At 43.8% G+C, this 113,277-nt stretch overlaps 8 protein-coding genes and 1 long non-coding RNA gene across 27 annotated transcripts; 6 read left to right on the top strand and 3 right to left on the bottom strand.

The window, feature by feature from the left end:
• The first annotated feature begins 6,711 nt into the window (after positions 1-6,711).
• LOC143491144 (uncharacterized) lies at positions 6,712-18,418 on the top strand. 10 transcript variants are annotated; one of them, XM_076989915.1, is made up of 13 exons: positions 6,712-6,745; positions 8,810-8,954; positions 9,497-9,554; positions 9,881-9,990; positions 10,549-10,601; positions 11,046-11,168; positions 11,253-11,422; positions 11,729-11,837; positions 12,277-12,399; positions 13,003-13,048; positions 15,455-16,509; positions 17,201-17,433; positions 18,195-18,418. In XM_076989915.1, exons 4-11 carry the CDS (start codon positions 9,968-9,970, stop codon positions 16,500-16,502), a joined length of 1,695 nt encoding a protein of 564 aa, XP_076846030.1. In that variant the 5' UTR covers positions 6,712-6,745; positions 8,810-8,954; positions 9,497-9,554; positions 9,881-9,967; the 3' UTR covers positions 16,503-16,509; positions 17,201-17,433; positions 18,195-18,418. The 10 variants fall into 10 exon arrangements, with proteins under 10 accessions (XP_076846030.1, XP_076846029.1, XP_076846027.1 ...); XM_076989914.1 differs by lacking the exon at positions 6,712-6,745 and adding an exon at positions 7,114-7,480; XM_076989912.1 differs by lacking the exon at positions 6,712-6,745 and adding an exon at positions 7,487-7,593.
• A 13,234-nt stretch (positions 18,419-31,652) lies between these two features.
• Positions 31,653-55,001, top strand: LOC143491147 (uncharacterized). 8 transcript variants are annotated; one of them, XM_076989925.1, is made up of 29 exons: positions 31,653-31,978; positions 32,061-32,205; positions 32,760-32,817; positions 33,144-33,253; positions 33,812-33,872; positions 34,324-34,446; positions 34,531-34,700; positions 35,095-35,215; positions 35,655-35,777; positions 36,389-36,434; positions 39,176-39,554; positions 39,660-39,704; positions 40,216-40,328; positions 41,117-41,309; positions 41,744-41,869; positions 42,142-42,267; positions 42,498-42,668; positions 42,796-42,858; positions 42,951-43,046; positions 47,758-47,859; positions 48,028-48,210; positions 48,541-48,582; positions 50,082-50,314; positions 50,830-50,956; positions 51,170-51,253; positions 51,375-51,586; positions 53,185-53,254; positions 53,676-53,894; positions 54,141-55,001. In XM_076989925.1, the coding sequence occupies exons 2-29, from the start codon at positions 32,146-32,148 to the stop codon at positions 54,204-54,206; spliced, it is 3,522 nt and encodes a 1,173-aa protein (XP_076846040.1). In that variant the 5' UTR covers positions 31,653-31,978; positions 32,061-32,145; the 3' UTR covers positions 54,207-55,001. The 8 variants fall into 8 exon arrangements, with proteins under 8 accessions (XP_076846040.1, XP_076846041.1, XP_076846042.1 ...); XM_076989926.1 differs by having other exon boundaries at positions 31,653-32,205; positions 54,141-54,185; positions 54,624-55,001; XM_076989927.1 differs by having other exon boundaries at positions 31,653-32,205; positions 35,655-35,735.
• ccdc117 (coiled-coil domain containing 117) lies at positions 54,855-59,529 on the bottom strand. The gene is made up of 6 exons (XM_076989936.1): positions 59,371-59,529; positions 58,671-58,854; positions 57,360-57,407; positions 56,918-57,184; positions 56,164-56,307; positions 54,855-56,048 (listed from the first exon to the last, which is right to left on the bottom strand). Exons 2-6 carry the CDS (start codon positions 58,814-58,816, stop codon positions 55,808-55,810), a joined length of 846 nt encoding a protein of 281 aa, XP_076846051.1. The 5' UTR covers positions 58,817-58,854; positions 59,371-59,529; the 3' UTR covers positions 54,855-55,807.
• An 83-nt stretch (positions 59,530-59,612) lies between these two features.
• Positions 59,613-70,169, top strand: tcn2 (transcobalamin II). 2 transcript variants are annotated; one of them, XM_076989935.1, is made up of 9 exons: positions 59,613-59,998; positions 61,767-61,947; positions 62,185-62,354; positions 63,488-63,640; positions 63,898-64,070; positions 66,561-66,735; positions 67,563-67,737; positions 68,288-68,406; positions 68,567-70,169. In XM_076989935.1, the coding sequence occupies exons 1-9, from the start codon at positions 59,935-59,937 to the stop codon at positions 68,626-68,628; spliced, it is 1,272 nt and encodes a 423-aa protein (XP_076846050.1). In that variant the 5' UTR covers positions 59,613-59,934; the 3' UTR covers positions 68,629-70,169. The 2 variants fall into 2 exon arrangements, with proteins under 2 accessions (XP_076846050.1, XP_076846049.1); XM_076989934.1 differs by lacking the exons at positions 59,613-59,998; positions 61,767-61,947; positions 62,185-62,354; positions 63,488-63,640; positions 63,898-64,070 and adding an exon at positions 64,086-66,497 and having other exon boundaries at positions 66,542-66,735.
• Positions 70,170-71,802: 1,633 nt separating this feature from the next.
• Positions 71,803-82,837, top strand: rabl6b (RAB, member RAS oncogene family-like 6b). The gene is given in 19 exon segments (XM_076989861.1): positions 71,803-72,388; positions 72,936-73,005; positions 73,215-73,367; positions 74,358-74,492; positions 75,338-75,385; positions 75,820-75,849; positions 76,383-76,435; positions 76,541-76,632; positions 76,720-76,860; positions 76,969-77,074; positions 77,545-77,648; positions 78,138-78,333; positions 78,335-78,551; positions 79,985-80,135; positions 80,315-80,524; positions 80,811-81,105; positions 81,217-81,400; positions 81,620-81,678; positions 82,069-82,837. Coding segments are annotated over 17 exon segments (2,361 nt in total). The 5' UTR covers positions 71,803-72,388; positions 72,936-73,005; positions 73,215-73,234; the 3' UTR covers positions 82,276-82,837.
• On the bottom strand, positions 82,479-86,183 carry LOC143491127 (uncharacterized). 2 transcript variants are annotated; one of them, XM_076989864.1, is made up of 5 exons: positions 86,039-86,183; positions 84,803-85,093; positions 84,533-84,622; positions 84,381-84,427; positions 82,479-84,269 (listed from the first exon to the last, which is right to left on the bottom strand). In XM_076989864.1, exons 1-4 carry the CDS (start codon positions 86,088-86,090, stop codon positions 84,396-84,398), a joined length of 465 nt encoding a protein of 154 aa, XP_076845979.1. In that variant the 5' UTR covers positions 86,091-86,183; the 3' UTR covers positions 82,479-84,269; positions 84,381-84,395. The 2 variants fall into 2 exon arrangements, with proteins under 2 accessions (XP_076845979.1, XP_076845980.1); XM_076989865.1 differs by having other exon boundaries at positions 84,391-84,427.
• Positions 86,184-86,532: 349 nt separating this feature from the next.
• Positions 86,533-96,142, top strand: imp4 (IMP U3 small nucleolar ribonucleoprotein 4). The gene is made up of 9 exons (XM_076989862.1): positions 86,533-86,634; positions 92,208-92,316; positions 92,447-92,530; positions 93,124-93,233; positions 93,492-93,624; positions 93,730-93,884; positions 95,008-95,102; positions 95,346-95,419; positions 95,589-96,142. The coding sequence occupies exons 1-9, from the start codon at positions 86,632-86,634 to the stop codon at positions 95,699-95,701; spliced, it is 876 nt and encodes a 291-aa protein (XP_076845977.1). The 5' UTR covers positions 86,533-86,631; the 3' UTR covers positions 95,702-96,142.
• LOC143491128 (uncharacterized) lies at positions 86,705-96,864 on the bottom strand. The gene is made up of 3 exons (XR_013125093.1): positions 96,386-96,864; positions 91,903-93,899; positions 86,705-91,574 (listed from the first exon to the last, which is right to left on the bottom strand). It is a non-coding gene; the product is annotated as an uncharacterized LOC143491128 (long non-coding RNA).
• Positions 96,865-97,023: 159 nt separating this feature from the next.
• Positions 97,024-101,802, top strand: hscb (HscB mitochondrial iron-sulfur cluster cochaperone). Its single transcript, XM_076989863.1, has 6 exons — positions 97,024-97,289; positions 98,642-98,738; positions 99,924-100,013; positions 100,306-100,450; positions 100,757-100,804; positions 101,017-101,802. The coding sequence occupies exons 1-6, from the start codon at positions 97,024-97,026 to the stop codon at positions 101,109-101,111; spliced, it is 741 nt and encodes a 246-aa protein (XP_076845978.1). The 3' UTR covers positions 101,112-101,802.
• The last annotated feature ends 11,475 nt before the right edge of the window (positions 101,803-113,277 follow it).

Genomic DNA, 113,277 nt, shown 5'->3' with positions numbered 1-113,277 from the left:
TCTATTCTTAAAGTTGGGTTGGGAACTGGGTCAAAATGGGTAAGCAAACTACGATGACTTTCAACTTGATAGTTGAGCTCGGCTGTATTCCTAACCAAATTGCACAGTAGGGGCGAGAACGAGTTTTCAAACCTGTGAATTACAAATCGTACGTGTGTTTACATGGATGCGGCCACAAAGTCGCCAGGTTTGCTTCATGGAAAATTTATTTTTAGGAACGTAAAGTGTTACCGGAGCGGAGCTCGGAGCGGTCGTTTTCTGCATGGTCCTAGCGCTAGATTCGTCGCTAATTAAATATTTATTTTTAACCGTTTAAAACTGCAGAGGACCAAAACCGGCTTTTGAAAAAAATTACGTAATTACAAATTACGTCCGTGAGGTTAAATGTACTAAATATTGGCTTACATTTCAAATATCATGTTTAGCTGAATAAACATGTTATCAACCCCTTTTAATGTACAGTATGTACAGTATGTAGGCTTACAAATTCATGTTTAACTGAATAAACCGTTGAACACGAGTAGCCTACATTTTATTGAGCATGTTTTTTTTCTTCAAGTATCAAAGTAGAACAGCTTCCTCAAGCAGTCATTGATGCATTTTGGAAACAGGAGATGAGCCCCTGGTCTAACGCACCCCCTGTATTAAGAAACCCTATCTCAAAAACTGACTTTTAGTCATTACTTGGGTAGCACGCATATGAACCATTTTAATATAGATTAATCTAGATTAATTTCAAGAATTAAGTGAGATTAATCTAGATTAAAAAAATTAATCTATGCCCACCCCTAATAAAACCATTAGAAGAGCCATAACTTTAGACATTTTTAAATCAAAGTTTAAAATACTTCTCACTTGTTATTCTGGAACGGCACTTTAATGTTTTTTTTTTTCCTTTATTGCAAGTATTGCATCATTTGTACATCATTTGACAATAAATGACAAAATTAAACAACATTAAACAACAAACAGTATTAATACATATTTGAGTTATTTTGACAACAGAAGTTGACTTAACTTTGAAGTTCAAATGAAAAAATGTAACTCTTTGTACTTGTGCTTCAATACTTTGTGAAGCATCCTTTAGCTTTTATAACTTCCAACAAACGTTTTTGGTAAGTACTAACAAGCTTCTTACACCTCTCAATTGGAATCTTGGCCCATTCTTCATGTGCAAAAGCCTCTAGTTCAGTGATGTTTGATGGCTTCCGTGCTGCAACTGCCTCTTTAAATCCCACCAAAGATTTTCAATCGGGTTTAGATCTGGGGACTGAGAAGGCCACTCCAGGACATTCCATGATCTTTTTCTCAACCAAGCTTTGGTTGACTTGGAGGTGTGCTTGGGATCATTGTCTTGCTGGAAGGTCCAATGATTGCCAAGGTTTAATTTGTCAACAGATGCCATCACGTTCCTCTTTAAAATGGCCTGGTATTTCTGAGAATCCATGATGCCAGTTACACAATCAAGATTACCAGTTCCTGCTGCAGAAAAACAGCTCCACATCATCAATGACCCACCTCCATGCTTGACTGTGGGGATGGTATTCTTCTGGTCGTAAGCCTGGCCTTTCGCACGCCAGACATACCGTTGGTCCATATGTCCATACAGTTCCAGTTTGGTTTCATCAGTCCATAGAACTGTCTCCAAAAACTCTGTAGCCTTATCCAAATTCCTCCTGGCAAATTCTAGTCGACTTTTGATGTTCCTTGTGGTTAAGAGTGGAGTGCGTCTTGGAGTCCGGCCATGAAGTCCTCTTTTATTCAGTGCACGTCTTATATTTTACATTTCTACGCCCTTATCCAGAGCGACTTACATTTTTTTATCTCATTTTTATACAAGTGAGCAATTGAGGGTTAAGGGCCTTGCTCAGGGGCACCTCAGTCATGGCCTCAGGTCTGGGAATCGAACCCACGACCCTCCGATCACAAGCCCAGTTCCCTAACCACCAGGCCATGACTTATAGTTGCTACTGAAGCACTTGTTCCAGCCTTCATCAGGTCATTCTGTAGGTGTCTTGCACTCACACGGGGGTTTTTCTTAGTTGTCCTGACTAAGTTGCTAAGGGCTCTTGATGAAATTTTGGGCTTTCTTCCACTTCCTTTTTCTTTGCCACTCTGCCCTGAAGGCCAGCATCCCGGAGTCGCCTCTTCACTGTAGATGTTGACACTGGCATTTTGCGGGTACTATTTAATGAAGCTGCCAGATGAGGACCTGTGAGGCGTTGATTTCTCAAACCTGAGACTCTAATGTTGTCTTCTTGCTCAGTTGTGCAGCGGGGCCTTCCACTTCTCCTTCTACTCTGGTTAGAGCCTGTCTGTGCTCTCCTCTGAAGGGAGTAGTACACACCATTGTAGGAAATCTTCAGTTTCTTGGCAATGTCTCGCATGGAATAGCCTTCATTTCTCAGAACAAGAATAGACTGTCGAGTTTCAATTGAAAGTTGTCTTTTTCTGGCCATTTTGTGAGTTTAATCGAACCAACAATTGTAATGCTCCAGATTCTCAACTAGCTTAGGGCGTACTCACACTAGGCACGGTTTGCTGGTTCCGTGCTGGGGCCCGGTTATCCCCCCTCCCCACTCCCCCTCTGGCCTGCACTCACACTGGCTTCAGCAACCCGGCCCGAGCACGCTTACGTCATCACAACGCCGCTTTATTTGGAAAAAAAGCGCGCTCGCACAACACTATGGAGTTCACGATTCTCTTTTTATTGTATTTTTGGAGTCGTTTTGGGAGTGCAGAAACACGGTGCAAGCACAGATTTATCGATAATTTAACACAACGATTGTCTGCTAATCGCTTTGCCGCTATGACTGTTTAACGTGAGCATCGCATCACTGACGTCATGTTTGAGTTCCAGCGAAATGAACCAATCAGACGAGGCACCAAGCGGGCCCGGGCACGGATAGCGCTCACACTAGAAGCGAACCGTGCCCGAGTCCACATGAATCGTGCCCTGGCCCACCTCTTCAAGCGGGCCCGAGCACGGTTAACTGATCCGTGCCCGGGCCCGGATCACAGAGCCTAGTGTGAGTACGCCCTTAAAGGAAGGTCAGTTTTATAGCTTCTCTAATCAGCAAAACTGTTTTCAGCTGTGCTAACCTACTTGCACAAGGGTTTTCAAGGGTTTTCTAAATATCCAATAGCCTCCTTACAGAGTTAGCAAACACAATGTACCATTAGAACACTGGAGTGATGGTTATTGGAAATGGGTCTCCATACATCTATGTAGATATTGCATTAACAACCAGGGCCCGTATTTATCAAACTTCTTAGAGTGGAATTTTGGACTAAAGTGCTGAAAAATTCTTAGATTTGCTCCTACTCACAGAGTTAAGTGTAAGTGCCAGTTATCAAAACTCTCAAGTATAAGAATCACTCTTACTCTCCCGAAAAGTTAAGACTGCTCCAGAGGACTCATAAGTTGTTAAGAGTTGCCACTAGGGGGCTGAGATGACACTGAGAAGACAGAGACGCGTGCGAACCTTCACACATTTCAATTTTATAGATATATAAATATGCACATAAATATGCACAATGCACAAATATGCACAATAATTAGGCATTAGGATAAGCATGGGATTAAATTTTTTTGTTCTTCCTTTCATTTTTTTTCGTGCAAGATTGTAATATTCATGCTGCGATTTTAATACTTTAATTTTAAGCTTTGACGTCTGCCTTGTCAGTTCTTGTATGTCATTTGGGAGTGAGTCCTCTGCCTTCAGACGCCCACTCTTCCTCCGGCCATGGAGGTGTTTGGAAGCGCTGTCAGAGAGGGAGAATCTGCGCTCAAGCCAGCAGGGTCGGGAGCACCAGCAGCTTCTTTATTACTGACGGATGCAATAATTTTGAAGTGATTTTACACTTAACTCTGTGAGTAGGAGCAAATCTAAGAATTTTTCAGCACTTAAGTCCAAAATTCCACTCTAAGAAGTTTGAAAAATACAGGCCCAGCTTTGCGGCACAGCCAGGTGTCGTAAATCAGCTCTTAGACTGACACTTAAGAATTGCTCCTACACTTTGCTTAAAGTGAGACTGAGAGGCTTGATAACTAACCTTTAGTCTCAGCTTTTAACTAAGAATTATTTTAGACATAAGTCAATTCTTAGCAGCATTCTTAGGAGTAATTCTAAGAAGTTTGATAAATACGGGCCCAGACGTTTACAGCTAGAATAGTCATTTACCACATTAATAATGTATAGAGTGTATTTTTGATGCATTTAATGTTAGCAAAATAAAAAAAACTGCTTTTCTTTCAAAAATAACATTTCTAAGTGACCCCAAACTTTTGAACAGTAGTGTGTATATATATATATATAAAATATCATAATGATTGTAACATGGTCAAGTCAAATTTATTTATATAGTGCTTTTTACAACACATCACAAAGCAGCTTTACAATTGTATGGGTCCAGATCCCTAATGAGCGACAGAGGCAACAGTGGTGAGGAAAAACTCCCTATGATGGTGGGGATTAGGAAGAAATCTCGGGAGGACCAAGACTCAAAAGGGAACCCATCCTCCATTGGGCGGCCCACTAGCATAAGTCTGTATTTATAATCCAAATATAGTTCTATAGTTGCAGATGGTGAACCTCAGAGAGGAGTTGGCATCAGCGTGCCCTCTGTGGCAATGGTACATCCAAACAAAATGAAGTTCATAGAATGCGTTTATCATTATTATTATGAAATGCCATATTATTTATAATCTCTCTAGGGCACAGGTTCGTTTACTACACTTTCTGTAATGTACTAATCAGGCAGACAAGGATCCAAGTGCGGATAATAGCTGTCTTTATTGAAACAATGATCACAGAGCTATCAAACAGGTGAGAGTGCCATCTAGTTGCAGCTCCATTGAATCCCCTGTGGTTCTTTGGCCTAAAGAGAGAGAGGAGAAAAAGACAGGAGAAAATGATTATTATGAGTATTGATGTGATATAAATTTGAATTTGTTGCACATCCTTGGTTGTTTTTTTTATACGTGTAATGAGTGTATACGTATCCAGTAAGTGTTCTCTTATACTGTGTATTCACCCACTATGGGATATGTATATGGGTAGACAAAACTGAGTTGTCATGTGTGAGGAGTAAACTCACATCACTCTGCAGGCACATTTTGAGGCAGACCAGTTCATCAGAACCAAACAGGGCAAGACTAGGCTGAGAGCAGATGCTGTTTGCACCATTTTTGTGCATCGCCCCGCACTCAGAAAGAGGAAGCCCCCTGCACAATACGAAATGACAGAAAGAAGAAATGGTTAAAAGATGGTCAGCTTGGAAGCAAGAGCCAATCCACAAAGGTGAAATACAACTCCAGTAGCCGAGCTTCAAAATCCAACAACCCCCAAACAGCTCAAAATGTGCCATCAAGCCCATTAGACAGAAACATTTGGACTAATCATTACTCCTACAAGTAAATCTGCTTATTAAGAGGTGGATAATTCACTAAAATGCTTTAATTCACATTTTAACGCACATGTTAATTTGATTCTGATGTCCTTATAATACACAATCAGATTTTTTAAGCGTACTAACCTGTAAAAGTGCATCACAGATGGTCCACTGGTCCAGCTTGACTGCGCTGCTCGTATTTGCTGTAATCAAACGGGTTCGTTGGAGTGAACGGAGATGGCGCGACTCTCTCGCTATATGGTTCTGGTTCAGAGGGACTAGGCAAGGGACGATGTCTAGGAGGAGATCAGAGGTCGGTACACGGGGAAAGCAGTAAGACGGAGAGACCGCTCGATACGTGGCATGGCACCAATACTTCACAAGAAGAGTGAGGGGGAAGATTAAATAGTTGCGATGGGGAGGCGCGATGAGCGGCAGGTGAACCGCATCTACACGGAGATCATGTGCGGTTCCTCACACTTTCACTTCAGTGCTTGAACCATTTTCGCCATATGCTCCTCCACCATCGTCCCAGAGTTCTCTTCTCAGAGCCCTCAGGTTTTCCGTCTTTCTTCACAAACGCTCTAGCCACCATTTGCTTCAGGCGGCATGAAGCCTTATTCCTTCTCAACTCTTCTTCTAGCTCCCCCTTTATCTTTTCATTCTCCTTCATCTTTTGTCTAAGTTCTTCTACTTCACTCAGTCGTGCCTTTTCGTTTTCCTGGTAGAAGAAGATCTCGTGCCTAAGCTTGATCTTCTCCAGCTCCTCCCTCGCTGTGTACTCGGCCAACCTTCTCGTCTCCTTTATACACTCCTCCTCCATTAGCTTCCTCTCCTCTTCAACCACCCTCTTTTCATCCTCCAGTTCCTTAAGTCTGTTCTTCATTTCTTCTCTCTCTCTTGCCCACTCCTTTTCCATCTTCTTGTACTCACTGACCATCTCTCTGTTTTTTATCATCTCTGTTTCTACTTGATCTGTGGCTTTATTAATCCTGGATATCATATTTTCAATTGTCATCTTGAACATCTCCTCCTGTTCACTCAGCGTCTGTGTGTAATCCTTTGTTTGTTCCTCACTTCTTTTCAGAATTTCACTTTCCATCTCAGTCTGTATACTGCAGTCCATCTTCTTTCTTATAACTCTCCACTGTCCACTACTGTATTAATTAGTTGTATGTTCAGCTGTGATGCTGTACAGTCTTTCCTTTTTCTCAACAAATATCACACTATTGTCGACTGCCTTGACGTGCGGCCTTATATACGTTCGGTTATGTTGTGTTATGTCGTTACTATAGAAACGGAATTCTACTACTTACCAACGTCATGCTAAATTTCCTTCGGGATCAATAAAGTATGTATCTATCTATCTATCTATCTATCTATCTATCTATCTATCTATCTATCTATCTATCTATCTATCTATCTATCGATGTATTGTGACGTCATTTCGATTAATCAATTCATAACATCTAAGTAAACAAAAAACATACTGTGGTTATACTAAATATATATATATATATTACTTTATTCAGTAATAGTTATTCCTTTTTAATAATAAGTTCATTATTATACATTTATTTTTTTTAAGAAAAAAAATTATGCAGAAGTACCACAATAAACCGCAGCATGAATGAATTTACATTTGAGACTGTTCGTATCTACTGCCATTTTAATTTGGGCAAATTAATTCTACTTTAAATAATACATTTAAATAAAGGAGTAATGAGATGGAATTGAATGAATTACATTAGAAAAGGAGCACCCTGGCAGCAAAGTAGATACCTGTCACGTTTTTTATTTAAAAATAAGGAAAATTTTCCGCTGGTCGCTGCGATCATTCCCTCCAGCCCAATCAAGGTCCGGGACCCCTTATATTTTACACGACGTCTTCACTTTTTTGATAGAAACACCTTCTCTCTCGTTACATTCATCCATCTCTGATTAGTTTTTCGGGTTTGTTGTTCCTGCTGTCAGCGCTAATCTCGCGAGAACTGACACTCGGGCTACTGCAGGTTGCCATTCTCGCGAGACTAGCGACATAGTTCAGTTTGGAGAGGCGCTTGAATGCTTTTAAGATTTATACTAGGTATGCTGACGAACCAACGTTCGATGCGAAAAATTCTGGCTCAGTAATGTGTTCCAAACTACGTTGTACTTTTGTAAAGGTGTCATATAACATCACTCCTCACCGCCTAGCAGGTGTATGTTTTTTCCTGAATACTACAGTGACTTCGTCAAGCACAACCCAGCCAATCATCAGGCACTATTTATAGTCAACTCTGAGGCGATTTCAGGTCGGGAGACCAGCGAGAAGATACTTTGTTGTTTTCAAGCGGTCTGTTTTCTTCATCAACGCTCCGGACACCATCGAAATATATGTGGACCTAAAAATACAGCTTTTATCTCAATACTGACCAAATTTAATCGAAATCCGTGCAGGCGAAAGTATTTTACTAGACCGCGGAAAATAAGTAGTCATGATTGACATTGGCGTATCGAACGTCACGGTAGCTAGCAACTTTAGGCTAAAAGCGGCGTCTCGGTTTAACTCGTTCCCACAGTGTTTTCTTGAAATCGGTACTGATACCAGTGTTGTGTAGTTTAATCTCATTGTTTTCTGATATAACTTGTTGTTAAATGGTAATATAGTTAACATCACTTCGAATTAGATTATGATTATGATTAATTATTAATTATGATTAATTAGAATTAGATTATGTGAATTTCAGTCACACGACTTCTATTGTAATTAATGTATTATATTTTAATGTGATACATGATATTATAAATATCATAACTTTATCAATTCTCAACCAATTTTCAAAATCCAGGTATCATTTTAAAGGTATATTTCACCTCTGTCTAGATATGTGATTCTTTTAAAGCTTGAGGCTGTTTGAAAATTTTGTCATTATACCTATATATACTATATTACAATACGGGAATTTACGGGAAAATATTAATACGGGAGGACATCGGGAAAGAGGGGTAAAATATGGTAGTAGTTTCCCAGCCAAAACGGGAGAGTTGACGGGTATGCTCTATGCCAGGGGTGGGCAACCTTTGAGACATGGAGTGTAATGAGTGTGTGGCACTATCAGCAAATAAAATTGGAGCGGGGGGGGGGGGGGGGGGGGGGGGTAGCGAGTGTAAATTGTTAGGGGAGTGGAGGTGTAAATGGACACAAATTAAGTATTATATCACGATCGATCGCCAAGTATATGCACACAAAGACAGGACTGAAACGAGTCTTGATCACATGGGTGGACAAGTCAAGCCTCATCTGACAATGTGAAATATGGGAAATATGATCTATAATGTGTGTTGACAAATGTGAGAAATGTTTGATTATGCACCAGTGAACTGAAGCCATTTGAATGTCTAGCATTACCTGAACCACTCCATGTGTCTTCAGTTCAACTTCTTTTCAGGGTGTGTTGGGTCTGCAGGACTGACGGTTGCTAAGATCCTGCGGCGCGTGCGTCTGTGAATGTCAAGCGATGTGTGCAGCTCAGTCCATCAGTCCCGCAGCAGGGTTGAGATCCAGACCCAAACCAACTGTGAGTATACGTGCGTCTTGATTCGTTAGGTCAAACAAAACGAAAGATGATTTGATCATTGGTGTGTTTACACGATGCTCTAATGTGATAAAGGACGTTATAAACGACGCGCAAGCAGCTCTTAAACATGCACGTTCGCCTTTATTATATCCACTTTCATTTAGTTGGTAAACGTTTAGCTTCAAGAAGCAGCATAGTACTAACACGATACAGTGCGTAACTCTTAAGACATTTTGGTGGATACACATGTGGGACTGGAATGTGTGAGCCTTTATTTCCCACCAGACCGGACCGCGTTTACTGGCGGGTCCCAGTTTGTTCCCCGGGCAACAGGCCACCAACAGTCGCTCCAGCTCTCCAAACGTGTGTTTCAGCATAACAAACGAGCTAAAACCGAATAAAACATGAATGAACGACCCTTTAATTAGTTTGAAAATGATACATTCACTACCCTACAGTTCGTTGGGTAAAAGTTATATTACAGAGGCTGTAATGTTGGGAAGTGCAGTTTCATGTTGTGTTTTTTGACTTGCGTGTTGTAGGTGATGGACGTTGGAAGCCACGGAGAAGCTGATGACACAGATGATCGCCTCTGTGCTGGTCTGAATGCTTGTCTTAGACTTTTACTCTGATTCTGGATCAGTCTTGTCGGTGTGGGTGGAGGTGCATGCACTTTAACTGAGCTTTAACTGAGCTTTAAAGGAGCCTGTCTATATACAAAGAACTGACGCTGTTGTTTAAGGTGCAGCGACTTCTAAATATATTCACACATTATTTTGATCCCAGATACCTCTGTGTTAACGTTCCATATTAACACTGTGTACTGCAGTAGTTCATGGGTTATAATCTGACCAATCACAACAGCAATGGAGTGTCTTTTCAGTCTTTCATTTTGATGTTAGTTTCTGCCTGTTCTCTGTTCTCAGATGGTGTTGAAGAGGTGACCAGTGGTTTCTGTCTGGACCCAGCTGCTCTCTGCAGAGACCACTGCGATCTCCTGCTTGACGCCATCGATGATCAGCTCAGTAGGCTGCAGGTCAGATGGGAGGCCACTCACAATATTTCTTCCTTTCTGTTTCTTCATTGAAAAACTGCATTTCCAGCAATTAAATGAGTAAATGTTGATGTTGTGTAACACGTCACAAAGTCACTGGCTCAACACTACAGTGATAACGCAGCTGAAGTGTTGGGAACCAGCGTGCAGACATATTCACGTGTGTCTGGCTCACGCACACCTGGCACACCTGGTGAAGGCCTTGCTTGTCCAGTAAGGAAATAACACAATGTCTCTGGTTCCTAAAACTGGGACTAACCCCGTGACCTCCATAACAAAATGATAAAAGACATTTCTTTCAGGCAAAAGATCATTTGTTTGATCAGTTATATTAATACAAGGATGCTTTTGTGGGGTCTTATATCCCTGATTTGTGCCATATAGATACAAGCAGAGAATATGATCATTTAACCAGCAAATGTGTTAAAATTACCTTGTACACTTGCAAAAAAAGCATGAATGTGAAGTGGGTGAGAATGAGGATATTTACTGCAAAAGTTAAATTTCTAAATTTACGCTAAATTTCTGTTGTGTCCCTAGACTCCCCCGACCAAATGGAGGGAACGGCAAGACGGAGAACTTTCTCCACTCAGGTAGACTCAAGGCCTCTCAGGATCACGTTAGAAGATGGCGGTGGGCGTGGCCTGTGATCTGTGGGCGTGATCTGTGGGCGTGTCATTGGGACCAGTACCACGCTCATCACGTTTTCTCATGCTCTCACCTGTCTCACACCTGATTCAGCTCATTGAGCAGGTGTAGAACTCATCAACCTTTATGAGATGAGTGAGAATACAAAAATACACTGAGCTTGAGATCCAAGGACTCGGACTGGGAACCAGTGCCTTTCACTGGGTGTCAATTCTGCAGACTGTCCAGAATCTGGATACTTGAAAATTTTTTATTTTAATTGGATTTTTTTTCCTCTGATTTTTGAAAATAAATATAATCTAAATCATTTTAGGATTATGCCCAAATTCAATATTTGTTTTAGGATATAGCACATGTGGTCTTTTTTATATCTTTAAAATTATTTTCAGTGCACCTCAGAAGCAGTAAGTCTATGATTAAAGACTCTGTCCTGAGCACCACGCCCCCTCCCACTGGCAACACTACCTCCACGCCCAACGAGTCAAACTCTGACCTCCCGGACACTTCCACAGGTAAAACAGGCCGATAATGGTCCCGTCCCAGGGTGCAATGCCTCCTGTAACGCCGAACCGTTGCCTGTTTCCCTGCCGTTACAGAGGTCACTATAAACATAGTGGAGCGAGGTGGCCAGCAAGAACGGGGCAGTGATCGTGTTCGCCTCTTTACTGCCCCCTCCTGGCAGACACTGGGAGCTGCAGGACCCGGCGGCTCGAAGACTGAGCAGTGTCTTTGGAGACTGGAACGACTGCTGGGAACTACCATTGGGGTGTGTGTGTGTGTGTGTGTGTGTGTGTGTGTGTGTGTGTGTGTGTGTGTGTGTGTGTGTGTGTGTGTGATTTCATCATTACATTAAGACATTACAATATTTGTTATATTATTTATGTATGACACATTTCATAATTTTTTTTTTCATTTTATATTATTATGTATTTTTAAAGTGAAAGGTGAGGCAGATTATATGCCCCGCCCCCCTGAGGGACGAACACAACACAACAACAGGACAACTGCCACTGTGGACAAACAGTACAAACAGTACAACAGTATAACAAAGCTAAAATAGCATCTTTAATAGGTAACAGGGGAAGAGGAGGAAGAGGAGGAGAGCGTGTGCACTGAAGACTTCAGCTCAAGATTCAGAGATGTGATGCTGGACGTTCCAGTGCCACGTTCAACTGGAACAGGTATGCTGACCTCAGATCAGTTTCCAGTGACCATATAGATTAGGTCGATGGGGATGGGGGTGGGGTGGGAACTGGTCTCAGTTCAGCATAAGGAAACGAGCTTCTGCCCAGGATTCAAATGACCTACAGGCCTGTTGTGGGATGATACTCATTTGAGTGTCCACAGATGTAATGGAGAAGTCTTAAAAGACTGGAGAGATTTTAATTATAATGAGTTGAACTGACAGGAATCAACCAGTAGGAGGCAGCATAGCTTTATGTACGTACCTTCTGAACTGGACCTTTATGAAATCATGATTTTCATTTAAAAGGGTGCAACAATCTCTTTAAAAATGTTGGGTTTTTTGTCAGTGGGGGACCGTAGGGGCACAGTTAATGTATTTGAGTTAACTCAAAGTCAAGTTAATGTAGCTGTTATTCTTGATGGTTCTGTCCTAAGCCACAGACAGTCTGAGCAGTGATACTGTACGCGTTACTGAAGCCCAGATGGCAGGATATCTGAGCACAACACACAACCCCAGTAGGCATTCTTCACAAACGCCCAAACCCAGACCCCTAGCAGGTAGCTCCTGGCTTCATCTGTGAGCCAGACCTTCTCTGAGCTGTTTCTGTCGTTAAAATGAAGTAGATTTACTCATACTCACAGTGTCAGACAACAATAATATAGAGTAAAAATATACAGTGCATCAGAATAAACCATTTTCAGTGCTGTAGACGTAGGTACTGTGTTCATATAGATCTCTGAGCTTCTGTAGTTCCTCTGAGGAGGACAGACTTGTTCACCACAGACAGCGATCTGGACTCGCTGCACACAGAACCGGTACTATGGCATATTCAGCATACGCTGAACAGATGCTGTGTATAGTCTTGTGTTTGCTTCGGCATTAAAAGGCAGTGAACTTGTGAATTGCTTCAGAAAATGCAAAATGCATGAATATAATCACAATGCAACTGAAACTGTAGACAAGCAGCGTGTGTCTGGGTTTGAGGGACCAGTTGTGTGGTTCTGACTCACTGTAACGACCTCCATGGTAGGCAGTGTGACCTCTGACCTGAGTGAGTGCTACATTCTTGTGGAAGTTATATATGACATGTTTTATGAATCTGGATATGAGTTTACGAGCGTGAATGGCAGTGAAACCTCTCTGCTTGTGTGACGTTACAGCGTGGGAAGGTCAGAACGGATCCTGTGATGAAGGACAAACACTCAGGTAATAATAATAAATAATAATAATCTTTATTTGTATAGCACCTTTCATACATACATGCAACTCAATGTGCTTTACAGTATAAATAAAAGAAACATAAAAAGGAGAAGACAAAAAGGAAATGTTAGAAGAAATTAAAGTAAAATAACATAAAATGTAAAAAAGTAAAGTAAACAATATAATAAAAAAGTAAAGTAAATAAAACTAAAGTAAATATAAGAAGATAACAAAATATTAAAATTAAAGATAAAAAGAAATAATTAAATAAAGTGACAAATTATAAAATAATAGACTAGAGTTTCTTAACTAAAAGCAGATCTAAACAGAAATGTTTTGAGACTGTTCTTGAAACTATTCAGGGATTAAATGCCTCTGAGCTCTTCAGGAAGAGAATTCCAGAGCTTTGGGCCATAGTGTCTAAAAGCACCCTCGCCAATCTTTAATCGGCATCTAGGAATCACCAGTAGATTACTGTTTGAAGACCTCAGAGACCTGACTGGAACATATCTAACCATCATTTCACTGAGGTAAAGAGGGGCAAGACCATGAAGACATTTAAAAACCATGACTAGAACCTTAAAATCTATCCTAAAGCTGACAGGTAACCAGTGCAGTGAGTGGAGTGCAGGTGTAATATGATCTCTCTTTCACCTGTGGGTCAGAACCCTTGCAGCCGCATTCTGAACTCTCTGTAGGTGCGAAATAGAGCTCTTTGGAAGAGCAGACAGAACAGCGTTACAATAATCTAGCCTTGATGTGATAAATGCATGGACAAGTTTTTCACTGTCAGCAGGAGTGAGCATATCTCGGACCTTAGCAATGTTTCGAAGGTGAAAATAAGCTGTCTTGTATGTAGTCATGATGTGTGATTTGAAGCTGAGCTCATTATCAAAGGTGACGCCCAGGTTCTTAACACATTGTCTGGCATTCAGATTCATTTGATTTAAATATTTAAACATCATTTCTTTGTGAATCACTGCCAAGAACAAGAACTTCTGTCTTCTGTTTATTTAATTGCAGAAAATTGTCAGACATCCATGTCTGTATATCATCTATGCAGTCAAACAGTGAGCAAATTGATTTTAGGGCCTTAGGTTCTAGAGAAATGTAAAGTTGAGTGTCATCTGCATATTGATGATAACTAATACCATGTTTATTAATGATATGTGGTAACGGAAGCATATATAGGTTGAATAGTAACGGCCCAAGAATTGATCCTTGGGGGACGCCACAAGTTATTTTTTGACGTGTGGAGGAAGAGGTACCTAATGCTACGTAGTAATCAAGCCCAGTTAGGTACGATCTAAACCAGTCTAAGACTAAGCCACTAAGGCCTACCCAGCTCTGTAGTCGATCAAGAAGAATTTCATGATCAACCGTGTCAAAAGCAGTGCTTAAATCCAGCAGAAAAAGGACTGAGAGTTTGCCTGCATCCGTATTCAATCTCAAGTCATTTACTACCTTAACTAGGGCTGTTTCAGTGCTGTGGAGAGCTCTGAAACCAGATTGAAAAGTGTCATTTATTTGATTTACTTTTACATAATCATTCAACTGGATTGACACAACTTTTTCAATGATTTTGCTAAGAAAGGAAAGGTTAGATATAGGTCGATAATTATTGAGAATTGTGGGATCAAGATTTCTGTTCTTTAATAGTGGTTTAACCGTTGCTGTTTTTAAAAAGTTAGGGAATTCACCCAATTGCAGAGACTGATTAACAATCGTTAGAACTTCATTTGCTAATGAGCTCAGAACCTGCTTGAAAAAGCATGTAGGTAAAGGGTCCAGTTCACAAGTAGAGGATTTTAGTGATGAGATCACATCAAGTAGTGTTGTCAACTTCTTGGAAATAAGACATTAAAGTTAGGCTGAGTAACTGATATAAGGGTTGATAGTCTATTAGTGCTTGTTGCTATGTTCTGCCTTATACTAGTAATCTTGTCCCTAAAAAATATTGCAAACTCATCACATTTTTCAACTGAAACAGTCTCAGGGAAGAAACAGGAGGTGGGGTTTACTAGCTGATCTATACTTCTGAACAAGACAGCCGAGTTATTATTTGATGAATTGATTAAGGTAGAGAAATAGTTTTTCCTTGCTGATTTCACTTCACTGTTGTAATTGTGCAATGTTGTTTTATAAATATCAAAATGTACTTGCAATTCTGACCTTCGCCAACGTCTCTCAGCCTGCCTACAATCTTGCCTAAATTTTACAATAGAAGGAGTGTAGATTAAACAGCGTGAATCTAATGTTATCAGACAAACTTGGGATACAAACTAAATCAATGAAAGTAAATCCAAAATATTGATTCTCCCTGTTTCTCTCTTTCTTTGCTCTTTCGTTCTGTGTGTGTGTGTGTGTGTGTGTGTGTGTGTGTGTGTGTGTGTGTGTGTGTGTGTGTGTTAGCTCTGATGAAGGGCAGGTTATAAGACTCGGTAGAAAGCTGAAAACTCCAACCAGAATTCAGCGAAAGAAGAAAAGGATCCAAAGCGAGAGGAACAACTACAGCCCAACTCCACCCTCTACACCCACTCCACCCTCTACATCCCCTCCACCCTCTACATCCCCTCCACCATCTACATCCCCTCCACCATCTACATCCCCTCCACCCTCTACATCCCCTCCACCATCTACATCCCCTCCACCCTCTACACCCACTCCACCCTCTACACCCACTCCACCCTCTACACCCTCTACACCCCCTCCACCCTCTACACCCTCTCCACCCTCTCCACCCTCTACACCCCCTCCACCCTCTACACCCACTCCACCCTCTACATCCCCTCCACCCTCTACTTCCCCTCCACCCTCTACTTCCCCTCCACCCTCTACATCCCCTCCACCCTCTACACCCACTCCACCCTCTACATCCCCTCCACCCTCTACACCCACTCCACCCTCTACATCCCCTCCACCCTCTACATCCCCATCCACCCTCTACACCCACTCCACCCTCTACATCCCCTCCACCCTCTACACCCCCTCCACCCTCTACACCCCCTCCACCCTCTACACCCCCTCCACCCTCTACATCCCCTCCACCCTCTACACCCACTCCACCCTCTACACCCCCTCCACCATCTACACCCCCTCCACCCTCTACACCCACTCCACCCTCTACATCCCCTCCACCCTCTACATCCCCTCCACCCTCTACACCCTCTCCACCCTCTACACCCTCTCCACCCTCTACATCCCCTCCACCCTCTACATCCCCTCCACCCTCTACATCCCCTCCACCCTCTACACCCACTCCACCCTCTACACCCACTCCACCCTCTACACCTTCTCCACCCTCTACATCCCCTCCACCCTCTACATCCCCTCCACCCTCTACACCTTCTCCACCCTCTACACCCACTCCACCCTCTACACCTTCTCCACCCTCTACACCCTCTCCACCCCCGTCACCCTCTGCAGCTGTGAGACATCGCCCGTCTTACACAGGCACTAGAGAACAGGTATCTAGTGACGTCTTTACTTTGGTCTCATTTTCCTGTTCATATTTAATAAATTTTAGTAATGTTGTGTGTGTGTGTGTGGTGGTTAGCCCGCACCCGCCTACAGCACGTAGTGTTAGGTAGACCCGCACCCGCCTTCAGCAGGTAGTGTTAGGTAGACCCGCACCCGCCTTCAGCAGGTAGTGTTAGATAGACCCGCACCTGCCTACAGCAGGTAGTGTTAGGTAGACCCGCACCCGCCTACAGCAGGTAGTGTTGGGTAGACCCGCACCCGCCTACAGCAGGTAGTGTTAGGTAGACACGCCTACAGCAGGTGGAGTTAGGGAGACCCACCTACAGTAGGAGGAGTTAGGGATCAGGTCACTCCCCCCAGCACACTGGCTTTCCTTTCTACGTGCCTTCTGAATAGCATGTGACGTGAATACAGAGCCCTGTTCCCTAATGTGGGACGGGTCAGGACTTAAACTGGTGCTACACCATTCAAACACTTCAATCAGCACCTGTGTGTCATAACCTGTGTATCATAAACAAGACATTACTCCCATATTCCTTGATAAACACAAGCTGAAACACTGAACCGTTTGCACTAAAACAATCTGCCACCAATTTAGCACCAGTATCTTCCCCAGCCACATCAACCCACCTGTCCTGACTCTGGTGTCTCCTGTGCTGGTGTGTATGACGTGAACAGAAGGCGGAGAGCACGACCATGCTCCTAAATCAGAGCTTGAAACAGTCAGAGTGGGAGATCCGAGACCTGAGAGCAGTGCTTGCAGAGTCTGAGCGGGTCCACAAGGGGGCAGCAGGGAGGCAGGAGCAACAGAGCAGGAGCTGGGCTCAGGATATTCTCATGGAATGTGTGTGGCTACAGGAGCTGCTGACAGCCAATGGCATGCCTGCACACACCAAGCCCCTCCCACCCAGGTAAATATATACCTGTGTATGTGTGTTAATGACCATCCTTGTCTTTAACGTTGTAGTGAGAGTGTGCTAACCCTAACCTTGGCACTACATTAGGTACACAAGCCATTATACCTACACTGAACACATTAGGCACGGCTCTTTTCTAAATGCCTTTCGTAAGTGTGTAAATACACAGTGCAGCTCATCATTTGGTTTGCACTATATCACTTCTACCCTGTTCAAATGCTAAATGTAAATGTGCCATATTTTGTCAATTTTGATTTTTTTCACCGCAATCGAAATTTGTCCTCCTCTTTTAACCCATTTGTGCAGTTAGAACACACACACACACACACACTAGTGATTACTAGGGGGCTGTGGATCACACGTGCCCAGAGCGGTGGGCAGCCCTAGCCCAGCGCCCGGGGAGCAGTTGGGGTTAGGTGCCTTGCTCAAGGGTACCTCAGTCATGGCCTCAGGTCTGGGAATCGAACCCATGACCCTCCTGTCACAAGACCAGTTCCCTATCACAGGACCATGACTGCCCCTTAACCGTACAAGTCTTGTTTCTCTGCTCTTGCCGTCACTTGCCGCCCTAGTAATCACTAGTGTGTGTGTGTGTTCTAACTGCACAGGTGGGTTAAAAGCGGAGGACAAATTTCGATTGCGGTGTAAAAAATCACAATTGACAAAATATGGCACATTTACATTTTATTTACAAATGTTTGCCAACTGTGATGAGCTAAAATTACTAGCACATCCTTCTGACTTTTGTTTTACAGGAAGCGTGCGGCTACAGGAGTCGATTTTGATGATGGAGATGATGCGTAATCTCTTCATGCTGATGAAATAACATGAAATGTTCCAGTTTTAATCCACCAACACTATCACTGTTACTAATCGGTATTTTTAAGTAGATAATATTAACAATACAAATGTTTTTTAAATCTCTATGGAACTATTGTAATGAATTATGAAGGTCGTATGATTTTAAGAATGGCATTTTTGAAATAAATATTCTATTTTAATTTCCTAAAAGAGTGATTTGTTTTGTTATGTATAAAATTTAAAACGAGTGCCTACATCAGTTCATCTCAAGAGTATGGAATAAACCATTAAAAGTGAAGTTTGGTACTGCATAAAGTTGAAACGGATAAAACAATTCCAAAGATAAATAACCATATGCACATTTATATCTTAGAAAATATGAAATTCTATCAAGGTACTAAAGGATACTGTACAAGAAAATATAATACACAAGTTTTTAGAAAGGTCATTTTCATGGTTTGTTTGAATGGGGAGTACAGAAACCAGCTTTTCTTTGCAAGCACATTCTTTAATCTGCTTTAATCTTAATCTGTTTTAACATAACTCCCTGACCTTATGTGTACCACTGCATACTACCTGCACGTGGCCAGGTCTACTAATGTAGACCTACCAATGTAGACCTACACAAAGCAACAAGAAAGTGCAAGAAAGTATTTACGTGTTGCTCGGTAACATAAGTTTGTGAAACTTTTTGTAATGACAAAGTTTAATAAACATATCACAGTCTTCTGGCATTTATTATGCTCCTGTTAACTAAGAAATGGCGCTTGTAGAACTGTTGAAATGAAGCGTGATTTCAACTGAAATTGCAGCCGTGCTGACAGGGGCGGACTGGGGAGAAAAAGTGGCCCGGGAGTTCCTGACAGACTGGCCCACTAAAATATATATATATATGTGTGTGTATATATACTGTATATGAATCTATACATGGTACGTAGTGTATATGTGTAACGCTGGGACAGAAGCAGCAGGAGACAGAGGCTGAGGGTGACCGGGTGTGCTCTGTGTGGTTGTGGGCGTGCGTGTGACCGAGGGAGTGTGTGTAGGCGCCCTCTGGCGGCCTCCAGGCCGACCTACCGTGACAATATGTCAGCTTTTATTGTCATAGGGACAATATTACTTCCAGCAATAATATGATTACAAAGCCACATATTGGTATATCAAAATAACTAACAAACTTAACAACTTGACCCTGACAAAATACAGGGGAAAACAACTGGAAAGCTACTGAAACCTACATTGTTCACTCAGTGAGTAACCTCTGTAGCTTGTCTTTTCTCTCTCAGCTTTTCAGTGCCACCTTTACGTTTGGTAGTTTGTTTAGACCAGGGGTGCCCACACCTTTTCAGCTTGTGAGCTACTTATAAGATGACCTAGTCAAAATGATCTACCTACAATAAAAATGCAAAACAAATGTATTTCTTCTATATTATAATTATTATATTATTTCAGTTATTATTGTTACTATTTAATAGTATTACTATTAATAATAGTATTGCTATTTAATAGTGTATTAAACCAAGGACCCAATCAAGGTCCAGGACCCCTTATATTTTACACGACGTCTTCCTTTTTTGATAGAAACACCTTCTCTCTCGTTACATTCATCCATCTCTGATTAGTTTAGTCTGATCAGGTTTGTTGTTCCCGCTGTCAGCGCTAATCTCGCGAGAACTGACACTCAGGCTACTGCAGGTTGACTTTCTCGCGAGGCTAGCGACATAATTCAGTTTGGAGAGACACTTGAATGCTTAAAAACACATCACAAAACAGCTTTACAATTGTATGGGTCCAGATCCCTAATGAGCGACAGAGATGACAGTGGTGAGGAAAAACTCCCTATGATGGTGGGGATTAGGAAGAAACCTCAGGAGGACCAAGACTCAAAAGCGAACCCATCCTCCATTGGGCGACCCGTTAGCATAAGTCTGTATTTATAATCCAAATATAGTTCTATAGTTATAGTTCTAATTCCAGGCCAAGCAGTCACAGTCCCATCAGTGCAGGTGGTGAACCTCAGATAGGAGTTGGCATCAGTGCGTCCTCTGTGGCAATGGCACATCCAACCAAAATGAATAAGTTCATAAAATGTGTTTAGAAATAATATTATGGCATTTCATAATAATAATATTAATCTCTCTAGGGCACAGGTTCGTTTACTACCCTTTCTGTAACGTACTAATCAGGCAGACAAGGATCCAAGTGCGGATAATAGCCGTCTTTATTGAAACAATGATCACAGAGCTATCAAACAGGTGAGGGTGCCATCTAGTTGCAGCTCCATTGAATCCCCTGTGGTTCTTTGGCCTAAAGAGAGAGAGGAGAAAAAGACAGGAGAAAATGATTATTATGAGTATTGATGTGATATGAATTTGAATTTGTTGCACATCCTTGGTTGTTTTTTTATACGTGTAATGAGTGTATACGTATCCAGTAAGTGTTCTCTAATACTGTGTATTCACCCACTATGGGATATGTATATGGGTAGACAAAACTGAGTTGTCATGTGTGAGGAGTAAACTCACATCACTCTGCAGGCACATTTTGAGGCAGACCAGTTCATCAGAACCAAACAGGGCAAGACCAGGCTGAGAGCAGATGCTGTTTGCACCATTTTTGTGCATCGCCCCGTACTCAGAAAGAGGAAGCCCCCTGCACAATACGAAATGACAGAAAGAAGAAACGGTTAAAAGATGGTCAGCTTGGAAACAAGAGCCAATCCACAAAGGTGAAAAACAGCAGGCAACTAATATACACTAACAAGATAAATTAAATACAACATAAATAATACAATAATAGAATACAAGTCTAGTATGGTTACATATGATTACATATATCATACTGTACTAGATTTTAGTATGTTGTATTCCTCTTTAGTCTTGTAAGATTCATTGATCAAAACTGCCACCCTAGTTTCAACTTGCCTTGTGTTTTCAATCTCTTGATGATCTCTCTCCCTTTGCCATCAATCCAAAGTCTGCTGAGCATAATACAGATAATAGTCAACAGATTAACAAAACCTACAAACACTTGATCTATAAATTACACTGTTGTGTACTAGTTAGAAGTCTAAAATATGCATTCTAGTCAATATCAGCAGTGATGTATCACAAGAATGGCTCTCCTCCTTATTGTGCGTTATCTTAACGTTAATGGATATCCTCATTTCACCTCCTCCACCCAACACACTCTACAATCACACTCAAATGTTTAACATCGCGTTTAGGTAAAATGGCATTAAGAGAGGAATTTACTATTAATAGGCTGTCAGTCGTTAATGTGAAAGCTCGCTAACCGTATTCGCGTTGTCTTAGCATAGAATTAGTTCCCTAAATCTGCTTATTAAGAGGTGGATAATTCACTAAAATGCTTTAATTCACATTTTAACGCACATGTTAATTTGATTCTGATGTCCTTATAATACACAATCAGATTTTTTAAGCGTACTAACCTGTAAAAGTGTATCACAGATGGTCCACTGGTCCAGCTTGACTGCGCTGCTCGTATTTGCTGTAATCAAACGTGTCCGTTGGAGTGAACGGAGATGGCGCGACTCTCTCGCTATATGGTTCTGGTTCAGAGGGACTAGGCAGGGGACGAGGTCTAGGAGGAGAGCCGAGGTCGGTACACGGGGAAGGCAGTAACACGGGGAGACCGCTCGGTACGTGGCATGGCACCAATACTTCACAAGAAGAGTGAGGGGGAAGATTAAATAGTTGCGATGGGGAGGCGCGATGAGCGGCAGGTGAACCGCATCTACACGGAGATCAAGTGCGGTTCCTCACACTTTCACTTCAGTGCTTGAACCATTTTCGCCATATGCTCCTCCACCATCGTCCCAGAGTTCTCTTCTCAGAGCCCTCAGCTCTCTTTATCTTTTCATTCTCCTTCATCTTTTGTCTAAGTTCTTCTACTTCACTCAGTCGTGCCTTTTCATTTTCCTGGTAGAAGAAGATCTCGTGCCTAAGCTTGATCTTCTCCAGCTCCTCCCTCGCTGTGTACTCGGCCAACCTTCTCATCTCCTTTATACACGCCTCCTCCATTAGCTTCCTCTCCTCTTCGATGACCCTCTTTTCATCCTCCAGTTCCTTAAGTCTGTTCTTCATTTGTTCTCTCTCTCTTGCCCACTCCTTTTCCATCTTCTTGTACTCACTGACCATCTCTTTGTTTTGTATTTTCTCTGTGTCTACTCGATCTGTGGCTTTCTTAATCTTGGATATCATATTATCAATTCTCCTGTTGAACATCTCCTCCTGTTCACTCAGCGTCTGTGTGTAATCCTTTGTTTGTTCCTCACTTCTTTTCAGAATTTCACTTTCCATCTCAGTCTGTATACTGCAGTCCATCTTCTTTCTTATAACTCTCCACTGTCCACTACTGTGTTAATTAGTTGTATGTTCAGCTGTGATGCTGTACAGTCTTTCCTTTTTCTCTACAAATATCACACTGGTGTCGACTGCCTTGACGTGCGGCCTTATATACGTTCGGTTATGTTGTGTTATGTCGTTACTATAGAAACGAGAAGGGTAACGCTGCAGGCCGGAGCCCCGGTGGGCGTGGGTAAAGGGCGGAGCATGTGTCAATCATTTTCGACTGCAGCCAATCAGATACTAGACTTTTGTTGTCAATCAATTTTCATTAAGCCAATTATCAGCCAGAGTTAGCTGTCAATCATTTTTTACTGCAGCCAATCATCTTAACAGATCTGCCAAAAGAAGGCGGATACTGCACGGAGAATCTCTTTAAACAGAAGTATATGCCGCTGTTACACAAAAGTAGCTGAATAAAAACTAGTGGTGGGCCGTTAACGGCATTAACGGCGGTCGTTAATTTGATACTCTTATCGGGCGATATAAAAATTATCGCCGTTAATCTATTCTTAAAGTTGGGTTGGGAACTGGGTCAAAATGGGTAAGCAAACTACGATGACTTTCAACTTGATAGTTGAGCTCGGCTGTATTCCTAACCAAATTGCACAGTAGGGGCGAGAACGAGTTTTCAAACCTGTGAATTACAAATCGTACGTGTGTTTACATGGATGCGGCCACAAAGTCGCCAGGTTTGCTTCATGGAAAATTCATTTTTAGGAACGTAAAGTGTTACCGGAGCGGAGCTCGGAGCGGTCGTTTTCTGCATGGTCCTAGCGCTAGATTCGTCGCTATTTAAATATTTATTTTTAACCGTTTAAAACTGCAGAGGACCAAAACCGGCTTTTGAAAAAAATTACGTAATTACAAATTACGTCCGTGAGGTTAAATGTACTAAATGTTGGCTTACATTTCAAATATCATGTTTAGCTGAATAAACATGTTATCAACCCCTTTTAATGTACAGTATGTAGGCTTACAAATTCATGTTTAACTGAATAAACCGTTGAACACGAGTAGCCTACATTTTATTGAGCATGTTTTTTTTCTTCAAGTATCAAAGTAGAACAGCTTCCTCAAGCAGTCATTGATGCATTTTGGAAACAGGAGATGAGCCCCTGGTCTAACGCACCCCCTGTATTAAGAAATCCTATCTCAAAAACTGACTTTTAGTCATTACTTGGGTAGCACGCATATGAACCATTTTAATATAGATTAATTTCAAGAATTAAGTGAGATTAATCTAGATTTAAAAAAATTAATCTATGCCCACCCCTAATAAAACCATTAGAAGAGCCATAACTTTAGACATTTTTAAATCAAAGTTTAAAATACTTCACTTGTTATTCTGGAACGGCACTTTAATGTTTTTTTTTTCTTTTATTGCAAGTATTGCATCATTTGACAATAAATGACAAAATTAAACAACAAACAGTATTAATACATATTTGAGTTATTTTGACAACAGAAGTTGACTTAACTTTGAAGTTCAAATGAAAAAATGTAACTCTTTGTACTTGTGCTTCAATACTTTGTGAAGCATCCTTTAGCTTTTATAACTTCCAACAAACGTTTTTGGTAAGTACTACCAAGCTTCTTACACCTCTCAATTGGAATCTTGGCCCATTCTTCATGTGCAAAAGCCTCTAGTTCAGTGATGTTTGATGGCTTCCGTGCTGCAACTGCCTCTTTAAATCCCACCAAAGATTTTCAATCGGGTTTAGATCTGGGGACTGAGAAGGCCACTCCAGGACATTCCATGATCTTTTTCTCAACCAAGCTTTGGTTGACTTGGAGGTGTGCTTGGGATCATTGTCTTGCTGGAAGGTCCAATGATTGCCAAGGTTTAATTTGTCAACAGATGCCATCACGTTCCTCTTTAAAATGGCCTGGTATTTCTGAGAATCCATGATGCCAGTTACACAATCAAGATTACCAGTTCCTGCTGCAGAAAAACAGCCCCACATCATCAATGACCCACCTCCATGCTTGACTGTGGGGATGGTATTCTTCTGGTCGTAAGCCTGGCCTTTCGCACGCCAGACATACCGTTGGTCCATATGTCCATACAGTTCCAGTTTGGTTTCATCAGTCCATAGAACTGTCTCCCAAAATTCTGTAGCCTTATCCAAATTCCTCCTGGCAAATTCTAGTCGACTTTTGATGTTCCTTGTGGTTAAGAGTGGAGTGCGTCTTGGAGTCCGGCCATGAAGTCCTCTTTTATTCAGTGCACGTCTTATATTTTACATTTTTACATTTTACATTTTTACGCCCTTATCCAGAGCGACTTACATTTTTTAATCTCGTTTTTATACAAGTGAGCAATTGAGGGTTAAGGGCCTTGCTCAGGGGCACCTCAGTCATGGCCTCAGGTCTGGGAATCGAACCCACGACCCTCCGATCACAAGACCAGTTCCCTACCACCAGGCCATGACTTATAGTTGCTACTGAAGCACTTGTTCCAGCCTTCATCAGGTCATTCTGTAGGTGTCTTGCACTCACACGGGGGTTTTTCTTAGTTGTCCTGACTAAGTTGCTAAGGGCTCTTGATGAAATTTTGGGCTTTCTTCCACGGCCAGGCAGGTTTGCAGCTGTTCCATAAGTTTTAAACTTCCTTATAATGCTCCCAATGGTGTCTCTTGGGATGTTATATTTTTTGGAAATCTTCTTATACCCAAGGCCCTTTAGGTGCGATGAAATAATCTCCTCTCTCAGCTTTTGTGGAAGCTCCTTTGTCTTTCCCATGATTGCAACTCACCTTGAATTCCTTCATGGGTGGGGTTTATATATGCATCACAGCTGAAGCAAATGAAGGATCATTATAGAGTTCTCAAAGGCTTAGTTATGTTTCAACTCCACTTTAGTCCATAAAAACTGTCAGAAAGCTTTAAAAACAACAATATTATATAGGGGTTGAATAATTGTGACATGGCTATCTTAACAAAATATACTGTTACACACAAATACTATATCATGCATTTTCTGTTCTGATTATATGTATCACTCAACTCATGAAGTCATCCAAAGAAGAATCTTGCTATTTGAAAAAACATATATTGATAAATCTTTAAAATCTTTGGGGGGTTGAATATTTATATATATATATATATATATATATATTTATATATATATATATATATATATATATATATATGTGGCGAGTGTAAATTGTCAGCGGGGGTGGGGGGGGTGTAAATGGACACAAATTAAGTATTATATCGCGATCGATCGCCAAGTATAAACGCCTCCGCCAAGCAGAGCGTTGAGGAGCGATTTCGATTGGAGGATCGTGCTCTCTGTCTGAGATATTTTATTATTAATTTTTTGCTGATGCTGGTCCAGCGTGGCGCGTGCCAGTGATTATGCCTCGGCATGCCCACGTGCCATATGTTACCGAGCCCTGATGATGGAGATGATGCGTAATCTCTTCATGCTGATGAAATAACATGAAATGTTCCAGTTTTAATCCACCAACACTATCACTGTTACTAATAGGTATTTTTAAATGCATAATATTAACAATACAAATGGTTTTTAAATCTCTATGGAACTATTGTAATGAATTATGAAGGTCGTATGATTTTAGGAATGGCATTTCTGAAATAAATATTCTATTTTAATTTCCTAAAAGAGTGATTTGTTTTGTTATGTATAAAATTTAAAACGATTGTGTTGTGTTCTATAGAGTTCTAATTAGATCCTCCACTAGGAGGCACTGTGTACTGTGTAAGAGAGGAAGGCAGAGGAGAAGAAGGAGTGCCATGTGCTCAGTAAAGTACGGCTGTGTTCGAAATAGCCTACTACATACTACTGGCGTACTGATCGAGCCCCAAATCAGTATGCAGTATGTGACCAAAATGAAAATTTTCAGTACGTGAAACATACCCGGATGACCTACTACTTCCGCAAAATATTCCAGTACGCGAACAGAGCTATCTTCGTGGTGTACTGCATCCCATCATGCAACGCTACGTTCACGTAACCCCGTAGTATGCTTTGCTTTTGTCGCATACTGGAAACTGTACTGCATACTACTACGAGGACCAGTATGCAGTATCCAGTATGTAGTAGTCTATTTCGAACAAAGCCTACGTGTGTATTTAATCTGTACGGTTGTGTTGCTTCTTACTTTCATTTAACAACCTAACAAATTGGCAAAGAGGATGGCCGTTTCCCTACCGCCACCATTCCTCCAGTGTCCTGGCGAATCGACGCTTTCGTTCAGTACGTGGCTGCAAATGTTTGAGGGGAATGTTGAGAATGACTTGGAGTTATATTGTGTTGTTTAAGTGTTCCCTTTATATTTTTGAGCAGTATATATACACACTACCGTTCAAAAGTTTGGGGTCACCTAGACAATTTTGTGTTTTGCCCTGAAATCTCATACTTTTATTTATCAAATGAGTTGCAAAATGAATAGAAATATAGTCCAGACATTGACAAGGTAGAAATAATGTTTTTTTTTTTTATTTGAAATAATTTTCTACTTTAAACTTTGCTTTCGTCAAAGAATGCTCCCTTAGCAGCAATTACAGCATTGCAGACCTTTGGCATTCTAGCTGTTAATTTGCTGAGGTAATCTGAATAAATTTCACCCCATGCTTCCAGAAGCCGCTCCCACAAGTTTGATTGGGTTAATGGGCACTTACCATACGGTCAAGATGCTCCCACAACAGCTCAATGGGGTTGAGATCTGGTGACTGCGCTGGCCACTCTATTACCGATAAAACACCAGCTGCCTGCTTCTTCTCTAAATAGTTTGTGCATAATTTGGAGGTGTGCTTTGGGTCATTGTCCTGTTGCAGGATGAAATTGGCTCCAATCAAGCGCTGTCCACAGGGTATGGCATGGTGTTGCAAAATGGAGTGATAGCCTTCCTTATTCAAAATCCCTTTTACCTTGTATAAATCTCCCACTTTACCAGCACCAAAGCAACCCCAGACCATCACATTACCTCCACCATGTTTGACAGATGGTGTCAGGCACTCATCCAGCATCTTTTCAGTTGTTCTGCGTCTCACAAATGTCCGTCTGTGTGATCCAAACACCTCAAACTTTGATTCGTCTGTCCATAACACTTTTTTCCAATCTTCCTCTGTCCAATGTCTTTTTCTTTTATTAGCCAGTCTCAGATATGGCTTTTTCTTTGCCACTCTGCCCTGAAGGCCAGCATCCCGGAGTCGCCTCTTCACTGTAGATGTTGACACTGGCATTTTGCGGGTACTATTTAATGAAGCTGCCAGATGAGGACCTGTGAGGCGTTGATTTCTCAAACCTGAGACTCTAATGTTGTCTTCTTGCTCAGTTGTGCAGCGGGGCCTTCCACTTCTCCTTCTACTCTGGTTAGAGCCTGTCTGTGCTCTCCTCTGAAGGGAGTAGTACACACCATTGTAGGAAATCTTCAGTTTCTTGGCAATGTCTCGCATGGAATAGCCTTCATTTCTCAGAACTGAATTTCTTCATTTCTGGCCATTTTGTGAGTTTAATCGAACCAACAATTGTAATGCTCCAGATTCTCAACTAGCTTAAAGGAAGGTCAGTTTTATAGCTTCTCTAATCAGCAAAACTGTTTTCAGCTGTTCTAACCTACTTGCACAAGGGTTTTCAAGGGTTTTCTAAATATCCAATAGCCTCCTTACAGAGTTAGCCAACACAATGTACCATTAGAACACTGGTTATTGGAAATGGGTCTCCATACATCTATGTAGATATTGCATTAAAAACCAGACGTTTACAGCTAGAATAGTCATTTACCACATTAATAATGTATAGAGTGTATTTCTGATGCATTTAATGTTAGCTAAATAAAAAAACTGCTTTTCTTTCAAAAATAACATTTCTAAGTGACCCCAAACTTTTGAACGGTAGCGTGTAATTTTTTATATATATATATATATATATATAAAATATCATAATTATTGTAACATGGTCAAGTCAAATTTATTTATATAGTGCTTTTTACAACACATCACAAAGCAGCTTTACAATTGTATGGGTCCAGATCCCTAATGAGCGACAGAGGCAACAGTGGTGAGGAAAAACTCCCTATGATGGTGGGGATTAGGAAGAAACCTCGGGAGGACCAAGACTCAAAAGCGAACCCATCCTCCATTGGGCGACCCGTTAGCATAAGTCTGTATTTATAATCCAAATATAGTTCTATAGTTGCAGATGGTGAACCTCAGAGAGGAGTTGGCATCAGCGTGCCCTCTGTGGCAATGGCACATCCAACCAAAATGAATAAGTTCATAAAATGTGTTTATTATTATTATTGTTATTATTATTATGAAATGCCATATTATTTATAATCTCTCTAGGGCACAGGTTTGTTTACTACCCTTTCTGTAACGTACTAATCAGGCAGACAAGGATCCAAGTGCGGATAATAGCCGTCTTTATTGAAACAATGATCACAGAGCTATCAAACAGGTGAGGGTGCCATCTAGTTGCAGCTCCATTGAATCCCCTGTGGTTCTTTGGCCTAAAGAGAGAGAGGAGAAAAAGATTATTATGAGTATTGATGTGATATGAATTTGAATTTGTTGCACATCCTTGGTTGTTTTTTATACGTGTAATGAGTGTATACGTATCCAGTAAGTGTTCTCTAATACTGTGTATTCACCCACTATGGGATATGTATATGGGTAGACAAAACTGAGTTGTCATGTGTGAGGAGTAAACTCACATCACTCTGCAGGCACATTTTGAGGCAGACCAGTTCATCAGAACCAAACAGGGCAAGACTAGGCTGAGAGCAGATGCTGTTTGCACCATTTTTGTGCATCGCCCCGCACTCAGAAAGAGGAAGCCCCCTGCACAATACGAAATGACAGAAAGAAGAAACGGTTAAAAGATGGTCAGCTTGGAAGCAAGAGCCAATCCACAAAGGTGAAAAACAACTCCAGCAGCCGAGCTTCAAAATCCAACAACCCCCCAAACAGCTCCAAATCAAGCCCATTAGACAGAAACATTTGGACTAATCATTACTCCTAAAAGTAAATCTGCTTATTAAGAGGTGGATAATTCACTAAAATGCTTTAATTCACATTTTAACGCACATGTTAATTTGATTCTGATGTCCTTATAATACACAATCAGATTTTTTAAGCGTACTAACCTGTAAAAGTGTATCACAGATGGTCCACTGGTCCAGCTTGACTGCGCTGCTCGTATTTGCTGTAATCAAACGGGTCCGTTGGAGTGAACGGAGATGGCGCGACTCTCTCTCTATATGGTTCTGGTTCAGAGGGACTAGGCAGGGGACGAGGTCTAGGAGGAGATCAGAGGTCGGTACACGGGGAAGGCAGTAACACGGAGAGACCGCTCGGTACGTGGCATGGCACCAATACTTCACAAGAAGAGTGAGGGGGAAGATTAAATAGTTGCGATGGGGAGGCGCGATGAGCGGCAGGTGAACCGCATCTACACGGAGATCATGTGCGGTTCCTCACACTTTCACTTCAGTGCTTGAACCATTTTCGCCATATGCTCCTCCACCATCGTCCCAGAGTTCTCTTCTCAGAGCCCTCAGGTTTTCCGTCTTTCTTCACAAACGCTCTAGCCACCATTTGCTTCAGGCGGCATGAAGCCTTATTCCTTCTCAACTCTTCTTCTAGCTCCCCCTTTATCTTTTCATTCTCCTTCATCTTTTGTCTAAGTTCTTCTACTTCACTCAGGCGTGCCTTTTCGTTTTCTTGGTAGAAGAAGATCTCGTGCCTAAGCTTGATCTTCTCCAGCTCCTCCCTCGCTGTGTACTCGGCCAACCTTCTCGTCTCCTTTATACACGCCTCCTCCATTAGCTTCCTCTCCTCTTCAACCACCCTCTTTTCATCCTCCAGTTCCTTAAGTCTCTTCTTCATTTCTTCTCTCTCTCTTGCCCACTCCTTTTCCATCTTCTTGTACTCACTGACCATCTCTCTGTTTTTTATCATCTCTGTGTCTATTTGATCTGTGGCTTTATTAATCCTGGATATCATATTTTCAATTGTCATCTTGAACATCTCCTCCTGTTCACTCAGCGTCTGTGTGTAATCCTTTGATTGTTCCTCACTTCTTTTCAGAATTTCACTTTCCATCTCAGTCTGTATACTGCAGTCCATCTTCTTTCTTATAACTCTCCACTGTCCACTACTGTGTTAATTAGTTGTATGTTCAGCTGTGATGCTGTACAGTCTTTCCTTTTTCTCAACAAATATCACACTGGTGTCGACTGCCTTGACGTGCGGCCTTATATACGTTCGGTTATGTTGTGTTATGTCGTTACTATAGAAACGGAATTCTACTACTTACCAACGTCATGTATTGTGACGTCATTTCGATTAATCAATTCATAACATCTAAGTAAACAAAAAACATACTGTGGTTATAGAATTTTAGTACGCAACTTACTAAAAATATATGAATATATATATATATATATATATATATTACTTTATTCAGTAATAGTTGTTCCTTTTTAATAATAAGCTCATTATTATACATTTCTTTTTTTTAAGAAAAAAAAAATAAAAATATGCAAAAGTACCACAATAAACCGCAGCATGAATGAATTTACATTTGAGACTGTTCGTATCTACTGCCATTTTAATTTGGGCAAATTAATTCTACTTTAAATAATACATTTAAATAAAGGAGTAATGAGATGGAATTGAATGAATTACATTAGAAAAGGAGCACCCTGGCAGCAAAGTAGATACCTGTCACGTTTTTTATTTAAAAATAAGGAAAATTTTCCGCTGGTCGCTGCGATCATTCCCTCCAGCCCAATCAAGGTCCAGGACCCCTTATATTTTACACGACGTCTTCACTTTTTTGATAGAAACACCTTCTCTCTCGTTACATTCATCCATCTCTGATTAGTTTTTCGGGTTTGTTGTTCCCGCTGTCAGCGCTATTCTCGCGAGAACTGACACTCGGGCTACTGCAGGTTGCCATTCTCGCGAGACTAGCGACATAGTTCAGTTTAGAGAGGCGCTTGAATGCTTTTAAGATATATACTATATTACAATACGGGAATTTACGGGGAAATATTAATACGGGAGGACATCGGGAAAGAGGGGTAAAATATGGTAGTAGTTTCCCAGCCAAAACGGGAGAGTTGACAGGTATGCTCTATGCCAGGGGTGGGCAACCTTTGAGACATGGAGTGTAATGAGTGTGTGGCACTATCAGCAAATAAAATTGGAGTGTAAATTGTTAGGGAAGTGGAGGTGTAAATGGACACAAATTAAGTATTATATCACGATCGATCGCCAAGTATATGCACACAAAGACAGGACTGAAACGAGTCTTGATCACATGGGTGGACAAGTCAAGCCTCATCTGACAATGTGAAATATGGGAAATCTGATCTATAATGTGTGTTCACAAATGTGAGAAATGTTTGATTATGCACCAGTGAACTGAAGCCATTTGAATGTCTAGCATTACCTGAACCGCTCCATGTGTCTTCAGTTCAAGTTCTTTTTAGGGTGTGTTGGGTCTGCAGGACTGATGGTTGCTAAGATCCTGCGGCGCGTGCGTCTGTGAATGTCAAGCGATGTGTGCAGCTCAGTCCATCAGTCCCGCAGCAGGGTTGAGATCCAGACCCAAACCAACTGTGAGTATACGTGCGTCTTGATTCGTTAGGTCAAACAAAACGAAAGATGATTTGATCATTGGTGTGTTTACACGATGCTCTAATGTGATAAAGGACGTTATAAACGACGCGCAAGCAGCTCTTAAACATGCACGTTCGCCTTTATTATATCCACTTTCATTTAGTTGGTAAACGTTTAGCTTCAAGAAGCAGCATAGTACTAACACGATACAGTGCGTAACTCTTAAGACATTTTGGTGGATACACATGTGGGACTGGAATGTGTGAGTCTTTTATTTCCCACCAGACCGGACCGCGTTTACTGGCGGGTCCCAGTTTGTTCCCCGTTTGTTCCCCGGGCAACAGGCCACCAACAGTCGCTCCAGCTCTCCAAACGTGTGTTTCAGCATAACAAACGAGCTAAAACCGAATAAAACATGAATGAACGACCCTTTAATTAGTTTGAAAATGATACATTCACTACACTACAGTTCGTTGGGTAAAAGTTATATTACAGAGGCTGTAATGTTGGGAAGTGCAGTTTCATGTTGTGTTTTTTGACTTGCGTGTTGTAGGTGATGGACGTTAGAAGCCACGGAGAAGCTGATGACACAGATGATCTCCTCTGTGCTGGTCTGAATGCTTGTCTTAGACTTTTACTCTGATTCTGGATCAGTCTTGTCGGTGTGGGTGGAGGTGCATGCGCTTTAACTGAGCTTTAACTGAGCTTTAAAGGAGCCTGTCTATATACAAAGAACTGACGCTGTTGTTTAAGGTGCAGCGACTTCTAAATATAATCACACATTATTTTGATCCCAGATACCTCTGTGTTAACGTTCCATATTAACACTGTGTACTGCAGTAGTTCATGGGTTATAATCTGACCAATCACAACAGCAATGGAGTGTCTTTTCAGTCTTTCATTTTGATGTTAGTTTCTGCCTGTTCTCTGTTCTCAGATGGTGTTGAAGAGGTGACCAGTGGTTTCTGTCTGGACCCAGCTGCTCTCTGCAGAGACCACTGCGATCTCCTGCTTGACGCCATCGATGATCAGCTCAGTAGGCTGCAGGTCAGATGGGAGGCCACTCACAATATTTCTTCCTTTCTGTTTCTTCATTGAAAAACTGCATTTCCAGCAGTTAAATGAGTAAATGTTGACGTTGTGTAACACGTCACAAAGTCACTGGCTCAACACTACAGTGATAACGCAGCTGAAGTGTTGGGAACCAGCGTGCAGACATATTCACGTGTGTCTGGCTCACGCACACCTGGCACACCTGGTGAAGGCCTTGCTTGTCCAGTAAGGAAATAACACGATGTCTCTGGTTCCTAAAACTGGGACTAACCCCGTGACCTCCATAACAAAATGATAAAAGACATTTCTTTCAGGCAAAAGATCATTTGTTTGATCAGTTATATTAATACAAGGATGCTTTTGTGGGGTCTTATATCCCTGATTTGTGCCATATAGATACAAGCAGAGAATATGATCATTTAACCAGCAAATGTGTTAAAATTACCTTGTACACCTGCAAAAAAAGCATGAATGTGCAGTGGGTGAGAATGAGGATATTTACTGCAAAAGTTAAATTTCTAAATTTAGTCTAAATTTCTGTTGTGTCCCTAGACTCATAGTCATGGCCGACCAAATGGAGGGAACGGCAAGACTGAGAACGTTCTCCACTCAGGTAGACTCAAGGTCTCTCAGGATCACGTTAGCAGATGGCGGTGGGCGTGGCCTGTGATCTGTGGGCGTGGTCTGTGATCTGTGGGCATGTCATTGGGACCAGTACCACGCTCATCACGTTTTCTCATGCTCTCACCTGTCTCACACCTGATTCAGCTCATTGAGCAGGTATAGAACTCATCAACCTTCATGAGATGAGTGAGAATACAAAAATACACTGAGCTTGAGATCCAAGGACTCGGACTGGGAACCAGTGCCTTTCACTGGGTGTCAATTCTGCAGACTGTCCAGAATCTGGATACTTGAAAATTTTTAATTTTAATTCGATTTTTTTTCCTCTGATTTTTGAAAATAAATATAATCTAAATCATTTTAGGATGATGCCCAAATTCAATATTTGTTTTAGGATATAGCACATGTGGTCTTTTTTATATCTTTAAAATTATTTTCAGTGCACCTCAGAAGCAGTAAGTCTATGATTAAAGACTCTGTCCTGAGCACCACGCCCCCTCCCACTGGCAACACTACCTCCACGCCCAACGAGTCAAACTCTGACCTCCCGGACACTTCCACAGGTAAAACAGGCCGATAATGGTCCCGTCCCAGGGTGCAGTGCCTCCTGTAACGCCGAACCGTTGCCTGTTTCCCTGCCGTTACAGAGGTCACTATAAACATAGTGGAGCGAGGTGGCCAGCAAGAACGGGGCAGTGATCGTGTTCGCCTCTTTACTGCCCCCTCCTGGCAGACACTGGGAGCTGCAGGACCCGGCGGCTCGAAGACTGAGCAGTGTCTTTGGAGACTGGAACGACTGCTGGGAACTACCATTGGGGTGTGTGTGTGTGTGTGTGTGTGTGTGTGTGTGTGTGTGTGTGTGTGTGTGTGTGTGTGTGTGTGTGTGTATGTGTGCGTGTGTGTGTGTGTGTGTGTGTGTGTGTGTGTGTGTGTGTGTGTGTGATTTCATCATTACGTTAAGACATTACAATATTTGTTATATTATTTATGTATGACACATTTCATATTTTTTTTTTCATTTTATATTATTATGTATTTTTAAAGTGAAAGGTGAGGCAGATTATAGGCCCCGCCCCCCTGAGGGACGAACACAACACAACAACAGGACAACTGCCGCTGTGGACGGGGGCGACCGGCAGGGGGGGCCGCCGTAATGTGACAATAACAAACAGTACAACAGTATAACAAAGCTAAAATAGCATCTTTAATAGGTAACAGGGGAAGAGGAGGAAGAGGACGAGGAAGAGGAGGAGAGCGTGTGCACTGAAGACTTCAGCTCAAGATTCAGAGATGTGATGCTGGACGTTCCAGTGCCACGTTCAACTGGAACAGGTATGCTGACCTCAGATCAGTTTCCAGTGACCATATAGATTAGGTCGATGGGGATGGGGGTGGGGTGGGAACTGGTCTCAGTTCAGCATAAGGAAACGAGCTTCTGCCCAGGATTCAAATGACCTACAGGCCTGTTGTGGGACGATACTCATTTGAGTGTCCACAGATGTAATGGAGAAGTCTTAAAAGACTGGAGAGATTTTAATTATAATGAGTTGAACTGACAGGAATCAACCAGTAGGAGGCAGCAGAGCTTTATGTACGTACCTTCTGAACTGGACATTTATGAAATCATGATTTTCATTTAAAAGGGTGCAACAATCTCTTTAAAAATGTTGGGTTTTTTGTCAGTGGGGGACCGTAGGGGCACAGTTAATGTATTTGAGTTAACTCAAAGTCGAGTTAATGTAACTGTTATTCTTGATGGTTCTGTCCTAAGCCACGGACAGTCTGGGCAGTGATACTGTACGCGTTACTGAAGCCCAGATGGCAGGATATCTGAGCACAACACACAACCCCAGTAGGCATTCTTCACAAACGCCCAAACCCAGACCCCTAGCAGGTAGCTCCTGGCTTCATCTGTGAGCCAGACCTTCTCTGAGCTGTTTCTGTCATTAAAATGAAGTAGATTTACTCATATTCACAGTGTCAGACAACAATAATATAGAGTAAAAATATACAGTGCATCAGAATAAACCATTTTCAGTGCTGTAGACGTAGGTACTGTGTTCATATAGATCTCTGAGCTTCTGTAGTTCCTCTGAGGAGGACAGACTTGTTCACCACAGACAGCGATCTGGACTCGCTGCACACAGAACCGGTACTATGGCATATTCAGCATACGCTGAACAACAAGACAGATGCTGTGTATAGTCTTGTGTTTGCTTTGGCATTAAAAGGCAGTGAAATTGTGAATTGCTTCAGAAAATGCAAAATGCATGAATATAATCACAATGCAACTGAAACTGTAGACAAGCAGCGTGTGTCTGGGTTTGAGGGACCAGTTGTGTGGTTCTGACTCACTGTAACGACCTCCATGGTAGGCAGTGTGACCTCTGACCTGAGTGAGTGCTACATTCTTGTGGAAGTTATATATGACATGTTTTATGAATCTGGATATGAGTTTACGAGCGTGAATGGCAGTGAAACCTCTCTGCTTGTGTGACGTTACAGCGTGGGAAGGTCAGAACGGATCCTGTGATGAAGGACAAACACTCAGGTAATAATAATAAATAATAATAATCTTTATTTGTATAGCACCTTTCATACGTACATGCAACTCAATGTGCTTTACAGTATAAATAAAAGAAACATAAAAAGGAGAAGACAAAAAGGAAATGTTAGAAGAAATTAAAGTAAAATAACATAAAATGTAAAAAAGTAAAGTAAACAATTGTGACGCTGTGGTGCTGGAGGAAGCAGGAGGCACGACACGCGTCTTTCAGTGAACATTCAACGTTTAATCAAAACACAAACACGTAAAGTCCTGCACAAACGGAGCAAGCACGCTGATGCGATGTTTGCACAGGCATGAACTTTAGACAAAGACGAGCACTAGACACCGCGCTAACGCACATTAAATAGGTGAATTACACAGACCCACGTGACCTCGAGACAAGGCACAGGTGTAACAAACGAACACGCTCACAAACAACCCATACCCACGGAAGTACAAACATGGACATAACGACACGCAGACAACATAGCGGCACGCCCACAGGGAAGGGTCCGGAGCTGTTCCGTAACAACAATATAATAAAAAAGTAAAGTAAATAAAACTAAAGTAAATATAAGAAGATAACAATAAAATATTAAAATTAAAGATAAAAAGAAAGAATTAAATAAAGTGACAAATTATAAAATAATAGACTAGAGTTTCGTAACTAAAAGCAGATCTAAACAGAAATGTTTTGAGACTGTTCTTGAAACTATTCAGGGATGAAATGCCTCTGAGCTCTTCAGGAAGAGAATTCCAGAGCTTTGGGCCATAGTGGCTAAAAGCACCCTCGCCAATCTTTAATCGGCATCTAGGAATCACCAGTAGATTACTGTTTGAAGACCTCAGAGACCTGACTGGAACATATCTAACCATCATTTCACTGAGGTAAAGAGGGGCAAGACCATGAAGACATTTAAAAACCATGACTAGAACCTTAAAATCTATCCTAAAGCTGACAGGTAACCAGTGCAGTGAGTGGAGTGCAGGTGTAATATGGTCTCTCTTTCTCCTGTGGGTCAGAACCCTTGAAGCCGCATTCTGAACTCTCTGTAGGTGCGAAATAGAGCTCTTTGGAAGAGCAGACAGAACAGCGTTACAATAATCTAGCCTTGATGTGATAAATGCATGGACAAGTTTTTCACTGTCAGCAGGAGTGAGCATATCTCGGACCTTAGCAATGTTTCGAAGGTGAAAATAAGCTGTCTTGTATGTAGTCATGATGTGTAATTTGAAGCTGAGCTCATCAAAGGTGACGCCCAGGTTCTTAACACATTGTCTGGCATTCAGATTCATTTGATTTAAATATTTAAACATCATTTCTTTGTGAATCACTGCCAAGAACAAGAACTTCTGTCTTCTGTTTATTTAATTGCAGAAAATTGTCAGACATCCATGTCTGTATATCATCTATGCAGTCAAACAGTGAGCAAATTGATTTTAGGGCCTTAGGTTCTAGAGAAATGTAAAGTTGAGTGTCATCTGCATATTGATGATAACTAATACCATGTTTATTAATGATATGTGGTAACGGAAGCATATATAGGTTGAATAGTAACGGCCCAAGAATTGATCCTTGGGGGACGCCACAAGTTATTTTTTGACGTGTGGAGGAAGAGGTACCTAATGCTACGTAGTAATCACGCCCAGTTAGGTACGATATAAACCAGTCTAAGACTAAGCCACTAAGGCCTACCCAGCTCTGTAGTCGATCAAGAAGAATTTCATGATCAACCGTGTCAAAAGCGGTGCTTAAATGCAGCAGAAAAAGGACTGAGAGTTTGCCTGCATCCGTATTCAATCTCAAGTCATTTACTACCTTAACTAGGGCTGTTTGAGTGCTGTGGAGAGCTCTGAAACCCAATTTAAAAATTGTCATTTATTTGATTTACTTTTACATAATCATTCAACTGGATTGACACAACTTTTTTAATGACTTTGCTAAGAAAGGAAAGGTTAGATATAGGTCGATAATTATTGAGAATTGTGGGATCAAGATTTCTGTTCTTTAATAGTGGTTTAACCATTGCTGTTTTTAAAAAGTTAGGGAATTCACCCAATTGCAGAGACTGATTAACAATCGTTAGAACTTCATTTGCTAATGAGCTCAGAACCTGCTTGAAAAAGCATGTAGGTAAAGGGTCCAGTTCACAAGTAGAGGATTTTAGTGATGAGATCACATCAAGTAGTGTTGTCAACTTCTTGGAAATAAGACATATTAAAGTTAGGCTGAGTAACTGATATAAGGGTTGATAGTCTATTAGTGCTTGTTGCTATGTTCTGCCTTATACTAGTAATCTTGTCCCTAAAAAATATTGCAAACTCATCACATTTTTCAACTGAAACAGTCTCAGGGAAGAAACAGGAGGTGGGGTTTACTACCTGATCTATACTTCTGAACAAGACAGCCGAGTTATTATTTGATGAATTAATTAAGGTAGAGAAATAGTTTTTCCTTGCTGATTTCACTTCACTGTTGTAATTGTGCAATGTTGTTTTATAAATATCAAAATGTACTTGCAATTCTGACCTTCACCAACGTCTCTCAGCCTGCCTACAATCTTGCCTAAATTTTACAATAGAAGGAGTGTAGATTAAACAGCGTGAATCTAATGTTATCAGACAAACTTGGGATACAAACTAAATCAATGAAAGTAAATCCAAAATATTGATTCTCTCTGTTTCTCTCTTTCTTTGCTCTTTCGTTCTGTGTGTGTGTGTGTGTGTGTGTGTGTGTGTGTTAGCTCTGATGAAGGGCAGGTTATAAGACTCGGTAGAAAGCTGAAAACTCCAACCAGAATTCAGCGAAAGAAGAAAAGGATCCAAAGCGAGAGGAACAACTACAGCCCAACTCCACCCTCTACATCCACTCCACCCTCTACATCCCCTCCACCCTCTACACCCACTCCACCCTCTACACCCACTCCACCCTCTACATCCTCTCCACCCTCTACACCCACTCCACCCTCTACACCCACTCCACCCTCTACACCTTCTCCACCCTCTACACCCACTCCACCCTCTAGACCCACTCCACCCTCTACACCTTCTCCACCCTCTCCACCCCCGTCACCCTCTGCAGCTGTGAGACACCGCCCGTCTTACACAGGCACTAGAGAACAGGTATCTAGTGACGTCTTTACTTTGGTTTCATTTTCCTGTTCATATTTAATAAATTTTAGTAATGTTGTGTGTGTGTGTGTGTGTGTGTGTGTGTGTGGTGGTTAGCCATGTTCGGTGAGGTGTGTGTGGTGGTTAGCCATGTTCGGTGAGGTGTGTGTGGTGGTTAGTCGTGTTCGGTGAGGTGTGTGTGGTGGTAAGCCGTGTTTAGTGAGGTGTGTGTGTGTTGTGGTGTTCGGTGAGGTGTGTGTGTGGTGATAAGCCGTGTTCGGTGAGGTGTGTGTGTGTGTGTGGTGGTAAGCCGTGTTCGGTGAGGTGTGTGTGGTAGTAAGCCGTGTTCGGAGAGGTGTGTGTGGTCGTAAGCCGTGTTTGGTGAGGTGTGTAGTGGTGTTCGGTGAGGTGTGTGTGGTAGTAAGCCATGTTCGGTGAGGTGTGTGTGTGTTGTGATAAGCTGTGTTCGGTGAGGTGTGTGTGTGTGGTGGTAAGCCGTGTTTGGTGAGGTGTGTAGTGGTGTTCGGTGAGGTGTGTGTGGTAGTAAGCCATGTTCGGTGAGGTGTGTGTGTGTGTGTGTGTGTGTGTGTGTGTGTGTGTGTGTGTGTGTGTGTGTGTGTGGTAGTAAGCCATGTTCGGTGAGGTGTGTGTGTGTTGTGATGTCTCTCCCCAGGCTGCTGGTCAGATGGTACAGACAATGAGCGCAGAGCTGGAGCAGACAGACAGAGAACGACACACTCTACACGTCTGCTTGTCTCACTGCAGCGCACACACTCACACACTCTGGTACACAATCACACACTCTGGTACACACACACACACTCTGGTACACACACTCACACATCACACACTCCGGTACACACTCACACACTCCGGTACACACTCACACACTCTGGTACACACACTCACACACTCTGGTACACACACACACACATCACACACTCCGATACACACTCACACACTCTGGTACACACACTCACACATCACACACTCCGGTACACACTCACACACTCCGGTACACACTCACACACACACTGCAGTACACATTCACACACTCCGGTACACATTCACACACTCCAGTACAAACTCACACACTCTGGTACACAATCACACACTCCGGTACACACACACACACTGCAGTACACACTCACACATTCCAGTACACACTCCGGTACACACTCACACACTCCGGTACACACTCACACACTCTGGTACACACTCACACACTCCAGTACACACTCCGGTACACACTCACACATTCCAGTACACACTCACACACTCCGGTACACACTCACACATTCCGGTACACACTCACACACTCCGGTACACACTCACACCTTCCAGTACACACTCACACACTCCGGTATACACTCACACACTCTGGTACACTCTCACACACTCCGGTACACACTCCGGTACACACTCACATACTCCGGTACACACTCACACACTCCGGTACACACCAGTCCCTGTATGATTGCTCTCATCACACTTTAGAATATCATGCACAATGGAACAGAAGAGCTGACCATCTCGTGTGTGTGTGTGTGTGTGTGTGTGTGTGTGTGCTGTAGGAGGGATCAGCACACACTCCAGACTCAGAGGGACGTGTGTGTTACGGACACCAGAACTCTACGAGACAACCAGGCCGCCCTCCAGAAACACACAACCACTAGTTACCATGACGTCAGCCCTCACAGAACCACCCGTTACTATGACACCAGCCCTCCTTCAACTGGATGTTACCATAACGACAGCCATCACAGGGTAACACAATTCAGCTTCATTCACTTTGTACAGACACCAAGATATCCATGGCAACAGTCCCAGTGAGTCACACTGCCCCCTGGTGGCAGAAACATCCAGGTTCATCTACCTTGACGTGCATTCAGCTCCTCATGTAGAATTAGATACAACTGACTACTTGAAATCTCAGTAGGTCGTTTACATTTGAAAACTCCACTACAGGAGCAGATCTTACTATAGGGTTAGACTATAGACAGTACGGAAAAAATAAATAAAAACACAGTTCTTACATTTCTTTGATTTCTTTGATTTTAACTTTCACTTTTAAACAGGATTTATGTAAAGATAAGTGACTGGTGGCTAGTTGACAGTTCATAAAAACTCTAAAACTATTTTCACCATCTCTTCACCGTCTGGCCTTTCCTCTGTCCCTCTATCATATCCTCATGTCTCAGTGTGTAACGAGTAGATGTGTGTCAGAGCTGGAGAGGGAGGAGATGGATCGATTGGTAGACAGTGCCAAATCAGAGCTCTTCTCAGAACAACGGCGATTCAGACACACACTGGAATCCCTACAAGAGGTACCATCTGAGGCCAGTCTGAGATGATTTATGATCTTTTATTGAATGGTCGAATAAACAAGTTATTATTGTCTAAATACTATAACTGACACTATAACTGACACTATAACATTCACATGTTCTCATACATCCTTCTCTCTCCTAGACAGTTGACATTTCTTTTACACATTACTGCATACCTTTTCTAGTCACACACATTCTTGATCTCTCTCTCTCTCTCTCTCTCTCTCTCTCTCTCTCTCTCTCTCTCTCTCTCTCTCTCTCTCTCTCAGAGGCTAGAGGAGGTGACCCAGGACTTGGAGCAGAAGGAGGAGGTCAACAGGAAGCTAAGAGAAAGATGTTCTCGTCTGGAGGAGGAGTTGTCAACAGCTAGCAAACACAGAGAAGAGCCTCAGGAAGTTCGTTTTCTCTCTCTCTCTTTTATCTCATCTCTGTCTCTGTTTCTCTGTGGATGTCTTACTGTCTCCAGTTCTCTCTCCATCTTTACTGTTTTTGTCTGTCTGACTGTCTCTCTCCTTCTTCCTTATGTTTCTTTCATTTTTTTTGTTTGTCTCTGTTCTGTATCAATTCTTCGACCCGTTTGCTCATGTCCAGTCTGTGTCCGTGTTCCCTGGTGCGTGTTGAGCAGGTGGATCTAGACAGAAGGGTAAGGGCCCTGGAGACCACTGTAGCCCAGAAGGAGCTGCTTGTGTTGGTCATGCAGGAGGAGAAGAACTCCCTTGAGAAGAAGATCAGGGCCCTCCAGGAGGAGCACAGCGCTAAGCTGACGGAGGAGCTCACACACATGCAAAAAAAGCAGGTCATTAGATGTTCTGGAATTGTGTCACATGCTGTGTAAAAATCCAAATGGCTGAATTGTTAACCAGGGGACTGAAAGACAGATGTAATGAGTTAAGAGAGTCCTGTACATGTCCTGTGTGTCTCAGGAGCAGGACATTGAGCGGCTACAGGTCCAGTGGACACAGGCCCGTGAGCGTGACATGGAGCTGGTACTATACAGACAGATCACAGGCCATCACTCCACACTGCATGGTGGTGTGTGTGGTAATGGTTAACCATGTGCTTGCGTGTGTGTGTCAAGGTCCATCGTCAGGCACACGAGGCGACAGCAGCGGCCCTCAGAGACCAGACTCTCACACACACACGCAACACTGACTCCTTGCACAACTGCATCCAGGTCAGAGGTCACACATATGACATAATTGATTGATTGATTGATTGATTGATTTATTTATTTATATAGTGCTTTACAACAACCAGCTAAGATGACCAAAGCACTTTACAATAAAATTACATTAAATATACAGTAAAATACATCAGAAAATGCATACATCAGAGAGTAATGTCAGAGAATTTCAGGTCAGAATTTAATGGAAGATCTAAGGGGAGGTTATTCCAAAGTCGGGGTGCAGCCACTGAAAAAGCCCGATCACCCCAACGCTTAGATCTAGTTCTCGGAACGTCTAATAAAAGACGACTCGATGACCTCAAAGATCTCTCGTGTACAGGAAAACTTAAGAGATCAGATAAGTACAGTGGGGCCAATCCGTTCAACGCTTTAAAGACAAACATCAATATTTTAAAATTAATTCTATATTGAACAGGAAGCCAATGCAAATTAATAATAATGAATAATGCATTTTATTTATAGGCGCCTTTCAGGGCTCTCAAGGACACCGTACATATAGCAGCAATTAAAACATAAAACATTCAGTGATATAAAACAAAAAATACAAGATAAAACACAAACTAGGAGCTGTAAGCAGACCTAAACAGATGAGTTTTTAGTTGTGATTTAAAAGTGTCCAGTGAAGTAATATTGCGGATATCAGGTGGGAGAGAGTTCCAGAGACGAGGAGCAGAGCAACTGAAAGCTCTAGCACCCATGGTGATTAAGCGGGCTGAGGGAACTGTAAGTGATATGGATAAGGAGGATCTAAGTGTCCGGCTAGATCTATGTATGTGGAGGAGCTCGGTGAGATACGAAGGGGCAAGTTGATGTATAGCTTTAAAGGTGAGCAGTAGAAGTTTGTAGTTGATGCGGAATTTAACAGGGAGCCAGTGGAGGTGTCGAAGAACAGGGGTGATGTGGTGAGTGGATGGAGTTTTAGTGATTATGCGAGCTGCAGCATTCTGAACCAGTTGTAACTTCTGGAGGTACTTGAGGGGAAGACCAAACAAAAGAGAATTACAGTAGTCAAGACGAGATGTGACCAGGGAGTGAACCAGGATGGCAGTATCGGCAGAGGTGAGGGAAGAACGAAGACGATTTATGTGACGAAGATAGAAATAAGCAGAACGAGTGATGGTATTTATGTGGGATTGAAAAGACAGAGTGCTATCGAGGACAACACCCAAACTCTTAACCTGCTGAGAAGAGGAGACCAAGGTGTTATCAATAGAAATGGATAAACTGTTAGCTTTGGAGAGGACAGATTTGGAACCAATGAGGAGAACCTCTGTTTTATCACTGTTGAGTTTGAGAAAATTTGAGGAGAACCATAACTTAACTTCCTGGAGGCAATCACATAGGGATAAAGGTGGAAGGATGGAATTAGGTTTGCTAGAGAGGTAGAGCTGGGTGTCGTCTGCATAGCAATGAAAATGGATGTTGTACTTACGAAAAATGTGACCTAGGGGAAGAAGATAAATAATAAAAAGAATAGGACCAAGAACCGACCCCTGTGGGACACCAGAAGTGAGGGGGGATGGCTGGGATGCAAAAGTTTTTAACTGAATGAACTGAGTGCGGTCAGAGAGGTAAGAGGTGAACCAGTCCAGGGGTTTATTGCAAAAACCAATATCAGACAATCTCTGGAGGAAGATAGGATGGGAGATGGTGTCGAATGCAGCAGTCAGATCAAGAAGAATGAGTATGGACAGTAAACCTGAATCTGCTGCAGTCAGTAGATCATTTGTTATTTTAACTAAAGCTGTTTCAGTGCTATGATAGGGACGGAAACCAGATTGAAACTGTTCATAGAGGTGATTGTCGGAAAGGTGAGAATTAACTTGTGCCGCTACTGTCTTCTCCAGGATTTTGGAAAGAAATGGTAGGTTGGAGATAGGACGAAGGTTATTTAGGTTGTTTGGATCTAAACCGGGTCTTTTTAAAATAGGGGTGACTGCAGCAGTTTTTAAAGACGAAGGAACACACCCAGAGGTGAGAGAAGAATGAATAATATTCGTTATAAGAGGCACAATGGAGGGTAAACATGTTTTAACCAGGGGTGTTGGGAATGGATCTAGCTGAGAAGTGGATAGTTTTGATTTATGAATAAGCTTGGTAATATCAGAAATAGTAGGAAGCTGAAAATGTGTAAATGGAGGAATTGGAGGAACTGAATTAAACAAAACAGGTGTAATATGTTCATGTCTGGCCGGGGTTGTTAGTTAAGAGACGCGCAGCTGCGTTCTGGACGAGCTGAAGTTGTCTCAGAGAAGATCGATGAACACCAATATAAAGGCCGTTGCAATAGTCAAGTCTGGAACTAATGAAAGCATGAATTACCTTCTCTAAATCAGTGTGATCTACGAAAGATTTGACTTTGGCCAGCAGGCGCAAATTATAAAAACTGGATTTAACTACAGAATTAATTTGTTTATCAAAGTTGAGTTCCTGATCAAATAATACCCCAAGATTTCTGACACTAGTATTTAACTTAAAAGGCAAACCACTGAAGTCTATGGCAGTAGCATCACCAAATAGAATACATTCAGTTTTTTGTTGATTCAGAAACAAAAAGTTATGACTTAGCCACTGTTTAACATCAGTTACACAATTGATAAATGATAGCATCGGATTTATCACATGTGGTTTTTGAGCCAGGTAGATCTGCAAGTCATCTGCGTAACAATGAAAAGATACATTACAGTGGGGAAAATAAGTATTTAGTCAGTCACCAATTGTGCAAGTTCTCCCACTTAAAAAGATGAGAGAGGCCTGTAATTGACATCATAGGTAGACCTCAACTATGAGAGACAAAATGTGAAAAAAAAATTGAGAAAATCATTTTGTCTGACTTTTAAAGAATTTATTTGCAAATAATGGTGGAAAATAAGTATTTGGTCACCTACAAACAAGCAAGATTTCTGGCTGTAACTTCTTTTTTAAAAGGCTCCTCTTTCCCCCACTCATTACCTGTATTAATGGCACCTATTTGAAGTCGTTAACAGTATAAAAGACACCTGCCCACAACCTCAAACAGTCACACTCCAAACTCCACTATGGTGAAGACGAAAGAGCTGTCGGAGGACACCAGAAACCGAATTGTAGGCTGGGAAGACTGAATCTGCAATAGGCAAGCAGCTTGGTGTGAAGAAATCTACTGTGGGAGCAATAATCAGAAAATGGAAGACCTACAAGACCACTACTAATCTCCCTCGATCTGGGACTCCACGCAAGATCTCAGCCCGTGGGGTCAAAATGATCACAAGAACGGTGAGGAAAAATCCCAGAACCACAAGGGGGGATCTAGTGAATGACCTGCAGAAAGCTGGGACCAACGTTACAAAGGCTACCATCAGCAACACACTACGACACCAGGGACTCAGATCTTGCAGTGCCAGACGTGTCCCCCTGCTTAAGCCAGGCACGTCTGAAGTTTGCTAGAGAGCATTTGGATGTTCCAGAAGAGTATTGGGAGAATGTCATATGGTCAGATGAAACCAAAGTAGAACTATTTGGTAAAAACACAACTCGTCGTGTTTGGAGGACAGTGAATGCTGAGTTGCATCCAAAGAACACCATACCAACTGTCAAGCATGGGGGTGGTAACATCATGCTTTGGGGCTGTTTCTCTGCAAAGGGACCAGGACGACTGGTCCATGTACATGAAAGAATGAATGGGGCCATGTATTGTGAGATTTTTGGTGCAAACCTCCTTCCATCAGCAAGGGCAATGAAGATGAAACGTGAGGAGATCTGCATGGAGGAATGGGCCAACATACCAGCAACAGTGTGTGCCAACCTTGTGAAGACTTACAGAAAACGTTTGACCTCTGTCATTGCCAACAGAGGATATACAACAAAGTATTGAGATGAACTTTTGTTATTGACCAAATACTTATTTTCCACCATTATTTGCAAATAAATTCTTTAAAAGTCAGAAAAAATGATTTTCTCAATTTTTTTTTCACATTTTGTCTCTCATAGTTGAGGTCTCCCTATGATGTCAATTACAGGCCTCTCTCATCTTTTTAAGTGGGAGAACTTGCACAATTGGTGACTGACTAAATACTTATTTTCCGCACTGTATGTGCAGATATAACCTCCCCAAGTGGCAACATATATAAGGAAAACAGGAGGGGACCAAGGATAGAACCTTGAGGAACTCCACATGACAGAGGTGCACACAAAGAAGAGGCATTATTTATCATAACAGAGAACGTTCTATCGTTCAAATAGGACGTGAACCACTTCAAAGCGGTGCCACGAATACCGACGACGTGCTCCAAGCGAGATAGAAGAATAGAATGGTCCACCGTATCAAACGCTGCTGTTCGGTCCAGCAAAACCAGGATCACAGGATATCTACTATCTACGGACATAGCGATATCATTGTGAATTTTCAGCAGAGCAGTCTCAGTGCTGTGCCTTGATTTAAAACCTGATTGGAATTTTTCAAAAATATCATTTGATTGTAAAAAGGCCTGCACTTGTATAAAAACTATTTTCTCTAAGAGTTTTGAAAGATAAGATAAATGAGAAATTGGTCTAAAATTGGATAAAACTGAGGGATCTAAGTGTGGCTGTTTAAGAGAAGGCTTGACAATAGCGGGAAAATGCTCTCTCTCCCTCTCTCTCTCTCTCTCTCTCTCTCTCTCTCTCTCTCTCTCCCTCCCTTTGTTTCTCTTCATGTCCCTCTTTTTTCTGTCTAATCTCCCAGATTAAGGAACAGGAGGTATCAAGACTACAAGAGTCTCTAGAGCAGCAGCAGGAGTTGCTCAGGAGGCAAGAGGAGGAACTGAAGCTAAAGACTGAGGAGCAGGTTACCACCATCCCATAATAATCTCCCCCCTCACCTCTCACACTAGTCAGCTCCGGCAGTAACTCCCCCTGGCTGATGCAGTCATGCTGCTGGGCTCAGATCAACATCACTCCATGATCAGTCATCAGTGGACACGGACTCACCTGCCTCTCTGATGTACCTGTGCAGGTTACCATGGCGGTGGAGCAGGAGCAGAGGAAGTGGGAGAGGCAGAGGGCGGAGTCTCTCAGAGAGCAGCGTGGGATACTGGAGGAGCGAGTGCAGGAGGTGGAGAGGAGGAGGAGAGCGGAGGTAGAGTGTGAGAGGAGGTGTGCTCTCTCTCTGCAGAATAAAGCCCTGGAGTTGCAGAAGGTAAGGAGAACCACACTTCCCTGCCCCTCTGAGCGTCCTGTACCCCCGTAAGCAGTTCTACTGTCCCGCTGTAATGCATGTAGTACATCACTGCAATAACTAACGCAATGATCTGATTCACTGAGCGCTCTTCCTTGAGCAGTGACAGAACTACCAACAGATCTGACATTAGAGGACGACACTACACATTAGAGGACAACTCTACACTCTTTATATGTCAGATTCTATTATGTCATTATGAATTTTAGTATTATTGGTTTTTCTGTTTATTGATTGATTTCTTTTTGCTTTCCCTCTTTCTCTCACTCTTTCTCTCCTTCTCTTTCTCAGCATGTAGACGAGTTGAAAAGGGCTCTGTGGGACGAGCAGCAGGTAGTGTTAGGTAGACCCGCACCCGCCTACAGCAGGTAGTGTTAGATAGACACGCACCCGCTTACAGCAGGTAGTGTTAGGTAGACCCGCACCCGCCTACAGCAGGTAGTGTTAGATAGACACGCACCCGCTTACAGCAGGTAGTGTTAGGTAGACCCGCACCCGCCTACAGCAGGTAGTGTTAGGTAGACCCGCACCCGCCTACAGCAGGTAGTGTTAGATAGACACGCACCCGCTTACAGCAGGTAGTGTTAGGTAGACCCGCACCCGCCTACAGCAGGTAGTGTTAGGTAGACCCGCACCCGCCTACAGCAGGTAGTGTTAGGTAGACCCGCACCCGCCTACAGCAGGTAGTGTTAGGTAGACACGCACCCGCCTACAGCAGGTAGTGTTAGGTAGACACGCACCCGCCTACAGCAGGTAGTGTTAGATAGACACGCACCCGCCTACAGCAGGTAGTGTTAGACACGCACCCGCCTACAGCAGGTAGTGTTAGGTAGACCCGCACCCGCCTACAGCAGGTAGTGTTAGGTAGACCCGCACCCGCCTACAGCAGGTAGTGTTAGGTAGACCCGCACCCGCCTACAGCAGGTAGTGTTAGATAGACCCGCACACGCCTACAGCAGGTAGTGTTAGATAGACCCGCACCCGCCTACAGCAGGTAGTGTTAGGTAGACCCGCACCCGCCTACAGCAGGTACAGTTAGATAGACCCGCACCCGCCTACAGCAGGTAGTGTTAGGTAGACCCACACCCGCCTACAGCAGGTAGTGTTAGGTAGACCCGCACCCGCCTACAGCAGGTAGTGTTAGATAGACCCGCACCCGCCTACAGCAGGTAGTGTTAGGTAGACCCGCACCCGCCTACAGCAGGTAGTGTTAGGTAGACCCGCACCCGCCTACAGCAGGTAGTGTTAGGTAGACACGCCTACAGCAGGTAGTGTTAGGGAGACCCACCTACAGCAGGTAGTGTTAGATAGACCCGCACCCGCCTACAGCAGGTAGTGTTAGGTAGACACGCCTACAGCAGGTAGTGTTCGGGAGACCCACCTACAGCAGGTAGTGTTAGATAGACCCGCACCCGCCTACAGCAGGTAGTGTTAGGTAGACACACCTACAGTAGGAGGAGTTAGGGAGACCCACTTACAGTAGGAGGAGTTAGGGATCAGGTCACTCCCCCCAGCACACTGGCTTTACTTTCTACGTGCCTTCTGAATAGCATGTGGCGTGAATACAGAGCCCTGTTCCCTAATGTGGGACGGGTCAGGACTTAAACTGGTGCTACACCATTCAAACACTTCAATCAGCACCTGTGTGTCATAACCTGTGTATCATAAACAAGACATTACTCCCATATTCCTTGATAAACACAAGCTGAAACACTGAACCGTTTGCACTAAAACAATCTGCCACCAATTTAGCACCAGTATCTTCCCCAGCCACATCAACCCACCTGTCCTGACTCTGGTGTCTCCTGTGCTGGTGTGTCTGACGTGAACAGAAGGCGGAGAGCACGACCGTGCTCCTAAATCAGAGCTTGAAGCAGTCAGAGTGGGAGATCCGAGACCTGAGAGCAGTGCTTGCAGAGTCTGAGCGGGTCCACAAGGGGGCAGCAGGGAGGCAGGAGCAACAGAGCAGGAGCTGGGCTCAGGATATTCTCATGGAATGTGTGTGGCTACAGGAGCTGCTGACAGCCAATGGCATGCCTGCACACACCAAGCCCCTCCCACCCAGGTAAATATATACCTGTGTATGTGTGTTAATGACCATCCTTGTCTTTAACGTTGTAGTGAGAGTGTGCTAACCCTAACCCTGGCACCAGATTAGGTACACCAGCCGTTATACCTAGACTGGACATATTAGGCACATCTCTTTTCTAAATGAATGAATGAATCAATCAATCAACTTTATTTATCCCCAAGGGGGCAATTAATATTGGGCACAACATCACAAGACAACGACATAAACAAATATGAATACCAATCACAAGCAATGAGTTTAGTATCCAAAGATTAATATCAATGTTCATTTAGTAGTCTGCCTTTCGTAAGTGTGTAAATACACAGTGTAGCTCATAATTTGATTAGCACTATATCACTTCTACCCTGTTCAAATGCTCTGGTCGTGGGGGCGCTGCTAACCACATATTAACTGGTGTGGTTGTGTTCTCCGTTAACTGCGGTTGGTTTCCAGTGAGGTGACGTAGGTGTGATGGAGAGCATGTGTGTGTGTTTGTGTTTGTGGTTTAGTGGTTCAGTCAGAGAAGCCCTACAGGTGCTGCAGGAGCTCAGGAATCCTCTCCAGAACCTCATCACCAATCTGCAGAGCAACGTCACCTCACTTACACACACCGTCCAGCAGCTCAGCGCAGACAAGGTAGGGACAAGACACACACACACTCACACACACACACTCACACACACACCCTGAAAACTGCACACTGGGCTCATTTATTCTGGTCTAGACAGAAATGCAGTCAGTCCAAAATTCTAAATTCTAGGTGTGTGTGTGTGTGTGTGTGTGTGTGTGTGTGTGTGTGTGTGTGTGTGTGTGTGTGTGTGTGTGTGTGTGTGTGTGTGTGTGCGTTAGGAACTAGAGCTGCGTTTACAGAGAGAGCAGTTGACAGCAGAGAAGGAGAGCACTCTGAACTCCTTAAAAGAGAAACTCATCCAGGTGTGAGCCACTCTACTGAACCCGTCTGAAACACACACACACACACACACCTGATATATAGGGAGTAGGATTTGAGTTACTACCTCCATACCTGTGTGTGTGTGTAATCTTCCTTCTTAAGGAGCACATTGAGGAGCTGAGCTGTGTGAGCAGATGGCGTCTGCGAGAGGATGATGATGATGGCGGCAGCGTGGCCTTGAATCTCCGCCAGCAGCCGGAGGCTCAATCTCAAGAGCTGAGGCGCGTGCAAAGGATTATGGGGAAGCAGGAGGTGAAGACCACCACACGGCTGTCCCGCGAGTTAGAGGAGGAGCTTACCTCTGAGCTAGAGAGGTGAGAAACACACACACACACACACACACACACACACACACACACACACACACACACACACCAACTCGTGCTGGGTATCTCATATACACACTCCGACACATGATCTGTGGCCAAGTTGTTCAGGTCAGAGTGACATTTTCCACTTTTATATCACTTTTATGTCCCTTTTTTACTCCCTATTTATGACTCTGGAGAATGTTTATAGTGTTTTCTGTGTGATGAAATGCAAACACCACACAAACCCAAACTGCAACCATATCATAAAAATGAGTAAATATGACATCAGTAAATTCGACCCTTTAAGGAACTGGGTATTCACACCTGTGCTTTGCTGCCAACAGATGGAAGATAAACTGGTCAAGGAGAAGGTAACAACTACATTAGCCTTCAGAAGCAGTTTTAGGGAGCACATGACATTCTGAAGGTCTACAACACAGCCTAGCTCTAATATTCAAGTGCTACCAAATGATTTGAATAGGTGTGGAAGGAACTCTGAAGGGGGTAAATCTGCAGGATCAAAACTGGCCACTGCAGTGCTGCAGCCTTAGACCTTCACGTAGCAGACATCAGCATGCTGATACAGGAACTGCCCTCCTTAATCCAGACGTTATCTCTACTGTTTTATCCCCCTAGTCAGGGTCACAGGGGCACTGGAGACATCAAAGGTAGGGTAGGTACACCGTGGACACACCAACACGCCTACAGCCAATTTAGAGTGACCAATCACCCCAACACACACTCCAGAAGTACCCGGAGTACCCGTGGAAAACCCACACAGCACAGAACATCCCAACTCCCAATAGTACAAGCTGGACCAGGAATCAAACCCAGACCCCCTTGCTGTGAGGAGACAATGCTAAACACCACATGGGTTCACTAAACAAAAACTGCTCCTGTGTCAACATGGTGGACACTCTGATAACCCATCAACCCTTCTGTGGCCTCTGAGACACTAACATTATGGAGAAATGCTTCCTCGTTCAGGCTGTCATGAACACCAACACAGAAATACCTGGTACAGGTGTTCTGAGAGATAAACCAAAAATGTTTTTGGACTATAAACTGGGAAACTGCTGCATAAACTTATGTAAATGGCAGTTGAAACCTAACACATCTCTTGTCGTGCCTCTCTGCCTGCATTCGAACACTCTAGTCTGGGTCCGAGCTTGTCTTGGTTTTGTGTGGCCTGGTTCCTCGTGATAGGTGTGGAGATCATGTGTGATGAACGGCCATTTCTTCCCTTTCTGCTGTGATTCCTCATTTGTGTTTTAATGACCTACTGTTCCATTTTACTGTTTCTGCAGTATTTCTTCATAAATTATGTATGCAATTTATTCATGTTCAATTTTTGACTGCTGTTGTGCTCAATTATATACAAACATTATAGGTTATTGTTTGTGACCATTTATCTTATTTCTGTGTTTTCTTTAATGAAGCATTTGACATTTTTGTTAGTATTTATAATTTTTTTGTAACCGATAATTGTATCGTCAGATTAATATGGTTATGAATCTTTTGACAGTATGTATAAAACAAACCACATGTCCACATTTAGTTGTAACTGTATTGTGTGTGTGTGTGTGTGTGTGTGTGTGTAGGACTCCCAGACCGCCAGAGAAACAGCGGAGCCTCAAGCAGCTCGACGAGAAATCGAGACATCTGACTGGGGTAAAATCCCCCGCACTGTACACACCACGTTAAAGCAAAGAACATGCGTAATGTCCACCATAAAGGGGCCGGTTCACTTCAGATTAAAGTGAAATCTCCCTGGTGTTGACAGCAAAGACGGCAAACTGTCGAGTTTCAGCTGCCAACAAACTGGACCATGCAAAATGAATTTGCTTTTGGCTGTGGTTGCCTTTCGGGGGTGAAGAGTTTAGCTTCAGCCTGTGATTATTTTAAACCTAGCCCTAAGATAATGTCTGGGAACTATAGTTAGCCTCAGAAAGCCTCTTCAGTATTATAATAGTATTCTAGTACTAATTCTGCATGTTTCCCAGTGAGCACACCTGACTGATACATCTGCCACCATTACGTTTGTGGGAGGGGTTAATGGTGCAACATGCATGTTTTGATCGTCCTGTTCCAGGACTTTGGTGATCACACGGACGTTCTCCAGGCCTCTGGTTCCTCAGCCCTCCCCCCGGACACGCTCAGATGCCATGACCTGACCTCATACAAACTGCTGCGTCACCTCCAGAGTCGTATCCGGCAGTTCCAGGCCGACAGGCGTGCGTACGCGTCCAGCCCCACGCGCGTAACCCTGGGCAGACGGGACACAGGCCTGTCCGGCTCCTACCTGGAGACGGTACGTCAACGCCCACTTGAACTTGGCAAGAGTGTAGGTCAATGAAAGGACTTTCATCTGTTGAGTCACTGTGCTATAAATAATTAAACAAATAAAGTAGAACATTTTGAGGGAAAATATTTGGAAAGAAAATACCCCTCTACGGCAGCCAAATTATGTTGTTTGCAAGTTTTGTTTGCTTTTTTAATGAGCTGTTCTGATACTGACATTTTCTAGGTTTTCCAATTGTTTTCTCCTGTTCCCCAGATCACGCCAGTGGAGAGGAGTTGTGTGTCAAGACAGCATTGCGGTGTAAGAACACCACCCTGCTGATGGCCATGAACACAAACCTTTGAACTTTCTGACACAATATTACATCCATTACCGAGTCTTTTTACAGAGATCTTCAGGTCTGGTGTTTTCAAACGAGCAGGACTGATAAACAGAGTTAAAACCCTTCAGGCTGAATTCAGGATATTTTGCTCTGATCTTTTTTGCGCTGTGACCCAAATCTGGTGAGAGTGAGAAACAGGTCGTGACTCCACAAATGTACCAAATGCATTGTCAAAAGAATCACTTCAAGATGCATATGAACAACTACAGCAGTAAAACAGTGACATTAATTATACAGGGTTGCAGTACTGTTAACTGTGGGGGCAGCGTCTCACGGGCTTGGAGGACTGTGATCGTATCTTGAGCCCGAGAACAGACAAACGTCTTTTGGATCAACATCACATTCTCCTCTGGCAGATGCAGAGCTCATGAATCTCCCAACGGTGTGAAATGATATCAACACGCTAAACTGGAGCAGAAGCAGCTCCCAGTGTTGAAGCTGAAAGACGACTGCATAACGAAGCTGGAATGATTAATGCAACTGGCCTCTTCCTCCGCAACACTGCTGCCTGCTTTAACCTCTGGACCAATACAGACCATCCAAATCACGACTACGGTGTGTGTTCAAATTAAAACACATGAACTACATTTCAAAAGCATGTTTTTTTTATATATGTAAAAAGAAAAAACGTATGATGTACACAGGCCATTAATGCTTTTGTCACATCAGTAAGAAAAACCAAGTAAAACAGCAAAAAAAAAAAAAAAAAAAACCAAACAAACAAAAAATAAAAACACAGGAATGATGAAACTTGCATCCATGCGATTTGTAGACATAAATGCCATTTACCTCATTAACTTATTTTGTGAGGATGCATGTTAAAGATGGATATATCATACAACAAAGAAACTCGTGCCCCCAAAAGTGTTTCTACAAATGCATCTGAACCTAGATTTGACACCAGCAATCCAGCAAATGCACTTTCATCACACACTCTTATACACACTCTGCATTTAGGAAACTAGGTCAAAGGTCACAATATCCAACCCCATGAGTGTTAACATCCATGTTGCATAAACAGCCCATAAACTGAAATAATTAAAACGATCATTAAATCTGTCTGCAAACTCTCAAACCATTTGGAGATTGGAGTACAGATACTGTACAGAAGCGAAGCTCTATTATTACAGTATGTGGCATTACGTGTGGCAGGAGGAGATCCAGGTCTTCATTTACTGAAGACGTGTGATAGTTGTGGCGAGGTGCTACTGACAGGCATCATGACGTTTTCTGTGATCTTCATTCTTAAAATCGGTCTTGCTGACGACGGTGACGTGTCCGTGTGCGCTATGTGACGGCATCATGACCCCTGTGGCACAAACTCAACTTCTCTCATGACCAAAAACAAACGATTACAAAGATGGCATCAAAGTCACATTTCATATCATCCACTCTCACCACTGTAGTTCAAAACCAGCAACATGAAGTCCGGGAATAAAAGCTTCATTTTGGCAAAGACGATGTTGTACAGAACTGCACTGTTGTACTAGGTCACAGTTTCCCCCCATTAACGGAGTACAAATGGTCGGACTAGAGGGGACTATAGTTCCATATCCTCCTCCACTGTGGTGGCGGCCACCAGGGGGCAGTAGAGCGCACCAAAGGGCTGTTCTGACTCTTTGGGCTGCGGTTGTTCAGAGGGGGGGGTGCTGGGTGTGGGTGTTGGGGTCTGTCTGCACACAGGGTGTTTGCGCTGTTGTCTCTGGAAAGAGTCTTTCCGTTGTTGCGTGACTGGATCCTGTGGGGGGCGCCAAAGCACCAACTCCATACAAGAGCGACTCCTGCAGAGACGAGGAAGACAAAACAAGTATGCTCAGTTCTGAGGAAGGAACTGTTAGGAAGTGTCCTCTCGTATTGGGCCAGTACCACGGTGTGACTGAACCGGGCTGCACTCACACGGACTGAGCGACTGTATGTGGGAGAATGTCTCCCAGGCCGCGCTGAAGACCCTCCCTCAGGCTGTCGGACAGAACCAGCACCGGCTTGCGATGCATTGGCTCAACATCCAAGTCCTCATCGCTGTCGTCCTCTAGAGTGATCCTACACACACACACACACACACACACACACACACACACACACACACACACACGTCTTCATTTCCCAACATTCCCAGCCAGCTATTCAAAGTCCTCGGAGTTTTAGAACATGGACCGACACTAAACTGAAGATTGGCTGTAGTTCTTGGACTGATAGTCTACGCCTACAGCCCACCTGGTGCTGGAAGATGTGAATAAATTCTTGTTTGTTGGTTTTTTGTTTCATTTGTGGAACGTGTGTGAACAGTTTAATCATTATTAATTAGGAATAATGAGTCAAAAACCGATATTCTGAAATAAGTTAAATTAAAATGCCTCTGGAGGCGTTTTATATCGCCTATATAAACGCCTATATATTATATATATATATATATATATATATATATATATATATATATATATATATATATATATATATATATATATATATTTTTATATATAGGCGTTTTTTTAATAATCCTGGTTAAACCGAATTAAGATAACAGAACATTAGAGATCCATTCAAATCCATATTAATAACAAGGTGTTTCAAGAACAGCTAGTTGTAATTGCAGGCGAGAGTGTGATGCTGTACTGTGTGATGCACTCTGCCCCGCCCCCTCGTCTCTCACCTGTCCTCGATCTCCTGTAGTTTCCTCTGCGCTGCCTCCACCTCCATGCAGCAACCCTCGTTCTCCAGCCTGGGCGGGGCTAATGGGGTGGCCGGGAAGGCCACGCCCACGTCCTGAGCACCGCGACCCGGGACGAGAGCTGCAGGGCTGGGCTGGGCAGAGGTGGAGCAGGACACGTCCTCCACGGACCAGGCGTGGTGGGGTTTGGTGCACGCGTACTCCGACCCCACCACCTCCATCAGCTTCTGCCTTTTGGCATTGCAGCCCCTGGAAGAAGGAGCCAATCACAAATCAGCAACTCTGGGAAGCATCAGTTATCATCGGCAGATTCTAGAAACCTGTAGACCAATCAGAATTGTTTCACAGAAGCACACAGACTTAGCAGCCAAGATTCTATATAATACAGAACTATATAGTACAGAGCTGCAAGACACCGTCTTACTCTGCATCAGTCCTTCTGTGCTTCCTCTGACATCTTCGTTCCCAGCTTCTGAGGGACGACAGAGCACACACAGAAATCAGACCAAGGGTGTCGTAGCCGTTCAGCCAACATTACGAGGCGGCCACTGGGCACCTTTACTTTCATGCAGTTTGACTTTTCCAGTGTCACTGTTTGATTAATCATATGGTCACAAAAAATAAAATAAAAATAAAAAAATTCTCCACTCGCCTCCCTCAGGTGAACTTTGACCTTCAAGCTCAGGTCCTGAGACCTGGGAGTTTGAGGGCCCTGTGCAGTGTCTCAGCTGCTCACAGGACTGCACACCTCACGGGCCTGCGCTCGATGTTACTGTCAGGGATCCATTCTCCCAATTTAGGGGTTACAGACCATAATGCAGCGATTACTACGGTGACCACTGTTGCATTTACCTTCCAGCTCTTCTCTGGTCTGTTCTCAGCACTGATGTTTCTGTACACTATGCCAGCCACTTGGTCACGGTGTCCCGTGTGCGCTCTGCCTGTCATGTGCAGGACTGTTTCAGGGGCATCACTGTAGCCTTGGGTCCTGCATCTGGTGTCCTGCCTGGTGTGGTAGGACACAGCCTCTACTGATCGTGTATTCAGAGCTTGTTTCTGTGCTGCCATGATTAGTGTCTCTGGGCTGTCTTTCAATCTAGCCGGTTCCAGGACTCTTGAGACATGATTTCAGGCTTATTTAGATCAGCAGTGGTGAAAAAGTGCATCTTCATCTCTAAATCCCAAATTTGACCGTGATTTGTGCTACTGGTTTGAAGCTGGCCTCTGTGGTCGTTTCCACAGCCTCATTGAGATCCTGATGAAGGAGTCCTGAATCGTGGGCTTTTATGTAGTCAATCCAGGTGGTGCACAGGTTGGTCTGTCTGGACTGTCTAGTCTTTAGTTAACCCTTCAGTGTGGGTTCCATCTTGCAGGTGTAGGTGAAGACCATGTCAGGGTCTTCAAGCTCTTCGTACCCGAGACCCTTTCTTTGACTTCTGCTAGCGTGATGGTTACTGGATCCTGTTAAGGGAGGTGGCTGTGGTCTGTTCTCAGATTCATCAACTATCAGGACGGTGTTTTTATCTTTTTAGTAATACTGTAACAATAACACTAAAAAGTCAAACTGCATGAAGGTAATGCACAACACCACAGACATACAATACAGCGAAGAAAAAGTTCTCACATGTCTGCTGATAAACAAAATCTCTGACACATGTATCTAGTCTTGCAGGGAAACACAACACGACTAGTTCGAAGCGACCTTACCAACCGCATCGTAAAGTAAGAATCTTACGGATTTGTCATGGCGCTCCCCGGGAGATGGTGTGAGCCACTGGGTGGAGCCGACACCCCCACGTTGGGGACGGGCATGAGGGGGAGAGTGGCGTACACCGAGGGAAGATAACCAACATCACTGCTTCCGGCGCTGCAACTGTGCATCTCAGATACACCCCGATGACCCTTAATTCACAAGAGAGCTGCAAGCAGAGCAAAACTCAGAACAGTGGCAGGAGTAAACACACATGAACCAGGCCTATTAAAATAACGGGCAGTGGTTACAGACTGGATGCAACCTGCCGCTAATGAAGGTGCATTAGGTTAGTTATGTAAATAACAGGGCTGTATCAGCTACTGTTCAACTTTTTGTGCATAGTGAGTTTTGCTACAGTGTTTTCATGCAGCAGTGCAATAACGAGCTGGCGACACCATCACGGTTATGGCTGTTACGTCCAAACACGTGTTCTTTTACAAACGCAATAGATGTGAGTGTGGGCCGAGATGACCTGGTGTCTGGTTCTGGTTCTTCCCGTGACGGACCGAGCTCAGTCGCTGCCGCTGCACACACCAAACTTACAGACGCGCGGCGCGAGCCTGCAACTCCCGGGCCGTGACGCGCTCGCTCACGCACGCGATCCGCAGACATATACTGACCCTAAATACCCATAACAAACACAACATGTGGTTTAATTCGCGTGTCCGGACGTGTTTCTCACCTTTCATGCCGCTCACGAACCCAAGCAGCAACGCCGAGGAGAAACGTGACGCTCAAAAGAAACGCGACGGCGAAGGCGAAACTCACTCGAACCTGCGCGAGCCGAGAAGTTTCTGGCGAGAACGCGGGGGATTGTGGGACTTGTAGTCCGCTAACGGGGTAACTCCTCATCCGGGTATCGCCGACGAACGTAAACAAATTCACGTCACGCAGATACACATATTATCGCTGTTGAATATTGAATGTTGCCTCCAAACCTCAGTTTGGTAAACAGATAACAGACGTTTTAATATGAGAAGATGGAGCAATATGATAATCCCCCAGTCTTATGATGGAACACTGCCATTTTGTTTGTGGTGTTTCCACTAACTCCGCCTTTATTGTACAGTGCAGTCATGTGAATAAGTGTGAATAAGTGTGAATAAGTGTGTTACTCTGCCCCTGATCTGAGCAGGACCGGTTCGTCTGAGACAAGTCACCCTGGGTTTGGTGTTCCTGACTTTATTACCAACTTGGAGCGAGTTATGAACACAGTGTTTGGTGTTTTCTACATCAAGCGGAATAAATGAAGATGTTTGTTATTGTTGCGTCTCTGCTGGCGGCGCTGGCAGCAAGACTCCCTGCATGTGGTAAACAACTATTATTGTCTTAAATATCTTTTTCTCTGTCGCAGACAATTCCGTATTTATAAGCTTTGATTTGTAACAACAAATTATGGGGGACTCATCTTGTCCAGTATCTGATCATTGAGTTTAATGTGTGTCAATACAGCTCTATTACTGAAAATTTGGTTTACTGGTGAAATTAATTGAATAGTTTAATTATAGATTTGAACTATCTTGGGATTTGTGCCTTCATAGACTTATGAAACTTTGTCAGGTATACTAATACTTAGTATACTAAATTAATATAGTTTCCTCTGTCAAAGCTGCAGGATTACAAGCTTGTTAAGGTGCATTTGTGTGTATGATGTGACTCACCATATTAACACAGCCCTATATAAGCCTGCGGAGTGTGAACCCAGCGATTCTTGGGCTGTTCTTATTGAACTACATGTTTCTAACCACAGCCCTCTCCACAGACAGCTACAGTTCCCTCCAGTGTCTTTGTACATGCCTTGAGTGCATCATTAAAATCAATGGGTCAAAAATGTATACAATTGAAAAATAAATAATTTCCAACAGGAAGGAGAGGTAAGAGCAGCAGCCCTTTTAGACTCGAAAATCTAAAGTGTTCATAACCATGGCGTAGATTCTGATCTCAGTTTTAGCAATTACATCATATACATTTCATCACCATAAGAACATTCAACAAGATCAGAGACTTCCTAGATAGATAGATAGATAGATAGATAGATAGATAGATAGATAGATAGATAGATAGATAGATAGATAGATAAACTTAATGAATTAAGTAAGTAATCCTGAGGGAAATTGAGGAGGAGAATAAAGACACACCTGTAGAAATGCGTCCATGTATTTATCTCTAACACGGCACCATAATGGCCTCCTATCAGAACACCAAAAATGACAAATGACCGGCGTCTGTTGATTACAAACGCAGAGTTCTGACTAGGAGCAAAAGAAGAGAACACATCACCACCATTTGTAAGTTCTTACATACTACCAACATACTACCAACATACTACCAACATACTACCAATCCCTCACAGAGCAGACGTGAAGGTGTTATTACTGCTCTATAAATCATTTAATGGTGTGGGACTGGTGTATGTGTTTGGAATCATGCAGGATAAAAAAAGTCAGACCCAGAAATATTAGATCATTAGGAACTACATAGTTGTTCCTGCCTAAGGTAAAAATGAAGATGCAGCTTTTAGCTATTCTGCAGATATACGATGTAATTCAGGTATGAGATATAATTTCTGTCTTTAATCTCTGGCAAAGACCTAGCTGAGGTGATAGATCTTAGGCTGCTCTGAGCTCAATTACTCTTCTATATATCTTTTGTGGAGCTCTTTGAATTACCGCTGTGTATGAAAAGTGGTGTACAGATAAACTCGCACTGCCTTTAAGATTTTGCCATGATAAAGCAGTTTTAGGCTGAAACATTGTACTTTGCATTTAAGGACAATGACAGTCACATGCTTGTGAGTCTGAAGAGCTCAGTGGACTCTGTTAACACGTGCTGTGACAGCAGCTTGAGAAGGTCGTATGTGCGCGGCCATGAACCCAGCGACCCTGTGTGGAAGAGGAAGTAGTGTGCAAATAGGAGGATGGGTGGGAGAGTGAAAAAGAGTGAGAGAGTGTCTGTGTCTGTGTGAGAGAGAGAGAGAGAGTCAGAGAGAGAGAGGGAGAGAGAGAGATTTTCTGAGTAGTTTCTGTCTTACTTCCTATTTCCTGTTTTCTGCTTCCATTGTCCCTCTCACAACGTCAGATGGGAACGTGCTCCTTCATCTCAACCAGGAGCTGCTGGGCTCCACGGTGGTGGCGGGGGCCGACTCTCTGCCCAACCCCAGCGTGCATGTTGCCCTCCGCCTCTCCACCCACCACAACCTGCTCAGCGAGACCCAGCACCTCCACCAGCTCAAGACCAAACTGCACGATGACATCCAGAAGTAAATAGCTCGTGTTTATACCGTCTATGCCACATACGGAGATCGCTCGTAGAAACCTATTTAACGAGAGCACCAGCGTTTTGGTACTCTGTATGAATCTGTACCCAGCAGTTCTCACTGTGATTTTAGTCGTCTGCTGATGCAGTAACACACATCCCTAATGCAAACAGACTCTCCTTTGAAGCCAAGGGTGTCGTCCGCTGAGTGGTTACGGTTTTCCGCATCACTTCCTCCCAGGTCCATCAGCGAGTTCAAACCAGTGGTGGGTCGCTTGGCCCTGTACGTGCTGGCGCTGAAGGCCTCCTGCCAAGACCCGAACAGCCTCAGTCTGTCTGTGAACAACACCAGCAAGTCCCTGCTCACACACCTCAAGACGGAGTTACACAACGAAAAGATAGAAATTGCATGTGGGTCATATTGCATTATTATATTTCATGATATTACATTTATATGTATTATGTTACTATGTATCATATTATATATTGTCTCTCTCCCTCAAGCACACTTTTCCCTTAAATGTCTCATGACATTTTTTATCCTGTTTGCACGATCAGGTTGTCAGCAGTAGTGGCAGCAATACTAGATTAATGAAAACAAGCCCTTCAAGGTGTGACTGTTTGTAGATGAATAGTGACATATGTTTTCAAGTTAACATGTGCCTGAGCAACTGAAAACGTGACATGACCCAGAGCTTTCCATCTGATCTGTGAAACATGCTAACATGCACACTGGAGCTGACTTGGTCTGTTTGAATGTTTAATGATAAAATCACTGCTGTTTCAGAACAGGGTACATTTTGAAGTGGACACAAACATGTCAAATGCCATGACTTACTAAATTCCTCAAAAATTGGGGAGTGCTTCTAAGAGCAGGTCAATGATGTGAAATAAATTGCCAAAAACATTTTTTCAGGGCCACAAAAGTGGAATGGTCATGACTGTCCAAATCACCTGGCCTGAATCTTCTCCTAAGCATTCCTGTCACTTCCTGAACAGGCCTTCAATATAAAAGCTCCCCACTCAAACAGGAGCTACAGAAGGACAGTATTACTGACTTTGAAGGGAAGATCTTCTATGGAAGATACCCAGAATCTGGTGAAATCAGGAGGTTGTAGATTTCAGGAAGTGTGTCACAGCAACGGATTTATTACATAGTGATAACGTTATGTAATCAGTGACATTATGTTATGCTTGATTACATTTACTTTCACGACCAATGACTTTCCGTGTGTTTAGGGACCTGTGACCTTTGTGTTGGCCGTTCACTGTGCCGTACATGAACAGTGTTCTGTCCCCTCTAGACAATGTAAAAATAAATGCGTTGTGATGCCACGGCACGATACAGGCAAAAAATATTCCCGCATTTAAAATGACAGCCTACATATTGACCACTTTATGATACACTTCAGGTCCAATCTGCTGTAAAGCTGGACCTATGTAACAATCTCACAAGTTGAAAGGAGAATTAACTAAATAAACACACTTATATTCTGTTTCACTGTGTCCCTCTCCACGGTTACAAAGTTTGTTCTTTTCTGCAGCTAAACATCGACCCAAGACCAACTACTACCAGTACTCTCTGGGCGTTCTGGCCCTGTGTGTGAGTGGGGTCCGGGTCGACTCGCACGTCAGTCACAAGCTCATCCACGCTATCCAGCACCAGCACATCAAACATGGGGACGCCGTATGCATAGGTGACGTTATACAGTTCACCAGTTTAAACACATTTTAATGGCATTTGTATTGCAAACACAAACCTTTCAAACTCAAGTGCTGTGTTGTAGATACCGCTTCACCCTGCTTATCTATCATGTTATCTAGAATGTCCATCTCAACACTTAATCCACCATTTTAAGATTTTTACATGTATTTGGTTCTGTGATGTACTGTGTGTCCCTTTGATTAAAGCAGTACAGTTTCTAAGCAGGAGTCCATCTTATATGTCTCTTAGACTCTCTGGCAATGGCCGGCATGGCCCTGCAGTGTCTGAAGGACGCTAGAACCCCAGTGATTAGCAACACAGAACTGGAAAACACTCTGGCCTCCATCAAAATTACGCTTCTGGAGTCGGTGCGAGCCGACGGCCACATGGGTAATGAGTTCAGCACCGGACTGGCCGTTCAGGTATGTGGGATTTGGGGATCTGATGTTTTGCAGTAAATGTGGTCTTCTGGAAGAAGTTACTGCTTGTAAGAGTTTACATGAACGAAAAGCGGCTTTTAGATGTCTGATGATCATGTTTTTAATAGTATAAATGCTGTGTGCTTAGTTTCATACCTGAAGAGCTTTGAGTTTTTCATTAGTTTTCTGAATATTCAACGTAATTCTTGAGTCAGTTGAACAACTAAGAAACCGTGCAGTGTAATACTACAAAGTACTACTTAAACCTAAAAAGATCTTTAAAAAAGGTTTAAAGATTTAAAACCCGCAAACAAAAATCCAGCATTTAGTATTGAGTTGTGAAAATGCTGATCCTGATCAGAAAAAACAGAACAGCTTCTGTCCCCATTTACCCCCCACCCACTGTGTGGCGCCCCCTGTCACTGGGGGTAACAACCTCCGCATTTACCCCCCACCCACTGTGTGGCGCCCCCTGTCACTGGGAGTAACAACCTCTTCATGTAAAGTCTTCAGCAAGCAGAATGTCATGAGCACCTCCACCCGTATATCTCAGCACCTCCACCTGTATATCTCAGCACCTCCACCCGTATCTCTCAGCACCTCCACCTGTATCTCTCAGCACCTCCACCTGTATCTCTCAGCACCTCCACCCGTATATCTCAGCACCTCCACCCGTATATCTCAGCACCTCCACCTGTATCTCTCAGCACCTCCACCCGTATATCTCAGCACCTCCACCTGTATCTCTCAGCACCTCCACCCGTATATCTCAGCACCTCCACCTGTATCTCTCAGCACCTCCACCTGTATCTCTCAGCACCTCCACCTGTATCTCTTAGCACCTCCACCCGTATATCTCAGCACCTCCACCCGTATATCTCAGCACCTCCACCCGTATATCTCAGCACCTCCACCTGTATCTCTCAGCACCTCCACCCGTATATCTCAGCACCTCCACCTGTATCTCTCAGCACCTCCACCCGTATATCTCAGCACCTCCACCCGTATATCTCAGCACCTCCACATGTATCTCTCAGCACCTCCACCCGTATATCTCAGCACCTCCACCCGTATATCTCAGCACCTCCACCTGTATCTCTCAGCACCTCCACCCGTATATCTCAGCACCTCCACCCGTATATCTCAGCACCTCCACCTGTATCTCTCAGCACCTCCACCCGTATATCTCAGCACCTCCACCCGTATATCTCAGCACCTCCACCTGTATCTCTCAGCACCTCCACCTGTATCTCTCAGCACCTCCACCCGTATATCTCAGCACCTCCACCTGTATCTCTCAGCACCTCCACCCGTATATCTCAGCACCTCCACCTGTATCTCTCAGCACCTCCACCTGTATCTCTCAGCACCTCCACCTGTATCTCTTAGCACCTCCACCTGTATCTCTCAGCACCTCCACCCGTATATCTCAGCACCTCCACCCGTATATCTCAGCACCTCCACCCGTATATCTCAGCACCTCCACCTGTATCTCTCAGCACCTCCACCCGTATATCTCAGCACCTCCACCTGTATCTCTCAGCACCTCCACCCGTATATCTCAGCACCTCCACCCGTATATCTCAGCACCTCCACATGTATCTCTCAGCACCTCCACCCGTATATCTCAGCACCTCCACCCGTATATCTCAGCACCTCCACCTGTATCTCTCAGCACCTCCACCCGTATATCTCAGCACCTCCACCCGTATATCTCAGCACCTCCACCTGTATCTCTCAGCACCTCCACCCGTATATCTCAGCACCTCCACCTGTATCTCTCAGCACCTCCACCCGTATCTCAGCACCTCCACCTGTATCTCTCAGCACCTCCACCCGTATCTCAGCACCTCCACCTGTATCTCTTAGCACCTCCACCTGTATCTCTCAGCACCTCCACCCGTATATCTCAGCACCTCCACATGTATCTCTCAGCACCTCCACCCATATCTCAGTACCTCCACCCGTATATCTCAGCACCTCCACCCGTATCTCTCAGCACCTCCACCCGTATATCTCAGCACCTCCACCCGTATATCTCAGCACTTCCACCCATATCTCTCAGCACCTCCACCCGTATCTCTCAGCACCTCCACCCGTATCTCAGCACCCCCACCCGTATATTTCAGCACCTCCACCCGTATCTCTCAGCACCTCCACCCGTATCTCAGCACCCCCACCCGTATCTCTCAGCACCTCCACCCATATCTCAGCACCTCCACCCGTATATCTCAGCACCTCCACCCGTATATCTCAGCACCTCCACCCGTATATCTCAGCACCTCCACCCATATCTCTCAGCACCTCCACCCGTATCTCTCAGCACCTCCACCCGTATCTCAGCACCCCCACCCGTATATCTCAGCACCTCCACCCATATCTCAGCACCTCCACCCGTATCTCAGCACCTCCACCCGTATATCTCAGCACCTCCACCCGTATATCTCAGCACCTCCACCCATATCTCTCAGCACCTCCACCCGTATCTCTCAGGCCCTGCTGGCGATGGGTGCTCACACAGTGGAGTACTCCAGGTCTTTCCAGGCTATGATGTCGGATGCTAAGAAGGGGGTCTACCACAATGCTATGGCCATCTCACAGACCCTTCCAGCTCTTCAGCGGCGCTCCTACCTCCACCTGAAAAACGTGGACTGCAAAGATGAGGACGGTGAGGACCACCACCCAACACCCCCAGCAGACACTGTTGTAACAAACCACTAGAAAATGATTAAATGGCTGGAGGAAGGGATGGACTCTGGCTAATGGTTTAGACCTTGTACAAGCTTATAGTGTTTACACAACGCATGTATTTCCATCATGATTGGTGTCAAACGCCACAAAACCCTGGACAACCCAACAATGCAAGCTGAACAGTAACTTGATAGTACACAGTCCATACCAAACAGTTCCTGACAAACAAAGAAAAAAGTGCGTATAGATCTTACTGGGTGAGTATCTTAATCCAGCATGTAATGTCAAGGTATCTCTGGAGGAATCACTCCTGGCTGTTTGGATGGTGTCATCAGCTCTTATCTCTCTTATTGGCTGTTATTTGATGTTAAATATCAGCGTTCGGTCAGTGACCCTCATATCTATTTTAAATGGGAATAGCAAAGTCCCAATTGAGCACACAATCCCTGTTTCCCATCATAAGGACTGCAAAGGTCAGAGAACAGGAACTGTTTGCCTTGTTTGCAGCATGTTATTTTCTAACAAAGAAAACTCTTCTTCTTTAATTAATGAGGTCAAGCATCCATGTGGCCTTACAGTGGCAGAAATAACCCATCACCAGTATATTAATTGCCTATGATCAAAGAAACCAAGTAACCATAGGCAGTGGTTACACCCTAAACCCAGTGACTTTACCAAACAGAAATAACAATGCTGTGAGAAATACGACATTGGTGGATTTATTCCTGGGATTAATGAAAACATAATCTAATAATCTAATAATGTCCGTCTTCCTTCTCAATCTCTGCTTGTTTTCCTTCATAGACACTCTCACATGGACTCCATCTACCATGGTCCCAGAAGTCAAGCCCAACGTCCGTGTTGAGGTGAAGGTGATGAAGGCCACCGGCCAGACGGAGGAGTATCTGGTGGACGTTCCCAGCGGTTCCTCGTTACTCGAGGCTTTCAGCCTGCTCCAGGAGCAGCAGGAAGGATTCACGTCAGTATCAAAACATCACTCAGAAACTCAGACTTCCTGTTAGCAAATGAAGGCTAGAAGTACTGAATTCTGAATTCTGTGATGCTGATTTCAAAGAAGGTTTCAGTATGCAAAATAAGTCATCAGACTGAGCGCAGAACGTTTCTGCAGTGTGTTGTAAACATCCTGACCCATATCAGACATCCCAGTTTTACAGGTGAATTACACAGTGCACAATTATTTTGACCAGTAAATAAATACATTTGGTCATAATAATGACTAATAATGTCCTTACACATCAAGAATTCATGAATGTAATCTTGATGTAGTGTTTTCGTCTATACTGTTTAGGTCATCAGAACTCACTAGCTAACGTTTCATTTATTTATTGCTATCTGAGGCTTTGAAGAAATGATAATTCATGTAAAACACAGACATGTCTAAGATGGAATATTACTAACAGCAAACATTCCTGAGAGCACTCAGTGCCATGTGTCTTTTGGTGGGTTATGTCTGTGATTGTAAACTCAGTGATATTCAGTTTAACCTGTGTTCATTTACTGCCCTGTAGGTTTGAAATGGAGACCAGTTTGTGGGGACCCTTCCTCAGCCGGGTTAACGGAGAATGGGCCCGGCAGTCCGACCGCAGATACTGGCACATGTCTTCAGACGGCAAAGCTCTGAGCCAGGGTGAGGACCTCACACGCTCTCGCAGTAGTTCACGTATGAACACACAGGCTGCACAGCCTTGCTGATAAACACATTAGCACATTGTTTTTTTCCCCTGCTTGTGACATTGAAAGTAACTGTAGTGTGAAATTTTATCTCAATGCTGCACTTTTCTGACTAGGAATGAAAGACTATAAGGTTGATGGCCCTCAGAAGATCACCATCAAGAACACTGAGTACTGAGAACTCCAAGCTGTGCCTGAAGAGGATGGATTTGTAGTTGAGAAGTTTATTTTAATGAGAACATTGTCAAGAACCTCAGAAATCCATCCTGAGGTGTCCTTTGTGTTAGTTTTGACGGTATATGGGCGCTTTTAGTGTTTTCAGATGCTACCAGATGAAGGTGGACCAGGTGGACAAAGAAAACATTAACAACTGATTATTAACATACAAGCAACATTAACACACCACATGCAACATGTACATGTCACCTGGTGGACGGCACCATGATACAATATGTGTTTCACTTTAATAAAATATAATAAACTGACAGATTACAAATGTTCATTTAGTTTAACGTGTCCGTTAAAAAGTGCAACACGCTAGAAAATATGCATATATTGGTCAGGAATGGTAAACCAAAAAGCCATATGAAGTCAAACTATGCACAAAGGCTCAGCAAAAGCAATAAATAAATGCAATTATAAATAAATAATTATGTCTCATTATTGCTTTATTTTAAGTTGTTTGAGATCTTTAATTATTACACAGCTATGCTGAGTCAGTATCACTGTTTTTGTGTAGAGGGCAAAAAATGCAAAATGATATTCACCATTTTAAAATCACTTATCTGACCACTGTTACGGAGTTAAAATAGCATATCAGTTTAGCTATGGTATGTAATGTATGGTATGTATTAATAACTTTACAGCCTACTGGAGACAGAAACTTGATTCGGCAAGAGCCCATATATTTGCCAGTCGTTTAAGTTAGATAATGATGTGCACCATATTGGAAAATTTAAATACCCAAAGCAATAATGTGATAAAGCATCTTCAGTCCAAAGAAAGATGAAATGTTGTTTCATGTTCTCTTGATTCATGGTTCTGTCGGTTTATGTAAGAATTTATGTAGACCTTTTTGTCTAAAGGTTCACAAGCATGACATTCACAAATAAAAACAAAAACAGTATCCAAATCTGACCAAAAACTCAAAATCAAATACCTGAACCTTCCTTTGTGAGTAAAACTATTACTGGATTATATTTTCTGCTAAATATCAATAATAGAGAAACTATGGCCTCATTCAGCTGTGCCTCTGTGTAAATGATTGTGCTACTGCTATCAAAGAAGAAATGAGTTTATTACAATTTTCACACATCAGTCAAATCACCTACTTGCAACACTGATGAACACATTAGATTTAGTGATTTAATGATTATGGCCGTCTGCGTCAGACACTCCTTGGCGTCCGTGGCTTTGATTTGATTTCACTCTCCATTTGTCCTGTAGTTTTGATCTTGTTAGATCTCCAAGTCTCATTATTGGGTTCATCCATGTCTAGTTTAGTTATTTGTTTAATCCGTGTATTTAAACACTGCATTTGTGTTTTCATTTATTGTGTTCTTGGTGTGATTGTCTCCTGTGTTGTCACTTCGGTTGTCATTTGCTTGTTTGCGTCTCGTTTGTTTCCGTTTAGTTATCACCTTGTGTGTAGCCTTTGCATTTTCAGCTTTCAGTTGTCCGAGGTTTTGTTTGAAACTTTTATTAAAACTTTTTCTGCGATTGCGTCCTGTTTGTCGATATAACATAACAGGACTTCTGTTATATAAAAAATGTATAATTATATATATATATATATATATATATATATATATATATATATATATATATATATATATATATACTCTAAAAATGTAATTAATGATGTATAAACGTAACAATTATTGACCATGGATTAATAATCTAAATTCATAGTCATCTAGTTTATAATTAGCAGATTTTCTCATAGGAGGCAGCCTTCTGATATTTATTGCTGTATAGCTTTAAGGGTTTAAAAAATACATAAGGTAATTTAATATTGGTTGACAAATGTTAATAATGATAAGAATCAGAATTAATAATTCACTAAATAGCTATTTTTTAATGTCACTAACTGATCTAGCACTGATTGAAGGCACTGTATGCCAGGCGATGTTATCAATTATTATTTATAATGTTTTATGATGCATTGTAATAGGCTACAGATGAATGCATAATGAAACATTATAAAAGCCACATTGTGCTATCTAGAGTCTATAAGAACATTGCCATAAGACACTGAGCAAACAGCCAATGGACAGATGTCACAATGTAAATATTACTGAAAGCCACAGATGCTAAATCATATATCTCTATTCTAATAAAAATATTCCAACTGCCCATCCTAGCATTTGCTGTAAAAATGTTTTTAAGGTAAAACATTACTTATGAGATCTACAGAAGAGAAAAGTGATGAGATCGAACACAGTAATTTGGCCTCTCATTGTAATACTATCATCCATCCATATGTACACACAAACGCACACACACACACACACACACACACACACACACACACACACACACACACACACACACACACACACACACACACACACACACACATCCTTAAAAGTAAGGACAAAAGCACCAGTAAAGCCACGCTATTAACTGGGTGACAGCTCTGGGTGAGAGCCACCACAGACCAAGACAACTGTGTAATGAGTTTTGAGATGTTGAACGTGCGAAAGGTAAATGATATTTATGAAACGGACTATTTCTTTGTTTAAATGTAGAAAAATGAGATCTCACGTTGTCTAATTCTATCATTCTAGAGTTGAAAAGAATGAAATAAACACCACAAAGGAACCGCTAGATGGCGCTACAGCTCCACGTGTGGATGGCAGCAGCAGACACAGAATGACACCCTGAACCACCTGGATGAGGAACCGCTGTTGGTGCCTGTGAGGTAGTGACGGTGGAGGCGTATCTGCCAGCAGGAGAACCTCACACCACTTCACAACACCTCCTCTTTCCCACACAGGTTAGGCCTACCTATGAAGAAGATGCCAACGAGGTTCACATCCTTTACTTTCACTAATGATGAAGGACCTCTGTCTTTGTAAACCCTGTGTACAAAGCTTAATATTTTAAGATAATTATTATTAAGATAATAAGATAATATTATTAGTGGTGTCAATTCCAGGTTCAGAGATGAAAAGTCCTCACCAGGATTTTGCTCAAGCTTGCTAGATTTTCTAATTAGCAATCCAGGTAAAATTAGTGGAATCAACACAATCCAGGAAGCCTGAGCAAAATCCTGGTGAGGACTTTTCATCTCTGAACCTGGAATTGACACCACTAAATATGATCTATTTACATAACAAACTTTATAGAGGAATTTTACTTCTTCTTTGAATTAGCTAACTTTATTGCTGCCAAAGCAACAACTACTTATCTTAACAGGAATTCTTGTCTTAACAGTATTTTTATAGATCAGGGCATCCATTCTCTGGGTAAAACATAAGCAAGGACATCATGTATGACTTCCACAGGAATTCCACATATATTCACACATTTCGATTCTTTTCTGGAGATGGTCTTCATTCACTCTTCAAATGAGTTTATGTCTTAATTGCTCATTAGTAGGGAGATGGAGTTTTAGCAGACCCTGTGAAAAGTTGTATTGGAAATAGGAGTCTGTATTAGAGTCTGTAGGTTTATAAGAGCTATAAAGAGATGGCATCTCTATACTAACTACAGACAAAACACGTCACCGCTAGGAACTTTTATTTTGACACGTAATAAAGTGTCAGTCCTCGCTTAAAGTGGCCGTGTTCACGCCGTCGCGTACGCTGGTCGTGGCGCGCTTCACGCTCCTCTAGAGGGACCTGCATGTCGAAGCTGTGAAGCTGTGGTGGACCTACTGGCCTTGATGGTGAGGATGGACCATGAAGGAACCATGAAGGAACCGTGATCTCGGAGTGAGCACAACTTTACTCCATAAATACACCCGTGACTATCGACCACAGGCTGCTTCCTGTAGGACGAGCCGATGTAGCCGCCAGTGTAGCCGGCTAGGCTAACAGACATGGACGTGTGATAGCTCACAGCTCATGATGGTGTTAATGTACTAAAACCTCTAAAACCTCTTACCCATATATATTACTTACTGTATAGCTATATATATATATATATATATATATATATATATATATATATATATATATATATGGAAGAGGTTGGATGTATATATATATATGTATGTATATATATATATATATATAATATTTTCCTGTATTGTATTTGCAAGATCAGAAGAGCTACACTAGACTAAACCCTTAATTGTAGTGCTGCAGTGCAGTGGTATATTTACCTGGCCAGGGAGTCTGTTATCAACTTCATACGTCATTTCAGGTTTAGTGCAAAACATACTCGTGTGATGATTAATTTAAAGGAGTTTAAGAGACCCGGTGTTGCTGGTCAAGTCTGTGTTCTCTGAGTGACCACCCTGTGTTGTCTTATTTACAGGTGTGTCTAACTGCATCATTTGTCTTCGTTGTTGTTCTCGTCATCTAAGGTCCAAGAAGCCGGCCATCAAGTGAGAAACACTAATTTGGTGTCTGGACTTGTTTTTAAAGGCTGAGCTTTTATTTAGTTATGTTTTTGAGTTTTGAAGTAGGTGGTACATAGCATGACATTTGCTCAAAGAAAATTCCTGATGACTGTAAGTGTGTGTAAGGCTCCAGTAAGACTGTAGGAGCCAGTCCGGGGTGAAGTTGAGCCTTTTAACCAAGCGTCTATCTACAGTTTAAAAACCTCCCGTGAAGATGTTCTCAGCTCTGAAGAAGCTGGTTGGCTCTGAGCCAGTTCCCCAGCTAAGGGAGAAGAACATTCCTGCAGGTCTCCAGTCCATGAACCAGAGCCTGCAGAGACGCTTCGCCAAAGGGGTACAGTACAACAGTGAGTCGCTCCGCTTGGCACGCGCACGGGACACGCACGGGACACGCACGGGACACGCACGGGACACGCACGGGACACGCACGGGACACGCACGGGACACGCACGGGACACGCACGGGACACGCACGGGACACGCACGGGCGCAGACACACACGGGACACGCACGGGACGCGCACGGGACGCGCACGGGACGCGCACGGGACGCGCACGGGCGCAGACACACACGGGACACGCACGGGACGCGCACGGAACACGCACGGGACGCGCACGGGACACGCACGGGACACGCACGGGACGCGCACGGGACGCGCACGGGACGCGCACGGGACGCGCACGGGACGCGCACGGGCGCAGACACACACGGGACACACACGGGACACGCACGGGACACGCACGGGACACGCACGGGACACGCACGGGACACGCACGGGACGCGCACGGGACACGCACGGGCGCAGACACACACAGGACGCGCACGGGCATGAGGCTGACATGATCACCTATAATAGCAAACGAGCACACCCACCATCTCTGTTTTGTAAAATATGTATAAAATGGTTTTCCCAGCACACACTAGCAGCCAGTGGCTACAGTGAAAAGGATCATCCACTTCCACACACTAGTTTAGCCTCAGATGTAGATTAACCTGTGGCCATCGAGGGAAAATTAACAGAAACTCGGGCTCAGTTTCACGGAAATGTTATTACTGCTACTCATGTTTCAGTGGTCTGGGTTTCCCCAAGTACATCCAAACAAACGCCACACACAATCAAATTACACTCTGTGAGTACAACGCAAGCAGAGCTGGTATACATGACACACTTACTGGCACACTGGGGTTCCACATACTCCCCACACAGTGTTCAGACAACCGCCACCATCTTCCCTGGTGCACCCAATGTAACCAAACACTGCACCTTCCAGCAAGGACACAGCGAGTGTGTGTGTGGTGGTGGTTAAGCCCCGCGGGGTGTGGGTTGTGTGTTTGTAGTGAAGATCGTGATCCGTGGCGACCGCAACACGGGGAAGAGCACGCTGTGGCAGCGTCTCCAGGGCGGACGTTTCCAGGAGGACTACATACCCACCCAGGAGATCCAGGTCACCAGCATCCACTGGAACTACAAGAGTAAGATGGTGTCTCTGAGCACCTCCCGCACACACTAGGGCTTCATGCTTGGGTTTGGATCTCTCCTGCACTCGCTCTTTCTCTTTATCACAAAAGAAATGCTTGTGTGTGTGTGTGTGTGAGACCCTTGACATGTGTGATGTACGGTTATGTCAGACTCATGTAATTTTTAGAGATGAACTTGAGGTCAATCGACAAGCGTAATCGATCTGTTTCAGACTTGAATCTGCTGTATGTCAAATGCTGTTTGTTTCTGTGTTTCCTTTTGAACACTTGTGTAACCTCTCAAGGCTGTAGGTGCACAGCGAGGTAAATAAACACTTTATAGGTGGAGGTTTGTTTCCTTGGCCAGCCTCTTTCACCCAAATACTTCAGTAGCTTTTAAATAGCTCGTCTTTGTGGTTCCACTTGTAAAGTCAAAGTCATGCTCTTGTGGGTCTTTACACATGAAGACAGCATTTTCTATATTTAGTTGCAACGCAGCCTTTGTGTTGATATACAGTTTAGCCACCTCTAAATCATGTGACGTGGCCTTCAGTAATCCTGTAAGGTTTCTAAGACTTACCTACCTTCTTTAAATAAGACGTTCCTATTATTTGCATTGATCCTAATACTTAAGGAAGGCGTTGGTTTGCCAACGTCTCCACCCTCAGGGCAAGGCCCAGATACAGTCCAGTCTGCGTGTTCACGTTACGACAGCGTTAATCTTCCTTTAAGTGGTGTAACCAAACCTCATTTTTGCTGTTTGAAAACAGCAGTTATTAAAGAGCGTATGAGGGAAGATGGTGTTTTTGTTGTTCTTCGACTTTGAAAGGGGGATTCTCACTCCTTTACCGTTTCCACAGCTACGGACGACGTGGTGAAGGTGGAGGTTTGGGATGTGGTGGATAAAGGTGAGTCTCGCACCACCCGCGTCACTTTGACCTGCGTTTAAACCACAGGATGGTTTGGGGATTTACAGTAGATTGGGTCTAGTAGACCCAAGTAGTGGTGGTACTGAATTAGTTCTTTTAGTGACTAGTTCAGTATTTTCAGAATATTTTTGGTCTTATTCAGTATTTAGTATTTTATTAACGTGTGTAGTGTATGTTTTGCCCGTCGTCTGACCACAGTAACGGTGGATGAGTGTGTGAGCGATAGTCTCTCTGCTGCATGCGGTCATACAACTCCACCCATTTAAATGCATGAAGAAAGCATGGATGTGCTTCAACACACACACACGGACTGTCTGCCCTCCCCTGTCTCTCTCTCCCTCACACACACACACACACACACACACACACCTCGTGTACTAATGTTGTTTCTCTTGCTCCCACTGTGCGGCCAGGCCAAAAAATCCCTCTTCCTGAAGGTATAGGTGAGAAATTCTACTCCGTAGAGTGTAGACATTAGGTTGTGGTTGGCCCCATGTGTCATGTGGGTGAGTGTGTGTGTGTGGGTGTGTGTGTGTGCCTTTGTGCTGTGTGTTATCCGAGTGCAAACATATCTGCTGCTCCCCAGTGTCTGCAGCGTGGTGCACAGCCAGTGGTCCGAGTCTTGGTCATTTGTGCCTGACAGCTGTCCTAACATCTCACTGCAAGTCTCTGGCAGTGCACATATTAATCTGACTAACGTTACACACTGTCCAGTCTGCAGCTCGCAGTGAATGACCAGTTGAATGTGATCGGTGAGCCCTTCTCGTGATTGGTCCAGCACGGCTGGGTTCCACACGCTGCCCCCCCGCTGTGGTCTCTATCGTGTGAAACCGGCACATTCTGCATGCCACCGTCACGGACCTCATTCATCGTTTTACCGTGGAATGCAGCACATGACTGCTGGCGTTGTCCTGCGCTCCCGTCTGACGCTTTTCTCCGTCTGCGCTGCTGACTTCTGTTTGTGTTCCCTCTCCAGGCAAAGGCAAAAAGCGGAGCGAAGCCCTTAAGCTGGAGAACGAACCCCAAGAGGTGAAGCTGCCCCCCTTAAACCTGCCCCCTCCCCCGCGGGCCAGGGCTGCTTTATTCAGGCTCAGTGTCTTTGGGTGGTGGTGACGGAGGTTTGGGGTTTTGCAGGCGGAGAACGAGTTGGCCTTGGACGCCGAGTTTTTGGACGTGTACAAGAACTGCAACGGTGTCATCATGATGTTCGACATCACAAAGCAGTGGTGCGTCGCGGCCCCGCACAAACACACACGTCTTCGAGGAGCCACTGCGGAGGGACCTGGGGAATAACGGCTTGTTTTTACGGACAGGACCTACAACTACGTTCTGCGGGAGCTGCCCAGGGTGCCGACCCACATGCCCGTGTGTGTGCTGGGTAACCACAGAGACATGGGCGAACACCGGGTCATCCTGCCCGACGACATCAGAGACTTCATCACCGGCCTCAACAGGTTTGGCCTCAGTGCTCATATTCAAGAGTTTGGTAACGTCACCAGGAACCGTCCTCCAGAAAGGCCCATGAATTCTCCACATCTTGACATTTCCTCTTTCTCCAACAGGCCGCCCGGCTCTTCCTACATACACTACGCCGAGTCCTCCATGAAGAATGGCTTCGGCTTGAAATATTTGCACCGATTTTTCAACATTCCTTTCCTGCAGCTTCAGGTGAGCGCCAGACTTTAGGAGTGACGGGTTAATAACCGCGAGGACGCGTTATGTTCACGCAGGAGCGTCTGCTTCCTGACCCACTCAGACCGGCTCTGTGAAACTGAGATGCTGGTGTATAGACAGATCGGCGTAGACAGGGTTCACTGTCCTGTCTAGGGTTTCATGAAGGTATGGCTGTGTGAACACTCTCGAATGTCCAACAGCAATTAGATCGGGGGTGTTGGACTTCGCTCGTGGGGGCCGCACGGAGTTTAAAAGTTCCTCAAGTTTTGGTTCATCAGCTAATTACGAAGGTCCTCCGTGTCTGTGCAGACCCCCGTGACCCGGTCTGATACCGCAGAATCGCATCACACACCTAGACCCTCTCTAGTTCAGCCAGAGACACTATAGTCCACTCCACAGGTTCTTCTGTGTTCCTGGTCCTGGGCTGGTGGGCTGTGCTGGTTTTGATGTGTTGTGTTGTACAGAGGGAAACCCTGTTACGTCAGCTGGAGACCAACCAGTTGGACATCGATGCCACTCTGGAGGAGCTGACGGTTCAGCAGGAGACCGAGGACCAGAACTACGAGATGTAAGCATCCCCCCCCCCCCCCCCCCCACTAAGCTCATTATCAGGGCTGTAATGGCCTGAGTCAGGTGGGTTAAAGCTGGGTGCTGTTGTGAAGTCACTGGGCCGCAGAGCCTCTGCTCCTTGAAGGGTCTGGACATTAGCAAACGGGTCGGGCAGAACACTGGCGACCCGGGAGCTGCAGAAGAGTCTGAGCTGAAGCGTTCTGCTGACAACACACGCGTGGCGCTATCAGAGGGGCAGTAATTACGCAGCGCGGAGGCAGACGGGCAATCGGGGCAGTTCTCGCCGGAGCAGAGGGGTTTAATTTATTATGAGCTGATGATCGCAGTGTCACCACATTGTCTGTGCTCAGTACCGGAGACTCTGAGCTCCCTCCTTTCAGAGGCGCTTTATAATCCGAGTTTGCGATTATTGCGTTTATTGATTGTAGCGCGGTGCTTATTAAACGCGTGTCGGCGGTTCACGGACTTGTTCACGATGACTCTGCAGATTCCTGGAGATGATGGAGTCCCGCGCGAAGGGTTACGGCTCGCCCAGCGCCGCGGCTAACGGCCAGAGCCCGTCCTCTGGGTCGCAGTCCCCCGTGGCCGTGGCGGGCGGCAGCTCCTCGGGCAACTCGAGCCCCGGGACGCCCCAGCAGCCGGCCGGTGTCCTCACGCACATCGCTCCCTCCCCGTCCTCCTCTCCCTCCCCCCCCTCCACCGCCCCTCCCACAGGGCCAGCTGCCCCTCCCACCCGACGCACGCTCCCCAGAGAGGCCCGCCCCCTGCCCGCCCCCCGTCTCCGCCCCCGTCTCCGCCCCCGTGCCGGCCCCGTCTCCGGCTTCGATGCCTCAGAAGAGAAGCTTCATCTCCAGGCTGTTTGGGTCGAGCTCTGTCCCAGAACACCCGGCCACCGCCCCGGGTGAGTAAGGAGTCGCCCCCGGGCGTGCGTGTGTGTGTGTGTGTGTGTGTGTGTGTGTGTGTGTGTGTGTGTGTGTGTGTGTTAATTATGGCTTTGTGATTTTTGGTACCTTTTTGATTTAGTAGTTCATGTCTGATCGTGTGTCAGAGTGAGATGTTGTGTGGAATTGTTTCCTGCTAGTGCTGGTTTTGGGAAACACATCACTGTATACTTCAAGAGTCATTTATACACACACACACACACACCACACACTTTGAGAGTCTGTCCTTTGGCCTAGATGCTCTAAATCTTTGATGAATGAGAAGGATTTGCACTCGTGAACATCATGAGGTTTTTGCAGCTGCATATCACAAGACCCCGACCCACTGAGCCTCGGTGGAAACACACACATCCTCTCCACACACCGTGGGCGGGGCTGTGGTGGGTGTAGTAGTGGTGATGGGGGCATGTGGTGATTTAGATTTTTTTGCAGGCTGTCTCAAATAATGGAGTTCACTGTAGCTTTACAGGACATGAAACGCACTATATCAAGTGAAGATGAGCACAGTATTGATCTATTTACTGCACAGTGACGTCACCTTGTACTAGAGTCTCTACTAGAAACTAGAAGCAATATAAAAGACGTCCTGGTATGTGGTCAGTCCTCTCTGGAGGATGTTGTAGGCAGTATGGTCATCTGTAAGGGGTCTGAAGTGTGTCCACAAATGTGTCCTGTGTGTCTGACGCCGTTGGCTAAGGAGACGGTTGAGCTGTAGAAACTGAATTGGTTACAGAACTCACACTGATCTTCACGCTGGGGGGGGGGGGTTTACAGAATCTGTTCTGTGTCTGTGATGAGGGCACTAAGAATTTTGGAGGCAACGCTGAGATATTTGTAGGCTGCCAACTCCTGATATCAGCTACGGCTGGGATTGAGTGTTTATTTGACACTGCTGTTTTGACCATGGAATTCGATATCTGTTTGTGTTCAGTGTTTCCAGCAGCCTAACATGACTACATATCTGTCCAGTTTGTAAGCATAATTACACAGAGAACATCATATATGTAATAGAATCAAACATTTTACTACTAATTCATTACAAGACTCATTACCAGAGTCACAAAGATACTGCCATCATGGATAAGCGTAATTAGTCAGTAGAAATAGTTGGTGCTTATGTGGAGAAAAAAAAACTACTTAATGACTTTTTTAGAAGTTAGAAAAGCCATTTGTTGCGAGCCAAGTATTTATTATTATACCACTACAACATCCACATGAGCTTTAATAGACGCTCAGAAACATCTATCCCAGCATCCCCAGACAAGCAGCAGTTGTGAGCCGTGAGTTACTGGCACACACTACGTTTGTGAAGGGAATGTCAACCGCTGATCCGATTGGCTGTTGCAGTCGCCCATATGTAGATTAATTTGTGTTTATTATTCTCTCTCTGTAGAGGTGGAGGGCGTGGCTCCAGAATCGTCACGCGCGGTCCCGAGTGTGGACGACTTCCACCCCGACGGGGGTCTGGACAAGGGCTTCCTAGAGGACAGCGTGTCCTCCGGTACCAAGACCAGCATGGCCACTCAGCTACAGGACAGTGAAAGGTGGGACACAGTGATCTGAACCGGCCCGTCAGGACTTCACAGGCACTTTGAAAACCTGCTTGTTTTGTTTCTTTAAAGCAGATCATGGTTGTCCATTTGTTCATTTTTGTGTTCGTGTGTGTGTGTTCGTGTGTGTGTGTTCGTGTGTGTGTGTTCGTGTGTGTGTGTGTGTGTTCCAGTGATGGTGAAGGGAGGGGGGGGAACCCGATGGTTGCTGGTTACCAAGACGACGTGGACCCAGACGATGTTGATCAGAGCAGGCTGGAGACCAGAGCGCCTGTCGCCAGTAAACATCTGGACATAACGTTGTCCAGCGACGAGGGTGAAGACGTGGCCCCGCCCCCCATGTCTCAGGACACACCTCTGGAGCTTGTGCCTAGCAACAACCTGTAAGCTCGGTGCTGGAATGGACCTTTTTTCTGTCCTGGTGTTTCTGGCGTTGTCGGTTGTAACTGGATCGTCATCTTAAGTCACTTCTAGACTTTTAAACTTTTTTTTCAGATATTGTATAGATCTAAAATGAAGTTCGGTGATGGAGTATCTGTCTACTTTACTACAGTGCTTATTCATAGTATAGGAAGCTATATTTCAAGAGGGTATGAAACTTAAAAGCAATGAAAGAAACAGTTTTTGTAAAGAATGTTTTTTAACGGTCTTTTAATGCTTGCTCCACAGGGCTGATCTGAGTTCGTTAACAATAGCGGGGACGCCCAGGTTCCTGGAAGCCACGCCTTCCCTCCAGCCGCAGGTGATTGACAGCAGGCGTGGGGGGGCGTCTGACCTCACGCTGCCCCCCGGCGGGGCGGGGCGAGGCGGGGCGGCCCAGCAGGGCAGCCGGAGAGCGGGGGCGGGTCAGGGTGAGTCCTCCGACACGGAGCCCGAGGTGGCCGTGGCCCAGCAGATGCTGTCCTTCATCATGGACGACCCGGATTTCGAGAGCGACGAGGAGCGTGTGCAGAAGGTGACGAAGGTACGGTGGCCCGGAGGGGCACTGCTGGTTTAATTCGGCGCAGCTCATTGGGTCTGGTAGCTTGTTCTGGGATTTGAGTGAATTCTTCCCCTCCGTGTTCTCTTCCCGAAGGACGTCTTCCCTGCCAGGGCCGAACTCTCCGACCTTTCGGATGACGAGCTCCTCCCCACTAAGTCCACGGACGCCCTGATGACGTCTACGCGCTCCTTCAAGGTCACGGACGAAGGCGACCTCTTCGGCCTGGGCTTCGAGGAGAAGACGGTCAAGAGCAAGGAGAGCAGTGAGGAGCCAGACGGCAAGTACACAGTGCACCTCTCTGGGCCCCGCCCCCCCACTCTGGGCCCCGCCCCCCCACTCTGGGCCCCGCCCCCCCACTCTGGGCCCGCCCCCCCTCTGCCCCCCCCCTCTGGGCCCCGCCCCCCCACTCTGCCTTTCGACAAGCAGCATCTAATCTAGGGTAAATTTTAGCCTCGGGTCGTGAGCTGGAAAGTGAACAAGCTCCGTGTCTTTGCAGAAAAAGAAACCAGACATGGAACAAAGGACAAGAAGAAGAAGAAGAAGAAGAGTAAAGAGGTAAATAAAGAGATCACAGCGCCACCTGTGGTGGGAGGACCTACAACACACAATCACACTACTGTTTGTCTAACACGTGTACAATGGTTTTACTGTTTAAGGCTCCGTCTCCTTTGCAAATGGGTCGTGTGCTTCTGTGGCAGGAGGTTGTAGTGTCTGTGTTGTATTATCATGTGACACTGCGGGGTGAGGGAAATGTCATTTTATTGATGCCAGAAATCGAGGAATTCTGTACGTGGTACCGATCAGTAGTTGGTTTGTTGTTTTATGTCCTACTCAGTGCAGTTGTAGCAGTGTGTTGGTAAAGGTTGGTGTTTATGGCACCTGTGACGTGTCGGTCTAGCGCTCTAGTGAGTGAAGGTGTTTTAATCTTCATCGCCTCTCCTCCAGGACGAAGAGAAGACCGGCAAGAAGAAACACAAACACAAGAAAAAGGAGCGTGAGGAAGTGAGCGGAGCCGGCGAGGAGAAGGAGAAGGAGAAGAGGAAGAGGAAGACCAGGAGCAAGAAGCCGGGTGAGCTGGACGACCTGGAGGCCTTCCTGGCCGGGGGGGCGGCCCCTGTCCCCAGGGAGGAGGGAGACTACGAGGAGCTTTAAAGGGCCGCGACGCGCCACACGAGAAGGTGGTCAAACGCGCGTCCTTGACTCCGCCCCCGTGACTCCGCCCCCGTGACTCCGCCCCCGCCTGCAGACGGAGGCGTTTGTGGTAGCGTGGCGTGGGGACCCTGGGAAGAACACGGAGAGAACGTCATCGTTAAAACACGCAGGAAACATCAGTTCACTTCACTTTTCCACCACAGGGGGGCAGAAGCGATCTTTCCCAGCACTCGAACTGCAATAAGCGAAGAAGATGCTGCTGACAACTACGACTCTTGCATGTACGACTTCCTGAAACTGACTGGCCACCTGCCTGCTGGATTTTCTACCTTATGCCCCCCCTGTAATTTTTGTTTTGCTTTCATCATATTTGCATAGTCACTCCCAAAACACACAGACAGAATTTTCTTCTTTGCTCTAAAGTTCATTGATTTATAAACTGTCCTTGTGCAAAGAGCTTGTTTCTTTAAACCTTGGTGCATGACTCCAGGTGATTTTGAGCACATTTTATTTCGGTGTGTTGTGCAGGTAAATGTGTTGTAAATGATTCTCTCTGTGTAAACATATGGTTCCTCGAGTGACTCATTTTGGGATGTAAGGGGTTAATACGTCCCGCAGGTTGTAAATTAGGTCTTGTAAATTAAGTTGTATTTCTTGTTCAGGTTCTTTTGTTCTGAGCCGAGTTACATCATGGCGTGTGTTTCTCTGCTGCTTGCTCATGAATATTCATATAGATTAGTAAATCCAGGAGCTCCACAGTAGTTCAGGTTAGTAACAAAACAAGCAAAGAACCGGAATTACTGAATGACATCAAATCTTTAAAGCTCTTAAGTTTCTTGAGGGCGATGTGATGCATCACGCCCACCCCCAAGGTCACTCTCTCTCTCACACACACACACACACACGTTCTGCTGTATCTCCTGCCATCCACGCAGGTCGTGAAGAACTTTTAACACGCAGCTGTGATGGAACGTGTTCCTGTAGGAGATGAAGTCTTAGGTCAACTCTGTGCTCACAAAGCCCTTTCAGCTGCTCTCTATATTAGCACGGTGTCTGTTTTCATCTGTTTCACTTAGACGGTTCGAGTCACTGCAGTTTTCTGATTTCATCAGTAGTATTACTATTATTCCTGTAATCTAGGTATTTTATTTACCTTTCACTTCAACCCAAACATTAAGTGCAATGAGCTTGTCTCGTTATCTGTAAATTAAAAAAATGCTTTTTAAATATTACTTTTAAACGTTCACTGGCCACTTTTAGGTTGTGTAGTGAGTGTGACTGCAAAAGAAGAAACTGTGTTGCTCCATATATGTGTTGTGATGAGTAGCGTTTGGCCCAGATTTAGAGTTTTGAGTTACAGCGGCTACAGAAAACGACTCTCCCTTGTAAATGACTGATGCTTTCGCACCTTTCACAGCAGAAGCTCTTTTGTCTTTCCACAACACACTCCTCAACAACCATAAACTGTGTGAGAAATATATATATATATATATAAATATAGCAAAGATTTTCCTCCAGTATGTGTCTTGGTTTTATTTATTATCCAGTATGGCTTATGTAATAAACTATTGAAAGTATTAAAGCTGGATTTGCTATTCAAAGTCTAAATGTAGAACAGATGCGGTGTGAAGATCAAGTCCAAACCGCAGTCACGCTCGTGCGCCACTATACTTATACCTACATATACCGTTGTGTATGCAATACAATATTTTCTCCACTAGATGGAGTAAAGTAACTTTTAACAGGCTTATCTCACTGGCTAATCTTTGAGCAAATGTTTATACCCTTTAAACATGTATCTAAAAAAATACAAATAGATACAGTAATTATTGTTGTGCCTTATTGGCACATTTTACCCAGACAAATAAACTTATTTTTAGCACCAGACAGTGAAAATGAGAATGACTGTTAGAAGGACTATAAGGTCTACGCTGATGTCCCGTCTGCATCTCGCGGTCTGTCTTCAGTCTTCCACACTTTCATAGGCCGTCACTCTAAAACATGCATTGGTATTAGATGGAGCATTTTTAAACCAAACTGAAATGATTAGGTAATAAATTTGAAAGAAGCTTGAATCGTCAGTTTGTGAGTGTTGACAGAAACACCTGAATGCACCTCCATCAGGAGCTCATCTGTTCCTTCCTGCCTTTCCCTACAGAGGAAGGAGAATGATCGTGTTAGTGTCTGGTGTGCGTAGAGGATCTGTGAGGAGGAGGAACACACGAACACCACCGAGCACCGGTAACCGAGGACTCACTGTTGGAGTAAAGCGAGGTCACGGCCACCACACACAGCAGTAGGGAGAAGATCACCCAGCGAAGAACGTTCCACACCAGAGCTGCTGGAGCTGCAAGGGAGGAGAACATTCATCATCTACTGGAGCTTCATTTCGGCTGAATGCTCAGTCTGTCTAACGGGCTCCGGGGCTTAATTACCCACGCATGTAAATCAGCGTTTAAAAAAAAAGCTTCGCGATGCATAAATTTGTAGAAAATCACAGAGGAGCACGAACGGCTCTTGGACTCACTGTAGAGTTGGACCTCGGACAGCTTCACGATGGTGTTGGTGCCGTTCCTGAGACCGCACCAGTACACGCCGCCGCCCTCCGACAGCTGGGTCACGGTGATGATGAAGGCCTTGCCGTCGTCCGTCACCTGCAGTCTGCCGTCGTCCAGGTTGCCGTTCTGGGCCTGGAAGGCGAAGCCCATACAGCAGTCGTGGTTGTCGGGGTCTCTCTTGCACCACACCCTGTGAAGGTCCTTATCTTCAGACCTGTACGGGCAGGTCAACACCTGCTGGTACTGAGCTCCACACAAGCCTGTGGACAAGCGTGAAGGGTCATTGAGTTATGTGAAGGCTTCTTACGAATGTTCATCTATGAATATAAAAATTCATTATTACTGCACATAAAGACATTTGAGCAAATTAGCTTTTTTTATTCATGAATAGGCCTGTTTCTTATGTAGTTCACTCGCTTGATTAGTTGTTAAATTTAGTTGTGCATGAATTACGAAGCTAACAGAAATGCTAAGAGATCAAGACAAAAACCTGAAATTTCTTGGTGACTATTTTTGTCTCAGATTTTTTGTCAAAGATTCATGAGCTGTGATGTAACATTACTCAATTTCTTTTGCTGCTAATTTTTTTGTTGTGATAATATTAAGAATTGTTTTTGTTCTTTGTTAGGCCATATGATAAATCTTTTCCTTTATAATGTAAGGAAATGTTACTGGAAACAAGAAATAGTGTAAATGATGACACATTGTATCGAATGACACTGTGATGTGATTTAGTTTTTATGCTTTTTCTTTATTTTAATGTTTGTTTTGATAAAGGCCTGAGGTGGTCAGTGTTAAATTTTTTAATGCATTATAGTTTAACATAATCCTGTATACAAATTGATGCCATACAAAGTCCAAAAACCATTTTTACATTAACATTTAAGACATTTAGTAGACACTTTTATCCAGAACAACTTACACCACACTACACGTAGCTTGAATACTGTCACTTTGTATAATTATATATCAAACCAAACCTTTTAAAATGTTGATATTTCCTGTGCTCAATGTTAGGAGAAGTGTATAAAAGCATGTTATAATTGTATTCATCTTTATTTTTATGAAGACTATATAAAAACATTTTATTGGTTGCAACATGAAGTTTGAATTTGACCATCATAATGTGCTAGATTTTCTAAAGCATACATTTCCGCAGAGCTGCATGTCTATCTATCTATCTATGTGTATATTTCAGTTCTTACCTGTGGAAATTAACAGCAAAGTTGATGTTAACAGGAACATTGTGCTTAGCATGGAGAAGCAGAATGAACTAAATGTGCAACTGTTCTTATTTATAGAAATGGTCAAGAACTACTAGGAAGTTAAGATAACAGGAAGTCACCAACCACAGAATTCAAGTCTGCTCTAGTTTTCTCCCATCTGTGAAGGCCATACTGGTACTGGTACTGTTATTGTTAACATCAGAAATCATGCACTGTGAACATTTTTGTTTCCTTGTTAAATGTTTCAATAGTGGTTTTAATTAAGTATTTGTTTATATTTTTATTATTTTATTTTTCCATTTGACACTTTTCTGGCTGAATCCCTGGTTAGGCATATACCAACACTGTTTTGTGTATACGTTTGTATATTTAATCAAAAAGCAGCTCCATGTTTTATGTTATATTCCATGGTGGTACGTTAAATTACATTAACTTTTATTTTGAAATAACCGTAGTGTTCTTTGCGATTGGATTGTTTCATTGTCCAATAGGAAGCGGCGTTACTAGACGGTCGTTCGGAGCCTGTTGTCGTCTGAGTAGCACATGTGAATGAGCTGAAGAAATACTACAAAATGGTACAGTGAATGTTTTATTTTAATTTTAATAAACGTACCAAGTATTTAATTATTAAGTATTTAATTGTACTACGATGTTTCTCGTTTATTAACAGGCTGTACAGTTAGCAATGTTAGCTAGATTCTGTCTTTTACAAAGCCACCCAAACAGACGGAGCTGGTTAACTACACGTGTATTCACACAGTGATGATGATTCTAGTGATGAAGATGGTTCAGTGTGTCCAGTATCTCGTGTCTCACCTGTCAGGTGTACATGTTTAGAGCTGAGAGATCAATCTGAAACATCATTAATTTAAATCCTCACTTTACAGACGTGTTGGGTGGTGTTGTCTCCCCACATCTGTGTGTGGAGTAATTAAATCATCTTAGTGTCTAGATACACGTGGTGTTAACATCACTAGTGCAGTTAACTAGTGTAGTAGCTACTTAGTTTACTGAAGAAATGTGTAGTTTAGCTAGGTCAATTATTGGTGTATGTATGTATTGTGTGTGTGTGTGCGTGTCCGTGTCCGTGCGCGCGCATCATATATAGCCTATCATATATATATATATCAAATCAAATTTCATTTCATTGCGCTTTTTACAACAGTTGTTGTCACAAAGCAGCTTTACAAGTGCCGAGTCCTAGCCCCCAGTGAGCAAGCCAAAGGCGACAGTGGCAAGGAAAAACTGCCTAGTTTTTTGCATGAGGAAGAAACCTTGAGAGGAACCAAGACTCAGGGGGGGGAACCCATCCTCCTCTGGCCGACACCGGTCACCATGACAACAACAACAATATAGACAGAATGTAGACAGAATGTAAAAGATGCAATAATGTCCATTTAGACCGAATATAAAATATGTAATAATGTCCATCATGGTGTAGGCATCCGGTTAGGCAGGAGGTGGCCAGCCAGGATGGATCGCTTGTCTCTCCTCATCTCATTATTCCTCAAGCAGGCGGGCAGCCATGTGGAGAAATGAAACAGGGAAAATTAGCTCTGTATGAGGACATGTACAGGACAGGTAAAATTATAAACATTTCTGGAGTGTGGCAGCAACTCCGGCACTAAGTTAAATTATTACAGCCTAGCTAAAAAAGGCAGAACCAGAAGGTAACATAGGCTTGGGGGCATTCTGAGACAATGGCATCCGTCCACTGCACTGTCAACAAACTTGAGTGACCACGAGCAGTGACAGGATGACAGCACCAGCACCCCAGTCTACCATAAAACCCTTCGCCTGTGAACCCCTGGATCTGTACCTTTATCTAAGGGGGGATATTAATTATCAAACGCTAGACTAAATAAGTGGGTTTTCAACCTAGATTTAAAGATTGTGACTGTGTCAGAATCCCGGACACATTTAGGAAGATTATTCCAAAGCTGGGGGGCCTTATAAGAAAAGGCTCTTCCCCCTGCTGTTACCTTGTTAATTTGTGGAACTAATAACAGACCAGCACCCTGTGATCTTAGTTGACGTGGGGGTTCATAGTAGGAAATAAGTTCCTGGAGGTATTCAGGAGCAAGCCCGTGTAGTGCTTTATATGCTAATAATAGAATTTTAAAATCAATACGAAATTTAACTGGGAGCCAATGCAGGGCTGATAGGACTGGTCTAATATGCTGAAATTTTCTAGTTCTGGTCAGAACTCTAGCTGCGGCATTTTGAACTATTTGAAGTTTGTTTAGATTCCTATTCCTAGATAGACCCGCACCCGCCTACAGCAGGTAGTGTTAGGTAGACCCGTAGACCCGCACCCGCCTACAGCAGGTAGTGTTAGGTAGACCCGCACCCGCCTACAGCAGGTAGTGTTAGGTAGACCCGTAGACCCGCACCCACCTACAGCAGGTAGTGTTAGGTAGACCCGCACCCGCCTACAGCAGGTAGTGTTAGGTAGACCCGCACCCGCCTACAGCAGGTAGTGTTAGGTAGACCCGCACCCGCCTACAGCAGGTAGTGTTAGGTAGACCCGCACCCGCCTACAGCAGGTAGTGTTAGGTAGGCCTGGGCGATATGTCGAGATTTTGAGAAATATCGATATATTTTCATACGAGATATAAGATGAGACAATATCGTTATATCGATATAGTCTATGTCGCGTTAGTTACACGTGTTATGGGTTGCGTACGAAACCGCTTACTTCCATACTGAATAGTCAGTGTTGTGCCAGTTCACAGCTTTTCTGAACTAGTTCAAGTTCAGTTTATACATGCTCAAAGTGAACAGTTCACGTTCAAAGTTCACAATTTTAATTATGAAATAGTTCAAAGTTCAGTTCATTTGACTTTTTTCGTGAGATATTCAAATGCTTTTTTCACGATTTGGCTGTTGCGCAATCAAGGGGCGGACACAAATGCGAAGTAGAGAGTACAATCTCATTCGATTTTATTTCACATCTTACATTTGCAGACGACACGCGAGTGGACCGCGAATGACGTGGCATGATGAATAGAGAACTAACGCTTAATATACTAAAAGGCAGCGGAAATGACAAGGGCACAAAACTAGACCAAACAAGAGTACAACTAATTGTTACATACACTGACATGAACAAACACACGGGAAGCAAGTAACGGCCATACATGAACATGGAGTCTAACAGAACATACATGTATTGCCAGGCACGATACCACGTTAGAGAACACGGAGACCAAACATGAACTGAAAACCTAAAACACTACGAACCTGAAAATGGAACAGAGACTTTAACCACACACAAACACGAAGCTAATCAAAACCATGAATCACAGATAAGGCGTGAATACGGCCGTGCACATCCAACTAGGAAATAAAGAAACGACAGTGATCCCCGAAGGTATAGTCTGGACATAGGCTATATATACACACCAACTAGGAGATAAAGAAACGACAATGATCCCCGAAGGTATAGTCTTTACATAGGCAATACAAACACACACACACATTTGTAAAACTAAGACGAGCTAACACGGAACAGCTGAAACAGAGGGGCGTGACAAGAACAAGGAAAACATAAAAACGACGAGACTAGAAGGGGCGGAGCCAGACGTGACAACTACAAGCTAGAAATCACTATATGTACTATATGTGCTATGCCTACCCCGCTCTGCTGCAATTCATCACGGGTAACGTCGTGCGGAAGCCAGTATGTTATTAACTAGCCAGTATGTTAACTATTCTCAGCCGGACACTACGTTGCCCACAATGCATTGCGCACACAACGTCAAAACCATTTGTCTGGTGATACATGATTTAAGTGGCACCAGCGAGGGATGAACTTTCTCTCATTGCGTTTCAAAAGAGAAAACAGATGTCACTCAGTTTTCAATGGAAAACAAATTCCAACGTTCATTTACAGCAGTGGTTCTCAAACTTTTTCAATAATTCCCCACCTCAGAAGATGGGGAAATTCTATGCCCCACCACCAAAATGGCGCGCCCCACACTTTGAGAAACGCTGATTTACAGTGATGTCTACCGTTCATGACACAACGTGAACTAATTCACGTTCAAGTTATTAAAAAATGTGTTGCGTTCAGTTCAACGAACACAATGAGCGTGTTCAATGAACGCATCATTCACGCACAACACTATGAATAGTGAATTTACTTGAGTTTCTTTTTTAACAACTTCCGCCCTGCCCCGCCTCTCTTCCTCGCTCAAATCATTTGGGACGTAGATTTGACTTATTACTGCCTCTTTGTTATTACCTTTTGGGAAGAAAAAATATCGAGATATATATCGTATATCGCCATTCATCTTAAAAATATCGAGATATTATTTTTGCTCCATATCGCCCAGCCTTAATGTCTACCGTTCATGACACAACGTGAACTAATTCACGTTCAAGTTATTAAAAAATGTGTTGCGTTCAGTTCAACGAACACAATGAGCGTGTTCAATGAACGCATCATTCACGCACAACACTACGAATAGTGAATTTACTTGAGTTTCTTTTTTAACAACTTCCGCCCTGCCCCGCCTCTCTTCCTCGCTCAAATCATTTGGGACGTAGATTTGACTTATTACTGCCTCTTTGTTATTACCTTTTGGGAAGAAAAAATATCGAGATATATATCGTATATCGCCATTCATCTTAAAAATATCGAGATATTATTTTTGCTCCATATCGCCCAGCCTTAATGTCTACCGTTCATGACACAACGTGAACTAATTCACGTTCAAGTTATTAAAAAATGTGTTGCGTTCAGTTCAACGAACACAATGAGCGTGTTCAATGAACGCATCATTCACGCACAACACTATGAATAGTGAATTTACTTGAGTTTCTTTTTTAACAACTTCCGCCCTGCCCCGCCTCTCTTCCTCGCTCAAATAATTTGGGACGTAGATTTGACTTATTACTGCCTCTTTGTTATTACCTTTTGGGAAGAAAAAATATCGAGATATATATCGTATATCGCCATTCATCTTAAAAATATCGAGATATTATTTTTGCTCCATATCGCCCAGCCTTAGTGTTAGGTAGACCCGCACCCGCCTACAGCAGGTAGTGTTAGATAGACCCACACCCGCCTACAGCAGGTAGTGTTAGGTAGACCCGCACCCGCCTACAGCAGGTAGTGTTAGATATCAAATCAAATCAAATTTTATTTATATAGCGCTTTTTACAACAGTTGTTGTCACAAAGCAGCTTTACAAGTGCCGAGTCCTAGCCCCCAGTGAGCAAGCCAAGGCCGACAGTGGCAAGGAAAAACTCCCTAGTTTTTTGCATGAGGAAGAAACCTTGAGAGGAACCAAGACTCAGGGGGGGGAGCCCATCCTCCTCTGGCCGACACCGGTCACCATGACAACAACAACAATATAGACAGAATGTAGACAGAATGTAAAAGATGCAATAATGTCCATTTAGACCGAATATAAAAGATGTAATAATGTCCATCATGGTGTAGGCATCCGGTTAGGCAGGAGGTGGCTGGCCCAGGATGGATCGCTTGTCTCTCCTCATCTCATTATTCCTCAAGCAGGCGGGCAGCCATGTGGAGAAATGAAACGGAAAATTAGCTCTGTATGAGGACATGTACAGGACAGGTAAAATTATAAACATTTCTGGAGTGTGGCAGCAACTCCGGCACTAAGTTAAATTATTACAGCCTAGCTAAAAAAGGCAGAACCAGAAGGTAACATAGGCTTGGGGGCATTCTGAGACAATGGCATCCGTCCACTGCACTGTCAACAAACTTGAGTGACCACGAGCAGTGACAGGATGAATATATATATATATATATATATATATATATATATATATATAATATATATATATATATAACAAAAAAACAAACTCACAGGATAGCGGCTCCGTGTCTCTTTGGCTCATTTCTGCTATTTGAGATGTTGCAAGAAAATTTTTCACGATCACGTTTGTCATTCTCAGACGTGAAATGGTTACTGTATCTCCAGCGTGCAGAGATCAAACTGCTATGTGAAATCTGCCACCTGGCTTTTCAGACACAATACAGGAACACTTAATTTAAACACTTTCATTTAAAGGTTTTAAATGCTTAAATAATACCTGGGCAGGCTTCATATTTGTGCAGATGTGATAGTGCGGTTTCTAAATCAGATAACATGAAACTAAACGTGTGTCACAGCTGCGACGTGAAGTTCGGCTCAGAAAGGAGTATCTGTACAGAAAAGCCCAGGAGGACCGACTGAGGTCCGTGGAGGAGAAGAAACAGAGACTCAAGTCTGCGTTAGACGGTGAGCTGGCGTCTTGGCCACCGTGCCGCCCTTCTACATGCGGGCCGTGCCCAACAGTCTCGGCCTTGTGTTCCCCGTGTAAAGGACGCCTTCTCTAAGCTGTGGCTCAACTCTCTGATTCTCTTTCCAGAGAACCGTCTTCTGCCCACGGAGGTCCGTAAAGATGCCCTGCAGCTCCAGAAGCTTGTGGAGTTTGATGATGAGGGTGGAGAAGGTAACATCATTTTACCAATCGCACTGCTGCAGAAAGTATGTACAAGCAGACACTAATGTTTGTGATTTCCATAAAGGGAGTAACGATGTAGTCATTAGATTATTTGTGGAGTGAAACGGGCCCCAGTACCATAACACTTCTATGGGGAATAATTTCTTGTCTTAGCAACTGTTCACCGCTGTTTTAATATTATTAAATTTTAAGCGGATGTTTGAGTCATCACCTCCGGTCTGTGGTAACACAAAATGTTTGCTTGCTTATAAAATGAAAAACACGAAGCCTCCAGTTGCTGTGGGTGCATTTTATAAATAGGCATACTGGTTTTAGGACGCTGTGTGTGCGTCTGGGCGTCCGTGTGGGTGTGAGACATTTTAAACAGAGGAAGGAGAGCGATCTATGAGTGGACCAAGGTTAACACGCGTGTGTTTGGGGGGGATTAAAATTTGCTTTAATGACTCTGAAAATTTGAGTGAGGAGAGCGTTTCACAAACAAGCCCGTGTTCAGCAGGCCCGTTCGAAGAGACCAAACGGGCCGTCCACTGTAGCCTCTCTGTAATGGAGGCTTCATGGTGTTCTGGTTGTCTTTGGGCCAGGCGTGAGCTCCCATATGGATGACGAGTACAAGTGGGCCGGAGTGGAAGACCCAAAGATCCTGGTGACGACGTCGCGAGACCCGAGCTCGAGGCTCAAGATGTTTGCCAAGGTGTGCTGAATGAATGATGAACCAGTAAATTCTTTAAGGCGTTTGTGCTCATTCACACGTTGTGTGTTAACATAAGATAAGTCATTGTCATTTTTACAAGAACAACGAATTTGAGGTGCCTTCGACTCAGAGGTGTTTAAGAATAAATTAAAGATATATCTGCATATACAGAACAGAGAATGACTATATAAACATGCGTGTTTGAGGTTAGTGTGGTTGAGTGTCAGCATGTCGAGTCTCCCCACTGTATTCACACAGGAAGTAAAGTTGATGTTCCCTGGGGCCCAGCGGATGAACAGAGGAAAGCATGAGGTTGGAACACTGGTACACGCCTGCAAGGCCAACGATGTCACCGACCTGGTCATCGTGCAAGAGACCAGGGGTCAGCCAGGTAGGAGACCAGGGGTCAGCCGGGTAGGAGCCCAGCAGCGGTGGTTTGGTGCCCGTGCACAGGGCCACTCCGTCTTGACTCATGGATGGTGCGTTTCTCCCCCAGACGGCTTGGTGGTGTGTCACCTCCCTTTCGGCCCCACCGCATACTTCACTCTGTACAACGTGGTAATGAGGCACGACGTCCCGGACATTGGCACCATGTCTGAAGCGTACCCACATCTCGTCTTTCACAACTTCAGCTCACGTCTGGGCCGCAGGGTGAGTCCGCTGTGTCTGGAAACAAAAATGATTACACTGCAGCTGTCTTGTGGCTTAAGACGCTGTGTGTGTGTGTGTGTGTGTGTGTGTGTGTGTGTGTGTGTGTGTGTGTGTGGGGAAAGGTCATGTTAAACATGTAAATGTGAATACAGCATACAGGAATGACAGGTCTTCAGTGTCATTAACTCTCCTTATCCGAAAACAGAGAAACTCCAAAAACTGCGAAAATGTACAAGTGGGCACTTCAAAATCTGAGGTGTCAATTCCAGGTTCAGAAATTAAAAGTCCTCGCCAAGATTTTCCTCAGGCTTCCTGGATTGTGTTGATTCCACTAATTTGACCTGGTTTGCACTAATTAGAAGATCCAGCAAGGTTGAGTAAAATCCTGGGAAGGAGTTTTACTTTCTGAACCTGGATTATACACCTCTGTTCAAAATACTTCAAAAGTGTGCCATCACAAACAAGCACGCTGTATTACCTGGCCAGAAAATGGCTGCTTCTCCTGCCTTTACGGGAAAAGATGTGCGAAATGCTTTCTAATAGTGCAACATCACCACCTACTGGAGCAAAGATTTTAACATGACCTGCAGTCCGTAAGCTTGAGAAGAGCGCGGAGTGGCTTGAGAATATGAATGAGTGCGCTCTGCTCTTCACTGTGGCCCAGCGTCACCTCCGGGTCCCCCCAGCAGAGGGCGCTGCAGTGCACGTTGTGAAAAGTCAATATTGCTGGCCAACTAACAAGCAGAAATAAATCCTGACAGGCAGTAGTCTGCAGCAGTGCCTGTTCCACATTTCAGTACTTAAATGTCGGTTTGATACCAAACTGAATGTCGTGAATAGTGCTAAAACGGTGCACTCTTCATGAGATCCTTTAGCTGTGACAAAAACACATTAGCACAAATAAGCTAATGTTAGCCCAGCTGCAACATGACAGTAAAAGGAAAAATGTTGTCTCGTAGCTGTGATTTTTAAGAAATATATATATTTTAATTTTTATAAATAATCAAAAATTTATATATATGTATATATAAAATCAAGCATAGATAATTAATCAGAAGTGTGTCTAACTGATCTGGTGGTGTCTGTAGTACTCGGGTCTAATAATGGTGATTCTGTTACACAGGTGTGCAACATCCTTAAATACCTGTTTCCTGTACCCAAAGAAGACAGCAGACGAGTGATCACGTTTGCCAATAAGGATGACTTCATTTCCTTCAGGTGATATTTCTGTACTTACTGACTTAAACGTTCATTTAATGAATGTTAATTTTGTTACATTTTATTTTTTTCATACCTAGCAGTTTGGAATATTGGGTATTAATTTATGGAGCGTTTAATTTGGAACTTTGCTTAGTTTATATAAGCATGTTTGATTAGTTGTTCCTTTGTTTGAAGTTATACAACCTCCTAATGTGCAAGCAGCTTATTTTGAGTTTTTAAATTAAGTAAAATATTTTACAGGCACCACACATACAAGAAGACTGACCACAAGAATGTAGAATTAACAGAAGTTGGACCAAGATTTGAAATGAAACGTAAGCGCCTCCATACTCCTGCGGATTGAACACAGCTCCGCTAATTTCACTTTAAAAGTCCTTCCCTGTGTGACGCTAACGCAACACAAACGTGTCCCGTTGGTCTGCTGTGCTTTGTTTGTCGCTGCGTTCCCTATTTTTGACGTGTGTGTTTCTTCTCGTTTCCCAGTGTACATGATCAAACTCGGCACCCTGGAGAACGAGAGTGTGGCCGACGTGGAGTGGCGTCACCATGGTTACACACGCACCGCCAGGAAACGCACGCACCTCAGCGTGGAGTAGCCACGCGTCGCCGTGGACACGCGTCACCATGGACACGATGGGAGTGACAGACGTCTCATTGAATAGAATGATGATACCTGAGTCAGTGATGATTGTTCAGTGTGGTCTACCCAGGACTGGGACTGATCACTGCATATTCATAAAAGATATTCATAAGTACATGTAGATTAAATCACCTGCATTGACTCTGTGCTACTCAAACATGCTCAGTATTTATGTATATTTCATATATTCTGATGGTCCTCCATAATTTTTTTGTCAGGACTTTCATGACACTCATTGACCACACATGGTGTTGCAGATGCACAGAGTACTTTGTAGTGAGCTATTGAATATCGAACACTGAGCTTTGATTACTATTGTTGTATTTTGTAATGAATAGCAATGTGTGTAGATACTATTACTGAAAATGACAATAAAAGAAATACAGTAAGATCTTGAGGTACAGTAAGGCCTTACTTTTTTACAACCAGCACTTTGTATTTGGTTGTCTACTTTTTTGAAAGGATGAAATTAATACGGCTTACAGTCTAATTAAAAGAGACTTGTCCGTTAAACCGTTAATTCGGATTTGGTTGAAGTTAAATTATTTTCCTGTGTTTTTAATATTCAGCGGTAACCATACAAGTTTCCAACCACCGTCAGTTGGTTACTTGATGGCCATGGTAAAACCCAGAAGCATACCTAGAGCCCTCCGTGCCTCAAGTATGTCTCGTCTTGACCCTCCATCATCCAGGACACATGGGAGACAAGCATACAGACTTTTCTCTGTCCTGGCTCCAAGGTGGTGGAATGAACTTCCCTTGTGTGTCCAAACATCGGAGTCACTTGCTGTCTTCAGACGCCGACTGAAGACCCACCTCTTTCAAGTGCACTTTACATAATTATGCTTTCGTCTATTGTGCTTTATCGTCTCTTTCCTCAGGTGTTTGTTACAGGTGTTGCTTACTGTCTTTTCTCAGGTATTGTGCATAATTGGGTTATAGGTATTGCTTACTGTCTTTTTCCTCAGGTGATGTGTATATTCAGGTATAATTGTTAGGTATCATATGACTTTCGTCTAGTGGTTTTTCCAGCTTGGAGTACCTTGTGTTCAGGACTATCTATACTACATTGGAGATTCCAAGCAACTACGTAGCACTTTTGTAAGTCGCTCTGGATAAGAGCGTCTGCTAAATGCCATAAATATAAATATAAATGTAATATGCAGGCTACTGATTTAAGCTTTTATTTTGACATCGAACCCGGAAGTACTTCATCGACTCAATTTAGCCTGAAGTATTTAGCTGGCTAACTCATGTGAGTTAGTGGGCTGTAGGAACATGCAGACGCTGAACGGTGTGAGGGTCCTGTGTGGTCTCCACAGGTGTGTTCCGTGTGTTTTAAAGGTGTGTTCGGGGGGGAACGTGTCCCTCCGGGGTGGTGTTGGGTGTTCCCCGCACATCTCCACCTCCAGCAGGGACCTCTGCTCCTCTCCACACACACGCTGCTGGAGGTGCGGATCTTCTCGTCTGATGTTCTTCTGCTCCTCTTGTGAAGTTATTCAACCTCCGTACGAGAGCGCCACTTACTTTGAGCTTTTGAACTGGTGAGTACATGAAAATGATCCGTGACTCCTAATACATGTTATTGGGGGCTGTTATAAACGTCCAACTTGCTACACCGACCGAAATATACTCTAATAACTCTATTAATAAACTCTAATAACTATTAATATACTCTAATAACATTGACGAGTGAGCCTGTGGTTGTAATGGATCAGTTCTCTACTGCGCATGCGCACACCCTTCCCCACATGATCACTAGAGGTGCGAGTCCCCGTCCCGTTGAAGTGGACCGACACTCACTGGTGTTTCTGGGATGGCGCCACCTTTATTTGTATACAGGTGTAAATGCCGTGATCTGTGACTGTAGACTGTACATTAACGTGCTCTTACACTCTTTACCCACCATAAACAGTAACGGAGTGTGAATCCATGTGCAGTTATCAAGATAGACCTCACTGTCCCTTAATAACTGAGCTTTATCTTCAGGGTTCTGTCCATTTCCTTATCCATCAATTTCCAGGGCTTACAGATAGTTACATTTCTGAAAATTAAGTGCCTAAATTTGTACCACTCTTCACTCACTCACTCACTCACTCACTCACTCACTCACACACACACACACTGTTGAGATATTGCAGGTCAGTTTCATTCATTACTGATGTTGCCGTCAGTGTATACAATTGTTTTTACAGTATTTGTAAAATTAACCCAGTACATTAGATTCATATAAACAAAGCGTTATATTTATTTTCTCTTGGCCAAATCCACACGTGTACATGGAGATCAGATCATGGCTGTGTGAACATATTGTTTAGCTATGTGAGGATGACATCCTCCATACATTTCAAACAAGGTTTGACAGCGTGTCAGACGCCTGCCCCCTGTGGTGGGGTCCACACACTGCAGTGAGGATTACAGGAGGCTGGGGAAGTTTGTCCAGTGAGGACTGATAAATCCTCACTCCAGTCACCTCCAAGTTGTTAAGACATAAAGTGAGAAGGTTGATGTCAACACACACTCTGTCTCTGGTCTTTTGGGTCCTCGTGGTTCGTGACTTGCATACCTACAAAATCTCTTAAAGACCAGTGGCTCATGTTCTATGTGCATGGTGCTGTTTGATGTATGTGTTCTATACCTAATCTTGTGTTTAAAAAAAAAAAGACTATTCATTATGTCCAAATACAGTATCTGTGGCCATGATTTGCTGCTCAACGTTGTAACATTGATTTCCTGAGTGGGTTTGTTTGACAGACGGGATGGTACTGGGAGTGGATTACTGGCTGAACAATCCAGGTGTCTGCTTTAGCTGCAATTTAGCACAACCAGACAAATTGCAGTGTACAGTGACATCTTCCCCCCTGTAACCTGTAATCTTTGTGTTTTTTGTTTCTAGTGATCAGACATTTGCTTTGGACACTCAGAAACTACAGCAGCGGTATCTAGAGCTTCAGAAATCTCTGCATCCTGACAACTTCAGCCTGAAGTCCTTGGTACTTGTCTTCTAAAGTCGAGATGCAAATTTCACATGACTGTGATGCACACTAACCCAGATTCTACTAGAGAACAGAGCACCAGCGACCTCTACTGGTGACATGGTAAACTGCAGGACAGTCCGACCATTTCTTCATTTTGTTCAGCTAACATTCTTGGTTTATTTATTTATTTTTAATAAACCCACTTTGGACCGAAGTTTCTAGCAGTTTATTATTAACATGACTGTGGCAGAACGTGTGTGTAATTATTAGCATTAGTGTTCGTATTAGTGAGCTGAGTATCTTCAGTTTATACGTTAAACAAACGTATAAAAGCTGCAGGTTACGTTGTGGACGCAGTTCCAGATTTTGTTGGCACTCCCCCAAGCATCACGTTAAATGGATGTCGTTGGTGTTGGTTTGATGTTTATTATTTTATAAATCCGAGGCAGCGTAGAGATGTGAAGGGTGTGTATTTCACACCAACCACCACTAAGTCGTGAAGACAGTGTTGTGACATCGTTGGTGTCCCAGATCTCATATTTCAGTATCCTAATTCCTGTTGAGTTGATTGCTACATATTCAGAGAGTACAGGTCAGCAGATTGTTTATTTAAACAACCCTAACAACAGAACCAGTACCGTCTCCCTACAAGATTGGTGGAAGTCTTTTTTTTTTTTTTGACTGCAAAACTCTCGTACCTCCATAGATGTGGGTGATCAGGATGTGGATCCTGACAGCTGAAATCTCTCCTTCAACACCCCCCCACTCCGTCTGTCACCTGCTCCGCTCCGTATTCTCTCCGACAGCTAACTAACATCTCAGAGCTTCTGCTGTTACCCAAACCGTCAGAAAGATGAGGGGGGTGGGGGAACCCAATTATCAACGCTGCCAGGCATTCATGAATAGTGGAGGTGTCTGTGCGCCATGGAGACCCAAACAAAAACGCGTTCATTTACTGTGATGCTTGCGAGTGACTGACTGTAGACAAATCGCACGTTCTGTGGATGGTAAAGTGTGAAAGTATAACGGTGAAGTCACGAAAAGCATTTCCTGTTGACATTTGCGTTTGTTGACAATGTGGCTGGATATTTAGTTGTTGTTCCTGATGCTGTTGTGTAGACGCGTGTTGCCAGGTATGAAGGTGAACGCACTGAGCGGGAGGTCACTAATTTGGACAGGTTTCATCATCCTTCATTTCAGGCAGAACAAAGATATTCTGAACTGCAGTCAGCCTTGGTAAACAAAGCCTACAGGACTCTGCAGAAGCCTGTTGCACGTGCTGTCTACATGGTAAGGTGCCCAGCCTTTAATGTTCATGTATGTTCTAGTGATTTCTAATGTCCTAAACGAGGAGGAAACCTTGGTGAGAGACCATGTTGAAACCACTGCTGACGTCCACTGTTACTACGGGAGTTTGTATGGCTGGGTTTCCATAAAAATGTAGAAGCCAAAGGTTGTTAAAAAGTGTGTGTGTGTGGGGGGGGTGGATAAGCTTGTTGTTGTAGGGTATGAACTGCACTGAAACCCCCCCCTCCCAACGGCCATTGCAGACATAACTCCTCTCCTGTGTGATCACCCTCAGCTACGCCTGCGAGGAGTTCATCTTGAAGAGGCCACAGACTCCATGGCTAGTCCTGCCTTTCTCCTCGAGGTCATGAAGGTCAACGAGAAGCTGTCGGAGACCCAGGACCATGAAGAGGTCGCCTCCATAGGCCAGTCGGTGCGCGGTGAGTAGAAAACAGCCACGGTGCGGCTCATTCGCGGAAGCTAGCACAAGTCTCTTCCCAAAGTGTCACTGAAGACCTTGTTCGTTTGACTTCTTACAGACTGAAGTACTTTTACAGAAATGTCCAAGGCTGTTATATTGTGTCTTTTTTTATTTATCTGTTTTGATGTCTTTATTTTTATAGGCCGGGTTATTAATTTGTGTGGGTCGTGCTCTTTGCGAGTCTTGCCTTGCTTGTGTGTCCGTGTCTTAGTGCAAGGACACTGCTCTGTTGTAAATAATCACGTTCCTTTCTCTCCTTCCCCAGAGGCGTTAAAGGACCTGAATGAACAGATAAATGCATCACTGAACAAAGGTACACCCCCCCCCCCCCCCCCCCCCCCCCCCCCCCCCACCGGTTCACACCTAAATTTGACACTGGCTCTTTCGAGGCTGCTGTTAAAGGGTTGGAGCAGGCGAAGGTCTCGCATGTTTTCATGACGCGCTGCGGGAAGACGGTTATTTATTTTTTTGTGACAATCTCACAACTTTTTTTTTTTTTCCTCTTTTTTATTTTTCCCCCCACAGGGGACCTGCAGTCAGCCAAAGAGCTCCTGGCCCGAATGAAATACTTCAGCAATCTTGAGGAGAAGATAAAAAACAAACTGACAGAGAGCTTGTGAGGAGGTGCAGGAGCTGTACCCCCCCCCCCCCCCCCCCCCGTCTACTACCACACCGTGGGATTTCGGTTTCATGTCATTTTAAAGCTAAACATACAGTATATTAAGCCATATTTTTAAAGTGTATTATTCTTTAAAAAATACATCAACAAAAATGTCTCTACTTCCTCCTGCAACAAAACAAAACACGACTGCTGTGTTATGGAACCAAACATCAAATTCAGTACCACTGACATGGCATGCCTGACTGAACTGAAACTGTGTTCTAGCTGGTACAAAGCAATATTTCAGCCACCTGCAGATATTATCTATGCATTTGCCTTGTGTATTTAAGCCCTTCTGTTTAAAATGTAAACACACAAAATTGTTCTTTGTGCGCAAACGCACAAAATAGTTCTCGCCACCAATTGTTGCAGGCTCACGGCCTTGCTAAAAAACACTCTTCAGTCCGTCACCCGTATGGTTTTCTGCCTTCCGACGGATGTGTCTGTGATGAATGCATCTTATTGTAGCATAATGTAAACTGATTCATTAGGTTGTGATTGGATCACGTTTGTGCTAGATTGGGTCATTACTCTGGACACCCACTTAAACATCACGCTCTTATTAGATACAGCTTTAGCAAAATGGGTTTATTGCACCAGTTTGTACTGTCGCTTAGGGTGGGGAATAAACAAAATTATGTAATAATCCATTTACCTGATTCAGGATTTATGAGTGTGTGTGTGTGAGAGAGTATAAATGTGTCAGGTGTTAAGATAGAGATGCAGTGTGTGTGTGTGTGTGCGTGCTTGTGTGAGAGCACACACATGTTCTGTCTATGTACATGTGGACACACTGGAATACCTCAGTCAAACTGTAGAGGGAACCATGTTACCTGAGAATGAACCAGGAGAGATAACGGCGAACAGATGGCTCACCATCAACAAAATTAGTTCACATTGCTTCTTAACGTATGGCATAATACACAACATTATCAAAGTTGGATTGGTTCAAGTTTTTTTTTATATTAGAGCTGTGAAATAAATATTTTGGTCAGAAACTCTGTAAACAGTACTACCTCTGATAAGTTAACTAGGTGGCCTTAAGCAAAATCAAATATTAAAGAAGCCACAATTTAACCTAGAGGTTTAGGTACATTACCAAACAAAAAAAGTGGAAAATGGATTGGAAAGGGATTATTTGAGATTTCCAGAAATAGCTTGGACAACGGTGTTTTTTTTTAATCCCAGCAGGATTCAGCACTACTCACAAGTACGTCTCGCAGTAATAAGACTTGACTGCTTGTTTATTAAGTCCCGAACAACAATGTCACGCACCCGGCTTTTTCTCAGAGGAGACGCCATTCCCTTAATACATGTAGATTGGCTTTGAATTAAACGTTGCCGGCCCACTGCAGGGAGAGAGATGGAGAGAGGGAAGGAGGGAGGTAGAGGGATGGAGAGAGGGAAGGAGGGAGGTAGAGGGATGTGGCCTATTTATTATTCATCCAATAATTGGAAGACGTGTACCACCCTCCCACATTAATGAGGAAAAGTGATTGACCAATCCTGACCACAAACACGGTCTCCACGGAGACTTTGAAATTGAGTTTGAAGGGGAGAGAGAGAGAATGTGTATGAATGAGAGAGAGAGAGAGAGAGAGAAAAAACAATCTTTAAAAAAACACTACATAAAGGTAAAGGAGAAATTGACTTGGGCTGCTTAGAAGGACAAAGAGCAGGAAGTTGTTAGAAGATGAGGTCCATGGAGCTAGGTTTCTCCTGATGGACAGCGTGATTTTCAGGCCATTTTCAGCAAAACATGATTACGATCGCAAAAGCAATTGTTTGGCTGTGTTATTGCATTCCATAACCGTCTGTGTTTGCTACTGACTTATGTGAGCGCTGCTATACCACGTGTCATTAACTGCACCGTAGTCATATGTGGAAGTTAGCCAGACTGACTGTGAAGTAGTTTTTCATTCCTGCCTCCCCACTTCAAATATGACTGTGAAAAGCCTCAAGTAATGCAAAAATAAATAATAAAATTCATATCTATATAAATGTCAAACAGTGCCCAAACTACTTTGCAGTAGTATGACTAGCTTAGATAAAAAGGGCTCTCTTTATACCAAAGCTGCAGTTTTATAAATGCTAATTGGTGATTTATCCTCAGAATGTCACAGTGCTGCTTCTGTTTGAAGCTTGCCATTAATGGTTGTGGACATTATTAAAAAGTACACAAGTATTTGCTATTTTAAGGTCATAGCAGTATATAAAAAATGAATCACCTATGATTATGTATTGTATAAGAATAATGTATTAGTGTGGCTCCAGTGGTTGTAGCTGCATTTTCTCCAATGTCTATCAAGGATGTGGTTGCTTGATTTAATCCTGGGCTACAGCATTGGCCACTTTAATTGGAGGCACAGAAGTTTCAAAGCAATATAAGCAGATAGCAGAAGCACCCTGGGGACTCTGTCTCCTGTCGGCTTCGAAACCGTAGACTTTAGACTGACATTTTCCACAGATTTTAATTTGCTGCATTCTTTGTTCTTCTATTAAGATCTGCATTTGTTGTTTTGCCTTTGTGTATTTAAAACAAGACCTCCATTTGAGGAGAAGGAGGTGCTACTGTGTCACTGCATTTGCGCATGGTGTCACTGCATTTGCGCATGGTGTCACTGCGTTTGTGCGTGGTGTATCTGCGTTTGCGCGTGGTGTCACTGCGTTTGCGAGTGATGTCACTGCGATTGCGAGTGGTGTCCCTGCGTTTGCGAGTGGTGTATCTGCGTTTGCGCGTGGTGTCACTGCGTTTGCGTGTGGTGTCACTGCGTTTGCGTGTGGTGTCACTGCGTTTGCGTGTGGTGTCACTGCATTTGCGCGTGGTGTCACTGTGTTTGCGCGTGGTGTATCTGCGTTTGCGCATGGTGTATCTGCGTTTGCGCGTGGTGTCACTGCATTTGCGCGTGGTGTCCCTGCGTTAACACGTGGTCACTGCGTTTGTGCGTGGTGTCACTGCGTTTGCGCGTGGTGTCCCTGCATTTACGCATGGTCACTGCGTTTGCGCGTGGTCACTGAGTTTGCATGTGGTGTCACTGCGTTTGCGTGTGGTGTCCCTGCGTTTGTGCGTGGTGTCCCTGCATTTATGTGTGGTGTCCCTGCGTTTACGCGTGATGTCACTGCGTTTGCGTGTGGTGTCACTGCGTTTGCCTGTGGTGTCACTGCGTTTGCGTGTGGTGTCCCTGCATTTACGCATGGTCACTGCGTTTACGCGTGGTGTCCCTGCATTTATGCATGGTCACTGTGTTTACGCGTGGTCACTTCGTTTACGTGTGGTCACTGCGTTTGCGCGTGGTGTCCCTGCATTTGCGTGGGGTGTCCCTGCGTTTGCGTGTGGTGTCCCTGCATTTACGCATGGTCACTGCGTTTACGTGTGGTGTCCCTGCATTTATGCATGGTCACTGCGTTTACGTGTGGTCACTGCGTTTGAGTGTGGTGTCCCTGCTTTTGCGCGTGGTGTCCCTGCGTTTGCGCGTGGTGTCACTGCGTTTGCGTGTGGTGTCACTGCGTTTGCGTGTGGTGTCCCTGCATTTACGCATGGTCACTGCGTTTACTCGTGGTGTCCCTGCATTTATGCATGGTCACTGTGTTTACGCGTGGTCACTGCGTTTGCGCGTGGTGTCACTGCGTTTGCGCGTGGTTTCACTGCGTTTGCGTGTGGTGTCCCTGCATTTACGCATGGTCACTGCGTTTACGTGTGGTGTCCCTGCATTTATGCATGGTCACAGCGTTTACGTGTGGTCACTGCGTTTACGCGTGGTGTTCCTGCGTTTGCGCGTGGTTTCCCTGCGTTTGCGCGTGGTGTCACTGCGTTTGCGTGTGGTGTCCCTGCATTTACGCATGGTCACTGCGTTTACGCGTGGCGTCCCTGCATTTATGCATGGTCACTGCGTTTACGTGTGGTCACTGCGTTTACGCGTGGTGTCACTGCATTTGTGTGTGGTGTCACTGCGTTTACGCGTGGTGTCCCTGCGTTAATGCGTGGTCTCACTGCATTTATGTGTGGTATCACTGCGTTTACGCGTGGTGTCCCTGCGTTAACGTGTGGTCTCACTGCGTTTGCGCGTGGTGTCCCTGCGTTTGCACGTGGTGTTCCTGCAGGCGTTCTCCTCACTGCGCTGCCTTCCTGAGCGTGATATGAGAACACCAGAAGGATCTCTGGGAAATGGGATGTAAGGGGGTTCAATCAATCAATCAATCAATCAAATTTTATTTATATAGCGCTTTTTACAACAGTTGTTGTCACAAAGCAGCTTTACAAGTGCCGAGTCCTAGCCCCCAGTGAGCAAGCCAAAGGCGACAGTGGCAAGGAAAAACTCCCTAGTTTTTTGCATGAGGAAGAAACCTTGAGAGGAACCAAGACTCAGGGGGGGAACCCATCCTCCTCTGGCCGACACCGGTCACCATGACAACAACAATAATATAGACAGAATGTAGACAGAATGTAAAAGATGCAATAATGTCCATTTAGACCGAAAAATATGTAATAATGTCCATCATGGTGTAGGCATCCGGTTAGGCAGGAGGTGGCCGGCCAGGATGGATCGCTTGTCTCTCCTCATCTCATTATTCCTCAAGCAGGCGGGCAGCCATGTGGAGAAATGAAACAGGGAAAATTAGCTCTGTATGAGGACATATACAGGACAGGTAAAATTATAAACATTTCTGGAGTGTGGCAGCAACTCCGGCACTAAGTTAAATTATTACAGCCTAGCTAAAAAAAGGCAGAACCAGAAGGTAACATAGGCTTGGGGGCATTCTGAGACAATGGCATCCGTCCACTGCACTGTCAACAAACTTGAGTGACCACGAGCAGTGACAGGATGACAGCACCAGCACCCCAGTCTACCATAAAACCCTTCGTCTATGAACCCCTGGATCTGTACCTTTATCTAAGGGGGATATTAATTATCAAACGCTAGACTAAATAAGTGGGTTTTCAACCTAGATTTAAAGATTGTGACTGTGTCAGAGTCCCGGACACATTTAGGAAGATTATTCCAAAGCTGGGGGGCCTTATAAGAAAAGGCTCTTCCCCCTGCTGTTACCTTGTTAATTTGTGGAACTAATAACAGACCAGCACCCTGTGATCTTAGTTGACGTGGGGGTTCATAATAGGAAATAAGTTCCTGGAGGTATTCAGGAGCAAGCCCGTGTAGTGCTTTATATGCTAATAATAGAATTTTAAAATCAATACGAAATTTAACTGGGAGCCAATGCAGGGCTGATAGGACTGGTCTAATATGCTGAAATTTTCTAGTTCTGGTCAGAACTCTAGCTGCGGCATTTTGAACTACTTGAAGTTTATTTAGATTCCTATTTGAACATCCTGACAGTAGTGAATTGCAGTAGTCTAGTCTAGAGCTAACAAAGGCGTGCACCAATTTTTCTGCATCATCCTGTGATAATGCATTTCTTAATTTGGCAATGTTGCGGAGATGTAGAAAAGCTATCCTAGTAGTATGATCTATATATTTATCAAATGATAGGTCGGAGTCGAGTATGACGCCTAGGTTTTTGGCTACTGTGCCAGGTGTAATGGGATAGTCTGCAAGATTAAGCATTAAGTTTGGAATTTTCTGTCTTGCGGCCTTAGGGCCCACAAGGAGAACTTCTGTTTTGTCCTCATTTAATTGTAGGAAGTTTAGAGACATCCAGCATTTAATATCTCTTACACAGGCCTCAATTTTTCCTAAACTGAGTTTGTCATCGGGTTTGGCTGATATGTAAAGTTGAGTGTCATCCGCATAGCAGTGAAAATTGACACCATGTTTGTTTATAACTGTGCCCAATGGTAGCATATATAATGTAAATAATAGTGGTCCTAAGATGGAGCCTTGCGGGACCCCATATTTAACCATTGTACGTTTGGATGAAATATTATTGAGCTCTACAAACTGATAGCGATTTGTTAAGTAAGACTGAAACCATGAAAGGGCTGTGACTGAGACTCCAACCCAGCGTTCTAACCTTTCTAGCAAGATCCTATGATCAATTGTGTCGAAAGCTGCACTAAGATCAAGAAGCACTAACAGTGATACATAGCCTTGATCTGATGCAAGGAGGAGATCATTTGTTACTTTAACTAATGCTGTTTCAGTACTGTGATGGGGCCTAAAACCAGATTGGAACTTTTCAAATGTGTTATTCCTATGCAGATATAGGCATAATTGCTGGGCAACAGCTTTTTCTATGATCTTAGATATAAATGATGTGTTTGAAATGGGTCTATAATTAGATAGCACAGTCGGATCAAGATTTGGTTTCTTGATCAGAGGTTTGATAATTGCTAATTTACATGATTTGGGCATGTGACCTATTGTAATGGATGAGTTAACTATAGTTAGAAGAGGTTCAGTTACAGCTGGTAATACCTCTTTTAATAACTTTGAGGGAACTGAGTCTAATGTGCAGGTAGTACAATTTAAGGAAGAAATTATTTTCTCTAATTCTGATTTTGGGAGTGGATGAAAAGCATCAAGTTTTTCTCCCGGTATGTAATTTAAATCAATATCAACCAAACCAGATGACATACCAGTTGTATTGCTAATAAAGGGTTTTATATTTTGTCTAATATTCTCTATTTTATTATCAAAGAAATCTATAAATACATTACTAGTGAGGTTTATTGGAATCTGAGGTTCTGTGCCTGCTTGATTTTTTGTAAGTTTAGAAATAGTATTAAAAAGAAATCTAGGATTGTTTTTATTTTTCTCTATCAGTGAGGCTAAGTATGCTGAGCGTGTTTTAGTGAGTGCCCGTTTGTAGTCAATAATGCTATCCTTCCAGGCACAGTGGAATACTTCCAATTTAGTAGATCGCCATTTCCGCTCTAATTTACGTGCTATTTGTTTTAAGTTTCTAGTTTGGTCGGTGTACCATGGGGCGAGCTTTTTGGATCTAGCTTTTTTATATTTTAGTGGAGCTACTATATCTAGAGTTGATCTGCAGGTATTCTCTAAGTAGTCGGTTAGACTATCTAACTCTCCTGGATCGGATGGCGAGTGGGCTAAAGCAGTTAAGTCAGGGAGGGTTTCAATAAACCGTGTTGCTGTTGATGAATTTATTGAGCGCTTTATACACTGCCGAGGAGACGGGCGGGTATTTATGTTAAGGTGAAAATCGAATTTTACTAAATAATGATCGGAGATTGCTACGGTTTGCGGGAGTATGTTTATATTATCTACGTCGATACCCAGCGTTAATATTAGATCTAGGGTATGATTTCGATAATGTGTAGGTCCTACTACGTTTTGTTTAATGCCGACAGAGTTCAATATAGAAGTAAAAGCCCTTGTCAGTGGATCCTCCGCATTATCAAAGTGTATGTTAAAGTCTCCTACCATTATTATTTTGTCACTACATACTGCTAAATTTGCTGCAAAATCGGTGAAATCGTTTAAGAAATCTGAGTAAGGCCCTGGTGGTCTGTATACATTAGTTAGGGAGAATGTACTTTTATTTTCAGATGGACTAATAACATTAATAGACTGCATCTCAAATGAGTTTGAGATATCTAAGTATTTCTGATGAATTTCTAAACAATCACGATAGATTATACATATTCCACCTCCTCTGCCTGACAGTCTAGGTCTATGTATATAACTATATCCCACAGGAGTGGCTTCGTTTAGAGTTAAATAATCACCAGATTGAACCCACGTTTCAGTTAGACAAAGAATATCAATTTTCTGGTCTGTTATAAGTTCATTTACAAAAACTGCTTTTGAGTTGAGCGATCGAATATTGATTAATCCAATTTTCAGATCGGTCATATAGGTTGTAATAATTTGATGTGAAGTCTGTATATTAGTTAAAAACTTCGGGCGGACTATTTTCTTATGATTTAGTTTAACCCGGGGCACAGACACAGTCTCAATCCAAAGGGAACTTGGTGACGCCTCTAAGCAGCTCGCAGACAGGTTTAACCCATTAGTCTGCGGCCTGGTCGCGACCCTGGACAGTCAGCAGCTTCTAGTGCTACTCTGCCGACTAGCTAACAGGCTATGGGCTATGCTGCAAGATAACAGGGCAGCGCCATCCCGGGTGGGGTGGACACCGTCCCTGCCTAAAAGACCAGGCTTGCCCTCGAACTCTTCCCAATTATTAATAAAGCCCACTTGATTTTCTGAACACCACTTGGACATCCAGCGGTTTAGCGACGTGAGCCTGCTGTACTGCTCATCACCGCGCCGCATTGGGATGGGGCCAGAGCAGATTACGGCATCGGACATCGTCTGGGCTAATTTAACCACCTCTTTAACATTAGCCTTAGTCACCTCTGACTGCCGCAGACGTATATCGTTGGCCCCTACATGAATCACTATCCTAGAAAACCTCCTATGAGCTAACAGTCTAAGGTTGCCACTAATGTCCGGCGCTCTGGCTCCCGGTAAACAGCTGACTGTAACCGCTGGTGCCCCTACAGCTACAGCTACTTTCACGTGTCGGACTATAGAGTCTCCTATGACCAGAGTCTCCTCAGTGGGTGTAACACTGAGCGGGGCAAACCTGTTGGACACGTGAACCGGGGAGTGGTGCTCTGGTGGGCTAGCGCTGGCGTTAGCGGTAGCTGCAGCCCTCGCTCTCCGACTACGCCGCCGAGACGTCACCCATTCACCCCGCTGTGAGGGCTCTATTGCCGGAGTCGCGGAGGCGCTAGTTCTCCCTGGCGCGTCCACACCTACTACAGACCCTGTCCCTGTCTCTCTATCCCTCAATAATGAGTTGGGTTATAATGGGTTGAGGCGTAACGCAGGGCCGGAGGACCACGCCGCTGAAGTATGACGTCTCCCTTCATCTCAGCATCCCAGCATCCCAGAGTTTCTAATGCCATCTCTTCCAGGCACTTGAACTATTTTAGGAACCTCGCCAGTTAATTACCTGGTTGCAATATGTTGTATATGAATATTATATTTATTTACAGAACAGGTGCTCTGCTCCAGTCCTGAAGATCTACCTCTTTGCATGGTGCAGTTCCAGCACACCTGGCTCTGTATTATTCAGATTTTCCTTTAGGCTTTGATTAACTGAATCACGTTTAAGTCAGTGTGTGAATTAAACTCTGCATGCTGGTAGCTCTCCCAGGTCACAGCTGGGTGCCTGTGGTCTACAGCAGGCAGAATACTCAAGGTAAGAGATGGAACCGGGCCGGGTCATTGAGATTGTAATCACCCATTTTGTGCCTCATTCTCCACTGTGAAGAATGCTTTAAAGGTGCTTTAAAGGTGCTTTCTGTACCCTCAGATGGCTTTATTAGGAATTATTCCAAAGCTGTCTGCACTCTCTGAGCAAGGCCTGGAGTTTGATCCGATTCGGTTCTGTCTACACACACTGTATAAAAGTGAATCAATTGCCAACAAAACTGGTCTGCAAAAAGATGACAGAGATTGCAGTATATCCAGGCGAAAGTGTAAGATTGGAAACATAGCAGGGAAACTTCCTGTTTAACGAGAGCAGCCCTTGGGAATGCATGTCTGTGTTTTAATTAAGGATTGGCAGAGCACGGAGCGTCTAGCATTTCAGCTGGATCAGAACGGATCTCACTTATTCTTTTAGAACAGGAGGTATGAAAGGAAAATAAAAAACAATGAGAAGAAATTTCTAGCTGCAGATGCCTGTTGTAGACTTTGAGACTCTGCAATCCGGTGTCAAAAATGAAAAGCTTTTCTCTCAAGACTAGGTGGATAATCATTGTATTCTATGCTATGTGCACTTGTATGCGTCTCTGATCAGACATGTTACCTCTAGACACGAAACACATTGATTTAGCACATTAAGGTCCAATATGCTGCAGAAGATTCTTAATTCAAATCCCTCAACGATGTCTTGATTTCCATCTGTAGTTGTTCCTCAAACAAAAGGCTCCGACTTTTTTTTTAGCAAATCCTTTAACTCTGCGTATCTTATTAATTTGGCCTGCAGCTTGAAGATTCTTCTTGGGTTGCAAGATTCGGTCCACTCAGTTCAGTTTGCTGCACTTCAGGTCACTGCAATGTCTACATGCAAAACAGGATCCAGAATCAGTTTCATTTATCGGGTAGTTCGACGTCCAAGCAGGTTGTGTTGGTGATCGCACTTAAAGCAAATAGGCTACTACACTGGATTATTTATAGATATATATAGAGCACACAAATTATGGAATACATTCGATTTAAGATTGAGTAAAGTTATTTTAAAATAAAAATATAATGAGTGTGTATGTGGACTGGTGAAGTCTGAAGGTTTAAAATTGAAGGAGTGTGCCAACCGTGTGACGGAGTGATGTGTGGGAGTTTCCACTTTCTAGAGAGTTCAGTCATGTTTTCCCCCCATCTCACACACGGCATGCAGCCGACAGTCGGATGTCTGTACCCAGTCTGCAGATGCAGCTCTGTGAGATTAAATTCAGCATTGTCTGCTCTTCTGAGGGGAGACCAATATTAATTGAGTGTCAGTTCATAACCTCAAATCCCAGAGTACACTGACTCATCATTGTTCAGGTAAAGTGTTGGGCTGGGCCGTTGCATCCTGTCTGAAACCGTCTCTCTCACACTGGTTAATTTGGCTTGTTCGAACACTCCAAAGTCGACGTCCAGCCCTAAAGTGTTCACGTTTGTTGGGGAGTGCACGGTCATATCAGGGCGATGTTCCTGGGTTTTTGAAGTGTTCATATTCGAATAAGACTGACGGACTTTAGAATTGAGCATTAACGATCATCTTAGAAACGATTTTTAGATAAACTAAACAAACATGGAAAACATTCACTTGTGTGCCCAACACTGGGGGGTTTTTGGGGTGGGGGGGGGTCCTTCAGTAGCTGGAATTCAGGAGCAGGCCATAGTCTTCTTGTGATAGACAAGAACATGATGGAAAATGTACAATTTCAATGTTATTTATTTAGGAATGGTGAAATAAACTGAACTGTGCATTGTCTGTGACACCATGGGAATCTACATTTATCAAGGTGGTGTTGCTCAGTTCAGGTCCCTCTAGCAGAAGTGTTAACTGTCCGGGAAAGACAGAAAAACAGATGAATGGATATGATAACACAGCGAGGAGACGGACGATGCGTCCCCTTGTGTCTCCTGTAATCTCAGTGAACACGAGTGATCGTGGTGATCGTGACACGTCTCCTCCGTCTGCTGTGCAGGGCAGGAGCACTAAAGCCTGCTGGAGTTCAGGGGGGGTTCGTCATGACCTGGCAACTGCTGGGAAACATTTTGGGTTTTGCACATTCAGTCACCCCGGCCTGTGTGCTGTTGCCCCCCCCCAGATGGACGTGGCCGTGATAATGATGCACCGGCCTTTGTGTTCCTCTCACCTGCTTGGGCTGACGGGCCGCCTGCTCCTGTTTCCATGGCAACCGCATCCTTTGCTGGCAACTTTGCCGAACAATAATCGCACGCACACACACACACACACACACACACACACACACACACACACACACACACACACACACACACACAAAAAGCTGATTATGGATTTTGTAGTCATCGTGCCTTTATTGATCCTGCTCTTTTTGGGACTGATGGGAGAGGATGAGAGTGGAGAATAGATGGACAGGGTGTGTGTGTGTGTGTGTGTGTGTGTGTGTGTGTGTGTGTGTGCGTGCGAGTGTGTGCGTGTGTGTGTGTGTGTGTTCATGCGAGAGAGACAGAGGGAGAGAACTAGATGGTGTGTGCGTGTGCGTGTGCGTGTGTGTGCGTGTGTGTGTGTGTGTGTGTGTGTGTGTGTGTGTGTGTGTGAGAGAGAGAGAGAACTAGATGGTGGTAATTTTATTTCCATTCAAGCTTTGATGCAGAACCTGTGATCATTAAATTCAAGAAGTCATTAGTAGGCAATATATTTGCACTGTTTTAAAGAAAGCTTCACCATTTTGCTTTGTCACTCACTCTCTCTCTCTCTCTCTCTCTCTCTCTCACACACACACACACACACACACACACACACACACACACACACACACACACACACACACTGTCTGGCTTTCTGTTCTTTTCTCTTTGACTGCCTCTCACTTTAATTCACCCCCCCCCACCACACACACACACACACACACCCACACACCACAAGCCGAATATTATCATAGCAGAGCTTCCTATTCCTAAGGTCTCTGGTTGGAATTGAGCTGATGTATTACA

Source organism: Brachyhypopomus gauderio, unplaced genomic scaffold (genome assembly GCF_052324685.1).
Source record: "Brachyhypopomus gauderio isolate BG-103 unplaced genomic scaffold, BGAUD_0.2 sc71, whole genome shotgun sequence".
Lineage (NCBI taxonomy): Eukaryota > Metazoa > Chordata > Actinopteri > Gymnotiformes > Hypopomidae > Brachyhypopomus > Brachyhypopomus gauderio.
The sequence above is the reverse complement of the archived record's forward strand: the minus strand, read 5'-3'. Positions and strand labels throughout refer to the sequence as shown.

What these genes read in the sequence shown, in the direction of transcription:
- ccdc117 (XM_076989936.1), bottom strand. Translation starts at nt 58,816, where the DNA reads ATGCACAGTTGCAGCGCCGGAAGCAGTGATGTTGGTTATCTTCCCTCG. An exon ending in GGGAGCGCCATGACAAATCC is followed by an intron (nt 57,408 to 58,670) that starts GTAAGATTCTTA and finishes GTCGTCCCTCAG; the next exon opens with AAGCTGGGAACGAAGATGTC. An exon ending in CATACAGTCGCTCAGTCCGT is followed by an intron (nt 56,049 to 56,163) that starts GTGAGTGCAGCC and finishes TCGTCTCTGCAG; the next exon opens with GAGTCGCTCTTGTATGGAGT.
- LOC143491144 (XM_076989915.1), top strand. Translation starts at nt 9,968, where the DNA reads ATGATCAGCTCAGTAGGCTGCAG. An exon ending in CCTCCCGGACACTTCCACAG is followed by an intron (nt 11,169 to 11,252) that starts GTAAAACAGGCC and finishes CTGCCGTTACAG; the next exon opens with AGGTCACTATAAACATAGTG. An exon ending in TGCTGGGAACTACCATTGGG is followed by an intron (nt 11,423 to 11,728) that starts GTGTGTGTGTGT and finishes CATCTTTAATAG; the next exon opens with GTAACAGGGGAAGAGGAGGA.
- imp4 (XM_076989862.1), top strand. An exon ending in GGCTCAAGATGTTTGCCAAG is followed by an intron (nt 93,234 to 93,491) that starts GTGTGCTGAATG and finishes GTATTCACACAG; the next exon opens with GAAGTAAAGTTGATGTTCCC. An exon ending in AGAGACCAGGGGTCAGCCAG is followed by an intron (nt 93,625 to 93,729) that starts GTAGGAGACCAG and finishes TTTCTCCCCCAG; the next exon opens with ACGGCTTGGTGGTGTGTCAC.
- LOC143491147 (XM_076989925.1), top strand. Translation starts at nt 32,146, where the DNA reads ATGTGTGCAGCTCAGTCCATCAGTCCCGCAGCAGGGTTGAGATCCAGA. An exon ending in CACACATGCAAAAAAAGCAG is followed by an intron (nt 42,669 to 42,795) that starts GTCATTAGATGT and finishes TGTGTGTCTCAG; the next exon opens with GAGCAGGACATTGAGCGGCT. An exon ending in AGCTAAAGACTGAGGAGCAG is followed by an intron (nt 47,860 to 48,027) that starts GTTACCACCATC and finishes GTACCTGTGCAG; the next exon opens with GTTACCATGGCGGTGGAGCA.
- tcn2 (XM_076989934.1), top strand. Translation starts at nt 64,594, where the DNA reads ATGAGCACCTCCACCCGTATATCTCAGCACCTCCACCTGTATATCTCA. An exon ending in CCACCCGTATATCTCAGCAC is followed by an intron (nt 66,498 to 66,541) that starts CTCCACCCGTAT and finishes ATCTCTCAGCAC; the next exon opens with CTCCACCCGTATCTCTCAGG. An exon ending in GAGCAGCAGGAAGGATTCAC is followed by an intron (nt 67,738 to 68,287) that starts GTCAGTATCAAA and finishes ACTGCCCTGTAG; the next exon opens with GTTTGAAATGGAGACCAGTT.
- hscb (XM_076989863.1), top strand. Translation starts at nt 97,024, where the DNA reads ATGCAGACGCTGAACGGTGTGAGGGTCCTGTGTGGTCTCCACAGGTGT. An exon ending in TTGCACGTGCTGTCTACATG is followed by an intron (nt 100,014 to 100,305) that starts GTAAGGTGCCCA and finishes GATCACCCTCAG; the next exon opens with CTACGCCTGCGAGGAGTTCA. An exon ending in CATAGGCCAGTCGGTGCGCG is followed by an intron (nt 100,451 to 100,756) that starts GTGAGTAGAAAA and finishes CTCCTTCCCCAG; the next exon opens with AGGCGTTAAAGGACCTGAAT.
- LOC143491127 (XM_076989864.1), bottom strand. Translation starts at nt 86,090, where the DNA reads ATGCTAAGCACAATGTTCCTGTTAACATCAACTTTGCTGTTAATTTCC. An exon ending in GTCCGAGGTCCAACTCTACA is followed by an intron (nt 84,623 to 84,802) that starts GTGAGTCCAAGA and finishes CCTCCCTTGCAG; the next exon opens with CTCCAGCAGCTCTGGTGTGG. An exon ending in GACCTCGCTTTACTCCAACA is followed by an intron (nt 84,428 to 84,532) that starts GTGAGTCCTCGG and finishes CTTCCTCTGTAG; the next exon opens with GGAAAGGCAGGAAGGAACAG.